Consider the following 115,719-nt stretch of genomic DNA (forward strand, 5'->3'; position numbering starts at 1 on the left):
CATTAAAATCAGTTGTCCCGGCCATTCTGTTCACCAGACGGAACAGCTGCGACGTCATATAAGGAACGTTCTCCCTGACTATACACGTACGTCGTCAAAACAGCGGCCCGTTATCTCTATGCAGCGTTGACGTAACTTTCACGCCTTTCCTTTTGCTGTTCATACGAAATGAACGTCATAATTTTCAATGGGAAAGAATAGGGCGAATGTAAATATTTTGTAATGCCGGTCGACACTCGGCCAACGTAAAGATCAATAGATATTGGCGTGTGCCTAGACTTACACAGTCTGTTGAGATTAAACATAAATTCCCATTCTATTAAAAGAAAAAAATATGTCAACAGGCCCATTACAAAATTTTCTTTTCCTATTTCTGTGGCCTTCTTTTACTGTGGCTTATCTCAACAGACGTTAGAGTTGGAGATAAGAGATGTTGTAAATTTTTTAAGAAAGTGGTATCAGAGAGGATTGATTTTATGGCCAAGTGCTTTACTTTTAAAACTACTCTTAAGACTGATGCCAGTCTAGCGTGTGCCGTAAGCCGTACACACATTCACTCTATCGTAAGCCGTATCCCAATAATTGTTTACCTTTCAATACACGTGGTTTAACGCGCCCTCTAGTGCCGTAATCCAGTAAATTGTATACTGTTTATTGGAGAAAATGGCGACGGGAAAAGAAAGTAATAATGGGAATAGATTTATTGAAGATCCCGGCGTTATCAGACAAAACCCGGTAATTATCCTTATAACGTTTGTTTCCAATCTTGATTGGCTAGAGACCCGGATAAAAAAGACTATGACTATCGCCTGAAATAATACAAAATCGCCTTTTTAGTTTTCTAGTTAAGAGTGTAAAAATTCAAGAGGAAATACAGCGTGCCGTAGGGTAGCAGATATAAGGATTTCCGCTATCAACGATAGCTATTTAGAACTGACCATAAAAGGATTCTGTTTGACATATTTTTCTGCTTTGTTTTGTAATGTTGCAATGTGAATATCTCTGTACTAACTGATCTTATAAAGCTAGGGAAAAAAATATTGCAAAAAATTGTCCGACTGCAAAATCCGCATTAAAGGAGACCGTGTTTGATTATTTAGAAAATTAGGGTTTATTACTGTGACAATCATGCAGATGTAAATATGGTCTTATGTTTTATGTCCCAATGTATTTATCTTGATTGTTTGAAGTTGGAATGTTTTGACAGCTTTTTAAAAGTTATAAAATTTACAGCCAGTACTGCAATTATTATAAGATCTGGAACCAACCTTGCTATATCATACATTGTGTGTTTTTATATACAGTAACAGAGTGATATAACAATAACTGGAGGTATGTAACTCTTCGATGAGTTATTAAGTGAAACTTTCAAACATTCTGTGGTCTCAAAAGCTTTACATGATCCTTAAAGTAAAGGAATTTGTTTTCAATAATTTGAGAGTATAACCCTTAGATACCCTTTGCTTTGGATTTTTCAGCTTTATTTTGTTTACAACTTGGGGGGAGAATTCAGCTAGTCCAAATGACAATGCTAATCAATGTCCCATCTTACAACTTAAACGCAAGATAAAGAGAAATCCTCAGACCTGTAGTATGTACTAAACTTGTAACAATAGTTAATGGATTATCGATGATGCAATAGAAAATCTATATTGCAAGCATCTGTTGTGAAAAAATTCCATAGATCAATACTGTGAGTTAAAAAATAATAGTTAATTTTTAAATGTAGTGTGTATCAAAGAATTCAGAGTTTAAAATTAGACAAGCATACAAGCTAAATGCTAGTGGAATTTTAAAATACTAAGCTAGTGGTCATGGAATGTTTTTGAAATATTATTTAAGTTAGTCAGATATATATCAAGCAAATGTCCTCATGACTTTGTTATGGTGAAGAAGGTGTAATGAGCAGAATCTTTGAAAACAAATTGCATCCTTGATAACATACGTAAAAAACAGCAAAAGTTGATCTTCACTAGATGTAAAATTATTGAAAAGGTCAAATGCACACTTTCTACGAAAATGACGTCGAAATTTCACCTTCTAGCCTAGTCGGAAATAGTCGTGACATTGCGGTTTTCATGGCGATTAATTTAGTTTCGGGGCGTTCATTTTATTTAAAAAAAAATTTTCCATTTTGTATAATATACCAGTCGAAACCTATACGGTGATGTAATTTTTAAATATATACTCCCACTATTCGCTGAAGGAATGCTTACTTTATGCAAAAATCATGCCAAAATCTTCCTTTGAAATTATTGTTTTCGTGCAGAATGACTAAGAAGTGTGCATGATCTGGTCCATAGATTTTTTTAAAAAAAAGCTAGTATCATCTTATACATTTATTTTACTGTAAAATGAGCAAACAAAAATCAGGGGTCACCGACTTCGTTTTCGCAGTATTGTCATAAATTTTCCCCACCCCCATTTTCTTTTATTTTTCTGACTTTAAAAAAAATCATAAGAAAATCATTTGATAAATCAGTGAAATACACTTCTACCAGATAAATATTAGCCCACAGCAACATTGACTGCACGGGAGTTTGTTAAGTGATAAGTTTGAGGCTGACCCTTTCCGATTAATTAAGTTGTAGCAATAAATCTTAGCACGTGTTGTTCCAAAATCTGACCTCTACGGAAGTGACGTTTCTTGTATAAATTTGGAGCATGCATTTACTGGTCCATAGATTTTTTAACAAATTTACATTACAGTTTTACTTTAATGGCATTTCTCAGCAAAATAACGAAAAAAAGGTCCTTGACTACCGACTTTGTTTTCAAGCTACAAAGTCGCAAAAAATGAAAAAGTCTCAAATGGCGCCATGGGCGGTGTTTGACGTTGCGCATTTTCCCGCTTTTTTCTGACGTTACGCAAATTTATGTCTTATTACTAAAACAGCGTATGCTGTTTGCAAATAGATATTTAGCCATTCCGTTTTAAAAAAATCTAATACTTTCTGAAACATACTTTCATTCTTGTATTTCCAAATCATTATATTTCATAGTTGTCTTAATCACGTGAATATATGTGGTAATTTTCAAGTTACCTTCTTAGATTATACAATTGCGAGATAAAGTACAAATAAGCAAGTGCATATACATGTACATATGCAAATATTCAGTCAGAAATAATCTAAATTTTCATTGTATCCCACGGTAAAAAGAAGGCTGTATATTTTTTTTCGCATGAAAATTTAATGTTAGGACATATTTCAAGATGTGTTATTAAGTATAATTTAAGGTGCAACTGGCGGTATATGATTTCTTTTGCATAGAGAATGTAACAATATGAAATATTTCTTTTTATGTGCCCCCATCCAAGTTACGTTTGGGTGGGGCAATTAGTGTTCCCTTGCCCGCCCATCTGTCCGTCGAATTAGTGTAGTGCGTATCTCAGAAAGTAGATTCGTTTGAATTAATTTTAAAATTATGTGATCCCCGATTAAGCGATAAATACAAAAGTAGGATAAAACAACCACCCATGTCAGTCAAAGAAAATACAAAAAAAAAATTATTCGTTTCTCTGCACATGTTTTGACTTCAAAGGAATATTGCACAGCTATCGTAATGTTTAGTAGTATATTTCAAGATTTATGTATTTTTTTATTATTTTGTCTTTATTTGGCACCTTTAACCCTTAGCCAGCTAAATTTCTAAAATAGAATAGTCCATCATTCAATTTGGACAGTACCATTTATCATTCAAATGGGTGTTCAATAAAAATTTACTGACTGAATAGGGAACAGCGCAGACCATGATCAGCCTGCACAGATGTGCAGGCTGATCTTGGTCTGCACTGGTCGCAAAGGCAGAATGACTTGCCGCCAGCAGGCTAAAGATTGACCACCAAGATTATCCTGTCGAGAATGAAAAAAAACCTCTGGTGTATCGCCCTCCTGCATCACCTGACGCCATTTTGTTTCCAACAGCTTTATAGAACGTAATGACGCGACGTTGAGAAGCGTATAGATTGGCGTTCCACCAGATGTCGCTGAATTACACCTTCTTCACTATAATGAAGTTTTTGGTGTAAGTACACATTATTCGTCATGCAAGGAATGTTATTATTTATGTTTTTAATGATTTTGATGTACAAATAAGAATGATTACGAGTGACTTAATAGTGATAATGAGAATAGCTTGCAATAGTACAGCAACTCAAGTTTTAACTTAGTAGGCTTTCACTTCAGCTGGATAAAAATGGCAGCTAGCTGAAAATATTTTTGCTCGTACACAAAAACTAACTTGCATGATTAATCAGTTAGTAAATGTTGGCCAATGAAATATTAATAAAAATTTAACTGTGAATGTAACATAGTAGTTTTTCCTTTTAGTGAGGGAATGAAAAATGGCAGTACTAAGCTTATTTTAGCTGGTAGAAAATACTGCTAAATATGACCACTGAAAATAGTCTTATTATTTAATCTGAACTTGTTCATTCTCCAGCAAAAACTATTTTTTAGCTCACCTGAGCCAAAGGCTCAGGGTGAGCTATTGTGATCACTCACCGTCCGGCGTCCGGCTGTAAACTTTTACTTTAAACGACATCTCCTCATAAACCGCTAGGCCAATTTCATCCAAACTTCACAGGAATGTTCCTTGGTGAAGCTCTACAAAAACTGTTCAAAGAATTGAATTCCATGCAGAACTCTGGTTGCCATGGCAACCGAAAGGAAAAACTTCAAAAATCTTCTTCTCAAGAAGCCCTAGAGCTTAGATATTTGGTGTGAAGCAATGCCTAGTGGACCTCTACCAAGTTTTTACATAGGAAAATCTTAAAAAATCTTCTTCTCAAAAACCAGAAGCCCTAGAGCTTAGATGTTTGACATGTAGCATTGCCTAGTGGACCTCTACTGAAGTTGTTCAAATCATGACCCCGGGGTCAAAATTGACCCCGCCCCAGGGGTCACTTGATTTTACATAGATTTCTATAGGAAAATCTTCAAAATTTTTAGAAAAATAAACCAGAAAGCCTAGAGCTTATATTTTTGACATATAGCATTGCCTAGTGGACCTCTACAAAATTTGTTCAAATCATGACCCTCGGCTTCAAATTGACCCCGCCCCAGGGGTTACTTGATTGTACATAGGAAAATCTTCCAAAAAATGTCTAGAAATAAACTAGAAGGCCTACAGCTTAGATATTTGGTGTGTAGCATTGCCTAGTGGAACTCTACCAAGTTTGTTCAATTTATGACCCTGGGGTCAAGCTTAAATGACAATCTTCATAGCAACCATTTAACCAGGTGAGCGATATTGGGCCATCATGGCCCTCTTGTTTTTTAAGTTTTAGATGTGATAAACTGGTATGCATTTTGATACATAAGAGAAGTCATAAGTTATGAAATTAAAGGGAAAAATTGTCTCCAAACTTTTGTTTGATGATTGTCAACTTGATCCTCCCCTATTGAAGTTGATATGAAGGAAAGTTAAAATGAGTCATACATTTTGATGATGAATCACATTACATTTCCTGATTTTCATTATAGCATGCTCTCTTAGACTGTTAATATTCTTTTGCACAACAAATTCTCTGCTAACTCAATCTATTTAAAATTAATGTAGCTGTTACTTAACTTTGTCTTGTGCTTGTACTTAATGTATGGCACATACGGTTCTTAGACATTTTTAATATGTGTGAAAAGAATTAGTACCTTTGTCTTACCCTTGTAGGATCATAGAAGATGACTAATAGGGTCTGAGCACTTGGTTTTTGCTGTAAATCAATCTTCTAAGCATTCATTTTAATAATTATAGCACAAACATATGACCTAAATTAACTTTTTTATATGTCCATTTGTGTATACAGATGTGTTATGTGATGGTGCATGTGTCTGTAAGTCTGTTCATCCATCCATTATGAGATGTATCCAGAGCATAACTTAACTCTTTAGGCTATTGACTTTAAACTTGGCATTTAGTTAAGTGGAAATGAGCTGATGAAACTCAAATGTTATATCTGCTCTTTGTGTACAACCTGAAAAAAATTCTGAATATTTTTACAGTTCATGGGATTGACTTTAAATTCTGAATATAGGTGGGTGTGGCGATGAAACAATTTGGAGAGTGAAACATCCACATTACACTTCCTTAAACAAGAGCTGTTGTAGGACAGCGATGCTCGACTATTCAAGTTCAACAGCCTTGTCAATTGAACGAAAATAAAAGTTGAAAAAAGGGCATAATTTTGTAAAAATGCAAAATAGAGTTATTGAACTTTTGCAGTTCGTGTCAGCATCACAGTGGACAAATGTGTTAAGTTTCAATCCATTCCCATTAATGAGTATTTAGCTAGCATGAAAACTTAACCAAAAATTGCTGATTTGAAAAAGGGGAGTACTTTTGTAAAAATGTGCAGTTAAGAGTTATGGAACCTATGTATTGCATTTCAGATCATCACAGTGAACAAGTGTGTGAAGTTTCAATCCATTCCCTTTAGTGGGTACTGAGATACCAGCTTTAATTAAACATACAAAAACTTAACCAAGAACTGTTAAGTCAAAAAATAATTTTGTTAAAGAGCAAAATAGCTGTAAACGGAACCTGTCACACTTGTCCACGTTGATGAACTGAACATGAATTGTACAGGTTCCATAACTCTGTTTTGCATTTTTTTACAAAATTATGCCCCTTTTTTGGTTTTTGAAAGTCAACCATTGCTGTCCTCTGACAGCTCTTGTTTTGTCATGTCTGAGTGCATTTATTGTATTCCGTGTTAATTTTATTTCAGTTCGTTGAGTTTAATAAATCTAGAAATGAAGTAGTCACACTTGCAAACTGATGTTTATTGATAATTTATATGGGAATTTTGTCCATGAATGGTGCAGTTCATGTGTAAGAACCATTGCAGAAGATTCTGCCAAACCTTCAAAAATGGACAGTTTGCATGTGGCAAAAACAAAGTGATAATATCACAGGAAATAGTACATAATGTAAACCTATTATAACACATTTTATACTTTCATAATAAGATATAGGTAGATTATGACTGTGTGTGAAAAACAACAACTGTTATTTACACTGTAGGTAATTATTGACACTAAGTCTTTTATCATTGGTGTAATAAAGTGCTGAAGGCAGTTGCTTTACTGTTTATAAATAACCTAACTAAGAATTAGTATTGATAAAGTCATGTCAATTCTTGTTGCCATTTCATCAATGTATTTATTCAAAAGAAGTGAGGTTACACAATTTAGTGGGATGAAGTGCTTTTTAATTTATTAAACTGGACTCAGTATTGTTATAATTTCTGGTCTTTTGGGATCATGGAGTGCAAGTGTACTCTGATGGTAGGTGATGTGAGAGGTTTTGCACATTCAGTTATCCCAATATGCACAGACTGTAAAACAAAGTCTGATAGTATTTCAGGGGTTCCACTAGACCCGAAAACCCAAGAGTCCCAGGACCCTTGGGCCCAAATTTTGAAGGGTCCTTTCCCAAAATACAGGAGTCCTGTCCCAACACATCAATATAATTTACTATATTTTTTTTATTCAGTAATACGTAGATCTTTACCTAAGAAAACAATAAACCCAAGATCATGTTACAGCATAATAAAAATGTCAGTCTCAGATCATATAGTCTCATATTGTAAACTAATATTTATCAAAATTCATGTTATTTTAATTAGGTTTTTCTTCAATATTTCATTTCATTTTTAATAACAGAACAGTGCTATAACACTCTAGAAAAATGTATCCAAAATGTACTATCCGAATACTGTTACACTTTCAGAATGTCATCGGAAAGTAGTTTTTGCTCAGTCTATTTTGCAAACTAAGCTAAATCAGCGATAGTTCCTCAAATAATGATGCTACTTATCATAAAAAACTGCATTGAAAGTCAGGTTTTTTTTTAGGAATTTTGGAAATATGCATATGACATCGGGTGTAATTAGACCCGTGAACGGACATTCTAAACTTATTTTTGCTTTCGAAATTCATCAAAATTTGTGAAGTTTCTTGTTGAAATTACGATATGATCACTAAACAATGGTCTAATTTAAAGTTGGCATGAAAAAATCTTGCAGGGCACTTTTCACATGCTCGGTAATCAGCTGCTTACGATAATTTAATAATTGGCGCCTTTTTTGACAGTACACAGGATTCGCTTTACACGGACACCTTAATAAATAACCAGTTTTTGAGTGGGCGGATTTATGGTGTCGACAATATTGATAATTGTGACTTGTATTTTAAGCAGTACCCATTGTATAATTCTTTTCATGAAAATTACGGTAGTAATACCGCACAAGGTCGTAATTATGTTATAGATTGTTGTAGTAATCCTTACTCAATTTTGAATGATTGCCTTTGGCATGTAACTGATCAAAGTACAAATTTGTTAATAACAAATAATCATAGTGTACCGTTTTCAAATAATGATGTTCTATGCGATACTTTACAGGTGGAAAATATAGATGTATATGGAAGACATTTAGATGTCAACTCAAATAGTGATACATGTCGCACATTACCGTTTTTTTTTTCTAATGTATGCGATAGTAAATGCATAACAATGGAAAACAGTTTAGATTTAAATCAAAATGTAAGAAATAATTTGAATTCTAGTGATACGCCCGCGCCGCGATCGGAAAGGTCAAATTGTAGAACACCGGGTACAAATGAAAATTCACATAAAAGTTCAAAAAATGATGTAACCGTTGAACATACTTCTTTGAAAATCCTATCATTAAATGTATGTGGATTAAAATCGAAAGTGTATACACCAGAATTTATTGAGTTACTGCAAAGGTATAATATTATAGGTTTGCAAGAAACAAAACTAGATAATTTGGATTACATTGACGTTAAGAATTTTGATTTTTACCGCAAGTGTAGGAAAGATATAGTTAGAAATGGACGGAAGTCAGGCGGACTCGCGTTACTTGTTAATAAAGACGTATCAAAATTTGTAAAAGTGATAGAAAACAGATTGTAAACTTGTTTTATGGTTTAGTATTTCTAAACAGCTTTCACAGTCAGATAGCGATATTTTGTGCGGTGTTATCTATATTCCTCCCGAGTATTCAGAATACTCATCTGAGGACCCATTTATGGAGATTCAATCCGATTTTATTAACATTTCGCATAATTATAACGCATTGTGTCTTTTTGGGGATTTGAACTCGAGAACTAAAAGCTTGAACGACTACATTGTTGTAGATCAAGATTTTTTCGATTCGCAGAATTTAGATGATATATATGATGAGTATAATGTTGAAATGACAAATTTTGAATCCTCCTCAAGTGTATACAAAAAACGTATTAACATGGATAGCTCAGTAAATAATTATGGTTACAGATTAATAGATTTTCTACAGTTGAATAATTTGTATATTTTAAACGGAAGAACCAGGGGCGATATACCAGGAAAAGTAACATGCAAAAATGTTAGTACTGTAGATTATTTCTTATGTACATCGAATTTGTTCAAGAATGTATGTTCATTACAAGTGTTAGATTTTTGTCCAATGTATTCTGATGCACATAATCCGTTATGTGTCTCGTTTGATATTGAACACTGTCATGTTAAAAATGAAACAACACCGAATTTTCCAACTGTAAAACTCTGGGATAATGCAAAATTGAATAATTTTGTTCAAAACATTGATAGACTTGAAGTGCAAAAAATTCAAAATAAATTACAGGAGCTAGAACAACATAATTCATTTAACCAAGAAACAGCGGATGATGTTGTAACATCAATATCTGAACTGTTTTTAAAATGTTCGCAAGAGTCTTTTGGTTATCATAATTCACATAGTAACAAAAATGGCAATAAAACATCTGACTGGTTTGGGTTACAATGTAAAAAGTCCAGAAGGGACTTCCATAGAGCTAAGTATTTATATAAATTAAGGAAAACTGAAAATAATAGAAATAATCTAAAAATACAAAGTAAGAAATATAAGAAAACTATGAAATTTTATCATGACAAATCCCATAAAAGAGATATTGAAAAATTACGCAAACTTAAAAACTGTGATCCTAGGAAATATTGGAAAGTTATAAATGAGAAAAATCAAAATAGTAAACCCGAAGCAAATATTTCAGACTTGTATAATTATTTCAAAAATGTAAATTTTTCCCATAATATCGAGGAAGGCATTAATGATATTGTACCAAGTGAACAACTGAATAACAACATAAATATTCCAATTACACAAAATGAAATAGATTTTGCAATAAAATCATTAAAAAACAATAAAGCGAGTGGAGTGGATAAAATTGTAAACGAACATATTAAGTCTACATATCACATCATGAAAGGTATATATTTGAATCTTTTTAATCTTGTTTTTAATAGTGGAGTTATTCCAGAATCGTGGACTATTGGTGTTATAAATCCCATTTACAAAAACAAAGGTGATATTTTAAAGCCAGAAAATTACCGACCTATTACACTTCTTAGCTGCTTGGGCAAATTGTTTACGTGTGTAATTAATAACAGATTGACTAAATATATAGAAGAAAATAATGTTTTGCACAACTGCCAAGCAGGATTTAGAAAAAAATTTTCAACATCTGATAACATGTTAATACTTCACCATTTAATTCAGTACCAAAGTACTAACAGGGGAAAATTGTTCTGTGCCTTTATTGATCTTAAACAAGCGTTTGATACTGTATGGCGAAAAGGACTTTGGCAAAAACTTTTGAATCTTAATATTAACGGTAAATGTTTGAAATTAATCCAAAATATGTACCAAAACATAAAATCGTGTGTTAGAGCAAATTCTGAGTGTTCGCAATTTTTTACATGCAATGTCGGCGTTCGACAAGGAGAGAACTTGTCACCTCTTTTGTTTTCATTATATTTAAATGATCTCAATGATTTCTTTCTTCAAAATAACTTTGAAAGCGGTGTTACTATTGCAAGCTATCAAAACGGTGCACTACGTGACTTTTTAAAGATTTTTATATTACTCTATGCTGATGACACTGTTATATTATCAGAATCAGAAACAGGCCTGCAGAAAGCTTTAGACCTTTATGCCCAATATTGTGACCAGTGGAAACTGACAGTAAATACTTCAAAGTCTAAAATAATAATTTTCTCTAGAGGACGTCAGCCTAACTGTAATTTTCTTTTTAAAAATGAACGTATGGAAATAGTAAATGAATATAAATATCTAGGGATTTTGTTTAGCAGAAATGGCTCTTTTAATAAGTGTAAATCTCATATTGCATCTCAAGCAACACGAGCTATGTACAGTTTGATTAGAAATTCACATCGCCTTGATCTCCCAGTAGATCTTCAAATTGACTTATTTAATAAAACAATCAAGCCTATTTTGTTATATGGTGCTGAATTTGGGGAACAGGAAATAATGAAGTAATCGAACGAGTACAGTTGAAATTTCTAAAGTACGTTCTAAAACTTAAAAGATCGACACCGGGTTACATGGTATATGGCGAGACAGGTTGCATGCCTATAAATATCGATATAGAAGAAAAAATTATATCTTTCTGGTCAAGAATTGTCAACAATGAAAATGATGATTTTCCTACCAAACTCTCCTCCATTATCTATAAAAATATGTATGCTATTAGCAGAAATTGTAACCACGAATCTTTTAAAAAAAAATGTCCGTGGCTGTATGCTGTTCAATCTATCTTAATTAAGTGCGGTTTTAATAATATATGGGATCAACAAACATTCACAAATAGCAAATGGCTTAAAATGGCAGTTAAATATAAACTAAAGGATTTATTTATAAACGCATGGTACTCGTTAGTTGAAAATTCTAGCAATAGCACATTCTATAGATTATTCAAGACTTCATTGGTCAAGAAAAATATCTATCAAATACCCCAAAGTCTCTATTGTATTCTGTCATAAAATTTCGCACGAGAAACCATAGGTTACCTGTAGAAACAGGAAATTGGACAAGATTACCATTAAACCAAAGAACATGTAACAACTGTGAAAATAAGTTAGGAGACGAGTTTCATTATCTTTCGAGTGTAACCTGTTTTCAAATGAACGAAAAAAAATTTATCAAACCATATTTCTTCAGAAATCCGAATGTATTTAAATTGGAACAACTTATAAATACTGGAAAAAAAAAAGATTTTTTAAAATTGTGCAAATTTGTTAAAATTATATTGTCACAGCTAAGATAAATGAATTTTGTATTTTCATCTCCGTACATTTTATGACTCTCCGATGCCCGAATGGGGGCATCATTTATTTATTTATATATTTATTTATTATATTGTAATACTGACATATGAAATCTAGATATGAAAGGCGTTATTGTGAAAACATCATATTTTGTTAGAATTGAATTGTACTAATATTTTCTTATGAGCCTCCAATATATTGTTAAAATATCTTACCTCATTTATTCATGTATTCATGAAATGAGTGAAATAAAAGGTTTTGACTTGACTTGACTTGGCTTTATCAATTAATTTCAACACTTCATTGATTTCTTGTTACCTGTGTGCACTCACCGTGACGTAAATTGCTGATAAAAAATCAGCGAGGCATGTCTACAGGAGAAAGGGCGGGATTTAGCAGAGATCAAAGGCAGGAGAGCATGACCGCGAGTGTTTATTTTGAATACACGTGTCTATCGTGGAAATAGTTTTACTGAAGGAAATTAATGATAAGAGAAAGGATTATCAAAGGAAAATGCCCCCGGGTCCCGAAGGACGCACAGGCAAGTATTCTGCCGGGTCCTTTGAGCGTCTTTTGAAAATCTCCCGGGTCCGGACCCGGGGTCCCGGGTCAAATGGAACCCCTGGTATTTTACTTGTCTGCTATGTTTCCATTGCAGCAAAGTTTTTCTTAGATTTTATTATTGCATTAATTAATAATTTATGCATACAAATAACTAGTAATTATGTGCTTGGATAGTTTCTGACTTGCAAAGCCATTTGACAATTTGTATTCCTGGTCCACTACTGAATAAAGATATAGAAAAGGGCTGTACAGGGATTGTACTTGTATTTCATAAGTGCAGGAAGTAATACCTTTCACAAGATATTTTCAGCTTAATCTTTAGATTTAATGCTTGTATTAAAAAGCATCTTTCTGGTTTTAGTGGCTCCTGCACATTGTATGTTGAATGTTGATTTTCAATTTACTCTGCTCATGTCATGTCTTATCACTGTATTGATCTCGCTTACCCGGCTCTGGGAACAAATGGAATATATCTTACACAGTGGATATTTTTTATCATTTGAACTTTGTATAAAATACTATAAAGTATCTGTATATATTTTTTTGCTATATCCTTAATGTATTCTTGGACTCACACCTGGATTAACTTGAGTAGACAGGCAAGTTATTTAGATAGATGAATATTTTTGTGTGATTAATCACAGGTGTAATTATTGGAGTCAGGTAGCCAGTTGGTAAATGTGAAAGGAAAGAAAATTCAGCCAGTAAATGGTTAATGTGCTCTCTCTACAGGTAATTAACTTTTTAAATCGAAATTGATTAAAGCTCGTTTCTTGCTAGAAAGACATAGGAAAGGGCTGTTACATTTTTCTTTTGAAAAGATTTGTATGATACACATCAATAGGTTTCATTGTTTAAAGGTAGATGAATTAATGGACTTGTTTAAAACATTAGCAAGTGAACTGTTATGCTTATTTATGTTCAGAGAGTGCTTAATACAAAAAGTTGTGTTTAGATTTCCCTAAAGGTATTATATTTATTTTCTTATCATGGCTGCCCATCCAAGATAAAGTTATTTTAAGTAAGTATTATTATTATAAATTTGATAAAGATACTTTGCCAAAGAAATTATATGAATATAAAGTACTGCTGTGTTATATTTATCAAAGATTTGCAGTGGCAATGAAAATCATTAGAGATGCATGTTTATAAAATTATTATTATCTCCAATTGCCTAACTTAGTCAAATGCAAAACTAGAAATTATATTGAAAGTAAAAGAAATTGTATCCTTTTAAAGTATGTCCATATTGAAAGGGGATAGTTTCAAAATTTCATAGAAAATAATAAAACACATTTTTAATAGGGATCTTAAACTCTGAAATGGGTATTTTTGTTCCTTAAAGGTACATGTATAATAGACATAAAGTTTCTATTTGAATATTGGAACAATTTCTGCATATTTATATAGTTCATGTAAACAGAATTAACATACTGCGTATTTACAACACTTGATACCTGAAAATTCCAACTCACTATAATAAGACTTGTACAGTCTGTTGAGATTAAACATCTCCCACTTTAAGAAAAATTATGTCAATGGGCCCATTAGAAATCCTTTTTCCACTTTCCTAGACTCCCACCCTCACCCGTTACTATGGCTTATCTCAGCTGTAAAGTTATATGTTTCAAAAATAAAACAAAACTATCGAAAAAGCAGTCGCTTGTTATAGCATTAGTACAAAAGTTGAAATATATAAGTTGCTGTTAGAATAGAATTTTGTTCATTTGGTGCAATTTGTCCATTTTATTAAATTAAGTGTATTGTCCGTAAGTATTGACCTGGATCTTATAAATCTTTGCCAATATTTTCGGGCGTTTTCATTAGTTTACGCAATATTTGTATCCTGAAAATATCTATATAACTAGGATAATCTACTGTAGATACATAGTTAACTGATGACACAGTGGTGTAGTGCTAAGGTGTCTGTCTTCCACTAATGTAACCATGGGCTCAAAATCACTTAAGACCATTTTTTTTAAATTAATTGTAATGTAATGTTATCTTTAAATTATTACTTTTATGCTAACATTATTTGTTATTGTCAAACTACTTTTATGCTTACATTATTTTATGTAACATAAATTCTATATGTCATGATTTCTACAATGGTTGACTTGAATACAAATGTAGTTCTTTCAATAAATGGTCCATAAAAATCATGATAAGTTTGATAAGATAAGTGTGGCAATTTTTTTTTTTGCCTGTTAAGTTTGCAGATAAATTTTGAATGAAATATAAGGTCAGACATAGGACTTGAACCCAAAACCCTTAGATTGGCAGCTAAACATTTTGTACGCATATCTACCCACACAGTGACATTTTGTCAATAAAGAAAAATTACAACAGTTATATTGCTGTTTAGGTTCAAACATTGAAAATGGATGAACAGAAATATAATTATGGAATATTTACGAGTGCCAGGTCAATACTTACGAGCAATACCCAATACTGATCCCTATTTATGTTTCGTTGTGTTAAAACTTTGATCATAGAAAGTTCTTGTAACTGATTGAAGGTCGAATTTTAAGTGATATCAGCTGTATGTTTAGTTTCCAGTAAGTATTTACATCTTATGATAAACTATGATAAACTATGATGCTGTCTGAAATCTCTGAAACTTGAAATATATCATATGAATAAATCAAAAACAGCTGTGTTAGTAATCTAATAAACAATAATGATGTTGTCAGAATAACATGTAGGAGAACCTCTGGTAAGATTATTTTACAGTTATTACGCATTTAGGCTGTTGAAATATTAATTAGCTTTAAAGGTGGTCAATCACATTTGAGCAACATTTTATGACATCTTTATTCTTTATACGCCCGTCTGAAAGACAGGATGTATTATGGGAACACCCCTGGGAGGCGGACGGATGGGCAGGCGGCGTCCACAAACTTTGTCTGGAGCATTTTTTCTTCATGCATGGAGCGTTTTTGATGTAACTAGGCACAAATGTTCACCATCATAAGACGGAGTGTCATGTGAAAGAACCAGGTCCCTAGGTCTAAGGTCAAGGTCACACTTAGAGGTCAAAAGTCAGATACAAGAATGACAACTTTGTCCGCAGCATTTTTCTTCATGCATGGAGGGATTTTGATGTAACTTGGCGCAATTGTTCACAATCATGAGGAGTGTCAGATCAATAGTTTAGAATTACTTCCCATTATTGTTACTATAAATAGCTTATATTGTAACTTACTCACGCAAAAGCTGTGAGTAAATCAATTATTCTCTAATCTCAGTTTACCTTCAACAAGACAAAAAAGAAACAATAAAAGTAGGAATAAGGTATATAATTGGCAGCATATAAGTGTACAATTGTTAGCGAAGTAAATTCATATTTCAACAATCGATTTAATGTTCTTTGTAGGTTCCAAGTGATCTAGCATCCGGGTAAATTTGAACTGAAACGAGACTAAAAGTAACTTTAATCATGTTGTTAAGATAAATGTTTCAAGTTTGCCTAAAACACAGGCGTGAATAATTAATAATCTATTATTTATCTGGTGTTTAAGATTTTATTAGAAAAGACATCACCAGAACCAAACAGATACAACCAAAATTGTAGCTTTACAACTAACAATCGGAGTGATTTACTTAGAAAATTTAAACAAACACACATTATAAATATTCAAAACTTAACATAACCTGCGTAGAATAGTAAACATAAACCAAAAACAACATTTATTTTATAATGAAATTAACTAATATTCTAGACAAGTGATTTTCATGACAGTTTGTTTTGTTGAAGCAAGCTATAACTAAAATACAAGCACAACATACATCATGGGAGGGAGGGTGGGTACAGACTGTTTGCTGCCAATCATAAACCTCGAGTGGTGAGAACAATATCAGTTCACACTTATATACGCCGAAATATTTCACGAAATTCACATGACAAAGAGCGCCTAAATATACTAGCATAAACTTCAGACCAAACTAGTACTGGGATAAACTACCAAGAAAAGTAATTTCGAAACGCAAATAATTTTATTTTTTTTATTACTGGCCGTACGGAAAAAATCGAGACCACTTTTCTGTAATACAGCTGTTGAGTTTTGAAGTTCTAGAAACACACCACCCTACCACATATCTGCAATACATTTGGGAAAGAGACCAGATAGGGTAGTTTTTTTTTTTGAAGTTTATATATTTTTCACCCAAAATGGCAATAAGACACAGGTCTTAACCTGTACTAACCCATAATGGCAATCAAATCTTTACCACCCTACCACCCAACAATGGCAAAGTAGACAGTCCTGGCTGAATCTCTACCACCCTACCACCATACAATGGCAAAGTAGACAGTCCTGTCTGAATCTCTACCACCCTACCACCATACAATGGCAAAGTAGACAGTCCTGGCTGAATCTCTACCACCCTACCACCATACAATGGCAAAGTAGACAGTCCTGGCTGAACCTCTGCCACTCTACCACCATACAATGGCAAAGTAGACAGTCCTGGCTGAATCTCTACCACCCTACCACCATACAGTGGCAAAGTAGACAGTCCTAGCTGAACATCTGCCACCCTACCACCATACAATGGCAAAGTAGACTCCTGGCTGAACCTCTGCCACCCTACCACCATACAATGGCAAAGTAGACACCTGGCTGAACCTCTGCCACCCTACCACCATACAACGGCAAAGTAGACCCCTGGCTGAACCTCTGTCACCCTACAGTATTAATAAGACACCGATCTGAACCTGTTATACCACCACTTAAACACAATATCAAACACCTATCAGAATTTGATAAAATATGGCAGTAATTTGTATATGCAAACTTGAATACACTTTATAATACAGTAAGAATCTTTCAGACCTATGAAATATAGTTCTTACACTAACAACATTAATTACTGGGTTACATTGTTATCACACTAGATTTGCCTGAAATCTACTTTTTCTGGAGAAACATCTCTGCTATAGTGTATTGATTTTCTGCAGAGGTTTCTGACATGTTAAACAATAGCTCTGTTGGTTTTGTGACTAGATTGATATAAGTTAATTGAGCAGACTGTTTTATTTTGCTCTTTGGCAAACTTGTGACAAAAAATGGATGAATTTGTGTAAATTAGTTTGTTAACAGCAGTTTTTAAGGTGATGATTTATGTTTGAAGGAATGTCTGTGTGTAATTGACAGCCAGAAATCATTCCTTTGATTGGAAGCTATATTAGATACAATCTTTTAGTGATGCTTGGAATTCACAGACAACTGATTGCTATTTTAGAGTTTCAGCTGTAACTTTGTTGTTCAGATGTCAAGACAAAAATATATTTTATGTTATGTTAGATTAGTTTACAGATGCATCCGATAGCTTTAGAAAGGTAGTTATGTTGTAGCAAGATAACTTTATATCATAAATTGATAAAATGTTTTTCTTGTTAAAGAAAGATAAACTAGGAAGGGCTGATTCACTGAAAATGACTAGATAGCTGTTTATGTACTGCAAAATCATTTAATTTCATTGGCATGAAATTTCGTGGTTTTGGTCAGAACGGCAGTTTCGTGGGGATATGAAATTTGTGGATTTCAGCTTCTGAACATAAACTTGAACATAAACTGAATGGGAATTTTACTTGTTCATTGGGATTAATTTTCGTGGATTGACTTAACCACGAAATCCACGAAAATTAGTCCCCCACGAATATTAATGATTTCACTGTAACTATGATATCCTGTTGAATTACTAAGCCTTGTGATTCATAACATAATAATTATGTCGCAAGTACTATGCTAAGTAATTACTTTAGAAGTCTGGAGATATGTGACAATACAAAAAAATTACATTATATTACACACGTTAAGAAATTTGGTAACAGTTTTGTGCTGGAGGATTTCTTTTACGCCAAGTTGATGTCTGCAGAAGAAAAGCTGCAAACAGTGACTATAAGAAAAGAGAGAAACTCGTGCAGTCTGTTATTAAAGTTTGTCTTGTCTTTGTGTTTGAGTGTTTGTCTTTTCAGACAACTAATGTAAAACAGGAGTTGAATTGGTAAACTTGACACTTTATCTTTGTTACCTTTTGGTTTATAGTGACAGTTGTTGTATTGTAAAATTTCACAAATTAAGATCTTGTAGATAGTGCCACAGCTGTATGCAGAATGCATGTTAACATAAATAATGCAAGTGAAACCATTTGTAGAATATAAGCTTGCAAGCTGTTTGTGTCACAGTGGTTAATGCAATGTCATAAGCAGGCTGGGTAGAATCACTAGAATTAAGTTGCAAATACACATTAATTACCACTTATTGTACTCTTCGACTTCCATCTGGTATTGTTTTGGTAACCAAAATATTAATAAGTATCTGATACTGGTTTTAGAATCACTTTGTTAAGAAATATATATTCCATCATCATAAAAAATAAACACTGTTTCTGTATGCATGTAGAAATATAGTATCGGGAGTCTACAAGATTGTTCTTCAAGATAGTGTTTCTGTGTCTAAAGGTTGCTAATGGTATCAGTTACAGTCAAACTTTATCTCGAACTTTACCGGACCTGCAAAATTTGTTCCAGTTATCGGTTGTTCAAGCTAGGGAACTGTGTAGATTGTATAGAAATTTGGCCGGGACCTGACGATGAAGTCGAGCGAAGGGTGTTGTTCAAATTATCGCCATGTATCCGAGTTCAAGCAAATGAAATTTGACTGTAGTTTCGAATAATCACGTGACCATAGGAAGGACTATCTTTCTGTTAAGGCAGATAGAAACATGTGAATGCATAAGATCTAGCTACCTATACATGTACACCTTTTTAAGCACAAATTATACTTAATTTTTTTGTGTTATTAAAGAAACTAGAGAAAATGTTTTGCATATTTTTTCAGATTTTATATGAATGGCATTTAATCTGCATTTGTTATTGTTAAACATTTCAGCAAGTAAGAAACACTGAAGAATGCTAATGCAAATAATTGAATCCGAGAGAAATAAACAGTTCTCATTTTCTTGTTCATCTCCCACAGACATTTCATCCCATAGAAATTACAGCTCCTCAATGCAGCATAGTATAATTAGGCTATATGGAGGATTTTTATGTGACTGTGCCATAGGAATTTGTCTTGCTAGAAATCTATTCTCATCCATATTTAATGGGATAAATATTGTGATATTGGTCATAGAATATTGTATAGAGCAATAGAGATATTAGCAGATGGCATCAATGTATGTGAATACTGTAAGTGGTATGTAAAATACTGTAATAGGCATGTAACAAGTTCATTTTTTTCTTCATACAGAAAGTAAAGATACTGTGAAATTCTTTAAGATTCTGTGGATTTTGTCAAAATGGCTACTGATTACGGACTTAAATTTTGGAAATTTTGTTTGTACAGTACATTTTTTTGCAGATTGGTGGATAATTCATCAATACAATGGAAAATCATGCTTTTGTAGTAAGACTATGTAAGTTACTGGAGCTAAACTATTTAATGGAAAATAGATTCATTAGCATTGTTTACTTTCATTGTGTTCAAATTGTTTTTATCTTATTTGGCATTTGTGAATTATAACAGGTAATCATACAATGACAGAGAGCTGCAGTTATTAAGCTCTTTGTCCACAGTTTGTTTGTTTGTTTTAATAGACTGAAAAAATCAAATCAGCAAGATAAAAGTTGATTTCATGTCACACCTCATGAATGTTTAATGATATGGGATAAGAAACAGCTGTTCTCTTTAATGAAAGTTTAATGCATCTTTGCAATACAAATAGATAAAGGTGTTTCTCTATTTGGGCCTTTGATATTATCCATCACTTTTTTCAAGAGCATTTTATATGATTTATATGATGAGCTTGTTTCAATTGGATTTGTAGGCAGTAGAAATTGAAAGGACTCGGGACATAATTGCCCTGGAAATTAAATGATTTTTATATACTCTGTGCTGCAATCTTGGTTTATTTGAGCAAATTTCTACTCACATTTTTTCAGTTAAGAAAAAATGTAGGCACATGCCTCAAGCAACAAATGGAGTTGCAGATTATTGATGTGCAGATTTTTCATCATGTTTTGATATCACAGGCTTTTATGTAGTATTTAAATATTTTTATGAAAGCATGAGTAATTTATGCCATATTCACATCTTCATGTTTCGTGGACATACCCTATGCTAGGATGTTTATGGGTATGAAGGAGGTTAAATGGTGTTAGTTTAATACCCAGATATGCTGGTATCAGTTGTTGAGACTCCCTTATGAAAATGAAATATGGAAACAAGCTGGCATTAAGCTGCAAGGTAACTGTCAATGATCTGGCAACAGTCTGTCAAAAAAAAAAGGTAACTGGAAATAATCTGACTCCTATATGGGAACAAACTTCCAAGAAAAAAAGTTTAGCTGAAAATAATATGGACACTATTTCCATATTATTTCCAGTTTCTGGGAATAATCTGCAAACTATATGACAATAAACTGGCTCATTACAATCAGCATGTAAACACACTGACAATATTGTCAGCTTGTTTCCAGTGTCTGGAAGAAATCTGGCAGGAAAATGGCAAGAAACTGGAAATAAAAAACATAATTTCTATAATCGAATTGAATGAGTACTGAGATACCAGCTTGCATACAAAAACTTAAGCAAAAAATGCTATGTGGAAAAAGGGGCTTAATCTTGGAAAAAAGTATAGTTATGGGACCTGCTTAGTACATGTCAGGTCATGACATTGAACAAGTGTGTAATTAGTTTCAATCTATAATTTTGTAAGAAAAAAAAAAAAAAACAAAAAAAAACATAGGGGCATGTCCAGTAAATTCTATTCTTTGAATAATCGAGATAAAAATTACATAAGTGACAATATTGTATGGATTTTCTGTCTGTCTGACAGTACATTGCATATAAATTAACTCAGAGCAGATTCTGCCAATGCACTGGCCACACAATGGCAATACACTGGCAATATACCCATCTTAGCAATTTTCACAGCAAAACAAATATTACAAGACACCTTATCAAAATGGCCAAGTGTTGCATTTTTCCCTCCAAAACTATTTTCAGTTTTCAACAGTTTTCCAGCACTGATGGGCACATTGTAAAGGTACTTTTTCATCATTTTACAGTTACTTGTTTTTATTGTAACACAGATTCTGTCCGCAACAAGTATTTTTGCTAAACAGATACAGAAATTTTAAAAGTCATGTATTTCACTACCCTGTAAAATTAAACTTGCAGATTACCATAATCTTTGTCAAATTTCCTTTGGTTTCAATATTATATTATTGATAACTGAAATATTGCAGATCTTAATTGGTAATTAAAATTGAGTCACAAGCAAATGAAGGTTTTAAGTCACATTAAAATTCATATTAAACATTAATAAGGATAAATAGAAAAAAATATATACTGACACTAAACTGGAAACAAACTTCCCATACACTGACAATGCTATGACAATACAATGGTAATAAGACAATTTTCGTAGGGGGAAATAAAAAAAATTAGTAACACTGAGTAGTAAGCGATATATTGGGATACTAGTCCATCTTTAGCTCAGTAGGTAGAGCGTCGATCTACGGATCATGGGGGTTGCGAGCTCGATTTTAGGACGGGGCTTATGTTCTCTGTGACTATTTGATAAATGACATTGTGTCTGAAATCATAGTCATCCACCTCTGATTCATGGGGAAGTGGCAGTTACTTACAGAGAACAGGTTTATACTGGTACAGAATTCAGGAACACTGGTTAGGTTAACTGCCCCCTGTTACATGACTGAAATACTGTTGAAAAACAGCATTAAACCCAAAACAAAACAAACAAAACTAGTCCATCTGCCACACTAATGTATACCCGCTGTTACATGACTGAAATACTGTTGAAAAACGGCGTTAAAACCTAAAATAAAAAAACACTAATGTATAAGTGCTCATAACTTTGTACTGCATAAAGGAATTTAGTTAAAACTTTAAATAATGATAGTTTGCTAAAGTGTTTCTCTTGTCCATGTAAGAGAGCCTGGCATGTTGTGACTGACTATACACTGACAATACAATGACAACACACTGGCAATATGCCAGTGTGTTGTCAGAAAAATATTCCAGTTGACTGGCTGTGCACTGACAATACAAGAACAACAGACTGGAAAGTCCAAAAAGCCGCTTGTTGTCAGTTGTGTATCCAATGTGTTGCCAGATTGACATTGCATACCAGTTTGTTGCCAGATTGTTGTCAGTGTTTATTTCCAGATACCTCTAATTTAGCTCCTTCAAATAGTTTTATATGAAAAATCAATGAAATTTTGTTAAAACGTCATTACAAACATCACTGTCAACAAACTGTATATAAACTGACAGCAGACTGGAAGTTAAATTTTACAGCTGGTTTTCAGGTCTGGAAATCAGCTGACAAGCACATGGACACATGATGGTTATTCAGTGGCAACACACTGGATCAGTTTATTGTCAGCTCTGGAAATAGGCTGGCAAGTAACTGGATTTTAGAGTATTATTGACTGGAAACACACTGGACATAAACTGACCACACACTGACAATAGGGAAGGTTTTTCATAAGGGAGCTCTTTCAAATAATCTGCCATTAAGTCGCTTCCTAGAGAATTTTAGAATGTTTTCTAAGAAAATTTCAGAGTTTTTATGAAGAATTCTGAGACTGTAAGTACTGTTTATGAAGACTACCTTTTGGAAATTAAAAACTGCCTTTGTCTGTTCTTTGCTAACTTGAGATACTCTTTCATTGATAAGGCAAATTGTACCCATTTGTTGTTAATAGGAGAAAAAAATTGAGACCCTTCAAAGCAAGTTATAGGGTCAGTATTTTCCACAGTTCAGCTCATGAAAATAGTGATAAAGCTGACTGAAAAAGGCTATGCAAAACTGAAGTAAGCTATATGCCTGCTGTCAGGTTAATCAGCTGCCTGCATGATTTGTCATTGTAGCATGTAGCCTCATCTTAAGTAAAGTATTGATTCTCGAAATTCTAACTACAGGTTTTGATGAATGTGATCCTCCAGTTAAATGGGATAGATAATAGGAATATATGGATTAAATAGTCACAAAAGACACTCTTAGTCTTGAAGGAAATATGGTAATACTTGAAATTAATAGATATTTTTAGAAAGTTTAATTTGTATTGAGACATAATGTACATCATAATGTACAATTGACAATATTTGTAGAACAGAAACTGTTGTCATAGTATGTTATGTTGCAGAACAGTAACCTCACTCATTTAGCTTATTGGGATGATTTATTTTATGATCGGATTTTTGTTGAGCCCGCTTGTTGAAGTGAAGACATAGTTATCCAAGTGACTGTTCGATGTATGTGCGTCTGTGCATGCATCCATGCGCGTGTCCATCTGGATTTGTTTGTCAGGACCATAACTTTGACATGCATGGAGCAATCTTGTTTAAATTTGGCATGAATGTTTCTTTGAGACGGAGTGTCACACTTAAACCTTGGGTTCCTATCTTAAAGGTCAAGGTCACAGTTGGAGGTCAAAAGTCATGTCAGATCTTGTCTGGCCCATAACTTTGACATGCATCGAGGAATCTTGTTTATATTTGGCATTAATGTTTAACTCAATGAGACAGACTCTATCTCAAAGGTCATTACTCAAGGTTACAGTTAGGGGTCAAAGGGCGGGCTCAACATGTTGCCTGTGGTCATCTAGTCTATAGTTGTCACCCATTGGACAATTTTACAGATTATTGCTAAGCATTCTGCAGCTTGACAGACTAATACTGTCCACGATTTTAGAAATCTACAAATTTATTTGTAGCCAAATGTAAGTCTGTTAGCCGAACCATTTTGGTTTGATTGATAATATCTGCTTAGTGTTTGTATAGTATGTTTTGATGGAAATCATAATTTAGCCCTATGTTTACCTTTCTCTAAATTAGCAATTATTAATACTCATACTTCTTTCCTGGAATTTTTCTTAGGAGTCTAGAAGATAAAAATAGGTAAACCCTTGAATTATTCAAAAATTACAATCTCATAAATTCATATATCAGTCAATTTCTATCAATTCAGTATCTAATAAAAGATAAAATGTAAGGGTAGATTTTAATAAAATCATTTAAAACTGATAAACATTACTCTCGGATTCTAGACATCTTTTAATGAGTAGTTTCAGGAAAGGACTAAATCCAAGTAAATAATGTCGCTCACTATATTGGCATTGTGTATTCACTTATCTGAATTCATGTTTGTCCCAAATACTGTACAGTTTCTTATATGAAATTTGCTGATTATTGTTAAATAATGTTGAATTTTGCATGCTATGCAAGTGTTTGAATTTAAATGCATAAATTCAACATGTGCACAAATCTGCCTTGTAATCAGTACTTGACAATACTTTGTGAAAATACAGACCATTACTTCATATACATCATTTCAAATAAGTCCAGAAACAAGTACACCATAGTTTTTATTGTCTTTGAAATTTGACTAGGAATTATTGTTTTGCCCCCAGTCGTTCTGTCTTAGAAACACTGCAAATTGCCACCAGAAATAAACCAGGAATTTTATCATTAACTTTTGAAATTAATTTGTAGTTTTGGAGCTTTTTATATTTTGTGAAATGTTTGTTTCTAATTTAATATTATTTCATGGTTAAATATTATCTCAAATTTACTTCGAAAAATAACCTTATTCCCAAGCATGTAGTCAGAACAACAGAGGGGTTTGTTTAGGATAAGTGTTATTAGCAGAACAATTACTGCATTTCATTTGCTTTCCTGTCAGCTTGACTTGAGCAAATCTGCAAGATATGAAACCTCTCAATGTAAGATATGATGGATAGAATGAAGTTAGCAGCAAAACATTGGCTGAAGTAGGCAGTAGTATTAACTTGCATTAATGTGTCTGTTATGATAAATTCAGGTCTGATATAGAGTAAGGCAGAGAGTGTTTCTTGTTGGGGAAATTAAAAAGGATAGTTTGATCATTCCTAGCTTTATAGATAGGAAATATAAAACTGCCTGTGTTATATTGCATCAAAGGGCGTTAACAACTTCTCCTGTTGTAATGGAAGTTTAAAGAGAACACTGTAGCAACAATTGTAAGACATTTACCCGTTACTTTTTGATAAACATTGCCATAGTTCATACATCCAGCAATTGCTTGTTGATAAACACTGCTGTAGTTCATACATCCAGCAATTGCTTGTTGATTAACATTGCCATAGTTCATACATCCAGCAATTGCTTGTTGATTAACATTGCCATAGTTCATACATCCAGCAATTGCTTGTTGATTAACACTGCCATAGTTCATACATTGCCATAGTTCATACATCCAGCAATTGCTTGTTGATTAACACTGTCGTAGTTCATACACCCAGCCATTGCCTTTTTGTTAACACTGCCATAGTTCATACATCCAGTTGATTAACACTGCCGTAGTTCATACATCCAGCAATTGCTTGTTGATTAACACTGCCGTAGTTCATACATCCAGCCATTGCTTGTTGATAAACATTGCCATAGTTTACACCTTCAGCTGTTACTTGTTGATAGACATTACCATAGCTTATACCTCTAGTAATTACTTGTTGATAAACTTTGCCATAGATTATACCTTTAAACATGATTTGTTGATAGACATTGCTATAGTTCATACTTCCGGCCATTACTTAAGAATTAATATACCCCAAACAGTGATTTGTCATTGAATAAAATCTTTGTTAGGAATTCAGATGTGAAGGAATTATATCATGAGGGTGCAGCCCAAGTGATATCATAATACGCATCTTAACAACAAACATTGATTTTATTCAAGAGCAAATCACTGTTTGAGATGTATTATTTTGATACTAACATGCATGATCAAGGATAGTTGTGTACACCCTCGACAACATCCATCAAATATTTGACAGTTTTGTTTGTTTGTTTTTCTAGCCATTATGATGTTTGATGCTATGAGGTAATAGTGGTGACATACAAACAGTGATTTTTTGCATAGTAACAATTTTCAGTCTTCTTTATCTAATAATATGAAAATAATTTGAGTCATTTAGAATTGTTGATAAAAATTGCCATAGTTTATACCTTTAGCCATCACTTGTTGATGAATTTTGCCACAGACCATACTTCCAGCTGTTACTTGTTAATAAACATCGCCATAGGTTATACATTTTCCCATTGCTTGTTGATAAATATGTCCATAGTATATATCTTTAGCCATAACTTGCCATAGTTTATGTTGTTGATAAACATTGCCACATTTACAGTGATTTTAAAGAAAAGTGAGAATGGATATAAATTTGTTATCCAGTTGCAGCGTATACATTATTTGATTGAAGAGTCAGACAAGACAAACCTGATACTGGTATAAGAACAGTAGTCACAAGTCTTAGCAGTTACTTGTTGATAAACATTGCCATATTTTGATAATCATTGCCAGTATTTTATACTTTCAGGATATCACAAAAACATGCTCACAACCCACCAGTTTATCACCTGCTACATCAAACTACCCTACAGTTCTAGCAGTGCCATTATTTTCTCCAGTAAAATCAAACACATCTACTGCTGTCACACAGTCAGGCAATCGTTCCATCAGAATTACACCATTGTCATCATCTAGTCCACGGAAGTTTGCAGAGAGTACTTCAAATAAAGTATGTTTAATTCTTTTGCCTGTGCATTCTTCTAAGTAAGGGAAGTGTGAAAGATTGATCATAGATTAAGTATGTTTATAATATTTACTTTTTAGGTTCACACAATTTTATGTACCTGTTTAACGATTTTGAAAAAATAGAATCTGATGTGATGGTGCGTGTGTCTGTCTGTACATATATTTTGTGTCCAGAGCATTACTCAAGAACCGTTCGAGATATTGACTTTAAACTTGGCTTATAGGTAGATGTCAATGAGACGATGTGCAGGGCGTATGAACTTGATCTTTAGGTCAAAGGTTAATATCACAGATTGAGTTTTTGACCTTTGTATCTTGTGTCTGAAACACAACATCAAAACTATTGACTTTAAACTTGGAATATAGGTGGAAGGTGATGAGTTTAATTTAGGTAAGTGCAACAATCTACATAACTCCCCCCCCCCCCCCCCCCCTCCCACACACACCAAAATTATTTTTTTTTAAATCACTATTACAGCCTTGTGATTTAGTAATAGAGCGCATGAACCAGGTTGGTATGCCAAAGAACAGAACAAATTAATAACCATTCAGGGTATTGACTTTCAGACTTGACATACACATACGCACACACGCACATGCAAAAAATTCTTTATTCTTTATGGCCCTGGTTTGCAGAGATCTTGTAGTATTACCTGCCTTCCAGGTTATGTATGGAAAGACTTTCACTGCTGATTCAGGGGCCTTTAATTTGACAAAAATAATTAGTCAAAGGTCAGTCTTTCTGGGCAAGTTTGAATATTATTTCTTCATTTTTCAGTTGGAAGAGCATTTTGCGAATATTTTATCATTTTTATTTTCAGTTAGCTTTTGGCCAAACTAATAAACTTCTACCCATGACGAGTAATCCAGAAACTGAAACATCACAACAGCAGAAATACAACATAGATACAGCATTACAACAGGTTGCTGAACAAGGGAGTAAGGTTCTGTCACCAACACAGCAGAAAAACATTAGAACAAATTCAGATAATTTATTTGCAGTGTCACATCCAAGTACCTCAACATGTCCGAGCAGTAAACCAGTCCAAGGTTCGAATCTGCCAGACAATAAATTTTTGTGTTCTACCCACCAGACAAGTACTGCTTTAGATGCAAGTAATATAGTCCCATTGTCTGCAACTAGCCTATCTGAGTTATCAGGCAGAAAAATAGTCCCAGGCTTGCAGCAGAAAAGTCACTTGTCATGTTCAAAAGTAGTCCCAACACCTTATCCTTACGCTGGAAACCCATCTGACAATGAATCTTTAAATCTTTCAGTAGGACAAAAATCTACAGAAAAAGTGATATCTAGCTCACTTTTTGGAGTGATCTCAAAACAAAATACCAGTGGAAAAACTGAATTATCAAACACTGGAAAACCCTCTAATACTAACACAGGGAGTAGTGATTATAAAACAGCTCACCCAATAGGTTCCCGAAAGGTCACAGAAAATGTTATAACCTATCATGAACCAATGTTTCAATCTGTGGCCAACACATTGTTTGAAAATCAAAAAAATCTAATGATGGGAAAGCGTAAGGCCGAAGACGAAAGAGTGTCGGGAGAATCTGTTTTACAGGATTTCAAAAGGAGCAAACTTGAGGTCGGCGCAAATCCAAATAAATATATGGATAGTAAAACAACTGTTGTTAAAAAGAAGTCAATAGAAAATATAATTGAAAGAATACGAACAGAAAAGACACTTTCTAGAGGAGGAAGTAGTCAAATGTTAAAATTAAGTGAAGAAGAGAAATTGAGTAATGCTAGTACTAAACAAAATGAAACTGATAAAACTGAAACAAATGTAGTGCATCCAGGTATTATCCATTCTAATGACACTGAAAAAGGTGAAAGTTCAGGAAATAAATTGGAGGTGGACAAACAGATATCTAGTCAAAAATGTGATACTGATAGAAAATCTGATGATGAGAAACTTAGCACTGACTTAAAAGTTAACAGGTTGGAAAATGACAGTATTATAGTTGACAAAACTGATAATAAAGAAGATGCAACAAATGACAGTTTTGTAAAGAAAACAGCTGACAGTTCTCCAAAACCTAAAAAGTTAGATTCTAATTCTCCAAAGTCAAAGAAAGAAAAGAGTCTGTTAAAACTTAAAACTCCAGAAAATAGTCCTCCAAAATTAAAGAAGACTGACATTACTAAACCAAAACAAAAGCAAACAGAACAAAAATCACCGATAAAAAAGAAATCTGGAAGTACATCTCCAAGAAAGATTTCAGATAAAAGCACTACACAGAAGAAAAATGCTGAAAGTAGTTCTCCTAAACAGAAGAAATTGTCTGAGAGTAATAGTAAAAAAGAAAAAGACTCCAAGGATTACAATATTGAAGTTAAAAATAATAAAGCAAAAGAAAGTGGAAATAATAAGGTCATTTTGGAGCAAAAGAAATTTGAAAATAATACTGATACAAAAGATAAGAAACTTCCCAAGAAAAAAGATGAAAAGGCAAAAAGCAAAAAGGAAGAGGACAATGATGATTACTCAGGTGAAAACAATGATAACAGTATAAAGAAGACGATTGGTGAAAAGGTAAAAGTGAAAAGAAAAAATCAAAGGGATGTTGATAAATTAACTGAAACCCCAAAAAAGAAAGGAAGAAAGAAAAAGGATGAAACAGTGACTACTGTGAAAAGGTCTGAGGAAAAGAAAACTATAGCAGTGACAAAAAGTCCTGGCAGAAAACCAAGTGCAATAAAAACAAAATTAGGCTTGAAGTGTAAGGTCACAAAACAGAGAAAACAGAAATTACCAATAGCTTGCAGGAGAGTGAAAAGGGAAGCAAGTCTGAATGCTACCATGTTTCTAAACATTTTAAGTGAGAAATCTCCAAGAATGTCAAAATTAAGTTCTCAAAGGTCTAAATCTGATTCTGATATAAAATGTGTTCAAGAATTAACTGTTAATGCAAGCATTAGTATGACAAATGTTGCATTAAATGAAAATGGTGTTATTAAAGATTCAAAGCTGGACTTCCTAGCAACTGGTTTGAAAAGTCCAAAGAAAGAAAAAGTAAGTCCAATAAAGCAGTTGAATCGAAATGTATCTAGTCAAGGAAAACTGATAAACCAGAAAGATTTACTGACACCAAAAAGGGAACCAAAGTCCCCAGATAAAACTCAAAGCCCAAAACATAGAGTAAGCTTTAGTGATGATGTTTTTGAAGATGTTTTTGAAGCTGTTATTCAAAGGAGTATAGAAGCAACTGAAAAGTTTAAAACACCTGACAAAAAGATCAGAAGCAGAAAAGCTGACAAAGAAACCAAATTAAGTGATAAAAAGAAGAATAAGAAAGAAGAATTAAAAAAGAACAAAAAGAATCAATTGAAAACTAAACCAGAGAAAAAAGAAAAGAAATTCAGGCTACAAAAAATAAAACAGGCAATTAAAATGACTGCTTCAAAATCACCTGAAGAGGTTGCAGAAAAGAAAAGAAAAGCAAATTTAGCTAGATTAGAAAGAGCAAAGGAACTAATGAAAACTGAGCGGAAAGTGTCAGAGAAAGGTTTAGTTGAGGAAAAAGATTCAGATGATTCTGTATCTGTAGCAAGTGAAAAGGACGATAGCGATTCTATTGATCACGTAGAGTCTGAAACTAATAAGACAGATGAAATTAAAAAAGTTAAGGCAAAGAAAGGTGCTTTATGTAGAGCTGCAAGAACACATGTCTCTGTGGAGTCAAAGACTGTAGTAGAGAATACAATGCCATCACCTAGGTGGTGTGAGTGCTGTCAGTCAAGTTACTATCCTTACCAAACTACTCAGGGAACACAAGTGTGGAGAATCAAACATCTAGTGGACAAAGATTCTTCAAAATCACCGGAACCTATCCAAAGTTCCAGCAATCATTTCATTGCAGCTCATGCTAGATGTGAGGTGAGACCATATGCTTCACCTTCTCATGTTTCAGTGATAGACTCAAATCCATATGTGGGCCAGATTATGCCTCATAGTCATATACAGTGCTCAGCTTGTAGTTGTGGACACAGTGGTGTATTCCATCCAGGGCAGTGTCAGAACTGTACACTGGGGGGAGTTGGCAACATGTTACCATGTCAGCGGTATGGAGGAACATACTCTGTTACCTACCCACATACACATGGCTCATACACTCATTGTGGTAAGTAATGTTATATTTATACTGAACATGTTTCAGATCATTCTCAGTACTGAAGTGCTAGTTTCATTTCGTCTAAATTTAATGTTGAAAAAATATAATAACTCCTATCTGCTAACAGTGCTGTATGGTTAATTTTAATGAAGTAGTGTAAAAGTTTAACATTTCTGCATTTGAAATATTCCTAAAGATATTCCTAGTTAAGAGAAATCTGAAATGTTTAGGGCATGTATATTAATTCACACTTACTGGTAGTGGATATAGTAAATATACATTTAGAAACTATTAGATTATTGTATTTTCAGAAGAAAAAAAACTGTTTTAAAAATAATAAAGAAGAGTGATTTTGCAGGTTGTGGAGCATGTTATCCTGCAGGAAGTTACCACCATTCTGTGGGTCAGACTCTGATACACCAGCCCCAGATGTCAATGTCAACTGAGAGCTCCATACTTCTACACCACCCTGTACAACTTCAAGTCACACACGAGACATCTCACCCTGTTACCATGCCTCCTATACCACATTCACACACTGACTCATGTCTCACCCACTCACCAGTACAACCTGTGCCATTACAGCTTAGTCAAAACGAGCACAATCTTGACAACTTAACACATATGTGCCAATTATCACAAGGGGAAGTAACTAACGTGTCTGCAATGGCATCGAGTTCCCCGTCTGATCATGAAATAGACGTTGGTTCAAGAGACGATATTGTAAAATCAGTGCCAAATATTTCTCATTCATCAACAAGTAGTGCTTTAAAACATGTTGATAAAGTATTAAAACCCGTGAAAGTAAAGAAAATTTGTACAAAAGATCCTGTTGTAAAACTAAAGAGAAGCAAGTCATGTGACATCTCAGTGGGTACAGCTAAAGTAAAAGAGACAGCAAAAATTAAAGTAACATCAGATTACAAAGTAAAAATAAAAGAAAAGAAAAAATCAAATTTGCTGTTGATAAAGCAGAAACAAAAGCAGTTGGAACAGAAGTCTGCGAAAATTGCACAGAAAAAGGAATTAAAATGTCCAGGTGAGCAGACTGGAAGCCCTCTAAATAGTAAAAAGGTAAAAGTGAAATCAGCAGAAATAAAGGTTCCTAAGAAGGACAAAGTAAGAAGGAGTATTAGCAGTGAACAGAAAAAGGAAGAAAAGATCACTAAAGAGCCGCCAAAGAGAGCGTGGCATGGATGGAGCTGGGAGGGGGAGGGTGTCACAAAGAAAGTCACAGATATTGTAAGTGCCTAGCTTATTTACAGGTACTTTTCTGTTGTATTAATATTGTAAGCGTGATAATATACTATACTACTTTTATTAGTAGTATAGGGTATGTTTTGGGTGCATGAAAGCGCATGCACAAGTATTATAGCAGACTTACTATTAAGATGATTAGGCAGTTGTGGGAGACATGTGCTTTTCTCAAAAGCATCTCTAGTTTTATTAGCTTTGGGCAAATACTAATTTAAAAAACAATAGATGTGTTAATTACTGAGATAAACTGAATTTACTTTCAGTGATGTTTATAATCAAGTTTCATCTGAGTGTATAGATTTATAACAAAATTCCTGTTCATCAAAACTGACTAGTCCTTAAACAGTGAACCAGAGAAGTCACCAAGTGACCAAAATTGTCAGATTTTACACAAAACAATGAGAAATTAGATTTAAAAAGGAAACAAAAAGAAATTTTATATAAAAATGAAAAAGCTAAGAAATTAGGTATAAAAACCCAAATCAAAGAAATTAGAGATCAAATGTTGCAAGTTTATGACTTATTTTATTGTTTTTCAGTTTGATGGTCAAACAGTGCAGCGGAAGTGTTTTAATGCTATACGACATGATGATGGTGACATTATCCAGGTGAAGGATTGTGTACTTGTTTGTTCAGGCCAGAAAGAAAAGGATATACCTTATGTTGCTAAAGTTTCCAACTTCTGGGAAGACCCTATATCTGGTAATATATATTTAAACATCATCTTACAGTATGACCAAGTTGTATCTTGGCCACTGCATTCCGTGAGTGTGGCTTTTCCCATTGAACTTTTGTACTTGATTTTTGTACTGCTGATTGTAGCACATTTTCGGTAAACAGGTTTTTCAGTGATTTCTTTTTAAAACTAGGATAATGTCATTTGTATTACACATTTTTTTTTTAAAAGTTGTCATTAAACACTTGGTTACAGGCCACCAAGTTTCCATTAAAATAACAGATGAAAACTATTTGAAAAGTGATTCTAAGAGTTTTTTGGCTTCAATGATATTGATATGGAACATTTTTTCAATACACTTACTAACATGGCTCGTTTTGCCAATTAAGCAAGATCAAGCTATGTATATTCTGGGATAAAGAATGGATTGCACAGGGACCAGTAAGGGAGCATTATGAGACCAGTTATTTTGTCATATAAATAATGAAAAAACATAAATGCAGTGCAAAGGTTCAATTTTGAAAACAAAATCACTTCTTGGGTTTGTTACCTCCTCTGACCTTTGTTCAGGATGAGCTTTAAATATAGGTGGATGATTTGGCCTCCATTGTCCTTTAATTAATGTTTTATCTTGAAGTTTGTTCTAATTGTAATGCACTTTTGGGCCCTCGGAGAATAATATAGAAAAAAAATTCAATAACATATTTTATTGAACTTCTTTAAAGCTGTTCATCAAATTTGGTCAGAAGCAGATGCGGATGGTCAAGGTCCTCTTTAGGTAAGTGACTTTTGCGCATTTGGGCCTCTTGTTCACATTACTGACAAGTGAGAACATCACCTTGTTCCTTGTAAGTTTTTTCAAATTGATGGTCTCTGACCACTTATTTCTATACTATTGTAGGTGAAATGATGATGTCCGTGCTGTGGTTTTACCGACCTGAACATGCAGAAGGAGGTCCTATATTTGGAAGTCTAGAGAATGAAGTGTTTGCAGCGAAACATCGTGACGAGACACTAGTAGCTTGTATAGAAGATAGGGGATATGTACTCACCTTTAATGAGTACTGCAGGTAGGTGTGCTGCTGTATCAGAATTTTAAGGTATTCTTCGTACATGTTCCAGATATATTTCTCAATTTCAAATGCCAGGGAACACTTGCACACAGATCAATACAGGGGTTGTAGGTTTGATTACCCATCAGTTTCCAGTGACTGATTTGGTGGATGTTGTCGAGGCTATGAAAATGAAATATGTTGTTCTCTGAGGAGAAATGATTTCTTTTAGCTCACCAGAGTTTGGAAGTGCTCAAGGTGAGGTATTGTGCTGGTCATCGTCCTTCGTGCATCAACATTTGCCTTGTTATCACTCTAGAGGCTACAGTTGTGACCAATCTTTATGAAACTTGGTCAGAATATTTGTCTTGATGATCTCAAGGTCAAATTTGAAACTGGGTCATGTGGGGTCAAAACTAGCTCAGTAGGCCAGATCAACTCTGGTGAGTGATATAGGGCCATCATGGCCCTCTTGTTATGATTTATAACAGTCTTATGATTAACTTTGAAATAACATGCTCTAAACATTTATTTTAGATTTAAAACAAGGAACTATCTACCATTTTGCCTAACCTTATGGCCAAAAACTTTAAATAAAACAGTTACTAATACTTTACATGTAATCTAGCATATTATTTCTACAGATTCATGGCAGAAGTTGAAAGAACCAAGTCCAATCTTCCTGCCCGCAAGAAAGTAGTCCCAGAAGCAGATGAATCGTATCCTAGCAACAGAATACCTCCAGTGGACATCAATCCAGAAAATGTGTTCCTTTGCCGCCAAGTTTATGATATTAAACTGAAACGGGTTTTGAAAAATCCATCATGAGATTATGTTACATGTTTTGTTATTACTGGTTGTCAGAAGAGTTCCTAGATTCTGATATATGAAAATTAGATTTAAAAGAAATAATGTATAGAAAAATCCTGTTTTATTGTTATACACGAAAAGAGGTTATATGTGCAACAGATTGACTGGTATCTGTACAACAAATGTTATCTAGAATCCTATTTCCAGCTGATTATTACTAAAAAACATTTGTGTTTGGTAGAAGTGGGCTTATTATGTGCCCATCTAGTGTATATTTATATTTTGTTAAAGATAAGCTCACTTTTGTCTGGGTTCTGTTTTTTGCTTCAGTATGTTGAAAGTTCTTGTAAAGGTAGACCATAGTGTTGTAAAAATGTTGTTTTGGGTTGTCTGTAGTGAATAAAGTGTATGTGAATATATTCAGATACTGGATAAGCACTCTGTTACAAGTGTTGTGTTCTAACTCTTCCAGAAATTTTGAGATGATATTGTATTTTTGAGATTGTTTAAGATGTAAATAAAGATGTCCATTTTACCTGTCAATTTACACAGTAAGGTAACTGAAGCCTAACTAAATTTTTATTTGTTTTTTGACTTAATAGAAATCCAGTTACATCATTTAACATATTTTAACAGAGAGCATAAAATATATAATGTATGTAAATACATACAAATCATATTTGTGTCTCTATGTTACTTAAGTCGTGTTCATCCTAAAACTTCATAGAGTTAGATCCTTGTATCAGATGTGTTCTTGCACGTCTGACTGGTTTTCCCCATGCTGACAAAACCCAACTGGCACATCTAATGCTAGATGACTGGTGCTGTTAATTACAATTAACAACTTGTGCATTCATTTAATATTGCTTACATATGTGGTATGTAATACCTTGAGGGTTGTTCTTTGTTCCGTATGGTATACTTTTCAATCCAGAATAAGTTACTTTATGGAATAGACATAATGTTATAAAACTAAACTGGAATTTAGTTGCTGTGCATGCTTTCAATGTCCTGAAGAAGTTTCTGTTTACGGGCATTAATTCCCCATGCTTTGTTTAAATACGCTACTATATGAAACTGTGCTGCAGATAAAGTATTTCATGTTGCTTTATTTGTTCTATAATGTGGTATGGAGGAAAAATAACGTTCTAATGGTTGTAGACACAGATAAGAATATCCAGCTCTCGGGTAACTGTTTACGAGGGACCTCGGCAGAGCATTGTTACTGTTAGAACAGTTACGTTGAAACCGGATATTCCCATCTGCATCTACAACAAATGAAAGATTATCACAGACTTTCAGAATGTCCTTGAGAATCTATTGCTTTGACATGATTCATGGTAGATATGTCTCCCACCACATAGTGGTGTGGGAGACATATTGATTTACTCCAGTCTGTGTGTCTGTCACAAAGCTTGTCCGCACTCTAAGTCGAACATTCCTCATCCGATTTTCGCCAAACTTAAACAAAATGTGTTTGACCATAAGACCTGGGCCAAGTTCGATAACTAGCCAAATCGTTCCAGGTGTCTTAGAGTTATGGCCCTTGAATTACCAAAAATCGGTCTTTTTACTCTTGTCTGCACTCTAATTCGAATATTTCTCATCCAATCTTCACCAAACTTAAACAAAATGTGTTTGACCATGAGACCTCGGCCAAGGTCGATAACTAGCCAAATTGGTCCAGGCATTTTGGAGTTACGGCCCTTGAATTATCGAAAAATCGGCCTTTTTACTCATGTCCGCACTTAGTCAAACATTTCTCATCCGATCTTCACCAAACTTAAACAAAATGTGTTTGACCATGAGACCTCTGCCAAGGTCGATAACTAGCCAAATTGGTCCAGGCATTTTGGAGTTACGGCCCTTGAATTATCGAAAAATCGGCCTTTTTACTCATGTCCGCACTTAGTCAAACATTTCTCATCCGATCTTCACCAAACTTAAACAAAATGTGTTTGACCATGAGACCTCGGCCAAGTTCGATAACTAGCCAAATCGGTCCAGGCATTTTGAAGTTACGGTCCTTGAATTATCGAAAAATCGGCCTTTTTACTCTTGCCCGCACTGTAAGTCAAACATTTCTCATCTGATCTTCACCAAACTTGAACAAAATGTGTTTGACCATGAGACCTCGGCCAAGTTCGATAACTAGCCAAATCGGTCCAGGCAGTTTAGAGTTACGGCCCTTGAATTACCGGAAAAATCTGTCTGTTTACTCTTGTCCGCTCTCTAAGTCAAACATTTCTCATCCGATCTTCACCAAACTTGAACAAAATGTGTTTGGCCATAAGACCTTAACCAGATTCGATAACTAGCCAAATCCTCCCAGGCACTTTTGATTTATGGCCCTTGAACTACTGATTGGATCCACTCATCCAGACCATCTATTTGGATCCACTTGTCTAAAACATCTAGAGAAACTAACATTTTTCATAGGGGCAGTTGTGGGAGACATGCGCTTTTCTCAAAAGCATCTCTAGTTTTGTTTTGTTTTCTTCTGTCTTTACAGTTGAATCTGAACTGAATATTTGTTGAAAGTAGAATTTTTTATCTACAGGAAATCAAACTGAATTTTTATATTCTTTACTCCAAATAAGTATTTTAAGTTAATACTCATTTTGTCTGTCAGACCTGTATTTTAAACCTGACATTGGCAAAGTCATTGGAAAGCAATTATTGTATAATAGTAGAGGTCATGTTCAGAACATGTTTTTGATAAGTGTGTTAAGAATATTTTTTAGAAAAACATTCCACTTGCTAATGTACTTACTGTATATTTTCAGTTTTAAGTCCCCTTTTCTTGCAAAATTGTTAGAAGGGATTTTAATATTGTTTTAGTTTGACTGTACAAGTATATTGAGATCTATCTTACTCGCCACTGGGTTAGCATCCATGTCCAGACCAGATTTCTGGTTAAAGGTTTGATGCACTCAAACTTTATTACATAACGGATTTGATTCAAACTTTAGAATTGCTGTTCCTCGACATCATCTACATAATAAATTATGAAATAACAGTTGTAACTCTCCTACCAATATTTCATGAAGTGTGCCTCATTTTTATTAAGAATTTCAGGCATATGTGTTTTACAAAAAGCTCTTATCTTATTTGAAAAACATGTTATCAATTTACAATATTCAATCCTGTATTTTTGGTTTTATCTAACAAAACAGTATTGCAGGGTATCAACGATAGCTCTAGTTTCCTCAGATAAGCAATATTTTACTATCCAGCATCAAAATAGTCAGCATGCCGATGCTTTTTTCACATTTTTGGAAGACTTAGTTTTACATCAATCTTTCTGTATAATATTTAGTTATATTCTGTAATAATAGCTTACATTTTATTGTTCCTTCAGAATGTTCATGAAGGGCTTTAGATTTATGGGGTAACTATGTCCAGGGGATATAGTTTCTAGTTTTATCTTGTGTGGGCTAATTTTACATTTTTGTCTTATAGTGAAATGAACTTTTTTACTGACTGTTTAGCATTTTCTAGTCATTTTCTTTTTTGTAGCTCATTCCACACCAGTGTGTAGGATGTAGCCCATAAAATATGTGTATCATAACTTTACTAAAGCCTTTTGGAAGACTGACATGTACAATTGTTTTGGCTTTTTCTGCCCATTTGGTAATTCTATGCACTATATTTGCATATTCACAGAGATAAGATATTTTGAGATTATTTCAAGATGAAAACTGCATTTAGTTGATGCAGACTTCAGTTAAATATTTTTACTAGGATTTATGTGCTTCTGGTGCATTTCTCTACATGTAATGTTGAAAATTATGGTTTTCAGCTGCTTGGCTGTCGGGAATTAATTATAACTAAAGAGTCAGCATAGAAAACACTCTTTAGACACAATAATTTTCCATATGTATTTAGTGTAGATCAAGGGAACAGGATAGAATAGACTGGTATATTCAGTGGGCATTACAGTTGGAAATTGTCTGAGGAAATGGCTTTTTACTCAAAGACAGACTTAGACAGTATTCTTGCCATATTTTGTTTGTAGTGCTTCGTTTTGCATTTAAATCAAAAGAAAATTTGAACTACTTAATATCATCCTTGTCATTCTTGATATGTACCATATATTGCAATAGCTGAGTTATTTCCCCAAATATTTTAGTATTGTGTGTTGTAAAACAGACTTAAACAGCTACTGTAACCCAATATATATTTGCGAAGACAAATTTTCGCGTTTTGCCGAGCTTTGGCATATTCACAAATGTTTATTTTCGTGTTTTCTTCATTTCCGAAAAAAATATTCATGGATTTGTGAATCCAAGGGGTTGTAAAAGACATAAATGTCGATCTGTGGCTATCACTCATCAAACCACAACATGCAAAATGGATTATAAAAGTATTTGATGCTGTGACTATGACACTGCTTTTAATATTAAGTATCAGTTGAATATAAATTGAGTTATATTTGTGTTTTTCAATATTTTATGATAATATTTCATTCATTTTGTTATAACAGGAGAAGGTTACGAAATGTTCGAAAAACTTGAATATTCTGCCATATAGCTCTGCATCAACAATGTCTAGACTTGTTACGTAGAGAGAGAAAAATTTCACCAATTTACTATTTAATTGTTCGGACTTATTCGCGCAAACTAATTTTCACGTTTAACTGCCATCCGTGAATAAAACGAAAATTATTGGTCGCGAGTATTCGTTGGGTTACAGTATTACTTGCAATTGAAATTTTAATGATAAAAATCTGTTTAACTGAGTAAAATATTTTACAGTTATAATGGATTTACAAACTAGAAGCTATTGTTTTTGTTTAAATCTGAACTAAGACATAGCTCTTGAATACAGATCTATTATGTAACAAACAGCTCTGTAAACTTACTTGTTGTTAACTGTTTTGATAATTCAGTATATTTTTCTAAACCACTTTATTATGTAAAAATGTACAAACAGTTATTGTGCTCATTCCTAAATATTTACATTTACTATATGTTTTGTAACAAAGGAAAAAAATGTTTATTTTCATATAAACAACATTAATTTTGTGCAATAAAATCAGTGATGGCCCTTTCCATGAAGATTGTAATCATTCACACACAAAAATACATGTAAAATGGCATTGTTAATAAAAAAACTTCCTAAGTCAGACACCAGAACTTAAGAAAAACTATTTTTTTGTTGTAGTAGAGATCAGGATTAAATGAACATGACTATATGATTTTTTTTATTGGATTGAAAGGTATTTTTATTGAAAATTATGAACTATTTATACGGAAGGATAATTTACAATTTAATGTTGGCAGGTCTTTCTGACAGTTCTGTTTAGATGTTGAAAAGATAGGTAGCCTGCCATTTATTTTTGATTTCAGATACTCATTGAAAGAAAATGACTTGTTATTTAATAAGTTACTAAATAATGTAAATACAAAATTATAAGGGTTGATGTTCTTTTTTTACATTTAGACAGGTGTAAACCAGACTCGGAATTCTTGGTAATCATGCAAAAATCACAGTTGTGATTCATGGATTAACAAGAAGTGCCAGTGTGGTTTATGCTTGTCTAAGTGTACAAAAAATAACATTGAATCCTTAGATGAAGTGTTACATTTTGAAGGTGCTTTGCTCTGGAATAATATCTACTGTGCTGGCATATATTTTTAATTAAGTCCTGTGCAAATGGAAATGTTAAACAGTTTTGGATTATATTTCTACATGTGTAGCAAGTAGCTTTACATACAGTAAAAATCAAGTCACCAGTTGTTTGACGTTGCTAAGAGATGAGCAAATTGAGGGGTGAATGTGAAAAAGGTCTGTGTGTTTTTATACGCCCGTCTCTGAAAGAGCAAGGCATATTATGTGAACACCTATGGCAGGCGGGTGGTCGGCGTCCAGAGCATGTCCGCTCTCTTAAGTCAAACAGTTTTCATCCGATCTTCACCAAACTTGCTGACAATGTTTGTGGGCATAATATATTGGCCAAGTTCGATGACCACCCAAATCGCCCCAGGCTATCATGGATTATGGCCCTTGAATTACTTGAAAAACGCAAATTTAGCCTTGTCCGCTCTCTAAGTCGAACAGTTTTCATCCGATCTTCACCAAACTTGTTGACAATGTTTATGGGCATAATATCTCAGCCAAGCTCTATAACTACCCAAATTGCAACAGGCTTTTTTGCTTGAATAAGGCCAAGTTTGATGACAGGCCTATTTTGTGACAGTCTGGCACTCTTGTTTTATTTATATGCACTTATGACTTCTTTTGTATTCACCACTCGAAATGCTGAAGTTATCTTGGGTTTCGAGCAATCCGAACATAGAAGATATAAGAAAAAAGTAGCTGTAGACTATATGTATTGCTTGAGACAGCCCTGATGCTCGAGCAAGTGGTGATTTACTGTAGTAATGAGCATTTGTTAAACATTTGTATGATGGAGTGGCTTACTACACAAGAGTGACCTTGATTATGTAAATTTAGGTTTTGCATCTGTATAAACTTTAGTTATATATTTTGACATCTGGGAAGCATAATAAAAATCTTGATATAAGTATGGATTTTAAACCTAAATTGTTGTGTAATTTGCATGCAATCGTATTTTATCAGTTTCAGTATGTATTATGGAAACAATAATTAGGTCTGTTCAAAATAATATAATGTATTGTACTACATATAAATAGATATATGTGTATTGTATTTGTTGCTGATAGCTTGTTGTGGTTTGATATTTTGCTGTCTGTATTGGCGATACACTGGTATATGAAAAAAAATATATATATATATAAAAAAACAGCCTTAAACTAACACTATTTGAATAGGCAGTTTCTGCTCAGTTGAATCAAAATAATTTCATGTTATTTATTTATTATGTAACAGTAGGAGGAAAGTAGTAAAAAGGTACATTGGTTATAATAATGAAAATGATTAATATTAATGAAATGTGTAATCAGTATAAAGTTTTATAAATGAGAACTTTGCAATACAATTATAAGAGACATTGTAAAAATTGTGATTAATTCAGGTTAGCTGAATGGGATTGATTTTAGTTTTAGTTGTTGTATGAACAAATATTGCTGGACTTTAGAACAATCTTGTTAGACTATGTCATATGTTTGCATTTATTTTGTTGTCATTTGAATAGATTTATCTCATTATATCAAACAAGTAAATAAAATATGGCTCATATAAACTGGTGTTATTGTCTTTTAGACATATTGGTCAAGCATGCTTGACCTCTACATATTACTAACATACAATACCAAATATCTCCTTCAAACTAGATACAAAGAAATGTTTGTTGTCTGTCACAGATAATACAAATACATGACATTAATATAGCGCAAAAATTATAAAATATTATATTGCGCTTTACAAACACAGACAATGATCGGTAGCCTTGCTGCAGGAAGCAGCGAGAAAATGTACAAGGTGGATAGACACAGTATAGACTGCTGGACCGCTTAAATTGGACCAAGATACCTATCATCTGTATGAAAAGTGTTCATTAAGAATTTAAGATCCACCTGACAATTTACAAGGTGGATAGTCACAGTGCCTAAAATGCATTTGAAGAATACAGAGGATTTCAGTGAAATTTCACACAATGTCGTGTTAATCATGATAACGGGTATGTTGTCTGGTCTGACCCTCCGGATCTGAGGCCACTGGCAAAGGCACTTTGGTTAAGGTTAGTGTTTGGTCTGTCTTTAAACTAAACGTGTTTCCAATGAAAGCGTCACAACAAATTATCGAGTGCATGTACCTCAAAGGTTGTTACATAGCTGTTCTACGAATTGATCTTGATAAATGCCAAGAGGTAGAACATTTGAAAAACACTCTTGATTTATATACCGGTATTGTTCATTACAAGGACTTCCTTATTTGGAGGATGCTTTAAGGATGATAAAATATATAGAAGAGTTTACATGATGTCTCTTCATACTGAATTTATTAAACCTGCCGAGTCCAGTGAATTAAATGTGGAAGGATACAAAATGAGTCTTTTTATCACATCCTAGCTTTTTGCTCTTGAGATTTTGAATTTCTTCTTTATTACCTATTGCAGACAAAGTAAATTCGATCAATGATTTCTATACTTGAAAAATGTCAGGACAGTGTGTTATTTACATTGTAATAACACAAAATATGACAACAACAAAAAGTGTTACAAAGTGAAAATATTTAAATACAATTTCAGCTGGTCAGTCAGAACTTTGATGTGTATCATGAAAATCAGTGGTAATTAAGATATTTTTAATAAAATCAGCTTTATGTCTATAATTTTGTTAAGTCTGCTTATACAGTGATGGAAATTTACATTCAATAAAACTAGTACTGAAATTTCAAAATTTTACAACTTTAGCTGTATTTGATTTCGTTTTATGATTAATTCTAGTTTCTTGTTACAAACTCCTGTCTTTCAGGTTTGTGTTAAAAAGTTCTGAAACAGTTTTAAAATGATTTTTCTACTTCCTCAAAGTAAGATACAATGTTGGCCATGAGAACGATGGATGTAAACAAAATTATAACCTGCAGATGGAATTAACAGAAAACAAAAGATATTCATTATTTGATAAAAAACAAGTACCCTCCAGAGATCTTGAGGGAACTACTTTATGACAAATATATACAGCATCCTGCATTAAACTTTCTGCACAGAAATGTTACCACAGTGTAAAACATAAATTGCCTTCAAGTGATTTCTTAACTTGTATATTCCACTTGGAAACATTCTTTTAAACTGTTAGAACTTACTTATGAATTAATTTCCAAATTATCAATGTAAAGGTATTTTCAATCACAACTGACTGAAATTACTGTTACATATTATGACAGGCTTGTTAAAAACAGAAACATAATATAGCTGTAGTTTGTCTAAAGGGAGATAAATCTGTAAAGCTTCTTTTCTCTTACTGACAACTTCCAATCATATAGAACAAAGAATTGCTAAAAGATGGTGTAACTAATTTAGATAAATTGTTTTAAAAAAGTCAGATTTTATCAAAAGATATCCTGAGGTGTGTTTTGCAAATATGTGAAATAAAACTTTCAAATATGCACCATAATTAAGAATCCTCCGTCAACCTTCAATAGTTTTACCTCTTGATGGTACTAAACTGAATTTAAAAACTCTTGAGAGTATGCAGGTACACTAGCATTAAGACCATCATCTCAATGTGACTGTTATACAGAAATGGCACAGCAGTTTTTGTAAGGTGACTCTGGTTTTATTGTGAAGATTCTGACTGTATTTGCTACAAACCATTCATTCAATATAAATCCTTGCCTGCTTTATAACCCAAAATAAGAGCAATAACTCTAGTCAGACTAAGTTGAATTTCACCAAACTTGCAGGGAAACAGACCTTAATGTCAACACAATTTATTTAATTACATTTATTTAGTATCAGAACTATTGCATTCAAAACTTTCAAGATCAATTACATCAATTATTGTCACCTTAAGAATGATCTTGTACATTTTTAAATTTTGTCTCTTTCTTTTAGAATTAATTTACTACAGTAACATCCTAGAAGACCCTGTATGACCAGCGGTATGAGGACACACAGATCTGGAACAGTCGGCCAAACCTTGTTACACAGGTAGACAACTACAAAGAATTCAGCAGTGACTCGTCTGGGTGTGTAGGAGCTCAGCCTGAAAGTGTGCAATGTTTTCATAGTTTTGGCTGTATCTGTACTGCCAACCTGCAGTGCTTTCAGTTTTTGTGCTTTTAGTTTTGTGCTTAATTGTTACTTTAACTATCATGCATCTATTTATATCTTTTTCTGTACTAATACTAGTCATGCAGTCATGCAGTCAAGACAAACTGAGCTTAGTGCTTAAATGTGAGAATATCCCTTCAAATCAAATTTGAACTGATATCAGATCTCTTACAAACATTTCTTAATACTGAACACAGTGTTCTGTGAATAATTTTCAAAGTAAAATTTTAACACTAAGTCTTCATGGCTGCTGTTCGATCGATCTTTGGGTAATATCTAGTCAACAGAAGATCTACCAACATAAACCTTTATAACTCAAGCTTTTGTTTTTGTCACTAACATTTGTGTTTTATGTAACCAATATGTACAATACCTGGATTTTGGTACCTTTTACCTGCCATCTTTTTATTTTCTGTTTGTATAATTATACATTGTATGTAGTACATTTGAGTCTGCCATGAGAAAATATCAACATAGTGGTTTTGCGACCAGCATGGATCCAGACCAGTCTGCGCATCTGCGCAGACTAGTCAGGATCCATGCTGTCCGCTAACAGTTTCTCTAATTCCAGTAGGCTTTGAAAGTGAACAGCAATTTGGATCCTGACCAGACTGTGTGTATGCGCAGGCTGGTCTGGATCCATGCTGGTCGCAAAGCGACTATGTTGATTTTCTCATGGCACGACTCAAATGTACTACATACAATGTATAATTATACAAACAGAAAATAAAAAGATGGCAGGTAAAAGGTACCAAAATCCAGGTATTGTACATATTGGTTACATAAAACACAAATGTTTGAATAGCTTTGAGCTATTGTTTCATTTTTTTTCCAAACCTATTACACGTAAGGCCTAAAAACAATTCTTTGTTTCCGGTATAATGTTAAAAAAAAATTAGGGTAGGTAGGTCGGAAAATTTTTATTTTTTCAATAAAAAGTTGAAAAAAATATTCTCCAAGGCCATAAAAACATTTAGGGCCGGGCCAAAAATTTAGGGTAGGTCGGGATACCGGAAACAAACATTTTTTTTTTAGACCTAAAGTTTCTTGTATCTTGGCAATTTTTAAAAGCCTTTTAGAGCACAAAGACAGAGACAATTAGAGGATAAGTCAGAGATTTGCCAGTGTTTAAGTTTTGAAAATAAATTATGTATCTTGTATTACTGTCGCATGTAATGTATGACTTTAATACCTCTCCAACCACCCACCCCACAGCATGACCAGAAAAGATCTTTGCTCTGCCATTAAGTCATTAGCAAAATAATTATTAAAGTAACCATTGCATTAAGTAAATGTATGTATGAGCCTATATATATTTTCTTAGCATAAATTTGATGTTCTAATGCTGCTTATAGGTCTATTCGTAAATTTGATAGGAAAAAATATTCAGAAGACAGTCTCACAACAGCCTCTGATTTATTATCTTTTATCAGATAATTAATCTGACTTAGATATAACAAGAGATGCGATATTGTGTTAATTATCAAATACAGATAACCAGACAATAGGTAACTTAATTGGTTCTTTAATTACTGACGATTATTATCGATAATATATACAATATGTCGTTAATAACTCCAGAACACGTCCAACCACTTTCTCTGTTGTACAGATTTCATGCCAGTGAAGATGCATGACCTTTGACATGTAGCAAATGACGAAACGCTCCGAGTTCTTCCGGTTATGTGTCACGTGACAACGTCGCCTCTGTCGGGGTGGTTAGGATTTCCCCCTCTTCTGAACAAAAATATTCAATATTAAGGACCATTTAAACGGATTTATCAGTGGATTTAGATGCCATAAACATGGCGAACGAATACGATTATGATGATGATTACATGCAAGGTGAAGACGAGTGGGATCGTGAACAACTTTTAGATCCAGCTTGGGAAAAACAACAGAAAAAGGTTTGTCCCTGAAAAAGTTTTTACGCCCCCTTCCTTCCCATTTTTCATTTTTTCCTTCTTCTTATTTCTGTTCTGTCTACAGGAAACTTTCGATCTTTTATGTGTTTTATGTGATTGAGATGTACTTTTGCCGTAAACATTAATTTCGTAAAGCAAATGCTTGCCGGTATGTCAAAAATCTGGATGTTTGTGGCGGCGGCCATTTTGTTGGAGGACCGGTGTTTTAGGTCTTTTAACTGAAGTAACGATATGCTGTGACTTTGTTATATTAGATGGCAGCTTCAGGAATTGGCGCCCAGGAATTAACTTGGACAAATGCATAGCCACTTTCTCATTCTTTTTTTTAAAAAGTTTTCTTTCAACAACTCGCTTTCAGATTGAACTTAATCAGGGATGGCAAATTCAATTGTCCGTATTGCCCAGGTTGTCCCAAAGCTTGTACGGACAAGTGAAATTTCAACTTCAACTATCTACTTCCGAACAATCGTCTAGCGGTTATGACTGGCAGGCAACCAAAATTTGACCAGAATTTGTTGTATAACTCATACGGACATGTACAAAATAGCAATTGACGAAAATGGAAAAGCAACTTAGCAAGTAAAAATCAGATTTTGCCATCCCTGGATTTTGGGATTTATATTCATAAGGTTTAGGTCCTGTTAATTTTAGTGTTCTCCTGATTTCTTCTCTCAGAATTCAATAGGAAGTACTTTGCAGCTGGACATATAGCCACTGTGTACACTACCCACAGTGATTTGACTGATTTTTCTCCATTTTTAATTTCTTTATATTTACAGTCACCAAATAATTCACAACTTTCGATTTAAATGTTTCATTAAACTTCAGAATATGCCGATGGTAATAAGAAAAATGACCGGCTTAGCAATTGATACCGTGGTACATGCCGAGAATCTCACTCTTCTACCTATATAATTTGTGCATTATGTTGTTTTTTTCACAAGCAATGGGAAGGGGGTTTTGGCACCTGTTTATTAGGACTAATACGAGTGTTGGGGCTGTGGAGGGAATAATATATAGCTGGATGGCTGTGTATTTATGCAAAGTGGAATAAAACTCTGATGTCAAGTCAGTTTCAAGGGATAACTGAAATGTTCATATGAAAACTAAACCTTTTTTATCCTTTTCGGCAAACTGAATAATAAATATAATTATGTTTTTATAAAGTTTCAATTGTTTACTTAAAACTAAACTTGCGCATTATAGTTGATAAACATATTTGGTTACTTCCCCATCTACTTCACTACATCTTGTTGCATAGTTGTAAACACTTGACAGAAGATGGCAATCATAGTTTTATTATTTTACCCCTGGCAAGTTGTAATTCAACATGCTTGTTTCATGACGGGTTAGTTTTTCATAGTACATGTTTAGATGGTAGTTACAAGATCAGTTGTTTTGTGCTAATGGCCGTTCTAGATGATTTTTGTTCATATATACATGTATATATGTTTAGTCAGCCTTACAAAACAAAGATGAATTTTGGTCTTTATTGCTTTTTGATACCCCTAGTAGTAGTAGGAGTCCAGGCAAAGTTAGTTAATTTGATTTTATTAACTGATAATATATTTTCTGTATGAGCTATGAAAGCAGTGTTGCATGATATTTGCATAGCATAAGTCAGATGAGCAGAATTGTTACTCGGTTTGAATTTGTCAAGCTTAACACCAATCAGATTTCTCCCCGTAATTATCATTTTCAGTTTGTGTTGAAAGAAGGTTGATGTCACGCTATAGTAATTGTTAAACCCACACTGAAATGTAGAATAGAAATGAGGGCAATTAAATAAGACTGACACTCAATGTGCACATTCTTTCATGAATAAACGAATAAAAATTTGCAATATTACTGGGCAGTTTTTATGTTAGAAAATGAGTTGAACTTACAGGGTTGTTCTATTTTATTACATCTACACTGTTATATATTTTCACATTTACCATTAATACTTCTATGAGAAAGTGCTTATGGTGCATATTGTTCCAGGCATCTACCTGAGAATTCTTTGCATTCCGTAACATTGCTGCTCTGATAATAAATGAAGTGTTCATATTCTGAGTTTATAATTTTATATATAAAGTTAAATCAACTACAAAGAAATTTGTAAGCTACCACTGTGCTAGTTGCATTTACTGCACATAAATCATGGCTTTTCAAAACACCAGCTTTTTTTCTTGCCAACAAATCATATAATGTGGACTACATTGTGCATATGATCAGCTGATGGCATGTGTGGATAAAAATCTCATTGAGAAGTCAGCTGACCTGTTGGTCTACATAATCTAATTATCTTCATAATGATATCCAGCCTGGTCATTTGATTGTAAGAGACAGTAGATCAGACAGTTACAGAGATTTACCTGTATTACAGGTAACTGGCTCCTGCTAGCATAGGTAGAGAGAGAGAGATGTAAGAGAATACGCCATGCCCAAAAATGGCAGGAGCCTACCTATACTCACATGTGTAGTGAATGCAGTACAGGTTTACTACAGTTGTAGAACAAAACAACATTATTATATTATCTATTATTTGTAGCTGTGTCCTATTCCTGATCAAAACTAGGTACTACCAGGCTTATGAAAAAATCATAATTAACCTTTTAATTCTGTTACACAAGATTTGGCCATTTTCTCATAATTCTAGGTAATCTTAGATGTACATCAGAGCAATATCAAACAGTGCCTGTTGGAAATCACCAGGGTTGTTTAAGAATTTTGTCCTTATACATGAGTTTTTCTAGTTAAGTTTGAGATGAGCATAATTGCCAGTAAGCTTTAATGATATTTAAATGTCAGATTCAGGGGAAAATAGGTGACATATTTGGGTCAAGGTTGGTTGGTGATAAACTTATTTCTCAACTTTAAAATGTACTTGCAATTATTATGCTGGCTGGCATTTTAATGGTGCTTCCCCATCCGCTACCTACTCACAAGAAAAACGCTTGTACCAAAAATATTTTATAACATATATATTATTTAAGCCTTAAGTGGCAATGGTCTCTGGAGGGGAAGCAAAAATATTTTAAAGGTTAACTGGAAGGGTGTACTGTCAGTATATTAGCTGGTTTATATTATATTCTTGTTACTTTCAAGGGCATTTCTATGAATGTATTTTACTGAGTTTAATAGAAGGCATTGTAAATGAAGTGTTATAGTTATGTCTATAGGTCTGACAGCCATCTGACAAGTTATGATCTTAGACATGTATGTCTGACACACCACAACAGCTAGACAAGTGTGTTATTATTTCGATACATATATTCATGTTATGCACCATCTAACACCCTTGCAAAAACATGTTTGCATAGATACATTCATGTATGTGGTTACAGTTGGTTTAACTGACAGATGTGTATCTGGTAGAATCAAAAAATGATTATGACAGATAAAACAGTAATTCCATGCTGGAGGCAGGCCACTGATAAAGTATGCACCCCTATGAGTGATGCCAAAAAAGAAATTGATAGCACAGATTCATTACTGATAAAATACTACAAACTTGATAAAATACTACAAATTTCTATCATAAAACATACATATAGTATTTGCTTTAAATCTGCTAATAATTGATTCTCAGGAATATAAAAATAATTTAACACAGTTTTGCAGTCACCAAGTCGCTTTAGATTATGGAAAATTAAGGCCATAATAAATTAATTCCTAGATTATCATCCAAATTTTGTTTAAAAAGGAGCGGGGGGATAATTTTATTTTTTATTTTCAAAACAACTGTATGCAGGGGTACTGCTGGTTTCGCCACGATCAATCGGCGCTTTATGTTCTAGACTGCCCGAAATAAAGTCATTGTATAGATCCAGTAACGAGTTAACATTGGAATAATTGCACCAAAACCAGTCTTTGAGAGTTTTTTCACATTGAAAAACCGCTACGATTATGAAAACCATAGTGAAAGTTGTTATTTTTACAACAATGCTCTTCAATCGGAGGAGCGCAAGTTTAATTTGCGACACGCTTTATCATGTTTATTTTGCGGCAGCATTACAAAACAAATATACGGGACCCTTCCGCGGTTCGTACATTTTTTGTTCCATTTTTATGCCCCCGGCATCTACTGATGCGGGAGGCATATAGTGATTGTCCTGTCCATCCGTACGAGGTTAACCAAATGGGACCATTTCGTCTAGCATCAATACCCCTTACTAGAATGACTTGATACTAATGCAGATGTAACCTGTGACCATTCCTCATCTTCAGACATCACCTGACCTCAGTTTGACCTTGAACTTGACCTCGTTTTGGACTTAGGTTGCTTTGTATCGACAAGGATGCCACCGGGGGCATCAAGCGTTTATTGAACGGAGCTTCTTGTTTGTTGTTTTTTTTTAGGCGGGGGGATAAAAAAGGTCAGGGCAGCATAAAAAGGAGGGGGCGGGCGGGGATGACAATCTAGGAATTAATTTATTATGGCCTGATATATTTGGTTTTCTAATAATTCCATTTAATTTCATGTCATAATTATGTGATATAAATTGACCAGATATTGATTTACATGGTGTATACATACTAAAAAATAAATTATAGGTTCTGTGGAATACTGCACCTGTGCAGGGCTTGATCATGAAGGCCTGCCCCCTCCCCCAGTTTACTGAGTAGTGACCTATATTCATGAAAATTTAGACCACAAAATGCACAGGAGTGTACCATTTCACACCTGTATTAAAAAAAATCCTGGAAACCCTCACTGTAGAGGTTGATCAGCATTGTGGGTTCTACCAAAATGATGTCTGCAGTGAGGTCATTATATGTGTCCAATTTCCTGGGTCATGATTAACAATACTTGGTATTCAAGATTTAAACCTAAAACCAGAGGCCACCATTTCATACCTGTATTTTTTTAATTTCCAGGATGGGATCACCTGACCCCTTACAGGAGCCCACTTGACACTGTGCACCTCACTAATGATGACTTCACCCTCAGCTTGTGCCCCAAGTTGAAAAAATTGAGCCGAGTCTGCTTGTGGAAAGATTATGATATTAAAGTATCAGTGAAATGTTAATAAATGGGCATTTTCATTTGTCCATCTTCCAACATATTCCTGAATTTATCTTTAAAATGTCCCCATTTCATATTTCCAGTTGATTAAATGTCAAGCAAGGTGTGAAAAGCTTTCCAGTTTTTCCAAGTTAGGCTGAAGTTTTAACTTGAATGCATTAAAACTTAGGACTACTGGTAGTCTTTTCATTAATACTCTGTATCAAAATATGTCTAAAATGTTTATCAATAAATGATATCGAACTGGGATAGTTTGACAGCCTTTAGTTCATAACATAGATGTTAGATAAATTCCTAATTCTTTACATTTTCTACATTCTTGCTTATTTAGTTATTACATGAAATACACAGCTGCTTACCTGTAGTTGTGTGAAAAGGAATTGGTTGAAAATAGGAGCGGGAACTTTTAGATTTCAATAATACTGGTTTTATTACCTTATAAGGTAAATATTACCATATTTAAAAGCTCAGGTAGAATTTGTGGTTTCATAATGCGTAATTCTATACTCCTACTTGTGGTTTATATGTGAAAGGTAAATTAATTAGCATAAACCAATAGTGTTAAAGAATTATTAGTCATGTTTGAAACTTTAAAATAAGAATATTTTTAAAAATATTTGTAAAAAAGGTTTTTTTAAGCGTGATTTTGAATTAATTTCGGAGAAATAAGCATAATTTTAAATTGGAGTTTAATTTCTTATGTGCACATGTTTTGCTTTAAATAAAATTAAACAGATCATCCCTTGAAGCTCTATTTATGACATCTTTTGGGAAAAAATGCACTAAAGTTAATCATATGTATATGAAAAGGTAAATTGTTACCATCTGTTCATGTTGTAGCACCTACACAGTATCACCTATCTCTCTCTCTCTCTCTCTCACTGAGGCATTCCAGAAGTATATATAGCTTACTCAGCCAAACCAGAAATAACTCGTAGTTTTGCTGTAGGATAAGATGATCAAATATTTCCACTGTCTCTCATTTTTATAGCCACTTTACATCAGATTTTATCAAAATTATATGTGATGGAGATGACAGTTAGAACCGTTTTTTGCAGGGTATTTATTTTGTAACCTTCCTGGAAACCTCTCTTCCATAATCACACCCTGGTACCGGCGCTCCCAAGTACAGGTGGCACTCACACATACAGCGCTCGATAAGCGATTTTGGAGGAGAGGTGGTTTAAGTATTTCTTATTGTATCTCCGGTAATTCAAAACTTTTCTTAAAATGAAAGATATCTGCACCCTGATGAATAATTGGTGACTATGTTTTGTGAGTGTCACAACATTCTGTCTTGAAATAAACAAAATACGGCGAGGTAAACCAGGGTTTTTTTTCGGCCGTTTTTATAGCCGTTATTCGGCTATATTCCCAATGCTAAAAAGTATGTATTTTTCCCAAAATGAGTGCAAAAATTCCCAATCTACAGTCTGAAAAAAATTTCATCAAAATTGCACAAACATTGACCAAATTATGGACGTTTTTGTAATGGAAGTATGTTAAAGAGGTTGTACAAGGTGAAACAAGTGTATGAGAAAGTGCTTAAACACATCCTTACTATATCCTATGGGACTAAATATTTCCCAATTTGGAACATTTACACGTCAAAATTCCCAATTTTGGGGGTATAGGCTATGTTCCCAAATTAGCTAGAAAAAACCTTGTAAACGTGAACGTTTGACTCAGAAATGTCAAATGTTAAAAAACACGTAAAATACTCAGTAAATACTCCAAATGTATTCATTTTTGATACAGTATCGTATAGTCATGTCTTCCTACAATAACCAGTTCCAATTTCAAAACTTAATTTGTTATATTTAAAGAATGACTCGTGTTTAAAGATGGTATGGGGTTTCAAAACGGCACTCACATCGCACAGGTGTTAATTTTTTTGGCGCTCAACAAGTACAGCTAGAGAAAAGTCTTCAGAAATGTAGACCTTGTTGTTTACTCTCAGTGTTGTGTCTGTATGATCATAAATCTTTATACCGTAAAAAACTGACTCTAGAAGTCGACCTTTTTATGTTAAAAGTTACGGCGACAATATTTTAACATTATTTTTTATGAAAAAGCTTGTTGAAAACTGATAAATGCTGAAATTTGATATGTCCTAGGATTTCGTTGAAAAATGAAAAACGTGCTTCAAAACATTCTCAGTGGGATCAGTGGACGGTAAGGTTTGCAAGAAGACATGTGTGTGCTTGCGTGCGTTTGTGCGTGCCTATGCGTTTGGTTAAACGACGTTACTAAACAATATTTCAGGTCAATCTCTACGTTTTTGAGTACCAGTATAATGCATTGAGCATCCGTATGAAATATAATATATATAGAGCCAGATCGATACTTTTTGTTGGGGTGTGGAATAAATGTTTGATTATAGAGTTAGTAAAACTCATTTATAACGGACTGACAAGTTTTCTATTCTTTTCTTTATTTTAATTTTAACAACTTACCATACGCCTACATTGAATGTATAATAAATGTTGAACTTCTTACGAACAATATTTTACTTGTATAATTAGATTTAAGATTCAGTAAACACTCATAACAGAGAAATGGAAGATTTTTACGGTGGCTGATTTATACCATTTCATCAATTCGCCACGCGACCCCGTCGAGCGAAAACACGAGAATTAAAAAAGTTAAACGCGGAGTGTTTAGCAAGCAAAAATTCGATAACATGTGCGGAGCGAAAACACAATTATGGGGATGGGGGGGGGGGGGGGGGGGGGGGGGGGGGGCAGGGGTGCTGGCGTTGAGTGAGATTCAAGATGTAAAGCAGCTGGGTACCCGGGTGTCCACCAATGTTATGCCTTTCAAACCTCAACTCCTTGCTCGGAGGCCGCTGATCAGCCAGTTTTCGCTCTACTCCCCCCAACGATTTACATATTAAATCTAAACTTTTGGTCTGCGATTCTCCATAGAGAAAATACTAGGAATAAGAAAGGGCGGGAGCATGGATTAAAAACATGATAATTAGTGGGGGTGCTGAGCGAAAAGTCGATATTTACGTTATAAATCGGCGCCCAAAATTAGCGGAAAGACAGAATGGTATGTATCAGCCATTAAAAAATTTTGTTAAAATGTCTGTTAGGTTCAAAAGACGCTCATATTTTAATATCTTATTAATTCAAGGAATTTATCAATCAATGAGTTCTTGTTTGGCTCTCTCATGAATTGATGCGAGTCATTCCGATTTAATAGCAGACGTGATGACTAGTTCCATTAACTACTGTTTAATCCAACATCAGACTGTTCTTGGTGGTGTTATCTCTACCACACATAACTAACCAGTCCGATTCATCTCTTTTCCGTTGTAGTTGCCTTAGAGCTGACGATTTCTCCACATTTCTGAAGACCTTTCTCTAGCTGTACTTGGTGAGCGTCAAAAAAATACACACCTGTGCGATGTGAGTGCCGTTTTGAAACCCCTTACCATCTTTAAACACGAGTAATTCTTTAAATATAACAAATTAAGTCTTGGAATTGGAACTGGTTATTGTAGGAAGATATGACTATACGATACTGTATCAAAAATGAATACATTTGGTGTATTTACTGAGTATTTTACGTGGTTTTTTGACATTTGACATTTTTGAGTCAAACGTTCACATTTAACTCGCCGTAGTTTGTTTATTTCAAGATGAAATGTTGTGACACTCACAGAACATAATCATCAATTATTCACCAGGGCGCAGATATCTTTCATTTTACAAAAAAATTTGAATTACCGGAGATACAATAAGAAATACTTACACCACCGCTCCTCCAAAATCGCATATCGAGCGCCGTACATGTGAGTGTCACCTGTACTTGGGAGCGCCGGTACCAGGGTGTGATAATGTGACTTTGGTGTCTTCACAGCACTAAGCTTCGCCCTGCTAGTGGTAGTAAAAAGAAGAAGTATGTCTTCTCATGATACTATTTTATAAGAATCTCTACAAGGTTTCTTTAACATCTTCCTCAGTTTCTTAAGCAGGTGAAAGAATTTATTTATTTGTTTTACAGTGGTATCATCATTTGGAGTGCTGGTTTACACAGGTCCGCCTGATAAGTTGTCAAAAGTTGTGCTGTATAGCTTAAAGTAGTGATTTCCAATTTTCCATTTACTTTTTAAAACTCTTTCTACATACCCGATATTATCCTTTTCAGACTCCAGGAAAGTTGGAAAAAATGGCCCGACATTTGGTCCAGCAACCAGACTGAAAGACAATATGCCCGACCGAAAAAATTGTCATAAATACGCCATTTTGATGTGTTGTCTGAGATGTTGCGGTTCTCGGGTACGATTAAATTTAATGCCGGTCAGTTGGACTGCATCCAGATTAAGACCGCGTCAAAATTTTCCGGTCCTGTCTGGCGACTTTCCGGAAGTCTGCCTGTTTTTCAAGATCCAGAATCACATTACTTTGGTCAAGATTTTCCATAATATATTTGAAACATGTGCAAATCAGAGTAAGCTTTATGGGAAGTAGTATGTACAAAATGTTAATATTATGTCAATGAAGTTTATAGATTCTTTTGTTGAGCCAGTTACTGTAAATCTGGTATAACAGTGCACATGGTTATTGGCTAAAATGTCAACAGCTTCACTTAACATTGCCTATTCTTTATGTGATAAGACTATTAAATGTTCTGTTTAATAAATAAATTTGTATACTGGTACTTGCAAAATGTAGCAGTGTTCAGTATATGACTGAGAGGTGATGTTTTTTTTCCTCTGGAGTCTACTGTCTAGTTGGCTAGCTACCACATCAGTTTCTCTATATAATGAGAATGTTTTCATAACCAGATTCGCATGTGGCAGTCTTTGATTATTCCCATGCCTAACTGTACTCATTTAAAGACTATAAACATAATCACTAAAGGTCCAATGTTGTCATTACCTATATATCTTATACAGTTACAATGTTCTCCACTTGAGCTTTATGGAACCATTCATCATCACAGGCAATATACATCCCTTATTTTCTACAATCCAGTTCTGTGTTCTGCCAGTTTCTTTCCTCAAGGCCAGTTGTAAGAAAGCTATTCAACCAGTGCCTTGTCCTGGTCGGACACTGCTTCAGTGCAAGTAACTAACATGTCTTCTTTTGATGAAAAACACTAGATTCTGACCTTGTTTTGCTGTGTTTTGTGGATGTCCACAAAGAACATTAGTTATTAAAGCTGGGCAGCATCGGGTTTTGTTGCCTCTTATCTAAAATATCTTAGTCCGGTTTCCAGTTTGTTCAGTGCCATACTTTTTTAACTGGTCTTCCTGATGCATCTAAATTTCTGATAACACTAAATGTTTACAGATTAAAGCAATATGAAGTTATTTCAGTGCAAGGTCATATGCAAAGTCTCAAAAGGACCATCTACAGTGTCCATTTAAGGACTTCTTTAATTATTCATTATGATGTACAAAGGTTTACAACTTTAATAAAATTAATATAATATTTCTTACAGAACTCAATTTCAGCCATGCTAACATAGGTCAAGGTCAACCTGGAAATAAATCAAGTTATTCTAATGATCACCTCATAAGTTGTTAAGTTATTTAAAAATGTTCTTGGACGACCGCTTTTGTAGTTATTTGCTGATGTGGTCTTTACTTAAGAGATGCAGTATGTTATTGGCAGCTTGACACATTCTGCATAATGTTTGTCCAGTTATTGCACAACAGCACAGGTGCATCTAATTGTCTAATATTCTAGTAATGCTCAGAACTAGGGTTGAAGGAGAGAAAAGTGCCATCATTGTTTAGTTTAGTCATTCTTGCAATTAATAAGTTAGATGTTTGTTGTATCAAGTATGTAGATTGAAACCATGTGTGAGTGGCCGCCTCCAGTGCTACCTTCTAGTTCAAAGTTACAGTATTATATTGGATGTTGGGACCATCATGTATCTCTATGTAGGTATATATTTTTATGATGTTAATCGGATTGTAAGTGTCAATATTCATGTCACCTGACTTGTCATACTGGAAGGTCAAATTCTTTTGGCTTTGGTGATTTCAGTTTTAGTTATGTTGCAGTGGGTTACGTTGTTTTGTGTTGCTTCTAGGACTCAATTTGATCTTGTTTTGAAGCGGTATAGTATACTTTATGTTGCACTTTTTCTTTTCGTAACTTGTACATGTGTTGTGAAATGTTTTGATAGACATCATTGCTGATCAGCTTTCCATTGTTTTTCATGTCTTTGAAATTAGCATGAAACTGAAAGAATTAGTGTTTGGACTTTTTTCTGATTTGAAAAGAGGTCATTTTTGCCATTACCTGTTCTATGCTGTCATTTAAGAAATAACATATCCCCATTGAATAAAATCATTGTTCAGACTTAAGATGTGAAGGAATTATATCACGAGGGCGCATCCCGAGAGATATAATAATGCATGTCTAAACGAAAAAGATTTTATTCACGTGCAAATCACTGTTTCAATTCTAACATGTTATCAAGGATTACCCTATGATGTATATCCTTGACTGTATCCATCAAATATTTGCTTGATTTCTGTTGATTTCTTTTCCAGTATGCCGCTGTGCAATCTAATGCTATGACGTAATAATTGTGACGTCAGAAAAATGAATTGTTGAATAATAACACACAGTTTTCAGCCTTCTTTGTTTAATAGGAAAACAAATCGGGTCATGTTAGAATCTATGATACCAGCAGTTGGTAGTATTTAGAAAGTATTGCTCAGTTTCTTTGTAACTAATTTGAGATTTTATTAGTAATTTGCTTTTGTACCATGAACATTAAAAAGAACTTCAGTATTTTTTAATAACATTTTATTTTGCAGACATTCACAGCATGGTGCAACTCACATTTAAGGAAAGCTGGTACACAAATAGAAAATATAGAAGAGGACTTTCGAAATGGCTTGAAGTTGATGTTATTACTTGAAGTAATTTCTGGTGAACAACTGCCCAAACCCGACAGAGGCCGTATGAGATTCCATAAAATAGCCAATGTGAACAAAGCCCTAGACTTTATTGCTGGAAAAGGAGTTAAATTGGTTTCTATTGGTGCAGAAGGTGAGTGGTGTCAGCCAATCAGATTGCTGGATTTTAATTTTTAAATCAGCCATTCAGAAAAAAGGATCTGGATTTAAAAAATATTGTGAAATGTGATGGCCTTTGAGATATGTGCATTATAATACTGGTGAACCTAAAGGAATACTATCAGCAGGAAAATATAATGTGCTCATTTACATGTTAGTGTGTTGCTACTGGAGACAAATCTATCTTTTAGCCTGTGATGTACTTTGAATTAGCTTCCACTGTTTGAGCTAGTTTAAAGGGTTTTACTTGAATACTGTACCAGTTTTACCTGGAATTAGAAGTTAAACCTATATCTAATGATTCAGAGAGGCCAGACACGCAGTTCTGGTCCTTTACAAACGTATGTAGGATAACTGTCCTGTTTTTTTCCACCAAATAAGCAGAGAATTTGGGTTTTTCCTTTAAAAGTACTATCATGTTTTTAGCAGCCAGTCAAGTGAAGGAGTAAATGTGGCCTTGTAACATAGGTTGTTGTTTAATACAAGTTAATTTACTTTGAAAGTGTAGAGATGTGGATGCTTAAAACAAGTGGCTGTTTAATAGTGGTGACTGCTTACACTGATTTGATTGTTGTGAAGTTTCACTTTAAAAGCATTGCATCATTTATTGGCTAGTAATAGATATTTAAAATACGATAATTGTAAGCCAATGTGAATTTGCAGGGTGATGGAAATTTAAAAAAAGTTCCAAAAATTTAACTGACGATAATAAAACATGTTTCCTCATGTTATTTGAGTTTCTTAGGTACAGGTGTTTACTGAAAGAAAATGTTCAATAAACCAACTTCAGAATGCTAACCCTTCATCTTTAGGTGTCTTGGCATTGAAGAGATTTTAATTAATACAATAATAACTGCTTAATCCAGCTGAAGTATGGTAGTCACCAGAGGGCACAGATTTTCATTCTAGCTCTGTAAAATAATAAAAATTCTGTAACAGTGCTACAAACAGGGATATGCCCACTAAAGTCTTGCCTCTAATCTGGGATGTGGGACATTGCAAGTTGATGCTAAATCTGACTTGCCAATCAGTTAGCTTGCGCTAAAAAAGTGTATATAACATTATTATTATTATAAAATAATGTCCGTTTGAAAGAAAATAACCTCCGTAAATTATCTAGTTTTTCATAAGATTAAGCTTTTTGCCTAATTTTATGTTCGTTTTCATTTTTCGACATTGATTAAAAATTTGTGATACTGAATGTAACTGCTTATTGCATTGTCTACAGTCTCCTAGCTAATTACCTTGATAGTATGTGGTACTGCAAATTGATTGATACAGGCTAGTCCCAGTGCTGAAGGCCATAGACAACTTCTGGCCTTCACTTGCACAGGTCAATCCTGTTGGTAGTGTAAGAGGTATTTTGTAATGTAAGGTTCCAGTGATAATTCTAAGGGTATTTCAGTTTTAAAGAAAAGTAGAAATCTATGTAAACTAAAAGTTACTTGTGATTTTCCCCCAAATATCCCCCAAATATGTCAGATTTGGCTGATGTATAGGTCATGAACTTGCTATGTACAGTACTGTGAGAATTGAATTTTTGACAGGTAATATATGTAAATCTGGTATAATAATAATTATATAAAAAAAAAAAATTCTGAATAAAGTACTTTTTATGAAATTCTCAGGATATATAGCTGATACACATAACTTATCAACATGCCAAAATGCAGTCAGATGTATGAATTAAGTCTATATGATTTCGTTTTATATTCCTTGGGTAAACTCCTACCAATGATGGCTTTCTGGATTAATACTGAAAAAACAATGGCTGTCATGTGATGTGCATATTTGTTGATTGAGAACACTGAAATTATATGTTTTGGAACTGTTTGATTTCAGAATGATTTCATAGAATCTTTCCTTTAGTGACCCTCTACCAAAATAGTTAAATCATAACCATAGCCCCAAAGAAACATGATTGGGTTATTCAGCTCAGGTGTGCAGTCTAGGACCATCATGTCCCACTTGTTAGCTCGACTATTGGAAGAATAGTCTAGCTATTCTACACACCCTGGCGTTGGCGTCGGCGTCACACCTTGGTTAAGTTTTTGCATGCAAGTACATACAGCCATCAATTAAAGGCGTATAGCTTTGAAACTTATTTTTTCTTTTTCTAGGTCAATTACTAACCTCTTTGGGTCAAGTCCCATAACTCTGACATGTATTTTGAGCAAATTATGCCCCCTTTTGGACTTAGAAAATTTTGGTTAAAGTTTTACATGCATTTACTATCTCCAAAACTAATGCAGATATTGATTTGAAACTTCACATGTGTCTTCGGGGTTATAAATCTAGTTGATAGCATCATTTCCCATAACTCTGACCTTCATTTTGGCCAAATTATGCCCCCTTTTGGACTTAGAAAATTCTGGTTAAAGTTTTGCGTGCAAGTACATACAGTTATTTCTAAAAGGCATATAGATTTGAAACTTATTTTTTCTTTTTCTAGATCAATTACCAACCTCACTGAGTCAAGTCCCATAACTCTGACATGTTTTTTGAGCAAATTATGCCCCCTTTTAGACTTAGAAAATTTTTGTTAAAGTTTTACATGCAAGTTATTATCTCCAAAACTAATGCAGATATTGATTTGAAACTTCACATGTGTCTTCGGGGTTATAAAACTAGTTGATAGCAGCAAGTCCCATAACTCTGACCTTCATTTTTGCCAAATTATTTCCCCTTTTTGACTTAGCAAATTCTGGTTAAAGTTTTGCGTGCAAGTACATACAGCAATTACTAAAAGGCATATAGATTTGAGACTTATTTTTTCTTTTTCTAGATCAATTACTAACCTCACTGGATCAAGTCCCTTAACTCTGGCATGTATTTTGGGCAAATTATACCCTCTTTTGGACTTTGAAAATTCTGGTTAAAGTTTTACATGCAGGTTTCTATCTCCAAAACTAATGCAGATATTGAATTGAAACTTCACATGTGCCTTCAGGGTTATAAAACTAGTTGATAGCAGCAAGTCCCATAACTGATATGCATTTTGGTCAAATTATTCCCCCTTTTGAACTTAAAAATCTTTTGATATTTAACCTTTTTGGGTAATATTTTCCTGCTTCTGGGACAATATTTCGAATAGTCGAGCTTGGCTGTCTTACAGACAGCTCTTGTTTTTTCATAGTATTACAGTTATCACTTGTGTAAATATAATGTAAACAAATACAATTCTCATTCAAAACCAGTTAAAGCAATCATGTTGTATGAAGCAATATTTGGTTACTTAAATGTGAAGTTATCGTACTATCAGATAAATCTATATCTACAGAAGGATATAATTAAATAAAATCGAGGTAATTCACCCGTAATGACCTTACATTACAAAGACCTAACTAGGTCAAAACTGGTAAACTGTAAAAAAAGAATGCGTCCCATTACAAAATTTAAGTAATGCACTGTTTAGGAAGAGAAGCACTTATCTAAAGAATGTACACAGTTTTAAGGATGTTTTGGTTTGTGTAAAAATAGTTTACCTTATAAGGTAAAGTTTAGGATTTAAATCTGTCTTGTCATAAATCAGAGTAGTAGCAAAACGTAAATATTTCATACTAAGATCAGGCCTTGTGATAAGTGGTTTTGGTTGAATAACATCGGTGGATCATTTAAAGTAAGCCAGCCACCTCTCTCAATGTTGATGACAAAACTTTAATTGTCATTACCCACATTTTATCCTTATACAGTAAAGACTGTCTAGAATAAATCTTACAGTTTTGTTCAAGCAAGGAAAACTATGCATTAATTAATTAATTATGTCTCGGGGAGACATATTGTTTTTGCCCTGTCCTTCCGGTCGTCCGTCCGTACGTACATCACACTTCATTTCCGAGCAATAACTGGAGAACCATTTGACTTAGAACCTTCAAACTTCATAGGGTTGTAGGGCTGCTGGAGTAGACGACCCCTATTGTTTTTGGGGTCACTCTGTCAAAGGTCAAGGTCACAGGGAGGGGCCTGAACATGGAAAACCAGTTCCGATCAATAACTGGAGAACCACTTGACCCAGGATGTTGAAACTTCATAGGATGATTGTTCATGAAGAGTAGATGACCGGTATTGATTTTGGGGTCACTCCGTCAAAGGTCAAGGTCACAGGGGCCTGAACATTGAAAACCATTTCCGATCAATAACTAGAGAACCACTTGACTCAGAATGTTGAAACTTAATAGGATGATTGGTCATGAAGAGTAGATGACCCCTAATGATTTTGGGTTCACTCCGTCAAAGGTCAAGGTCATAGGGGCCTCAACATTGAAAACTATTTCCGATCAATAACTAGAGAACCACTTGACCCAGAATGTTGAAACTTCATAGGATGATTGGTCATGAAGAGTAGATTACCCATGTTGTTTTTATGGTCACTCCGTCAAAGGTCAAGGTCACAGGGGCCTGAACATTGAAAACCATTTCCGATCAATAACTAGAGAACCACTTGACCCAGAATGTTGAAACTTCATAGGATGATTGGTCATGTAGAGTAGATGACCCCTATTGTTTTTGGGGTCAATCCATGAAAGGTCAAGGTCACAGGGGCCTGAACATTGAAAACCTTTTCCGATCAATAACTTTAGTACCACTTGACCCAGAATGTTGAAACTTCATAGGATGATTGTACATGCAAAGTAGATGACCCCTTTTGATTTTGGAGTCACTCCATTAAAGGTCAAGGTCACAGAGGCCTGAACATTGAAAACCATTTCCGGTCAGTAACTTGAGAACCACTCGACCCAGAATGTTGAAACTTCATAGGGTGATTGTTTATGCAGAATAAATGACCCCTATTGTTTTTGGGGTCACTCCGTCAAAGGTCACAGGGGCCTGAACATTGATAACCATTTCCGATCAATAACTTCAGAACCTCTTGATCCAGAATGTTGAAACTTCATAGGATGATTGAACATGCAGAGTAGATGACCCCTATTGATTTTGGAGTCACTCTGTTAAAGGTCAAGGTCACAGGAGCCTGAACATGGAAAACAATTTCCGATCAATAACTTGAGAACCACTTGACCCAGGATGTTGAAACTTCATAGGATGATTGAACATGCAGAGTAGATGACTCCTATTGATTTTGGGGTCAGTCTATTAAAGGTCAAGGTCACAGGGGTCTGGTCATGTAAAATCATTTCTGGAAAATAACTTGAGAATCACTTGACCTAGAATGTTGAAACTTAATAGGGTGATTGGAATGCAGAGTAGATGACCCCTATTTATTTTGAGGTCACTTCATCAAAGGTCAAGGTCACAGGAGCCTGAACAGTGACTTGAGAACCACTAGGGCAATAGTGTTGAAATTTAGCGGGATGACTGGACATGCGAAGTAGATGATCCCTATTGCAGCCAACCATCAGTGTCTCTTTGTCTTTGACTTTCGCTCCTGACCCCTATTGACTTCTTGCCTATAGGACTTTGCATGGGGGTAGACATGTGCTTTTTTACAAAAGCAATTTCTAGTTGAAGATTATTTTTTTAATATTTCAAGCTTGATATTAATCCAGGTGTTGTGCTTACTGGTATAATAATCCCCAGGGTCATTGGGCAAAAACACATACTAAACCCACTTTCGGTCTCGGTGGTATATTTATAAGCAAGAGCAGGGACTGCTGTGGACGATTGGTTAAAGGTTACAGAAGACTAAAAATCTCATCCCCATCAGTAACAGGAGACCAAAAATTGCTTATTCATCAGATCTGTAGGTTCAACTTGCTGATGGCCAAATTCTTTCATGTGATGAACCATGTGGCTAAATTAAAGTAGTTGGGTCTGCCCTAGGGCGTGTCCATCATGCTATAAATAATGCACAGAGAGGTGCCCAAGGTCTTCCTCCTCCATTAAAATGTTTTGACCTGAACTGAATGATGTGACTTGATCCAAGTAGCCACATCTTTTAACAGATTGTTGACATACTTTAAAGCATTTTTATTGAAAATTGAATAGTATCGAAATATGATTCAGTGTTAAGGCTGCTGCTTGTTGTAAAAGACTGTTGATGAAATTTTGACAACAAAAAGATTGATAGTTCAGTAGAGAGAGGGGGGGGGGGGGGGGGGGGGAGGCAGGAATTTTGTGGGAGGTTAAATGTTTTTGTGTACAGTTTGTATTGTCATATATTTCACTTGACTTAGTTATTTTGAATCCACCATGTTACTACTTTATTTCAGAAATTGTTGATGGAAATGTTAAAATGACACTGGGTATGATATGGACCATTATCCTGAGGTTTGCCATCCAAGATATTACAGTTGAAGGTAAGATTGTTGCTGAACATACATAATAGTCTGGTCCAGTTAGTGTAAAACCAGAAGGCTAAAGCTTTACCATTGCTTCATTAACTAGTTTGGTAAAACTATTCAGATTATGTAAGATAACAGCAAGGTTAAATATCAAACAGGGAATACCATGTTCCAAGTCTTGTGATACCTTGGTATTTATGCGTTCAAAAATAGAATTTCCCTTCATGGTGCAAAAATTTTTCACTAGTAAAGCTTATGATGTTACAGCTTGAAAAACTTCAAAAAATGCCTTGTTTCTGTTCCGATTTCATCTTTCAGTTTTATGCCTGTAGCTATGTTTAGAAAAGAGAAGAAAAATACCATTGAATGCACTTCATTCATCCTTAATCATTTGTAAAGAGATAAAAGTTTCTAAGGTTAGACTTATCTCTGACAGGAAAGTTTTATTCTACCTGTAAAATATTGGGGGGAAGATTTTAGAATATTTTAAATGATTCACACTGGGTGTTATAGGTTAAGAGATAATTTCTCATCTTTTAGCAGTGTCCTATCAGTTAATTGGCAGAGAGCAAGCTGATTTTGAACATTTTAGTTTCACTTTTATTTAAAGGGGAAAATGGTGTTTTTGGATTGATAATCTGATTTTAAGACAGTTGAGTAACAACCACCTTCAGATGTACATGTGGAACAGTGACAAAATAAAAATATATGAAATAAAGTATTATTATACTCCCAGATACAAAGTACTCAGGGGCTATATTGAAGTGACACATGTCCATCCTCCTGTCTATATGGAAGCTAAAGGATAAACAGCTTTATGTTGTGTCCACACCCTATCTTCTAAACTGTCCAAAAGGATTTTCAAAAAAACTAGGATCATTTGTTACCTCAAGGAGATCCAACCCTCTGCCTTTATCAAAATGGCATCTGGTGGTATTAATCACCTTCAGTGATAGCTTTAGTTTCTCTTTTCTTTGTTTTATAGCATAAATTGTTCATCTCCTTCATCTAAATGACTTCATTTGGTTTTGTAGGTTTCTGAAGGACAAAATTGATTTAATATGAATATTAATTGTGGGACACATTTCCGCTGTACAAGAGATAAATTTCTATAGAGTTCAAACTAGCAATCACTGGTATCAGGTTATAGTTGTTACTTTCATTCCGAGTTGATCAAACCACTTTATTCTGTTTGTTTGTTCAAGTTCACCTGTTTAACGCTACATTATCTTGGAGTCAATAGGCAGTAGCCAAGCTACCCAAAAATGTCTGCTTCATTCTCCTTCTGTTGACATATACACACCATTGAGGGTCCTGTGATTTCACAGTGTGTCCAGATTACAGTATAAATGTCCTGCTAGGAATCTGTTGTCGTATCTTGAAACACTTAATAAATCTTAATGTCTTCCTTTTAAAGCAGTTTGTTATTAAATAACCAGTAGTTACCTGATTCAGATGGCCACTGTGATGTTAATAAACAAAGATTGTTGGACTGGTTAGCAATTATTGATTGTGTAGTTTTTAGATAGTCAAAAAGTAGATTTAGTCTATTTCCCTCCAGATTACCTCTATGTTTGTCTTTCATTCTTTTCCTGGTTTTATTTGTCAGATACTTTGCTCCACATGTTGAGGTATAGTTACCTCCATAGAACATGAATGGTACAATTTTTCATGCGATCTTTAAAGGTGGTCAATCACATTTAAACAACATTTAATGACATTTTTTACTTTTTGTATATTCTGGTAGAGAATTATTTAAGGAACAAAAAGACCGATTATATAGAGTTAGATTCCTATTTGAAATGTATATTTTATTATTTTTATAAAATTTTGTAATTACTCCCCTTTAATATGAAAGTATATAAAAAGCTGGGTATTTCTTTTTATTTCGATACAATGTCTAGTTTTACATTTGCATTTGATAGACATATCAACTATTGAACAGTCTGAACCAAAATGCAAGTTTAAAAGCTGTGTGTAGCTTCTGAATTCATTTATTTCCAATCTACCTTGGTTGCGCAACCAAGATAGGCAAAGGGAGGTAATAATAATTTTTCAAACTTGCATTTCTAATGAATTCCATCTAAATACATAATTATTAATGCAAATATTTTACAAATATATTACAATATGTCTAATATTTATACATTTCCTTAGGCAAAGTATGTTTATCAAATTTATACTTATGATAAACTAACTCTATCTTGGTTGGGCAACCAGGATAGGAAAATGAAATTTTAAAAATACCTCCAGTGAAAATCTAATTTGTATTAAGTGTTAAGTGAACATAAATGAGTGTAAATGATCAGATGCTGAAGTTTCGAACAAATCCGTTACATGGCCAAAATCTGATTATCCACCTTTAATGTTTTGTCATATCTTTTTTTTTCTTCAATATTTTTTATATTAAATGAACACTAATGAAACTGGATATAGAAAATTCAACATTTCAGCATGAGCTTTATCACTTCATGCAGAGTTTAGAGAAGAACAAATGTATAGTGAGACCGCCCATTGTTACAAATTTTCTCACAAATATTCAGCGGTTGATGCAAGCTAATTTAAACTGACTGCTAGGGGCTGATCGTTTGTCTAGTAGATACAACTTGTGAAAATGTAGCTTTCAACCTGCTCAAGATAATATGTCTTACACTAAACACATTGCAATGTTTTTACGAAGCTGTATATACTTCTTTTTGACAACTCTTATTTTAAATTGTTGGCCAATTCCATCACACTTTGAGGCATTCTTACCAAATTGAAGATCCTGCCTTTGAATCCAGGAGGTTTTCTCAAAAAGAAAAAAAATCTTACTAATTATAACAAAGAAAAGTTTTTTTGTTGTTTTTTTCTGATGGTGCATTGAAAAAAAAGACCATTGACAGACTGAACTATTTCTAAAGAAGCTAAGAGAAAATGAACAGTCATGGTTTAGTTAAACTCAAATGTTGACAAGTAAAAGTAAGTCTATTTTAGATTTTATGTCATCTAAAATGCCAATTATTTTAGTAAGAAATATTGAAGAGGTGGGCAGAGGGGTTGGAGTTGGGATTCTGTCCTGCATGATAATTACTAGTAATGTTGTAGGCAAAATGCTGACTGAGCAGAGAGAAATAAGTGGTAGAATAACTGATATGTTTTATTATTTAGTTTGGTTAGGTAGTATATAATTAATGGTTGACATCAGCAGTGTATGTCTGCATCATACTAATAAAAGGATTGTAACTGAGCACTTAAATGTATACATCAGGGAAGATAAAACTGTCAACATCATAACTTATGTTTTTTAAAGCAGTAGCCAAGCTGGTTTGAATCAGATAAAGTGCAGAATCAAGGTCTTGTTTATCACTTTCACCTGTTAGGCTTGTCTTGAACTAGGCATGAATAAAGCCTTCTATTTCTGTTACACTCTGGTCATGACCACATTAGTATGACCCAGCTGACCACAACTACACTGCTGATACTAATGGATGATAAATTAATGTTCATTATTGAATAATTATGTCCTTCATAGGTTTCTGTAATATGTCTCGCCCTAAAACAATACAGGAGTTTATGTCCTTGTCACAGAAGTCAGTGGTTTTAAATAGACAAGTCAAGGCCTAAAGAGAATTTCAGAACTCAGACAAATTTCAGAGGCTCACATAGCCAGTCTAACATGTCATTAAAATGTTTAGTAGACTGGCTATCTGATTTATATAGGGTGAAACAAAGTCACTATATGTACCAGGTTTTTAGCTCACCTGTCACAAAGTGACAAGGTGAGCTTTTGTGATCGCGCAGCGTCCGTCGTCCGTCCGTGCGTCCGTTAGTGCGTAAACTTTTGCTTGTGACCACTCTAGAGGTCACATTTTTCATGGGATCTTTATGAAAGTTGGTCAGAATGTTCACCTTGATGATATCTAGGTCAAGTTCGAAACTGGGTCACGTGCGGTCATAAACTAGGTCAGTAGGGCTAAAAATAGAAAAACCTTGTGACCTCTCTAGAGGCCATATTTTTCATAAGATCTTCATGAAAATTGGTCAGAATGTTCATCTTAATAATATCTAGGTCAAGTTTGAAACTGGGTCACGTGCGGTCAAAAACTAGGTCAGTAGGTCTAAAAATAGAAAAACCTTGTGACCTCTCTAGAGGCCATATATTTCACAAGATCTTCATGAAAATTGGTCAGAATGTTCACCTTGATGATATCTAGGTCAAGTTCGTAACTGGGTCATGTGCCATCAAAAACTAGGTCAGGAGGTCTAAAAATAGAGAAACCTTGTGACCTCTCTAGAGGCCATATTTTTCAATAGATCTTCATGAAAATTGGTTAGAATGTTCACCTTGATGATATCTAGGTCAAGTTCGAAACTGGGTCACATGCCATCAAAAACTAGGTCAGTAGGGCTAAAAATAGAAAAATCTGTGACCTCTCTAGAGGCCATATTTTTCATAAGATCATCATGAAAATTGGTTAGAATGTTCACCTTGATAATATCAAGATCAAGTTAGAAACTGGGTCACGTGCGGTCAAAAACTAGGTCAGTAGGTCTAAAAATAGAAAAACCTTGTGACCTCTCTAGAGGCCATTATGTTTCACATGATCTTCATGAAAATTGGTCAGAATGTTCACCTTGATGATATCTAGGTCAAGTTCGAAACTGGGTCATGTGCCGTCAAAAACTAGGTCAGGAGGTCAAATAATAGAAAAACCTTGTGACCTCTCTAAAGGCCATATTTTTCATGGGATCTGTATGAAAGTTGGTCTGAATCTTCATATTGATGATATTTAGTTCTAGTTTGAAACTGGGTCATGTACGATCAAAAACTAGGCCAGTAGGTCTAAAAATAGAAAAAACCTTGTGACCTCTCTAGAGGCCACAATTGTGAATGGATCTTCATAAAAATTTGTCAGAATGTTCATTTTGATGATATCTAGGTCAGATTAGAAAGTGGGTCACGTGCTTTCAAAAAGTAGGTCAGTAGGTCAAATAATGAAAAAACATTGTAACCTCTCTAGAGGCCATATTTTTCATGGGATCTGTATGAAAGTTGGTATGAATGTTTATCTTGATGATATATAGGTCAAGTTTGAAACTGGGTCAACTGCAATTAAAAACTAGGTCAGTAGGTCTTAGAATAGAAAACACTTGTGACCTCTCTAGAGGCCATACCCTTGAATGGATGTTCATGAAAATTGGTCAGAATGTTAACCTTGATGATATCTAGGTTAGTTTTGAAACTGGGCCACGTGCCATCAAAAACTAGGTCAGTAGGTCAAATAATAAAAAAAACAGGGTTCGCACAGGCCTTGAAAAGTCCTTGAATTCGATGGTAGTCCTTGAAAACTCCTTGAAAATGACAAAACCCCTAAAAAACCTGGAAAAGTACTTTAATTTTGAAAAAAAACTCCTTGAATTTGACCTTTCACTCCTTGAAAATATTCTTTCCGTAACTTTGCTTTGCAAAAAGAATTTAAGGCTTAAAATAAATCGGAGAAAATGAAAATAAATTTGTGAAATTGCAGGATTGGGTCACTCGTATGCTATTATAGTGGTCTACGGCCACACTTTATCGATATTTACAGAGTGCTATTTCTACTATATCACCGTTTGCATGTTTCCGTTTCCGTTTAAAAAAGTACGGGGAATAATAACTCGCAATATTTAGCTATTTGCGAGTGTTTCCAGTGAATTAAAATGAGTAAGAAAAATAAACATGTTTACTCAAGTAAGCGGGAGACAAAAGACGAATATAAACAGTGGCTGAAGCCCTTTAGAGCAGACAGAACGAAGTGTATTTGTACGTCGTGTGACAAAATTTTGATGTATCATTAGTAGGAGTGTGCTAAAAAATCACAAGAATAGTGATAAACCTCAGCAAAATAGTGAATTACATCAATCTAATAATCGAATTACGTCATTTTCAAAGGTGTGACAAGTGATGGTTGTTTTATTTTTGCATTACATAATAAAAGTTTTTCAGATTAGGTCGTGGTTTTGAAAAAAAAATAGTGCTTGAAAAACTGTAAAAAGTCCTTGAAAAGTCCTTGAAAAGTCCTTGAATTTTGTCTCTGATATTCTGTATGAACCATGAAAACCTTTTGACCTCTATAGAGGCCATAGTTTTCATGGGATCTGTATGAAAGTTGTTCTGAATGTTCATCTTAATGATATCTAGATCAAATTTGAAATTGGGTCAACTGCGGTCAAAAACTAGGTCAGTAGGTCTGAAATTAGAAAAATCTTTTGACCTCTCTAGAGGCCATATTTTTCAATGGATCTTCATGAAAATTGGTCTGAATGTTCACCTTGATGTTATCTAGGTCAGTTTCGAAACTGGGTCATGTGCGGTCAAGAACTAGGCCAGTAGGTATAAAAGTAGAAAAACCTTGTGACATCTCTAGAGGCCATATTTTTCAATAGATCTTCATGAAAATTAGTGAGAATTTTTACTGTGATGATATCTAGGTCAAGTTCAAAACAGGGTCATGTACCTTTGAAAACTAGGTCAATAGGTCAAATAATAGAAAAACCTTGTGACCTCTCTAGAGGCCATATTTTTCAATGGATCTACATGAAAATTGGTCAGAATTTTTATCTTGATGATATCTAGGTCAAGTTCAAAACTGGGTCACATGAGCTCAAAAACTAGGTCACTATGTCAAATAATAGAAAAAAACGACGTCATACTCGAAACTGGGTCATATGGGAACAGGTGAGCGATTCAGGACCATCATGGTCCTCTTGTTTAGTGAAGTTTTAGATTCAATACATGCTTCCATGCACATACCTATTTAATGGTTGACAAGAACACACACACCAATATTGATGATGTTTACTGCATGAACTTGTTTTTTTTGTTGTTTTTTTTATTGTAATTTGTAATCTATTATTAGAAACTATTTGTTCAACTGTGAGTTCACTTGGATTTTTCAGTTTCCTAGATTCTGGGTTTAGCATTTAGTGATAAGAAAAAGTACTATTTGCAAAAAATGAAATCCGCTAAATTGGAACTGTCTCTGGATGCAGTATTCACCATAACTGCATATCATGCAGTATAAGTGTTGCACAATGTTATTGATCATTCAGGTGCAATTTTCATCACCGTGAAAAAAATATGTTAAGCAGCATTCCATAATCTGTTTGATTCAGTGAATAATACTCACAAGAATTCTGTCTGCTGGCGCTGGTAGTATTCATAAGTTTTGTGATATATTGGGATTACACCTAGAATGACCTTGTCGATAGGTATTGTTATACCTGTAACAAAACTGAAGGTCAAAATACAGATTTTTACAGAACATCTATAATGAAAAAGACCTATTCTCCCTGTATGATTTGACAAGGCTCACATTGTCCACGGATAATTTATTTTAAGGGATATTGTTTACCCCAAATAAATCATACCAGTATGAATTTCAAAATAATATGTATGCCTTATAGACAAGCAGAGAAATTGAGATTGCACCCTTCTTGAGTTTTTTTTTTTTTTTCTGTCTGGATTTTATAATCAGTGGGGGAGTTTTATTGCACTTGGAGCTTAATGGGTTTTGAGATTTATTTCACTGTTAATTAACTATTTGAAAAGCTAACAGAAAAAACTGCTTGTGTTTCCGCCAAGAGTTTCATGTATACATGGCTTACAGTTTGAAAAAAGACAGCCCTAAAATAAGGAAAGGCATGGCATGATAGCATGTATGACTATGACTCATACTTGCAAAAATCTAAATAATTTTAATCAATTTTGGTTAACTTGCTTCTAATCATCCAAAATAATCAGATAATGACTGGTTAGTGTTTGAAATTGTCCTGTAGGTGATATGTATATAATTGTGTATTTGGTAAGACATGAGACATATTATCAATCAGACTTTATCAAACCATGATATGTATGTTTACATACATGACATAGCTTGGTTGGTATGATCATAGTATCATGTCATATTATGTAAACAGGTCCCTTCACAATTTAATGGCTGTCCTAAACCACCAGTCTCAGGTCAAGCTTTATAGCTCTTGCCAAATAAAGAAATTTAACTTAATAAAGTAATAGGCTACTGAACTTATTAATTATAGCTGACTTATGAATTGTGTTTATTTGATGTAATTTCCTGGTATTTTGTGGTTTAGTAGTATAAATTTACCAAAATCATCATAAACCTTATTGGATTGGCTTCGCTAAGGACCATCCCAAAACTTCTTGAAACTGTTACGTAAATTTTGTGGTTTATTTTGTACCACAGATGAGGCAGGGAACATAGGCTATTTGCAAATGGTTTGATTACAGTATCCTTCAGTTTTATAACTTTTACAATGTCCATGTCCCCACCACCTCCCACAACAGAGTTCTTTAATGTAGGTTTTATTTGGTATCTCAGAATGTTCAAAGCTTTTCTCAGTGACACTGCACAAAAAGTTGATAAAGGGAAGCTGACAGCTACATGATAGGATTTCACAGTACTTGAAATGTAACAGTAGTTTCCTGGCTGTAAATAGGACATTGACCTTTGTCTCATTGTAACACAAAGCTTTTAAAATGTCCATGTATTACTACTGTCCATAATAAAAATGTTGTAAGCTGCCAGATACATGGATCATGTTGAAAATTAGACTCTACTTCAAAAGAGAGACTAGTATGCCACCAAAAATTTCAATGTTTACATTCTTGAGATAGCAGTGTGGTATGTGATATGGGTCAAAAATAAATACTTAGGCTGTTTTATATGTGATGATACACACATCAATCATATGTAAGCTACTTAAAGTACAGTGGGTAGCCTGAAGCCGATTGATTTATTAGTTTGTCTAAATTTAACATTACATACTGTACTTTACTTTTGAGAGCTCTCCAAACTCAACAAAGGTGCCAAGAAAATTATTGAAAGTTAGTTTGATGCTGAAATCAGAAATCACAAGCAGGTATATTAGCAGATAAATGATGAAAAGTGTATGTAATCAGATCTTGAATCTGCAGAACAGTGAACTTAACATGTATGTGAGTACCTGTAATATCCTAACAGGACTTTCTTGTTTCAATACAAATACCCCAGGGAGTCTGAAATAATAATCAGAGACTTAGAGAAATGTTTTATGATTTGTGACACTTACAATGATATTTTTTTATTAATTGTTGGTCTCTTCTTGTTAATAGGTTTATACAGGTATGTTTGATTACTTGGCTCCACATCATACTCTTTATTTTATTTTGCTGCTGACAGGTATAATCTGAGTACAATGTTCAAAGCAGTAGGAGGCAGTTATTTTTAGAATTGGAGGCCAGTAGTATTTTACAGTCTTTTCAATATTTAGTATATATATTTTTTTACCATTTCACAAGTGAGACAAAGTTATTCTTGTTATTTTGCATTATAGGAAAAGTTGATATAGATGGGCAGCTGTTAAGAGGGGTGACCATGGGTAGTGTAACAATGATGTATAAATTAACAAGGTGTTGTAATACATATTAATATCTGGCTGATGGGTGATAATGATCTATGTATGGAGCAACAACATGTGGGAGTCTGTCGCCTATAATTCTTGCCACATGGGCCAATTTGCCTACCTGGTACTCATTTATGTCAGGAGATACTTCTAGAAAGAAAGTTACTCTACCAGCAAAACTTGGCTGGACTGTTAAAGCATATAAATTGAGCCAAAATATTTTTTGAAGGTGCATTTTGTTGGGATCAAGTAAAAATAGTAAAGTTTGTTTATCTGTAAACTTTTGCGTAGCTAGTACAGAAGCATTACTTAGTTATTCAAAATGTTAGAAATGCCTGTAAACATTCCTACACACATACTAAAATCCCTGAGGGAGTATGTCCCGGCACACATTGCCCCCCCCCACCAGCAACTTCTTTCCAGCAGCAGACTATCTTTTTTATCGTCTGGACCAGATTTTAGAAATCAGTATTGATACTTCAGAAGTAACTACATGCACGATCTTGCAAAGGTTAATTAAGTAGCATTTTAATGAGCTGACTGTGTTAAACAATAGATGCTGTGTTACACATAACAAGAAAATATTGCCAATGTGGCAGATTTTTGTTACTTTTTTACCTTGACACAATGCCAGAATGTTCAATATATACAACAAACGTATTCTTGAATCTAAGGAAGAAAATATGTTTTATCGCTTTTTACATTTTTCAACACAGAAAAAAATGAAAGGTCTGCTCAAATTTTATATTACATAATAAGTTGGTTTATAACAGTTTGTATTGAATTACTGTTGAACCTTGATGGTTTTGACATTGTGTGACATTGTAGTAAGTTGCAGTCTCAAGGACTCCTGATTCACATTGATTCAGGGTCTTTGATATCAAGCTGTCATTGAAGTAGTAGATATTGGGCAACCATAATTCTATCTTTGAAACTATTGTCCATTTAGAAGTACTGTATTTCTTCTTGAGAAAATGTCATGCAAGGCTTAGTGGCCAGTAATATTTTATTCATTACCTGACAGAGCAATGTTAAAGGCAGAATTAATTACAAAAACTGAGTAGGCAAGAATTATAATCTCAGTACAGATTGTCCAAAAAAATGCAGGTTGTCAAAATGACCTAGACATTTCATATTTTAGACTGAATCTGTTTAATTTGAATAACGAATGCATGCGCACTCTCCTCATACGGTAACACTTGTATTTGTACTGCATTTGGAACAGACATGTTTAACGTTTAACTGCAGGGTAATTATTTTATAATATTCTACTCAAATATTACCTGCTGAATTGCACATGTAAAGTACAGGCATTCTCTGTGCTGTAAAATTTCACGGCAGATGAAAAATCTGGTAGTAAAATTATTATAAAGCTGTTAAAATGCAAATAAAACACCCCAAAGTTGCAACCTAGTTTGTGATGTGTGAAAACCTACCTGTCAAGTATTTGTTAGATCATGAATCACAAGTAAAATTTGTAGAAGACAAAATGATGAACATAAAGAAATAGAATACAGAAATAGAAGTCCAAGGTCCCAGCCACATGCTAAGAGGTCCTCAGTTTTCAAAACATAGCTAATATATTGCACCATGAAGGGATATCTTTTAGTTTATATATCATAAAACTGGATTACAAAATTTAATTTGAAATATCTGATGGACCATATCTGTCTTTCCATAGCTAATTAAATTATATAAGTACCACATAAAATGTCATAAAAGTTAAACTTACTTGACTGTCTTAATAGTTGGGACTTCTCTGGCCTCAATATATTGATATTAAATTGATGTGCTGCATTGAATAGTTTTTGAAAATTAATGTTCTAGATAGATATATGTTAAATCATGGAGTATAAGCATAAGTTGAAGGAAGTAATACAAAAAAGTATTTATCATGTATATTGAAAATTGCAAAGTATCTATAAATGTTGTTTTTTATTGTATTTTTCAGAATTGACAGCTAAGGAAGGCCTGTTGTTATGGTGCCAGAGAAAAACAGCTCCATACAAAAATGTTAATGTGCAGAACTTTCATCTTAGGTATGTATCTGTTGGCAAGAGTAAAAAGTGTTTCAAGAATGGCTGATAGAATGTTCTCTTCCATTCTATTTTATATTTTACTGAGTTGCTGGTATGTGTTTAATGTACATCACATGAAGTATATATCTAAGAAGATTCAGTGGATCATTTCAGCTTGGTTCCAGTCCCAGAATGCAAGATTTATTCATGGAATCTGGACATTTTCTGTTGAGGAAGCAATGCCATCAAAGGACATGGGATTTGACGATCATTTGGAATTGTTAAGAGCCACAAGAACCTTCTTTGAACATTTAACTTGTCTTGATAAGCAAAAATGAGCCCTGTTTTGTTAAGTAGCTGGTAGCTGTTTGATTACAGCTATCTGCAGAAAAAAAGGAGTTAAATTAAAGACTGTCTTTGTTGAAAAAAAAACAGACAAACAAAAACTGCCTTTCTTGTATGATATATCTTACACCAGGATTCATTACAGCTTTTATTTTTTACAGTCATGGTTGAGTAAGTTTCGAAAGGAATTCTTTTTATGTATTTTCATTATATAACTTCTTCACATTGAAGCATCACCTGCATTAGTTTAAATGACAATTTTGATGGTTGCATGAATGGTTTGTAGAAGTTTACATAAGAAAATTTTGCATATTTGAAAAGATGAATTTTTTTTGTGTATTAAAGGCATATGCTAGAATTTGGGTGAAATTTTTCCCAATAATTGAATTTCTTCAAACTTTGGCTATTGAAGGACAATCATCTAAGAAACAAAAATTTGCAATAAAAATCATAGGTCACCGGTATTGAAAAAGAGTTATCTGCCCTTGAAAACAGCATTTTAGTTTATACAAAGCTCTCAAGCTGTAAAATGTGTGTCAGCTTGATATAGATCTAAACAGAAGACTACTGTTTATAATACTGACTTGTACTGCATTTAACTGAAATTTGAATTGTTATTTTACAACATTTGTAAACTGTTTTATCTTTTGATCACTTATGACAATTTACAATATTGTGAAGTAATTATTTGCATTTAGATCTGTAAAGATTTTAGTGATAGATAGAATGATATTGATTCACATGTAAATAAACAGTAGCCAATTAAGCTGCCATACATATGAAAATTTTGCTCATCAGTTTCTTATCAGATATGGCAACATTTTCCAAGTTATTTGCTAAATTTGGAACTGTCTGGAGCCATATTGAAACTGCATAGCCTGTATCATATGGCAATGATGTGAAACCTTAATTGACTGATCTCTAATTTCATTGTTGTTATAATGAGTTTAAGACAATGACTCCATGAATCATCGAGGATTCTCTGAGAAACTGGCTCTAAAACTAAATGTTTTGATGAGAAGACAATTGATTTTTGGTTGATACTGAATAAATAATGTTGACTCAGTTCCGAGTAATATTTTACCATTCATCATCCTCCAGAGGGATTATGGGTTTTCAGTTTGACAGCCAATCGTGATGTTCTGGTATTTGCCACTTTAGATTGATCATATCCCTTTTAAGAAAATTCCAATGTTACAGAAGGGATAAAAAAAGTCAGTAAGAAAAATATTTGTTAAAGTGAAACAAACACTTGCCAAGGAAGACTGCAAGTATGTGGTAAAGCATTTCAAGTTGCATGCTGTTTTCATATGGTGCCAGTTCAGAGTGAAATGATTCATTATCAGTATAGACAGAAAGTTTGAACAGCATGTTCATAAAATCCTTGATCTAAAGTCAATTATATCCAAAAATAGTGACATTCATCCTTTAAATTTGAAGAAACTTTTTGACACTTCTTTATATAATGTGTTAAATCATGAACTCATTGAAAAAGTGTGAAAAGGAAATGAAGACCTACTGAGGAATCTATAAATGGCACAGTATGACTCAAGCAAATGGATTTTTATGTCATTCAATTTATAGGAAGTGTTCTCATTTTTTAAACAAGTTAGATTTTAAAGTCAGCTTGTCTAAAAAAATATCAGTGGAAACTTTCAACTGTTTTTAATGGTATGGTGATAATGCTCTTTATAAACCTTTTTACATAAGACATTCTTTGACTTTAATTTTTTAAATAAATATGTAAAGAAAAAAGTCCACATGTCTGTCCATTCTCTACCCTATTTTGATCCGGTGTTACAATAATAAAGCTACTATAAAACTATGCTAACTACATGTTTGTTGCCATTGTAGCTGGAAGGATGGTTTGGCCTTCTGTGCTCTGATACATCGCCATAGACCAGAACTCCTAGACTTCTATAAACTTTCGAGGGTAAACTATGCAACATGATGCCTGTGTGAACTCCCCAGTTTTACCTTGATTTGATATGTTTTTACAGAGATAAACTACAATTAAAGGGATCATGTAAAATTTCAACAACAAAAAAGTTCAAGACAAAAGTGTTGCAGATAAAGAGTGAGCTTGGGAGTCATGTTCATGAATAAAGTTTGCATAAATTGCTGCACAAACTTTATAACTGAAATGTGCTTATTATTTTTCTGCCAAAACATTTAATACATGTAATTGGTCAACAAAAGTTACAAGTTCTTTGGACCAAATGTCTTTTTTGAAATGTGAATTAATTATTGTGCTATACATTCAATTACAATTAATTAAGACTAGGCTCTTTGGAAGTATTGAACACACCAAACACAGCCAAAGCCAAGATTTATGAGAAATTGATTTGTCTTTAATTTGTAGTATATCTCTGTACAATTTACATTTACAAGCTTGCCTGGAGATGAATAAAGATGACAGATGTCACCAACAGATTTCTGCTACATGTTTACAAGTTTAACATGTCCCTTCCAGCTGACCATTATTTAGATATTGTTTGCAGAATGTTTAGTTTTGCATGGTACTGCTTGGGATTGTCTGGGAACAGCCATTTTCTTTTTTTTCTTTCTTCCTGGAAACAGCAAGAGGCATTTATCAGCGGAAGATCAAACAGCTGCATGGGATTGAGGAGTTACACACTTGCTGCAGTAATAGAACTAAACCCTTCAAGTTAACTTGATTTGTCTTTTAACAAGCATGTCGTTTTTAAACTGAAATGCCAGATGACGGAAGTGTGTCATTAGTTTTAGTTTTCTGTAGCATTGCATGTTGTTCCTATTTTGCTTCAGTTTCAAAGATGGTTTGGCATTCTGTGCATTGATACATAGACATCGACCTGACTTGATAGATTACCGTTCTCTTTCAAAGGTAAGTTACAAGGCTACAACCAAATACACCACATGACCATATAGTACACACCTAAGCCAAGTTCACACTAGAACTAAATACCCACCACAACCAATTACACACCAGACCCAAATACAAGCCATAACCATACACAAATCTGAACCATCAGCTAAATACACATCACAACCAAGGACACATTGGAACTAAATAAACACCACAACCAAGTACACATCACCAAACACACTTACCAAACACAAACCAAGTACACATTAGAACTAAATAAAAACCACAACCAAGTTCACATTACCAAACACACTTAAACCAAGTACACATTAGAACTAAATAAAAACCACAGCCAAGTACACATTACCAAACACACTTAAACCAAGTACACATTAGAACTAAATAAAAACCACAACCAAGTACACATCACCAAACACACTTAAACCAAGTACACATTAGAACTAAATAACACCACAACCAAGTACACATCACCAAACACACCTAATTCAAGTACACATTAGAACTAAATAAACACCACAACCAAGTACACATCACCAAACACACCTAAACCAAGTACACATTAGAACTAAATAAACACCACAACCAAGTACACATCACCAAACACACCTAAACCAATACACATTAGACAAATAACACCACAACCAAGTACACATCACAACACACCTAATTCAGTACACATTAGAATAATAACCACACCAGTACATCACCAAACACACCTAAACCAAGTACACATTAGAACTAAATAAACACCACAAACCCAGTACATATCACCAAACACACCTTAACCAAGTACACATTAGAACTAATTCTAACATGATCTGATTCATTTTCCTATTAAACAAAGAAGGCTGAGAACAGTGAATTATTATACAACAATTCACTGTTCTGACGTCACAATTATTTCGTCATAGTGGCGCGCTGGAAAAGAAACCGATTGAAAATGGGCAAATTTTTAATGATTGAATGCCATCAAGGATGTACTTTAAAGTACTTGGTAATATGTTAGAATCGAAATAATATATCTCATTTAGTGATTTGCTCTTTAATAAATCATTTTTTGTCGTTCAGATGCATATATTATATCACTCGGGATGTGCCCTCTTGATATAATTCCTTCGCATCTGAACTCCAAACAATGATTTATTCAGCGATAAATCACTAACTGAGATATATTATTTCTTAAATAAACACCACAACCAAGTACACATCACCAAACACACCTAAACCAAGTACACATTAGAATTAAATAAACACCACAACCAAGTACACATCACCAAACACCTAAACCAAAGCCCGCCCGCTTAGCTCAGTAGGAAGAGCGTCGGTCTACGGATCGCGGGGTCGTGAGTTCGATCCTCGGGCGGGGCGTATGTTCTCCGTGACTATTTGATAAACGACATTGTGTCTGAAATCATTAGTCCTCCACCTCTGATTCATGTGGGGAAGTTGGCAGTTACTTGCGGAGAACAGGTTTGTACTGGTACAGAATCCAGGAACACTGGTTAGGTTAACTGGCCGCCGTTACATGACTGAAATACTGTTGAAAAACGGCGTTAAACCCAAAACAAACAAACAAACAAACAAACAAACATCACCAAACACATCGCAACCAGATAGACATCAGAACCAAATACAAATCACAACCAAATATACCCCAGAACCAAGATACAAACTGTGTGGGCATGAGTGTCAGCTTGAATGGTTTTTAGCTCACCTGTCACAAAGTGACAAGGTGATCGCGCGGTGTCCGTCGTCCGTTGTCAAAAGTTGGTCAGAATGTTCATCTTGATGATATCTAGGTCAAGTTCGAAACTGGGTCACGTGCCATCAAAAACTAGCTCAGTAGGTCTAAAAATAGAAAAACCTTGTGACCTCTCTAAAGGCCATATATTTCACAAGATCTTCATGAAAATTGGTCAGAATGTTCACCTTGATGATATCTAGGTCAAGTTTGAAACTGGGTCACGTGCGATCAAAAACTAGGTCAGTAGGTCTAAAAATAGAAAAACCTTGTGACCTCTCTAGAGGCCATATATTTCATGAGATCTTCATGAAAATTGGTCAGAATGTTCACCTAGATGATATCTAGGTCAAGTTCGAAAGTCGGTCACATGCCATCAAAAATTAGGTCAGTAGATCAAATAATAGAAAAACCTTGTGACCTCTCTAGAGGCCATATTTTTCATGGGATCTGTATGAAAGTTGGTCTGAATGTTCATCTTGATGATATCTAGGTCAAGTTCGAAAGTGGGTCACGTGCTGTCAAAAACTAGGTCAGTAGGTCAGATAATAGAAAATCCTTGTGACCTCTCTAAAGGCCATATTTTTCATGGGATCTTTATGAAAGTTTGTCTGAATGTTCATCTGATGATATCTAGGTCAAGTTCGAAACAGGGTCATGTGCGCTCAAAAACTAGGTCAGTAGGTCTTAAAAAAGAAAAACCTTGTGACCTCTCTAGAGGCCATACTTGTGAATGGATCTCCATAAAAATTGGTCAGAATGTTCACCTTGATGATATCTAGGTCAAGTTTGAAACTGGGTCAACTGCGGTCAAAAACTAGGTCAGTAGGTCTAAAATTATTAAAACCTTTTGACCTCTCTAGAGGCCATATTTTTCAATGGATCTTCATGAAAATTGATCTGAATGTTCACCTTGATGTTATCTAGATTAGTTTTGAAACTGGGTCACGTGCGGTCAAAAACTAGGTCAGTAGGTATAAAAATAGAAAAACCTTGTGACCTCTCTAGAGGCCATATTTTTCATGAGATCTTCATGAAAATTAGTAAGAATGTTCACCTTGATGATATATAGATAAAGTTCAAAACAGGGTCACGTACCTTCGAAAACTAGGTCAATGAGTCAAATAATAGAAAAACCTTGTGACCTCTCTGAGACCATATTTTTCAATGGATCTTCATGAAAATTGGTCAAAATTTTTATCTTGATAATATCTAGGTCAAGTTCAAAACTGGGTCACATGAGCTCAAAAACTAGGTCACTATGTCAAATAATAGAAAAAACGACGTCATAATCAAAACTGGGTCATGTGGGAAGAGGTGAGCGATTCAGGACTATCATGTTCCTCTTGTTTTCTTTTCTTTCCGTGATTTAAATATTTAAGTCTAGATTGCGCTTTCAAGATGTGATATGATAGTGCATTTTGTTGAAAGATTTCAGTGAACCATTAAATAAACAATTGTCTATAATTAAATGTCCTGGTAGTAAGGAAGTGAAACAAATGGTATGTATACTTGATCCATCTTGATAGATACAAGTTATTGTCATCTACTTGATATCTCCACTACTGCATCCAGGAGATAATTATGTACTTGTGGATAATGTCATGTAATTAAATATACTTGACTTGAAATAATTCAATTGTGGTCAAATCTTAATTTTAAATTCCTTGTTAGAGTGTACGAGTTGTTAGCACTTTAAATAGTCGACACAATTAATACTATATTCAAGAAATTTGCATTCCGTGAAAAAGAAGCATGTTTTAACTTTCATTTTGGATACATGTGTCCTGGCAGAATTTTTCATGATTACTAAGTCTTGTCAGTTGATGTTGAAGTACAGAAAATTGCCAACAAGTTAACAAATTTAAGTAACCTACATGCCTTCCCAAAAATCCTCATAATCTTACACAATATGCAAAATCATATCAGACAAATTTTCTCAAGGGTTATTTTTCCAACAATAAAATACTAAAAATTTAAAATATCTGGCACAGCCTGTGCATTTTGTAGACTACTGACCATGTAATAACGTTCTAAATTTAAAATCTTGATCTATAAATAAATACAGTTATAACCTATCTGGTGTTTAGGCATGTTGTACCTCTACTTTGTTTATTCTTAATTTAAAATCTTGAAAAAAAAGTTACAAATTTCAGCTTGCATATATGAAATTTACCATATTATATGATGAGGAAGTTGGTTTATGTACACTATTTGAAATCCATGTTTGTAATTACAGGACAATCCATTGGAGAACCTGAACACAGCTTTCGATGTTGCAGAGAAACATTTGGATATCCCACGCATGTTGGACCCAGAAGGTAAAATAAACCAGTGTTCTCATATGTCTGGGAGGTACTGTATTCATTTAGAATTGTAAGAATTGTATTCAATTAATTTGTAGCATTTCTCCTTTAAAGAGACAGAACCTTGCTCTAGAGTATTACAGTTGAAACCAATATAGAATTTAGCATGTGTTAAGCTATTTTTAAAACAAGCTTCAGTGATTGTGTTTTTCTTGTCTGAAATAGAAGTTGTCAGACTGTGTTGTTATATTTAGTTCTTAAAACATTCAAGGTCTATTTCTTTCTATTTATCAAATCTATTAGTCATGTTGACATTGTTTTATGCCTAGCATATACATATACTAACTAAATAATGTGTTACTATACAGGTCATCTTTGCAGGGTTTATGTTTTACTCTCCAACCAAAGTGCACCATAGAGACATGTCCAAAAGAATTGCAGATGTAGTTATAACTTTGTAGAGCTGTACAGAATGTTTTGTGTTTTTCAGATATGGTTAACTCAGTCAAGCCAGATGAGAGATCAGTTATGGCCTATGTCTCTTCATACTACCACGCTTTCTCAGGGGCACAACAGGTTAGCTTTTTATATGTTACTCACTTAATATATATAGCTCAAATTTGACTGCCATCTTTTTGAAGGAAATTACCTAGTTAGTAAGGAGTATTGTTTACTAAAATACTTCAAATGTAAGTATAAACTTATACTTAGTTGTTACGTAAAAAATCATAATGATCCATTGTAAGATAGCTTAGAGGATGTTGAATTTGATGATAAAATATGTTGCACTACCTTTAACATATTTAACTAGGTGTACGCCAGCTGGTGCAGTGTATATATGTGAAAAGCTTGTTTATTATATAATGTAAACTGTTTGATACATGTGTATATTTACAGGCTGAAACAGCCGCTAACAGAATCTGTAAAGTGCTTAAAGTCAACCAGGAGAACGAGAGATTGATGGAAGAATATGAAAGATTGGCCAGTGATGTAAGTAACAATACTAGGATAAATAAAATTAAATGAACAGCCAAATTGCAGCTTACTACTAATCCTTGGACATATTTCTCAAACACAGAGAGCCAACTGTAGCTTATTGTTGGTTCTTTTTGGACCTCCTCTGCAAGCACAATAGAGCCAACTGTAGATTATTGCATATTCCTCAAGCACAGAGCCAAACTGTAGCTTACTGTTGATCCTTCTCAAGCACAGCTGCCTATTGTAGCATATTGGTGGTCCTTGGGCATGTTCCCCAAGAATAGAGCCAACTGTAATTTACTGCTGGTCCTTGGACATGTTCCTCAAGCACAGAGCAAACTGTAGCTTATTGTTGGACCTCCTTTGATACATTCCTCAAGCATAGATCTAACTGTAGCTTACTGTTGGTCCTATTCCTTAAGCACAGAGCCAACTAGCTTACTGTTGGTCCTTCTTGGGCATGTTCCTTAAACACAGAACCAACTGTCACATGTTGCTGGTCATTCTTAGGCATGTTCTTTAAGCACAGTGCTAATTGTAACTTACTGTTGGTCCTTCTTGTGCATGTTCCTCAAGCACAGGGTCAACTAGCTTATTGCTGGTTATTCTTAGGCATGTTCCTTAAGCACAGTGCCAACTGTAGCTTATTGATGGTCTTTCTTGGACCTCTTCCGAAGTCTGTAGAGGCATTCTTACATTTGTAATGATATCATGTGAAACAGTTGGCTGATATTGAAATAATTCAAACTGGTGTAAACATGTTGAAAGCTAATTTTTTTTGTTTGAATACACAGTTTGATATGAAATGTGTATGTTGACATTGAAAGGTAACAAAAAAAGTTCAGAATGAAATTTGTGTAAAAAATTCAGTAAAGTGTTGATATTGTTCATCATTTCAAGGTGTCTGGGATGCTTAACTCCTTTATAATATTGCTTTTGTATTTAACCTTTACCCTGCTAAATTTCTAGAATGGACTTGTCCATTATTATGTCTCCCCCAGGAGACATATTGTTTTTGCCCTGTCCGTCCGTCCGTCTGTCCGTCCGTACGTCACACTTCATTTCCGAGCAATAACTGGAGAACCATTTGACCTAGAACCTTTAAACTTCATAGGGTTGTAGGGCTGCTGGAGTAGACGACCCCTATTGTTTTTGGGGTCACTCCATCAAAGGTCAAGGTCACAGGGGCCTGAACATTGAAAACCATTTCTGATCAATAACTAGAGAACCACTTGACCCAGAATGTTGAAACTTCATAGGATGATTGGTCATGAAGAGTAGATGACCCCTATTGATTTTGGGGTCACTCGGTCAAAGGTCAAGGTCACAGGGGCCTGAACAGTGAAAACCATTTCCGATCAATAACTAGAGAACCACTTGACCCAGAATGTTGAAACTTCATAGGATGATTGGTCATGAAGAGTAGATGACCCCTATTGATTTTGGGGTCACTCCGTCAAAGGTCAAGGTCACAGGGGCCTGAACATTGAAAATCATTTCCAATCAATAACTAGAGAACCACCTGACCCAGAATGTTGAAACTTGATAGGATGATTGGTCATAAAGAGTAGATGACCCTTATTGATTATGGGATCACTCCGTCAAAGGTCAAGGTCACAGGGGCCTGAACATTGAAAACCATTTCTGATCAATAACTAGAGAACCACTTGACCCAGAATGTTGAAACTTCATAGGATGATTGTACATGCAAAGTAGATGACCCCTATCGATTTTGGGGTCACTCCATTAAAGGTCAAGGTCACAGGGGCCTGAACATTGAAAACCATTTCCGGTCAGTAACTTGAGAACCACTTGACCCAGAATGTTGAAACTTAATAGGATGATTGGTCATGCAGAGTAGATGAACCCTAACGATTTTAGGGTCACTATGTTAAAGGTCAAGGCCACAGGGGCCTAAACATGGAAAACCATTTCCAATCAATAACTTGAGAACCTCTCGACCCAGAATGTTGAAACTTCATAGGATGATTGTTCATGCAGAGTAAATGACCCTTATTGTTTTTGGGGTCACTCCATTAAAGGTCAGGGTCACAGGGGCCTGAACATTGATAACCAGTTCCGATCAATAACTTGAGAACCACTTGACCCAGAATGTTGAAACTTCATAGGATGATTGAACATGCAGAGTAGATGACCCCTATTGATTTTGGGGTCAGTCTATTAAAGGTCAAGGTCACAGTGGCCTGTTCATGTAAAATCATTTTTTGGAAATAACTTGAGAACCACTTGACCTACAATGTTGAAACTTAATAGGATGATTGGACATGCAGAGTACATGACCCCTATTTATTTTGAGGTCACTTGATCAAAGGTCAGGGTCACAGGAGCCTGAACAGTGACTTGAGAACCACTAGGCCACGAGTGTTGAAATTTAGCGGGATGACTGGACATGCCAAGTAGATGATCCCTATTGCAGCCAACCATCAGTGTCTCTTTGACTTTCGCTCCTGACCCCTATTGACTTCTTGCCTATAGGACTTTGCATTGGGGGAGACATGCGCTTTTTTACAAAAGCATTTTCTAGTTCAATTTGGGCCATGCCATTCATTATTCAAAGTGGTGCTCACTGAAAATTTACTGACTGAATAGCGACCAGTGCAGACCATGATCAGCCTGCATGGATGAACCTCCCGGCAGCAGGCTAAAGGTTAATAGACATACTTGGTGAAAACCTGTTCTGTTAATAAATTTTTACCAAAGGCCACTTTTACAAAACGAAATTTTCAACACATTTTGAGAGGATTGCATTTTGAACCAAAACAAGTGAAGGAGACAGATAAATTTGATAAGATTAAATATTACGCCACTGGGATGTATTTTCTCAGAAGGAATTTCATGTCTGTTATTTTGCAGAGTTAATTCATATGCTAAAGTTTTTATTTAGTTTGAACACAATAATTGAAATCAATCATGATTTGAAAAATTTTAAGTAGTACAATGAATATAGTAAGTTTGTATTCATACTTACTTGTTATTCGACCAACAGTTATTGGAATGGATCAGAAAAACGACACCCTGGTTGGAGAACAGAACCACAGATAATACATTGCCTGGTACACAACGCAAGCTTGATGAATTCAGAGACTACAGACGTAAACAGAAGCCCCCAAAACTAGAGGATAAGGCCCGACTTGAAAACAGTTTCAATACTCTCCAAACACGACTCAGACTCAGTAACAGACCAGCATATCTTCCAACTGAAGGAAAAATGGTCTCCGTAAGTAGTAGTAAAATAATATACATTCAGAATTTTCATTGGAGGAATAACAATTCGTAATATATCTATGATTCTAGAATGTTTACATCATTATGCAGGTTTTAAGTTATGACAATTATTATGCAATGGATTTTAATAAAGGTATACTTTATCATAATATAAGTACACTTACTATTTCACCATCCAGCTTTATGTTATGGTGATATGAATTGTTGTGAAATGTTTTACAGGACATAGCAAATGCCTGGAAAGGTTTGGAATTTGCTGAGAAAGGCTTTGAGGAATGGCTTCTTTCCGAATTACAAAGGTAATTGTGTGTGCCTCCTAACAATTCTCACCTATCTCTTATAGGCAAATCTTACAAATATTTTACAGGACATATCAAATGCATGGGGCCGCATGGAAACGGCCGAGAAAGACTTTGAGGACTGGTTAATATCAGAACTGCGGAGGTAACGTTAAAACACCCTTAATAGTTGGGGATGGTAGATGGTGTACACATGTAATCATTACATATTGACCATTTTTTAGATGCTGGCAGGGTTCCATATAGAATTCCCTTTTCAGGATGGAGACTGGTGTTGCAGCATTGCAGTTCAGATTGGCAGCTTGTTAGATCTTGGGGATTGAGTTTTAAATTCCAGCAAACCCTTATTGTTGTAAAAGTTTATACTAACATTTTATGTTTATATAAATATATTGGTGGAAGCAATACTAACATTTTTTTTTGACCTCTTGTCTAGTGTAGAGATGTAACCTTTTCTGAATGAATCTTGATTTTTTAGGTGTAATGCAAAAATCAAAATTCAGAATTTTCAGATGACTAAAAAAAAATCAAGTATGTAAGTAAATAATATTGTAAACTGAAAGTCTGACACTGAAACTGAAACCCTTTTATTTGATCAAATATATGTAATTATATGAAATAAAGTAATCTGGTTATTTTGGCATTGCTGTACACGAGAACAGCTGTTGATTAATGACGGTGACAGACTGAACTTTTCTGTTTGAAGTTTGATTTACATAATTTTTATGTCCCCTATCATTAAAATATCAAATTACCCCTGTCAAGTGTGTTTGAAAATCCTATGGGATCTATAATGTTGTCATGCATTGTAGGATTAAAAAGAACATGGCATTAAGGATGACCATGACAAGACAATTTGTAAGCATGCAAGACCCAAACCACTAACTGAAGGGTTTAGGTTACACTTATAGGTCAAAGCTTTTTTCAAAAAAAAAAAATAGTTGTCTGATCTGTAATTTTTTGTATGCATTGATAGATGTTCAAGTAACCTGGCACAAAACATTCATCATAATAAAACAATGTGTCAGTTGAAAGACTCTGACCCCTACCTTAAGTTCAAGGTCACACTTAAGAGGTCAAATATAAGAAGTAATTTTCCCTTCTCGTTTTGTAACTTTGCATTGATGAGTATTCAGAAAACTTAGAATAGATGTTCATTAAACAAGATGTTGGTCCATCTAAAAAACTTAGACCACTACCTCAAAGGTTACAAAGGATTGATGTCCTTCTTCATATTAGTTCTGTAATTTTTTGTATACATGAATGGCTACGCAGATAATTTGGCAAACACATTTACCGTAACAAGACTATGTGTCATATGCAAGACTCCTAGCTCAAAGGTCAAGGTCATGCTCAAGAGGTCAAAGATTTTATGTCATATTTCTTGATCAGTCTTTAACTTTTAAATGCATAGATGGATATTGAAATATCTTTCCTACTATTCTCCATTGTAGCACAAAGTGTTATTTATAAGATTCAGACCCTTTTCTCAAAGATTATGGTTACACTTAGAGGTCAAATATTTTAATTCATTTTTCTTATCTGGTCTATAACTTTATGACACATCTATGGCATAAACATTTACTGTAACAAAGAGGTGTGTCTTTTAAGACTCCTGGCTCAAAGGTTAAGGTCACACTTTGGGTTCAGACTTGGTATTAGGGATGTGCGATACTCCCCTGTATACTGGGTTTACCAATGTTTGATAAATGTGGTCCATACCATGATGTGGATAAGTGCACAAGTGTTACCTCAAGTGTCAGATAATGTTAGACATTGTATATTTTCAAGAATCATATGAATAAACACTGTGATTTTTTTCCACAGCTCAATTTCTATTCAAACATGGAATCTACCAGGCAAAATTGAAAATGAAAATCTATATTTCTGTAAAAAAATTATCAAATTCTGTAGACCTGTGACTCGAAAAGATATGGTTTGGACCAAAATATCATAATATATGATTATACAGTTGAAAAAAAACTACTTAATATTCTATTGTTGAAATGTCATTACTCAGAGAAAATGCACTTTTTTGTATTTCTTAAAAAAAATTATTGTGCATTCAGCAAAAAGGTGATTGCTTGAAAGTAAGATGAATTTTAGTTGCTAGCAAATCATCGAAGCTTTGCATTTATTTATCTCATTATATGTCTCACATTAGAAGTAAATATTTAGATATGCATATTCTAGATTTATGTTGATCGTTTTCTGTATGTAATATTTATTATTTAAATTGTCTAAATAATAAACAAAAAAAAAACAGATTCTACATAATTTATAAACATTAATAATTTTACATTGCAGTGTACATCCCAGTATATCAATTTCAGTTTGATCTTGTCACATTGTATTATTTACACCATGTATATTTTACTAACCATGTAAAGTTGACTGAGGCTTAAAGTAAGTATGTGTCTTTTCAAACAATGTTGAGTCTGTTCAGCAACAAATTGTGATGATATTTCTGTAGATTGGAGAGACTGGATCATTTGGCTCAGAAGTTCAAACACCGGTGTGAGATCCATGAGGACTGGGCCGAGGGTAAAGAAGATATGCTACAGAGTCAAGATTTCAAGAGATGTAGACTTAATGATGTAAAGGTAGGTATATCTATGACTTAACTTTCTGTTATACAATATTTGCAGCTAAGAACATGATACAGCATCAGTCAGCTGGCAGGATATATTCCAGCAGGCTGATGGATTTGCATAATATTTTTCATTTTTCACATAAAAGGGTAATACTATAAAAATTAAATATCTTTACAGCCGGGTATCTGTTCCTTACAGTATATTTTTCACTTCAAATAAAATATTTGAAAATAATAACTTCTTGGTACAGAAAATTGAACTAAACTGTAACAATATTGTTGTTTGCCTTGAAAAGTTGTGACATCATTTCTGTTTACAATCATCAATTTCGTGCACCTTGTTTTCTTTTGATAAAATTTGATGGAAAAAGGATATTTTAACATTGAAATGCATAATAAAAAGAGTAAAGTACTCACTAAAGCTTGCCTTACAGTTTTTTTCTTACACTTGTCTGCTATTCTAATATAGTCACTACTGCAATAGTTAGCTCTGAGTTCAGGACCTGTATCCATCTGGACACTTAAGTACAAAATTAAGACTTGAGAATTTTCTATTTGCCTTATAATGACAGTGCAGACTTAAATGAAACCTTATATACAACCCATATAGTAACAAAGTTTCAACTGTAGGAAGTGTCAATAAATAGTCTGTCCTGATAAATTGTACACTCAGTTTCAGACACACAACAATGATGATTAATGATCCAGGTTACTGTAAATAGGTTCTGCTAAATGAAAATTACATATTTCTATGTTGATATTCGGTGTCCGTAAGTCAATAATCAGCGGCATGATGATTGTGTGTACTCAGTGCATAACACTATTTTATAATGTTCCTAAATAGTCCTGGTGATATGTTCTAATGCAATTTCTTAATACCAAGATCTTGCAGTTGTTGCATTTTATCCTGTAATTTAAGTTTTTACAGTGTTACCATTGATTTAAGTATTGAGGTAATTGGAGGTATGGCACATGTTCAAATATCTGAAGATCACTTTCTGTTATTGTGTACTTTTTCTGTAGGTAATTACTTATTTTATTGGTAATGAGTATATTAAAGACTTCCAGGTACCAATTACTAAGCTAATTTTACTTGGTGCCATCTGTATTTGTTATTTAAGAGCCTGTTGTGTTGTATAGATAATGAATATATAGCTTTTGCAATGTCCTGTATGAGTTCAGTCCCTTTAAACATTAGGTTAAACCAGATGATGATATAAACTTATAAAGTTTCAAAAGTTTTCTTACAAAATAAGTCAGTCCTGTGAAAAATAAACCTATAGTACATGTATTATTGACTGTTTATTGATGTGTATTACAGGCAATGAAGAAAAAGCATGAAGCATTTGAAAGTGATCTAGCAGCACATCAAGACAGAGTAGAACAAATAGCAGCTATAGCACAAGAACTTAAGTATGTTCCTTCATGCCTAGGCATAGAAGTCGTGACGGATAAAAAGCAGAATATTTAATACAGGAAAAAAACATTAAAATTAAGACCAACTTATAATAAGTCATAATGTTATCATTAATGATTTTACTAGATTATATATACATGCAGGAAGAAAATTACCTGTGGTTGAAAACTTTCAGAGCATTGGCCCTATGGTTAGAAATTAAAAGAGTACTGTAAAAGCATAAGGTGAATTATTGAATGCTGGAGTTCAGTTGAAACATTGTTGAAACACATTTATATTTAATATGATGTTTTGTATTTCAGTGCTTTAGAATATCATGATATAGTAGCTGTAAACAAACGTTGTCAACTTATCTGTGAGCAGTGGGACAGACTGGGCACCCTTACTGCATCAAGAAGGACAGCTTTAGATGTAAGAATCTTCTAAACTATATTGATCACATGAGCAGGCATATGAGTTTCTCTTTCTGTATGTATGACTCTTGTATTGAAAAAATGTTGACAGATTCAAACAAACTTCTTTTACAGTCTCTACTTTACCTTCAGACAGTTCACTATAGAATTAAGTTTAAAAAATCAGAAAAAGGTACCAGCTAGTTAAGTAATGATAACCAGTTTCCTACCCATTAAAAGTAGGAATCAGGGGATTAATGCTGTTCAGTGTTTGTAGGTGTCTCATAAGCCAGTTCGGCCGGAACTTTCACAATACACACTTTATTTTACTTTTCTATGTTTCAGGAAGCAGAAAGTATATTAGAAAAGATAGATTCACTTCACCTGGAATTCGCTAAACGAGCAGCAGTAAGTCAGATCCTTAATATGACCAGTTTTTAGCTGTTCTTTATAGCATAGTAATATTTGGTTTTACTGTAAAGAGAATCTGTTTACTGTTGTCATAGAAACATATCATATTGATACTATAAATCGGGAGCTTATCAGAAAACGGTTGTAAGTTTCTCTTTTATTTGATTGAATTATGGCAGATTTCCACTCATCCATCATAATTGGAATAAATAACTTTATAATTGATAATATTGGAATAAGATCTGTCTTGATTAGTCCAGTCATTTTAAACATCAGAATGTTCCTTCTAAAGTGATTCTTAATACCATAAAAAATCTGCACTATTAGTGCTTCTTGATACATTTGAATGTTTTGCAAACATTGCCTGCCCATTTTTTGTCGCATTTTTGAAAAATATGAATAAATGTTTGAATAACAGAATTGTTGTGATTTCAGCCATTCAATAACTGGCTGGATGGAGCCAAAGAAGATCTGTTGGATATGTTCATTGTACATACGACGGAAGAAATACAGGTTTGAAATTGGATTTATATTTGTAAATTTTGATTCAATCTAAAAATTGATAACTTTGATGTCATATGTCACAGTTTCAGACTTTACTCAAGATTCCTAAGAAAATGTGTAAACAGCGAGGCTAGTTCAGTAGAGTATTTTAATTTCAATATGAGGCCTTGGGTTTAAGTCGTGGTCAGATTACACTTTCTTCTCACCCCGTGACATTGAGCACCCAATAAGAGGATGACTGTATCACTTGCCTAGTCCTAGGACATTTGTAGTATATTACTCGAAGAACTTTGAGGAAGTATGTCGTGGTTTCAGACAAGTCACAATTTAGGAAGAAAATGTGTAAACGGTCCAGTCAACTCGGTCAATAGAACATTGGAACAATATTTGGAAGCCTTTTGACGCTTAACTCTGGACTGGGTCTTGCTGCACATTCTTCTCACTGTTTGACAGTAACGCATGCTTTACTTTCAAATTTTTATATTACATGAATGAACTTCCAGAAGAAAAAAAAAACATTGATTTCATTTAAGTTTTGAATGTTCTAAACATACAGCAGAAATCAACTGGAATCCAAGTACACATGATTTAAGTGGAAATGCAATATTTTGTAGGAATTGTTTGAAGCACATGAACAATTCAAATCAACTTTACCGGAGGCAGATAAGGAATTCAATGCAATCATGCGTCTCGCCCAGCAGGCACAGTCACTCTCATCTTCTATTGGCATTGCCAGCCCAGAGAACCCATACACAACAGTCAATCCACAGGTATATCTACTTACTACATTACAGTTAGGAAGCTTGTGGTGAAAATTACACTATCTTTTATTTTAGTTGCTAAGTAAGATCTTGTCACTGCACTTCTGTCTGTGTTGTTACCAGTTTTATAAAAGTATTTTTTGTCTTATTCATGCATATTTATAAGACTTCAAGGTTATATATTATAGAAATATTTGTGGGAGACTAATAGATTTCATGGTTGCTTAAATCCACTTAATTAAACTTAAATGAAGAAATAAAATCCACATTAATTTATTAAACCAGGAATTTATGTCCCAGTGAAATAACTTAAATTACCAAATTGTTGTGCTATTTGACAATGTAAGTTTGATTACAGAAACTCATAAGATATAAGGGAATATGTTAGGAATTGAGGTTTGTTATATAATACATGTTTTTATGATAAAATGTTTGAACTGCCTCAGAAAGACAGGAAGTATCAGTGACATCATCAGTTATGCTTCTTTTATCTGAAAATTAGGTCTTTTAAATGATGCTTATTTGTTTATATGAACCATGCTAAGCTAAAATGTCCTTTACTGGTGACAGTTATAGTTCTGATAATCTACACCTGACAACACCAGTGCTATTTACCTGTGACTGGGAATGGTGTTTGTAGTTTCATGTTTTAGGCTGAGAAACTACTGCTGTTACTTGCAGATATATATATGGTGGGCTGTTTCATAAAAAAAAAACCGTATAAATGACATATTAAATATAATTTTTGCAGTATAGATATTTTTCTAAAACTGTAAAATAAGGGCTTTTGTAGTGTTCATGCAGAAACTAGGAACTAGTGTCTTGGAATATATTATCCTAGACAAAGTAAATTTTATGATATTTTACTTATAAATTTTATTTGTGTTGTGATGACAACTGAAATTCGAAACAAAACCTGTATCTTGAAAAGACAGAGGTTTATACCTAAAAGGCTCATGTTATTTTTCAGTAAAATGTTTTCTATTCAAACATATGGTGTCCAGTATAGTGATATAGATAATTTGTTGCATGAACAACATGCAACATACATGCTATGCACGACAGTGACATATTGCTTTCTTCACATGTCTTTAAATGCATTTAGTGGCATACTTTAAAACATTGTAACTGGTAATATAGTAAAGATAACTTCAATTTTTCACATTTTAATGTTGAGTTTTTCGTCAAGAATACAAGTTGCGTAATGGAAGGGCTCATATATATATATATATTAAAGGACATTTGTTGGTTTTGGACCATATATAATTGAATTGCAGAACCTTGTTTAAGCTAGTCTTTCTTAAAATGTACTTGGTTCATCAAAAAGCAGAGCTTTTGATTCATGTTCAGTTTGGTGTTTTATATAGCTTTGTGAGTTTTTATTTGTAGAGGAGACAATTTTATTGTTTAGAAATAACTTGTCCTGATAAATGATAGTAGTTTGAAATGCACACATGGAAATAACTCTGATACCATGTAAATAATGCGCTATTTATAACAAGTTGATGCTGTTTAATATATCAACAGCAGAAAGATTATAGGAAAACTTTTTGTTTTTATTGCTGAAATAAATGAAGAAGTCACTTTAAATTTATATACGCTAATGTCATATTTTGTTAAATCTGATGTTAAGTTTTACATGGTATCATTTCTGCTAGAGACAATGTTCTTATTGTTTGATCCACTTAATCCATACAGGGGGTTTCTGCAAATTGCAGCTTTATTTTACAGGATCCAGATGTAAACTATACTTTATTTTATATCTGAGGCCGGTAGAAGGATCTTATTGAAATTGAAAAATGTCTTTAAAAATGTCAATTTTATTGCCAAAAATAAATTCTTGCATTGGAAAAAATGGGAAAATCACTATTTCAGGAAAAAAAAAGAAAAGAAATTTTACAATTTTTTTTGCACAGAAATGTTCCTTTTTTTTTGCATAAGATAACAGTCTGTTGACAAATAAAGTCAGAATACCCCCATTGAAATAGATTTTTGACAATAAATTCTGAACTAATCAGATATTTTGAAAATTGAAAGAATGTAGAATGATTTGCATCAATCATATTGATTGAAATCAAGGAAAACCCTTGTTAGAGAGACGGTGGATCAAACAGTTGGTTTTATTTGCAGCATTATTTTTATATACGCATGGCCGAATTCATAATGCATAGGTTCCATTATCCCTTTTATTAAGTTAAGGTCAGCTCGACATCTGGTATACTACTTCTAATACAGCAATGCAAAATGTTATGTGGAACTACTATTCAAAAAATGTTTGTAATCTTGTCTCGGGACTCTTCTAGTTCTGATTTAAAGATATTGTGTAATTAGTTAACATTTTAGGGAAAGAAAAAATATGATTGGCTTATCTATATTGTATGAAATTAAAACGATTATCATCATATACAAAATATCTAAGAAGTATCAAGACAGAGGGTCTTAAAATATTTGTATTTATTTGTCAAAACTGTTGTTAGGAGTATTATCCAGATAATACAAGCTGACGTGAGTTTGCAAGGACTGTGTTTTGTTTTCCATTATGACTCATCATACATATATGTTTTTCATGCCTCTGCTTGGATAGGAGGTTAGTATTGCGCAATCATCTATGTTCACTATTTACTATTAACATGTATTCATATACTCATTTTCAGCATTAATAATGTGGTTCTGTTTTCCAAGTTGCTATTTGAAAGAAAAATACTTTTAACATCTTCTGTTCATATAAAAAAACACACCAGCTCCACCTACGATTAGGGTGGTTAAGTCGTGAGTTTCTTGTGGAGAACAAGTTTGTACTGGTGCAGAATCTATGAACACTGGTAAGGTTCTTAAAAGAAATAATCCTTGAAATAAGCATCAGCCCCATATCGGCCAAGCAATAAAATTTTAACAAATATGGTAATGAAACATGTTTTCTGTATAGTTACACAGAAAACAGGACCACATTTTGCACTTCACATAAAAAGATTTTCCACGTGGTAGTGATACCAAATCCACATTGCTTAAAAAAAGCTGTTCCTCTGTTACTGCTTACAATGTTAATTGAGGAAAAATCAGCATACGGATATCATTTGTTTGCTTAAAGATGATCTTCCAAACTTACCCAGAGTTGAAGCGTAATGTACGCTTTCAAATGTGGTGGTTGTTTTTGCTGTGAAATGTTGCTTCAGTCTTTAAAAACTCTGGCTTTTACTACCTGCATGCTTGATGCTTCTTCAAAAAATTTACTTCCTCAAAAAAAAAATACGGCACTTTTAAGGCGAAAAAATTATGGCACTTTTAAGGGAAGTCAACATTTGGAAAATCTTTAAATGTTACATCAGTAGGTAAAGGGAATTTCTTTGACTTGTGTATAACACTACTGTCGGTCAGATTGATATTGTACATGTGTTTTCTTGTAACATGGACTTCAGTAGATGTATAAAAATGTGTTGTGGTGTTCTTATTCTAGAGTGTGTATGATATAACATTGTTCAATACTAAAATACAAAGTAACATTGGAGAAGAGGTTGTTGATATTAATACATGTAAATAGTTGATGTCTGCATCAAAAACTTCTTTTTTAAGTGCAAGCCAGTTTGCCGGTAAAGACAGGTTTACTAGCCAGTATGTAAATTAAAAATATCACACATCTATGAGTTGAACAGTAAATATTGTCATCATCAGGAGGGTATTGCCAACCAAGGCAGATATTGACAATATTTCTGTTTCCACCAAAAGCAATGCACTACTTGTTTAACATTATACAAAACAAAAAGGAAGTGATTTTTAATTGCCACATTTTACAGACTTCAGAAACTTTCAGAAAAAAATGTTGGCAATAAAAATCTGGTATAATAAACTATCACAAGCCTGAGTATATTTACTACTTTGAAAATTTAAAAGTTAGGATGGTTTTGAGGAAATAACAAGTTCAAGTAAAAATTTATTGGCTTGAAGGCCTAGCAGTTTTTGGTGTAGAGTTTTGTGAATGAGGATAGTCTTAACAGAATGCTCTAGCATTGATTATAGTTGTATTGTCTTGACTGTCTTCTGTGCTTTATTTAGCACCAGCATGCTCTAAAAAGGCATTTTTTGCTTCATTATTCAACCATCTAAATTCAGAATTTGCATTACACTGTGAATTTTGGATTTATTGATATTTACTAAATTCATTGCAAGGAAAAAGGTAGGCATAGTAACAACTTAAATGTAAAAATAATTTTTAGGGATTTTCAATATGAATTGGATCTAGTGCTTTTTAAGTTGACAGAGATACCTGTACCTTAAAAACAAAATTTGAATAATTTTGGTATACTGTACCTAGTATATGTTGTAAAAATGTCAACTTGCTAAATTTCCTCTGGTTTTGGAGTTACTGTATGTAAATTTTCAAAAAGTGATGTAACAGTTCTTGTATGTGTATACTATTAAAACCACTGTTCTGCACGTGCTATAGAAAAATGGAAGTTTGGAGAGAAAGACAAACTTCAGTTTGTTACTGATGCACACTCAATAAATGAATAAATTAACTACCAGCATGTACGAAATTTATGATGTTAACCCAAGAATGTTGATAAAATATTGATATTTATATATTACAGTGCGTAAACATTTAAAATAGCTGTGCATGGACACATAATTTCCAGTAGGCATGAGAAGTTAGAAGAATGCAATATTAAAAAAAAAAGATACAATATAACTTCTGTTTTTGTGTTTGCCAAATTAATATCTATGTCTTTATGGAAAAAAAGAACATAATTAATATGATACCTGTACTGGTTATTTCCAGGATATTTCTAATAAATGGGGAGATGTACGACAGTTGGTACCACAGCGTGATACCGTACTATCAGGAGAGATGGCCAAGCAGCAGAAGAATGAACGATTGCGACGTGAATTTGCTCAAAAGGCTAACGTTGTTGGTCCATGGATCGAGACACAGCTTGATGCTGTTGCATCCATCACGATCCAGATGAAGGCATCTCTAGAAGATCAGTTGAACAAACTACACCAGTACGAGAAATCTGTGCAGCAATATAAACCTCATATGGATGACTTAGAAACAATCAACCAGGTATAGTGTCACTCTCATAACATTGGAAAGACCAGCTCCTCTGTAGATTTTCATAACAGTACTTGTCTGAGTTACCTTAAGCTCAACGTGTATCTATGTCAGCTTTTGCTTTTTTCCCCCAAGTCTTAAGACAAGATCTTCAACATTATGTGAAAGAATTTTATCACACTTTTAATAAGGTGAGAATTTAACTTTTTTGCTAGTTGAAATGTCAACTTTACTTGCAATTTTGTTTAACAGTTTTTGCTACAGATTTTGTATATTATAACAGATGGTCATTTTTTTGCTGACATTTTGCAGTCACAAGAAATTTTATTTTTTATGATAAATTGTAGATAAAATATAACCATGTAATTAAATCATGCAAACCATTCAGAAGAGTATGTACACTGTGTGAAAACATAACCAGTTGATGCATTATGTGTAAAGCTGAAAATTGAAGAAATATGAACTGTTCTGTTTCTCTTTTTTAAACCCCAAAAGTTTTGTGATCTTGGGTGAAAGTTTCTTCCATTTTGAAAATGTACTGTGCAAGTTTAAATTCAAACTCTGTGTAATGTTCATTACTATGGATCAGAATTGTTTGGCCAACTTTGAAATATTTAAAGTAACTTCCTCTATAGTTTGTAAGATTAAATTGCTTGTACAGTTTATTTATTCAGTATTTCTTTAATGAAAAAGACTGTGTGATGGGAATTGAAAAGTCATTTGTATATTCAAGAGCTAAATTTGTCCAATTTTATACAGAGAAAATGGTTTTTATAAAAATAAAGTATTATACACTGTACAAGGTTCATCAGTTCTTGACAGTCTTTCAAGATTGTAGGTATATTTAAGATAATTGCCATAAAGGTACGTAATTGTATTGTTGCAAAAATGTCTACTTGATAATTATTGATATATGCAAGATGTTAAACCATTTGATGATATACTTCAGGAAGTACAGGAAGCTATGATCTTTGAGAACAGATATACACACTACACAATGGAGGTAACTCTTTCTCCTTATTTATTATCTCCCCTGGTTCACACTCAGCTGTGATACTGTTGTACATGTAGCTATTGTTATTATATACTTTTGTTCAGATAACCTTTAATTGCTGGTGTTTGTTTTTCAAGTTCAAGCACAGTATGAAAATTTGAGCATAAAAAATGAAAGATAAACTTATTATTGCCAAAACTTTTATTTTTCCGCTTTAAATATGTTTTTTTTATAAACTATTGTATCGAACTATTGTGTGTTTCAGACATTGAGAGTTGGCTGGGAACAGTTATTGACAGCTATAGCTAGAAACATCAATGAAGTTGAAAACCAGGTTAGTATATACATGTGTTTATCTTTCCTTCTAGAGTTAATATTAAAAAAAGGTGGTTAAGGTGTCGGTCAATTAACCCGGGGGTCATCAGTTAAAGCCCTACTGGTGTCACGATCACGCCTTCTCATAAGACACTAGTACTGATTTTTCCAGGAAGACAACTCAAGAGTGGTTCAAATAAGCGTGAAGCTTTCATCACAATCGAGCTAAAATAAATTAGTATAAACTAAAAAGGTGATAGCAAAATTAGAAGGTATTCTCTTTAATGAATGACTGCGATAGATTACCTAATTACAATGGAAGAGAAATGAAAACAGCCCATGGGCAGGAAGTGACAGGTTTACCTGCTGATGGTGTGAAACATAAGCTTGTATCACACTTAATAAAAGCAAATGGATAGAAGCCTCCATATATTTTAGATGCAATCTTACTGATTATAAAGGACAGTATTATCTATTAAAGGCCAGAAGTTTTCAGTATAGGATTTTACATAAAATTACCTGTCAGTATAATGCACAGTAGATAACATGTAAATGGTAATAATAAACAGGAAGATATTGATTTATTTGACCTTTAGGGTATAGTTTTTATATGCCTTGTTTTGACCCACCTGTTCTTAAATAATTCATCAATGTCAATTAATCACTGAGCAGAGAAAAGACAAGAGCCATCTAAATGATGTCTTTGATTAGAAAATGTCACTACATGAAATAATCATAAATGGAAAGATAAAAAAGCTGTAGTGAAGAGACAGTGTGATGTATGAACAATAATCTGCTTGATGAATCAGATAAGGCTGGTTTATTAAGGGTGTTAAAACTGGACTAAAAGGAAATTATTCTTGATCAGTGTTAGGTGATGATCAGTACTTTTTTAGATAGTGTAATTAAGATGGAAGTGATAACATGGGACATTAAGAATATATATATATAAGACAGTGAAAGTGTGGTTCTATGTCAGAAGGAATAGTTTACTGTAGTGAGAATTTACTGTTTAAGTTAGGATTAACAAGAGACAATGTATTCCTATGATGGTTATGATCTGTCTACACCACCACCATTGCCACCAAGGAAATGTACATGTTCTTGTACATGTGCTGCTAGCAGGAATAATTCTATGAATACAAGCTATAACTTGAATAATAACAGTTACATAAACTATGGTCTTGATGAAAGTTTCCACTCTGAGGTACGATTTTTGTAAGAAATGTTTCTACAGTTTTATGAAAAGATTCTTTACGAAAATGTTGCTTTGAAAACAGGACAACACTATATGATAACTGTAAACAATGATCAAAATTTCCAAGATGATGTTACAGTTAATTGTTAAGAATTTCATTTTCAAGCATTCCATCTTCCTTTTTTGGCTTTTTTTCATGTCAATTTAATGGTTTCAAATATTTCAGAAATTTGTAGATATATATATAGATATCATACATCCATTCATAAATTTTGCTTCTTTGCATTATATTTATGGGTTCAACACAACTACCTGTTAAAAGGCATGAGTATATGAAGTGCATAATGTATTCAAATTTATTATTCTTTATTGTCATGCCATATTTTATTATATGAAAGTAATGTAACATGTTAGGTACTTGGATTTCTATGCTATAGTGACTCTGTACTTCATTCCGTCAAAATGTTGGTATTTTACATGAGATAGTATCGTCAGTTAACTGTTTCATGTTTCTATTTTGGATGTTATTGTCAAGATGGAATTTGTTTACATTTTTTTGGCATTGTATTGCAGTATTTTGTACATTGTTGACATTTTTCGCATGCTTTGAAGTTTAGTTGCCATGAAATTTATGGGAACTTTATACTAGAATTAAAATGTAGAGCTACAAATTTGTACATTTGCAGCTTCTGCTTTAATATATATCAATTATTGTGAAATAGATAAATTAACTTTGATGGTAAAAATATACTAGATCTAGGATATTTAAAGTTGATAAATGAACTCGGAGGATAAAAATTCGGAGGTAATAAGGGTTATAATATTGTGCAATGAAGTTACAGAGAATAGAAATGCGGTTGTTTGGAAAATGGATTCTGCTGAATTTTGTTTGGAAAAATTGGGATTAGTTGTGTGTGTATATATACATTGTTTGATATTTCAGATCTTGACTCGTGACTCTAAGGGTATCAGTGAAGATCAGATGAATGAGTTCCGTGCCTCGTTCAACCACTTTGACAAGAACAGGACCCGTAGATTGGAGCCAAAGGAATTCAAGGCTTGTCTTGTCAGTTTAGGTTACAATATTAGAGAAGATAAACAGGTCAGTAATCTTTACACATACTTACATTTTGTCTCTCCTTCTAGGCAGTAGATGTCACTTTGTTGAAATCACATACGTATTATTGAAAAGAAAGAAATATTATTGATTACACTTGCACAGATGCCATTGAAAATTGAAAATGTTGGGAAGAATGTTCCTCTTTGAAATTACTAGATGGACTGTAAAGTAACGATCCCACTACATATTTCCTCTATACCTTGCGATGGTAGTAGATTGCTCTCTAGGATAATTCGTAATTAGTCTTGGACGGCAGCTCAACTGATCAAGAAAATTGCAAAATATTAGATCTTAAAATTAACTTCTATGTATTTAATTCCTTTTAATTTGGATTTTGGGCATTAAGTTTACAAAGTTCAAGACTGTTGTTATTTGGGATTTCTGCAATTCTTTTGTCCTGATTTGAGAATCATTTTGTGTAAGTTTTCTAATAGTTATATTATTCATGACTTTGTTTAAGACAAATGGAGATTGGTGGTGACAGGTGTAACAAATATATATATGTAGGAAATTTTCTGCGGGTATACATCTGTTAAGAAATGTGATTTGCTCCTGATCTTGCAGTTCCTGCCTGTATTGGATAATTTAACATTAATTAGAAATAAGAAATTTTCTTTAATAATCTTATGCAAGTTTTATGAGGAATGTTGTTGTTTACTACAGGGAGATGCAGACTTCCAGAGAATTATGTCTATAGTAGATCCTAACCACAGTGGGTATGTAACGTTCGAGAGTTTCCTGGACTTTATGACCCGGGAAACGGCAGATACCGACACTGCTGAACAAGTCATGCAGTCTTTCAAGATCCTTGCAGGAGATAAGGTATACAACAGTATATACATTCTACTGTTTATAAGTTTATTGGTTTGTTGCATCAGTGAAAGATACAAAAGTAACTTGAAAGATGATGTGAATCATATGTATGTAATTATTCTGGTTGCATACTGCCCACTAGTGTCTTGTTCACTGAGATGATGTCATGCTTCCCAAACTGGAGATAGTTTTAAATGATGTCAGAATTGCATGTAAATTGATTGTCATATAAATGTTTCAGCTTACTCCACTCTGTAGTGTTTAGGTTAATGTGTTTAATATTTATATGTATTATGACTGTTTTTAGCTCACCTGTCACAAAGTGACAAGGTGAGCTTTTGTGATCGCGCAGTGTCCGTCGTCCGTCCGTGCGTCCGTCCGTCTGTAAACTTTTTGCTTGTGACCACTCTAGAGGTCACATTTTTCATGGGATCTTTATGAAAATTGGTCAGAATGTTCATCTTGATGATATCTAGGTCAAGTTCGAAACTGGGTCACGTGCGGTCAAAAACTAGGTCAGTAGGTCTAAAAATAGAAAAACCTTGTGACCACTCTAGAGGTCACATTTTTCATGGGATCTTCATGAAAGTTGGTCAGAATGTTCATCTTGATGATATCTAGGCCAAGTTCAAAACTGGGTCACGTGCGGTCAAAAACTAGGTCAGTAGGTCTAAAAATAGAAAAACCTTGTGACCACTCTAGAGGTCACATTTTTCATGGGATCTTTATGAAAGTTGGTCAGAATGTTCATCTTGATGATATCTAGGTCAAGTTCGAAACTGGGTCACGTGCCTTCAAAAACAGGTCAATAGGTCTAAAAATAGAAAAACCTTGTGACCTCTCTAGAGGCCATATATTTCAAAAGATCTTCATGAAAATTGGTCAGAACGTTCACCTTGATGATATCTAGGTCAAGTTCGAAACTCGGTCACGTGCCATCAAAAACTAGGTCAGTAGGTCAAATAATAGAAAAACCTTGTGACCTCTCTAAAGGCCATATTTTTCATGGGATCTGTATGAAAGTTGGTCAGAACATTCACCTTGATGATATCTAGGTCAAGTTCGAAACTGGGTCAGGTGCTGTCAAAAACTAGGTCAGTAGGTTTAAAAATAGAAAAACCTTGTGACCTCTCTAGAGGCCATATATTTCATGACATCTTCATGAAAATTGGTCAGAACGTTCACCTTGATGATATCTAGGTCAAGTTCGAAAGTGGGTCACGTGCCATCAAAAACTAGGTCAGTAGGTCAAATAATAGAAAAACCTTGTGACCACTCTAGAGGCCATATTTTTCATGGGATCTGTATGAAAGTTAATCTGAATGTTTATTTTGATGATATCTAGATCAAGTTCGAAAGTGGGTCACGTGCCATCAAAAACTAGGTCAGTAGGTCAGATAATAGAAAAACCTTGTGACCTCTGTAAAGGCCATATTTTTCATTGGATCTGTATGAAAATTGGTCTGAATGTTCATCTTAATAATATCTAGGTCAAGTTCGAAACAGGGTCATGTGCGGTCAAAAACTAAGTCAGTAGGTCTAAAAATAGAAAAACCTTGTGACCTCTCTAGAGGCCATACTTATGAATGGATCTCCATAAAAATTGGTCAGAATGTTCACCTTGATGTTATCTAGTTCAAGTTTGAAACTGGGTCACGTGCCATAAAAAACTAGGTCAGTAGGTCAAATAATAAAAAACCTTGTGACCTCTCTAGAGGCCATACTTTTCATTGGATCTGTATGAAAGTTGGTCTGAATGTTCATCTTGATGATATCTAGCAAGTCAAGTTTGAAACTGAATCAACTGCGGTCAAAAACTAGGTCAGTAGGTCTAAAATTATATAAATCTTTTGACCTCTCTAGAGGCCATATTTTTCAATGGATCTTCATGAAAATTGATCTGGATGTTCACCTTGATGATATCTAGGTCAGTTTCGAAACTGGGTCATGTGCGGTCAAAAACTAGGCCAGTAGGTATAAAAATAGAAAAACCTTGTGACCTCTCTAGAGGCCATATTTTTCATGAGATCTTCATGAAAATTAGTGAGAATGTTCACCTTGATGATATCTAGGTAAAATTCAAAACAGGGTCACGTACCTTCGAAAACTAGGTCAATAGGTGAAATAATAGAAAAACCTAGAGACCATATTTTTCAGTGGATCTTCATGAAAATTGGTCAGAATTTTTATCTTGATAATATCTAGGTCAAGTTCAAAACTGGGTCACATGAGCTCAAAAACTAGGTCACTATGTCAAATAATAGAAAAAACGATGTCATACTCAAAACTGGGTCATGTGGGAAGAGGTGAGCGATTCAGGACCATCATGGTCCTCTTGTTATTTTGTTTTGGTAATGTAGAAGAACTTTTGGCTACCTGTCAGGGGAAGGAAAAGTTGTCCGGATAAAATATCACCTGACCTTTTCCCTACAGAAAAAGAAAGCTCTGCATGAACATTGTAAATATTGTGGAATATATTTAAGAATAATGAATGATAGGCAAAATAAAATGATCTTGCCAAATGTAAGAAAAGTGTTTTCCCAAGCCTTGGGACAGTATGGATAAGAAACCACACTAGCGATATATTTTATGTTAACTGCTGTACCTAGGGTCAAGTAAATGCTGTTCCTAACAGGCAGGCATGCTAGATCCAAAATTTTGAATTTAGCAACAATTCTCCAGTTTATTGTTAAACAGAATGCCTCTACATAACTTTTAACTAAATGTAATTTTCCTTTCAGCCTTTTATCACAGCACAGATATTAAGACAAGAGTTGCCTCCCGATCAGGCTGAATACTGTATCCAGAGAATGGCCCCATACAGTGGACGTGACTCGGTACCAGGTGCTCTAGATTATATGAGCTTTTCTACAGCACTGTATGGTGAGAGTGACTTGTGAGAATGTTATAAACTATAGTGCCATTCACATCCTCTGATATGGTCGTAGGTCATCACCGGACTTGTCGTCTGTAATTGCTTCTGTAGCATAGGAAGAGCTGGAGTTCTCCCCCTTTGGACCTGTCCTTCATGCATATCATATGACCTGATTGGTGTGTTGATTGTGAACTTCATTTTAAAAACCAAACTAAGTGATAAAAATGTGCAGAGATAAGCTTAAACCAGTAATGACAGTTGAAAAATGGAAACAGTGTATAAAGTGAGAGCAAGAGCGGTGGATAGTAAGGAATTTTTTAGTTTTACACATTTCACCATACATTTTAAACGTTATATACAAACTGATGCATGATTAATAGGGTTTTAAAAGACAGAACAGGCATCTATATTGCAGAAGTGTTTACAGGGAATTTAATGGTATACCACATATAGTCATGTTGTGGTGTAAACAAACATCTATGCATGGATTGGTACTTTACATCATTGTATATTTGATTGTAACCTTCCAAACCAGTTTTAACCTCATGTTTTTGTTAAGCCATCAACATGTATGATAAAAACCTGTATAATACAGCTCTATTCGTTATTTGTATTTTATGTTAGGATTTTTTTATAATTCACTCACTGGCAGGACTTGTAAAGTATCCAATAAAGAAATTGTTTGACCAGTCTCACCCACTCTGCTTGAACGTTTTCTTTAGCTGGCCAGATGGCATTATATTTTAATGTGTTATGTCAGTGGGTTGGTTTTGGTGTTTTTATTGAGAAGAGATAAAATTTGTACCAATTTTGGAGGCTGTTACTTTGGGAGTTATACCATCTTACCTGGGCTATTCAGCTGCATTATAATTACATACATACATACATACATACATACATACAAAACCAAAGTAAATGTTCCAGTTTTGGTAAAGACTTTATTTCTTTATGATACATTTCAAAGATTAAAATTGACATTGACTCGTAATGAATCAATGATGGTTAAAGCGGTATATATCACAATTTTACTTGTTTCCTAGCTTACATATTCTCTGCTTTTATGATAGAAATGAAGTTAGTATTTAGTTATTTTCAATTTGTTGTAAGATATTCACTCTGTAAATAATTTATATAAAGCACTGCCACTCTCTAGCTTGTAACATATAGCTCTCTAATGGGTCTTTTTACTTTACTTTACTTTAAGTTAAAGTATTTCAGTTCTATAAATGAGACAATATTTCTGTCCAGTTCAGTTTCCCAGACAGCTTGGTTAAAAATACTGTCCGTACTGATACATACATAGAAGCAGGCCTTGGCTCTTTGTAGAAATGTGCAAATTGCATTTCAGCTGTAATTTATTACTACAAATTAAAGAATTTACAGTGTTTTGATAGAAATTCTTCATATTTGATATTTTTCTGAGAATGTTGATCTGATAAGTTTCACTGTCATTAGGCATAATTTTATGCTTGAATTACGAAGAACTTTCTCTGGGCTTGGAGTTTAGTGTTTAACCTATATATCCGTGTTAGAGTGTAATCTGTTAACATGCATCTTCCTAACACCGCAGTTTATGATAGGGATGTTGTATTAAGGGTGTATTTACTTTGCTGTATTAGTTTATTTTACGATAGGTATACTCTATTTAACTACCGTTGGCTCGTGTGATACTGTAGTCCAAACATTTATCTCTTAACTTATAATGAAAAAAGTTCTGTGCACAGAGTGTGTGTATGTGATTGTATAAGTTTAAAGTAATGGTACAGCTACCAGACTAGAGCTTTCACTACCATCGAAGCTCTGGGAAAATGAATATGTGCACTGTTATATATGCTATTATTTTAACCATCACATTTAAGCGGGACTCGATATAAGAAAGTTTGCTACCTGTACCGTTCATAAATTTGTAGAAAGATATACACATGTTCGGAACTTCTAACATACAATATGCCCTTTTTGAGAACTCTCAAGCCAAAATGAAAAAAAGTGCCTGGATACAGCCTGTTTTGTCTTGGACTGGTATTTTTATTGTTAAACTGTATGGTGTTAATCAAAACGTTAAGACAATATTTTTATTACTCTGTATTTTATAGTGAAACATTGACATTACTCTGTTATCATCTTTCCTCATTGATATGGCTGCTGATGATTGTCCTGTTAACATTCATTTTTTTGCTTATGCTAATAAATACATAGGTACCCATTAGCCTATTTTATAATGAATGAAAGAAATCATGACTTAACCAGTAATTTAAATTGGAATAAAATGAAATAAAAAACATAAAAGGTATTATGTCTTTCTTGTTTCTTACAGTGTTAAAATAAAACAAAGTCAGTCTTGAATGTAACAAGAGATTTAAAGTTGGGGTAATTATGTCTCCCAGTCATATTGATTTTTTTTTCAATTAAAACTTACAGGAGTGATTGGTGTTAAGCCTTACTGTGCGTATATTTGATGTGTTCCAGTTCAGTGATTTTAAGTGGAGTCTCCCTTGATTGGTAGTATTAACCTTGTCCGACCAACTGCCCGGCTACCACCAGGAGGAATTACACCAAACTTAAAATTGACCATTGCCAACTTAAGTTCATATTCCAGTCAGCTTAGCTATGGCCCTTCATTTGTCAGATTTTATTGTTCTGGCTACATGTCTTACACCATTAGGCAAATTTTTAGCAGAGCTTTGGTCCTTGTCATATTTTACTGTGCTTACACTACTTGGCATAATTATACCACTGAGCTGAATTTCACCAAACTTTGGGAGTGGTCAGTGTGGTGTGTAGTGTTGCACATCATCTGCATGTTCAGATTTAGTGATATCAGCAGAGTTGTGACCCTTGATTTGTCAAATTCTATGATGTCTGTGCTACTTCTCTACTATACTGCTGGTTAGAATTCCACCAAACTTCATAGGAGTTGTCTGTGCCAAACCTAGTTGTGTATATTGTTTGAATGTGATTGTTTAGTGTTTTTTTCACTGAGTTATGGCTCTAATTTTAGGCATTTTTCAATGTTTGCATGTTAAGTGGTGAAAGACACTTTTTTTGTGTGAAAAAAATCACTAGTTGCTCTGCCCTTCTTCAGGTTAATATATAGGTTATGGCCCTTCTTTGAGGTAAAGCATTTGATTTTAAGTCATCATTGCTTAAGATTTAGTTTTTATACCCCCGTCTCTGAAAGAGCGGGGCGTATTAACACCCGCGGCGTGCGGGCAGGCAGTTGGCATCCAAAGCATGTCCGCTGTCATAAGTCAAACAGTTTTCATCCAATCTTCACCAAACTTGCTGACAATGTTTGTGGTCACAATATCTCGGCAAAGTTTGATAACCACCCAAATCGCCCCAGGCACTCTTGGATTATGGCCCTTGAATTACTCGAGAAACCGTGAATTTAGCCTCGTCCGCTCTCTTTAAGTTTAACAGTTTTCATCCGATCTTCACCAAACTTGCTGACAATGTTTGTGTGCATAATATCTCAGCCAAGTTCGATAACCACCCAAATCGCCCCAGGCACTCTTGGATTATGGCCCTTGAATTGGGCCAGTGTCGATGACGGGCATATTTTGTGACAGTCTGTCACTCTTGTTTTCTTTGAGATTTAGGCTTTGATATTTGGCAGTTTTCATTGATATTTGGCAACTGCTGTTTTAGGGTATTGATTGTTGATTTAAAGTGCACTTGTGCTTAAAAAGAAGGTTCAAATTTCTATTCGACACTGGTACCCTGGGATACCAGATAGATTGTAAACTTTAAAACCACTTAAGCCTATAGCAGGTGTCATATTTACCTACCAAGCATATATTGTAAGTAATCACCCAGCACTGAATACAGTTTGAACCTTTTACAGCGAAAGGAACAGATCACCAGCTCGAATCGTCCGAAAAAATTTTGTTTACGAATTCTTACAATAATAGTAAATTTGAAAAAACCAGCAAATTTGATTAAACTGCTGAATATTAATGTGGCAGTATCTTGACTCAAAGAAACCTCTGAGTGCTTTTAATTTTTCATGAAAAATGGTGTATATATATGTATCCAATCTTATTGAAAGATTTCTTGTTTTTATGCCCCCTGGGCATAGTGCAGTTGAGCTTTCCATCAGTTTGTCCATTTGTAGGAATCAGACTGCCTATTGTGAACATAAATGACCCGAATTAGTTCAAACTTGCACTCGATTATCCTTACGGCAAGTCCTACAAACTGACTTATATAAATGACATTGACCCTCATATTACCTTCACCTTAAAACCTTTAATAAAAAAAATTTTTGGTCCTACAGCCCACATAAAATTACCCAATTTAGTTCATGCTCACTCTCAACAAACCTTGTGTCAAGACCTTCAAACTGACCTATATATAAATGACCTTGACCCTCGTATGACCTACATTTCAAACTTAAAACCTTAGTAAACTTCAGTTTTTTTGGCCATACAGCCCACATAAATGACATAGTTTAGTTCATACTTGCTCTCAACAAACCTTGTGGCAATACCTACAAACTGACCTATATGTAGATGACCTTGACCTTCAGCTGTCTATACAAACCATTTGCCAACAGCCCACATAAATGACCTGATTTAGTTCATTCTCACACTAGACAATCCTTGTGGCAGGTCCTACCAACTGACCTATATATAAATGACAGTGACCCTCATATGATCTTTATTTTCAAACTTAAAACCTTTATAAACAATATTTTTGGTCCTACAGCCCACATAAATGACACAATGTAGTTCAAACTCACACTCAACAAACCTTGTCACAAAACCTACAAACTGATCTATATATAGATTACCTTGACCATATGATTTTCACCTTTACACTTAAAACCTCAAAAAACAACATCTTCGGTCATACACCCGAGTCCTGAGGGCATGATTTTGCGTATTGAAAATGCAGCTCCTTGTTCCTTTTTCGTTGCACCGCTGATTACATATATTAATTTATGTTGAAACAAAGGATATAAATTGTGATGTTTATAAGGGTATTTATTTCATTGAGTTAGTTGTAAGTAATTACAATAGCTCATTGGTAGTGTGTAGGATTCATATTGGGGAGAACTGGAGTTTTAATCTTGAAGGTTTTATGGTTCCTATACCATTGCAGCTGTTCTGGTATCCTTTGGATTTCTTGGACATAGCTTTAAATGCTTATCCACAGAAACTTTCAAGTAGATGTATGAAATCTTGAATCCACAAACTTAAACACTAGAATGTGGTTTTCTGGGGTATGCTTTATTTACAGTCGTTCAATAAAAACGGTTCAACTTTCTTAAACTTGTTCTATTTTAACTTATTTCCTTGAATCAGACAGAGTTAGCTATTATTTGTTGTGCTAAGTTTTATACTTAAAAAGGATATTAGTACTGATATGGTAAAAAAGTGTTTTTATGCCCCCGAAGGGAGGCATATAGTTTTTGAACCGTCTGTCGGTCTGTCAGTCTGTCTGTCTGTCAGTCTGTCGGTCTGTCCGCAATTTTCGTGTCCGGTCCATATCTTTGTCATCGATGGATGGATTTTCAAATAACTTGGCATGAATGTGTACCACAGTAAGACGACGTGCAGTGCGCAAGACCCAGGTCCGTAGCTCAAAGGTCAAGGTCACACTTAGACGTTAAAGGATAGTGCATTGATGGGCGTGTCCGGTCCATATCTTTGTCATCGATGGATGGATTTTCAAATAACTTGGCATGAATGTGTACCACAGTAGGACGACGTGCAGTGTGCAAGACCCAGGTCCGTAGCTCAAAGGTCAAGGTCACACTTAGACGTTAAAGGATAGTGCATTGATGGGCGTGTCCAGTCCATATCTTTGTCATCGATGGATGGATTTTCAAATAACTTGGCATGAATGTGTACCACAGTAAGATGACGTGCAGTGCGCAAGACCCAGGTCCGTAGCTCAAAGGTCAAGGTCACACTTAGACGTTAAAGGATAGTGCATTGATGGGCGTGTCCGGTCCATATCTTTGTCATCGATGGATGGATTTTCAAATAACTTGGCATGAATGTGTACCACAATAAGACGACGTGTCACACACAAGACCCAGGTCCGTAGCTCAAAGGTCAAGGTCACACTTAGACGTTAAAGATCATTTTTCATGATAGTGCATTGATAGGCATGTCCGGTCCATATCTTTGTCATTCATGCATGGATTTTAAAATAACTATGCATGAATGTGTGACACAGTAAGACGATGTGTCGCGCGCAAGACCCAGGTCCGTAGGTCAAAGGTCCTAAACTCTAACATCGGCCATAACTATTCATTCAAAGTGCCATCGGGGGCATGTGTCATCCTACGGAGACAGCTCTTGTTTAAAATTCAAAAAGCAACCAGCACAACATATGTTAATAAAAGCAAATAAGAAAAAGAAAACAAGAGCACCGCCTTGCGGGTGCAGATGCTCATCTGATTTTTTTGTCTCTGTAAAATAGAAATATTGACCTACCCATGGTTTTCAAAAGGGGCCATAATTCTTGCAAAAAGCAATGCAGAGTTACGGTACTTGCTGTGCAGTGTAAGCTTTAAATAGCGAATAACTGCTCCAAGTTTTAAAGCACTAGCTCTGACTGTAAAGGAGAAAAGCTGACCCAAACAAAAAAGGGGCCATAATTATTGCAAAAAGCAGGATCAAGTTATGTTTCTTGCTGTACAGAGTCAGCTTTTGATGGTGAACAAGTGTTTCAAGTTTCAAAGCAATAGCTTTGATTGTTTAGGAGAAAAGCTAACCTAAACACAAAACTTAACCAAGAAATCTGATTTTCTAAGTCCAAATGGGGCCATAATTCTTGCAAAAAGCAGGATGGAGTTATGTTTCTTGCTGTACAGAGTCAACTTTTGATGGTGAGCAAGTGTTGCAAGTTTCAAAGCAATAGCTTTTATAGTTTAGGAGAAAAGTTGACCTAAACATAAAACTTAATACGTCGACACCGACGTCGATCAAGTGATGACAATAACTCATCATTTTTTTTTCAAAAAATCAGATGAGCTAAAAAAGAAACAAGAGGACCATGATGGTCCTGAATCGCTCACCTCTTCCCACATGATCCAGTTTTGAGTATGACGTCGTTTTTTCTATTATTTGACATAGTGACCTAGTTTTTGAGCTTATGTGACCCAGTTTTGAACTTGACCTAGATATTATAAAGATAAAAATTCTGACCAATTTTCATGAAGATCCATTGAAAAATATGGTCTCTAGAGAGGTCACAAGGTTTTTCTATTATTTGACCTACTGACCTAGTTTTTTAAGGCACGTGACCCAGTTTCAAACTTGACCTAGATATCATCAAGGTGAACATTCTGACCAATTTTCATGAAGATCCATTCAAGGGTATGGCCTCTAGAGAGGTCACAAGGTTTTTCTATTTCAAGACCTACTGACCTAGTTTTTGATCGCAGTTGACCCAGTTTCAAACTTGACCTAGATATCATCAAGATAAACATTCAGACCAACTTTCATACAGATCCCATGAAAAATATGGCCTTTAGAGAGGTCACAACGTTTTTTCATTATTTGACCTACTGACCTACTTTTTGAAGGCACGTGACCCACTTTCGAACTTGACTTAGATATCATCAAGGTGAACATTCTGACCAATTTTTATGAATATCCATTCACAAGTATCGCCTCTAGAGAGGTCACAAGGTTTTTCTATTTTTAGACCTACTGACCTAGTTTTTGACCGCACATGACCCTGTTTCGAATTTGACCTAGATATCATCAAGATGACCATTCAGACCAACTTTCATGAAGATCCATTGAAAAATATGGCCTTTAGAGAGGTCACAAGGTTTTTCTATTATTTGACCTACTGACCTAGTTTTTGACGGCACGTGACCCACTTTCAAATTTGACCTAGATATCATCAAGATGAACATTCAGACCAACTTTCATACAGATCCCATGGAAAATATGGCCTCTAGTTAGGTCACAAGGTTTCTCTATTATTTGACCTACTGACCTAGTTTTTGATGGCACGTGACCCACTTTCGAACTTGACTTAGATATCATCAAGGTGAACATAATGACAAATTTTCATGAAGATTTCATGAAAAATATGGCCTCTAGAGAGGTCACAAGGTTTTTCTATTTTTAGACCTACTGACCTAGTTTTTGACCGCACGTGACCCAGTTTCGAACTTGACCTAGATATCATCAGGATGACCATTCAGACCAACTTTCACACAGATCCCATGAAAAATATGGCCTTTAGAGAGGTCACAAGGTTTTTCTATTATTTGACCTACTGACCTAGTTTTTGATGGCACGTGACCCAGTTTCGAACTTGACCTAGATATCGTCAAGGTGAACGTTCTGACCAATTTTCATGAAGATCTTGTGAAATATATGGCCTCTAGAAAGGTCAAAAGGTTTTTCTATTTTTAGACCTACTGACCTAGTTTTTGATGGCACGTGACCCAGTTTTCGAACTTGACCTAGATATCATCAAGGTGAACGTTCTGACCAATTTTCATGAAGATCTTGGGAAATATATGGCCTCTAGAGAGGTCACAAGGTTTTTCTATTTTTAGACCTACTGACCTAGTTTTTGATGGCACGTGACCCAGTTTCGAACTTGACCTAGAAATCATCAAGATGAACATTCAGACCAACTTTCATACAGATCCCATGAAAAATATGGCCTTTAGAGAGGTCACAAGGTTTTTCTATTATTTGACCTACTGACCTAGTTTTTGAAGGCACGTGACCCAGTTTCGAACTTGACCTAGATATCATCAAGGTGAACGTTCTGACCAACTTTCATGAAGATCTTGTGAAATATATGGCCTCTAGAGAGGTCACAAGGTTTTTCTATTTTTAGACCTACTGACCTAGTTTTTGACCGCACGTGACCCAGTTTCGAACTTGACCTAGATATCATCAAGATGA

At 34.2% G+C, this 115,719-nt stretch overlaps 2 protein-coding genes across 5 annotated transcripts; both read left to right on the forward strand.

Annotated features, from left to right (window-relative positions):
* Positions 1-616: 616 nt before the first annotated feature.
* Positions 617-42,399, forward strand: LOC123545010 (uncharacterized). Its single transcript, XM_045331220.2, has 7 exons — positions 617-735; positions 27,085-27,285; positions 28,124-31,445; positions 31,795-32,678; positions 33,233-33,395; positions 34,271-34,439; positions 35,066-42,399. The coding sequence occupies exons 1-7, from the start codon at positions 664-666 to the stop codon at positions 35,247-35,249; spliced, it is 4,995 nt and encodes a 1,664-aa protein (XP_045187155.2). The 5' UTR covers positions 617-663; the 3' UTR covers positions 35,250-42,399.
* Positions 42,400-46,610: 4,211 nt separating this feature from the next.
* Positions 46,611-109,118, forward strand: LOC123545007 (alpha-actinin, sarcomeric-like). Of its 4 annotated transcripts, none has more exons than XM_045331218.2 (22): positions 46,611-46,841; positions 58,658-58,892; positions 65,089-65,175; positions 76,538-76,625; positions 78,804-78,882; positions 83,799-83,880; positions 84,356-84,441; positions 84,763-84,855; positions 87,851-88,081; positions 88,312-88,388; positions 90,862-90,991; positions 92,303-92,394; positions 92,701-92,809; positions 93,136-93,198; positions 93,637-93,714; positions 94,320-94,475; positions 99,241-99,525; positions 100,463-100,516; positions 100,773-100,841; positions 102,964-103,122; positions 103,804-103,962; positions 106,695-109,118. In XM_045331218.2, the coding sequence occupies exons 1-22, from the start codon at positions 46,740-46,742 to the stop codon at positions 106,851-106,853; spliced, it is 2,673 nt and encodes an 890-aa protein (XP_045187153.1). In that variant the 5' UTR covers positions 46,611-46,739; the 3' UTR covers positions 106,854-109,118. The 4 variants fall into 4 exon arrangements, with proteins under 4 accessions (XP_045187153.1, XP_045187154.1, XP_045187151.1 ...); XM_045331219.2 differs by lacking the exon at positions 88,312-88,388 and adding an exon at positions 88,457-88,533; XM_045331216.2 differs by lacking the exons at positions 78,804-78,882; positions 88,312-88,388 and adding exons at positions 79,737-79,815; positions 88,457-88,533 and having other exon boundaries at positions 94,320-94,476; positions 99,239-99,525.
* The last annotated feature ends 6,601 nt before the right edge of the window (positions 109,119-115,719 follow it).

The sequence above is a fragment of the Mercenaria mercenaria genome, chromosome 1 (assembly GCF_021730395.1).
Source record: "Mercenaria mercenaria strain notata chromosome 1, MADL_Memer_1, whole genome shotgun sequence".
NCBI lineage: Eukaryota > Metazoa > Mollusca > Bivalvia > Venerida > Veneridae > Mercenaria > Mercenaria mercenaria.

Coding starts and splice junctions, on each gene's coding strand:
- LOC123545010 (XM_045331220.2), top strand. CDS start 664: ATGGCGACGGGAAAAGAAAGTAATAATGGGAATAGATTTATTGAAGAT. Junction 32,679..33,232: donor CAAAGAAAGTCACAGATATT/GTAAGTGCCTAG, acceptor ATTGTTTTTCAG/TTTGATGGTCAAACAGTGCA. Junction 34,440..35,065: donor ACCTTTAATGAGTACTGCAG/GTAGGTGTGCTG, acceptor TTATTTCTACAG/ATTCATGGCAGAAGTTGAAA.
- LOC123545007 (XM_045331216.2), top strand. CDS start 46,740: ATGGCGAACGAATACGATTATGATGATGATTACATGCAAGGTGAAGAC. Junction 103,123..103,803: donor ATATTAGAGAAGATAAACAG/GTCAGTAATCTT, acceptor TGTTTACTACAG/GGAGATGCAGACTTCCAGAG. Junction 103,963..106,694: donor AGATCCTTGCAGGAGATAAG/GTATACAACAGT, acceptor TTTTCCTTTCAG/CCTTTTATCACAGCACAGAT.